Source organism: Podarcis raffonei, chromosome 10 (assembly GCF_027172205.1).
Source record: "Podarcis raffonei isolate rPodRaf1 chromosome 10, rPodRaf1.pri, whole genome shotgun sequence".
Taxonomy (NCBI): Eukaryota; Metazoa; Chordata; class Lepidosauria; order Squamata; family Lacertidae; genus Podarcis; species Podarcis raffonei.
This window is the reverse complement of record NC_070611.1, coordinates 64,688,349-64,813,950: the sequence shown is the minus strand read 5'-3', so window position 1 is coordinate 64,813,950 and position 125,602 is coordinate 64,688,349. Positions and strand designations below refer to the sequence as shown.

Genomic DNA, 125,602 nt, shown 5'->3' with positions numbered 1-125,602 from the left:
GCGGTCAAATCGTGAGCGGGGAGGGAACCAAGCTGACTGGCAACGGTTTTGTAAGTCCGATTTAGGCTGTTGATCATCATGAAGCAAAACACTTCCTCCTGCAGACGGAAATTGCGTTCCACCATCTGCTGGCGCAGATATTTCATCTCCGTCAGGTGCGCTTGAACATCTCCATCAGGCGCAAGCCTCAGATTGGTCAGCTTCTCAAAATACAGCAACGCTGAAGAACCAGCATCCCTCTGATGTGTTCTTCGCAGCATTCCCCAAATTTCCCGTGCATATTCCAAACCCTGAATATGCACCAATTGGTCATCTGACACACACAGAATTATAGCCGTTCTGGCTTTCAGATTCTGTGACTCCCAACCTCGGGTTGGTGCTGCTGGGATGGGGTTCTCAATCACGTCAAAGACCCTCTGATTCTGCAGCAGGGCCTTCATCTTTATAGACCAAGATGAATAATTGTCATTAGTGAGGGGAGGGGGATAGGGCAAACCTCCCGCCTTCTTGGAATCCATGCTGAATCCAAGGGTCAGTTTTCTCAAGCCAGCTTTCACTTTCACGCCAGTATACTCCAAAAGTCTTTGTTTACTGCTTCACTGGCAGGCAAACCTTTGGGCTGTTTTTTTCAAAACCCTTGCACAGCTGCGCAGATACACTTTCGATTTCCCAGGCTCTTTTTAGGCCACTCAGTAACTTAACAAGTGCTGGCAGACGTTGCCTAGCAACCTGCTCAAGACGGGATTCCTTATCTAACCACAGGAATTCCTGGTATGCCAGCTTGCCCTTTCAGAGCTGTTTTTCAAACGCAGCTATTGTGAACCAGAAATTAAGCCTTTCTGCGTTCATTCTCTCTAGCCCGAAATGCAGCATACCTTTTGAGGCTCCGTTGCCTTGAAACACACTCCTCTCGGTGTCCAGCTGTCTGTTCTGTTTAGCCTCTGGCTGCAGGCAGACGCATTTCTTTATCTCCTTAGGTGCAGAGGATGGCAACGATTCATTGACCTCTCACCTCTCATGCAGATTCTCATAGATCAGATATCCATCACTCTGCTACTAGATGTCGTAATTCAAGCGAGCAGAGCCTCCAGCTCTTAGGAATTTGGCCACCCTCCAGGTGCCCGGCTTGAATCCTTGTTTACCTCCCCTGCCAGCGTCTGCCGGCAAGATCAAAGGAGGTCTCTTCGGCGATCCTTTTCAAACGTGAAAAGAACACACCACTCCTCCCCCTCCCATCTCCAGGGGGGGGGGAATGAGACAGACAGAAATATATTTACATGTCTTTATTCCTGTCTTTCAGCAGTACAGAGAAACATGTCTGCACACTCTGATTCCCAACTGCAGAGAGAGAATAAACTCCACCCATGTACTTCCAGTACAGGGTCATGTGTCACTCTGAGCTAACATCCGGCGCTCAGAGCAGTGAATAGACTGTCCCTGGTTCCCACGGTACAATCCAATAACACCCACATCCTGTTTACCATTCCAGCCACCTGGTGCTTGCTTCTGCATTGCTCCTTTTTCGTAACATCATTTGGCCCCAGCCTGGGGTTTCCCTACCTGTGGTCTGCCTTGACTGACAGTAGCTCTCCAGGATATCATTCAGGGGATAATCCTACCCTACCAGAAGACACCGGGGATTGGATTTTCTGTTTACCTCACTTACAAACGCCAGGTGTGCTGCAGACCCTGTACCAACAAGGCAGTCTCTGTGTACCAGCAGTCTGGGGTTCCAGCCCCACATTGGGCAAAAAGATTCCTGCATTGCAGGGGGTTGGGCTAGATGACCGCCGTGGTCCCTTCCAACCCTACACATCTATGATTCTATGAACCTGAAACCCACATAGCCCCCTAACAGACCCTAATTTAGTTAATTGCCTTCTACCTCTCTCCACACTCCATCTTGAGGCTCTGGGTGATAGTCAACTGGGTGGTACCTAAAATAGAGCCATTGAAATTAATTCACAGAAGGCCCATTAATTTAAACAGGCTTACTCCTGAGTAAAACATAGCAGAATACCACCTTGGGTCATTCCACGCCAAATCACCTGATTTTAATACTTGACCGTGCTCTCACGACTCAGATTTTCTTCCCAAGAAATTTATGTGGTTATTTTATACAGACAGAAAAAAGTTACAGAATTAAAAAAGAGAAAATAAAAAAGAAAAAGAAAAAGGTACAAAAATACAAAGGAAAAAACAATTAAAAACAGATCAATATTTTCATGTCTTATATTTCATTTGCTTGTTTCCTGACCTCCTCACACCTCCCTTTTTTGTATTCCAGTTCACATGGTTAATTCAGCAAATCCTCAGATTTTCTTCCCAAGAAATTTATGTGGTTATTTTATAACCACAAAAAACACCCTCCTTTTTAAAGAAGCATAACAAGTACATGGTTAGCCCATTCTACAAAAAAAGTATGATACATGTGTTAGTTGTGGTTTGCACCCTACGCTTTATCGAACCTACTGGGAATAAAATTACAAAAAATTCACTTTGAATAGTCAGTGACCCGTTTCTGTGGCACTTAATACCATTTTTATACCTTATTTTGAAAGAGACCACAATTAGCTTTATTTTGATACCCAAATAAGCCCAATTGGTTGAAAAATAAGTGAAACAGGTTTTTTTAAAAAACTGAGGCAGAAATTGCATTAGTCTAAATCACGCGAAAATTGAATTTTTTTTAACATTCTCCTGCGCCCAATTTTGGACCAAAAAAAATCTTTTAAAATTAATTTGAGGTTATGAGCTCCCGTTGCTTGGTCCCTGCTCCTGCCAACCAAGCAGTTCGAAAGCACGTCAAAGTGCAAGTAGATAAATAGGTACCACTCCGGCGGGAAGGTAAATGGCATTTCCGTGCGCTGCTCTGGTTCGCCAGAAGCGGCTTAGTCATGCTGGCCACATGACCCGGAAGCTGTACGCTGGCTCCCTCGGCCAGTAAAGCGAGATGAGCGCCGCAACCCCAGAGTCGTCCACGACTGGACCTAATGGTCAGATACCTTTACCATAGGTATCTACACATTTATTTATTTTTGAAGAAAATCTTTGTCATGAGAGCACATGGCACCAGGTGATTTGGCATGGAACGACCCCCCTAGGACTCCATGACATAAGTCAGACTTTCCCCTTGCACACAAACATCTATGCTCTGTTTTAACCATTAATCTGATGAGCTATAGCGTACCTGAAAGCTTGCCAATTACTCTGTGATATTTTGGTTAGCCTAATAACAACTTTGCTGTACTGTGGATTTAGAATATTTTCTTAAAGGTCAGTAGCTTGGCTTCTGTTTTCTCTTTACCAGGTTTACAGTCTTCAAGACAACAGGAAAGAAGTGGAGAGGCAGGAAGTGAGCATGACTTTGTGGAACACCCAGGCAGGAAGATGGGACCCCACCTTTCATTATTTATTATTATTATTATTATTATTATTATTATTATTATTATTATTATTATTTAAATTTATACACTGCCCTATACCAAGAGGTCTCAGGGCGGTTATGTCACAAGCTATCAGGCTTTACCCCTACCCCTTCAGAACAAGCAGGCATCTCACTTGAATCCTACCTCCTCCCTGCCCTTTTTCTCTGTTTTCTCTGGTCATGAGGACTAGCGACTTGCAGAGCCCACTCCAACACAGGGAGATGCTAAGGCTTCAAAGCCACTGTTATAAGAGCAGGTGAAGATTTTATTCTGGCGGTGAGACTGAATCCAATAGTCCATTCACGCATGCAATGCAACAAAGAGGCCAGTGTTAACCGGTCCTGGTATAGTGCGGGGAATGTTGGCACATGATAAAAAATATCCTTTATTGACGCTGTTGCTTCCCATAAGCCCAGCAGCCTAACAAGCTTTTCTGTTTCAAGGCTGAAAAACCAGATTGCCCACTTGATCACAACACTGAGCCATCTTTCACCTGCCGAGACTTTGTTTTACTTTGACTTTTGCCTCAACCGGACTTCATGGATAATAAACAGCTGCAGCCAGCTGAAAATCATTTCCCTCTTGGCAAACACAGCTTATTCCCAATGATAAATTGGATGGGTGTGGATTTCAGCTTCAGTTGAATAATGGTATTTTAGAGGACTACGCAGTAAATAAAGACAAAAAGAGGGGCTTCTCGTATATATGCAGTGTTTTGCCGTTCTGCTTTTATCTCCTCCACCCCCCCCCCCAAATGTTCTGCTTCCACAACACACAAAATGTGGCTCGTGCCGGTTGCCAACATTTCAAACAGGACTCTGCAGCTGTGCCTGCTTAGCCAGTAGGAATTAGTTTCTGAAGCTAGTTTTTATAGGGTGCGAATTGTAAAATAAAATGAGTAGCTGCTAGTTGCTGCAGCTAGCAAGGCCTACTAGATAGGCGTGTGACCCTGTGGCTTATTCCCATGAAGGAATACTGTTTTGCTTACGCTCATCTAAGCATAACCTCCAGATAAACTCCCAGGACCTCGTTCAACCTTTTCTTGATTCATCCTTCACTTCCCAAGAAGAGCATTTATTGTACAGGTGCGTCCTGCTCTGTGGGACAGGCTCAGCACTCTACTTGCTCCTAGATAGATGTCTAGACATCCACATACGTCATGGGCCAGTGTTGCTGATCTATCCCCCTGGGGCTGCAGAGTTTCCAGACGCAGATCGATAAAAGCCAAGCTGATCAGAAAGGAAAAGGGTGCGTGTGTTGTGCTAATCTTGCTAGATCAGCACGGCATCAAACCAGTGTAAGGAGAACAGGGGCACATCTTGGACGTACAGATTTCAATGCAAAATCATCATCAAGCACAAGGCAAATGAGGGCCCATCTGTCTCCATGCTAGCTCTCTGGCGCACACTTGTGGCCAAGACATCTCAGTTCCCATCAAGGAGATGTGTGGTACCTCTATTAGGATTTGCACAAGATGCTTTCAAGGCAGATGGGCTTTAGCAGCAGGGGAGATTTGAAGGAGTCAGCTAGTGGCAAAGATTTGCAGGGAAATGCATGTGTCTTTTTTATTCCCTTTCAACACCAGCAGATTTCATGCTGCAGTTTGGGCATAGCACCTTTAAAGCCCACTCACATGACATTTCTTGGCTTCAACAATATTGATTTCCCTCCCACACCTTTTTGGCAGCTTGATTTTAATTAACACAGAGATCAAAGGTCCGCTGCATTCCATCCCAGAGAACTAAATGGCTCTGATTGTCACATGGAAAACATCTGATGATGAGTTGTGTCTTATTGTGACCCCATCATAGATAGGTATGTTTTTCATGCATCCACATTACTGGCTGTCTCGGGTCATGGCAGACTCATTCCTGTGATCAGCTGCTTCCTGTCCTTAACCATCTCCCCATTCAGTTTGTCTTCGTCTTTCCTGGCTGTCCAGAACCAGTGCCGCTGCCTCCTTCCCGTTAACAGCACACAGCTCTTCCTCCTCCTTGGTCCTTCCTTCTGCCGACTTAAAATTCTCCTTGCCCTCACAGAAACTGTATCTTGTCAGCATTCTGTTCATGGAACCTTCACCCTGAGAAGTCAGAATGTTCATTAGCATTCCTTGTCCTCCTGCCAGAGCAGCAGCCAATAGCCAAAGAGGTGGGCCACCGGAACAAAATGAACCTGTGTGCATTCATTATACATATATCATACATGCTGAAGAGTCACAAATTATGGTCTATGAGCTGTCTTTGGAGACTGTTGGGAGCCTCTGATCTTTTCCTTTGATATTCATTTTCCTCTTCTTCTAGAAGCAGCCTTGCTGGGATTAAAGAATACCACCCATTGCCTTCCTCTCTGCCTCCAGGGTGGCATGACTGCTAATTTCCTCTCACATATGGCAGTGCTGAACCATCGGTCTGCATCACAATGCCAGACTGGCTAGAAGAGAGAAAAGTGGCAGGATAGCAGCAAGCCCAGTTTGTGCACACAGCGATATCATTCAGGCTACAGGGACCCAACTTGCCTTGTCAATAAGGCCACCTGTGTGAGCAAGGATCAAACACGTGAGAAATAGACCGCAAGTATTAACAAGGTGCAGCAAAAAAGGCAAGCTTCAGGACTGCAATTTAACACCCACCTATCATGATCATAACCTTTAATAGAAAACTCAGGTGGAACGAGCTTGTTTTCTCCAGCTCTGGAGGGCAGGACTCGAACCAATGGCTTCAAGTTATAAGAAAGGAGATTCTGATGAAACATCAGGAAGAACTTTGACAATAAGAGCTGTCAATCATGGAAAAGACTCCCTTGGGAGGTGGTGGACTCTCCTCTTCCTTGGATGTTTTTAAGCAGAGGTTGGATTGCCGTCTGGCATGGATGGTTCAGTTGAGATTGCTGCATTGCAGGGGGCTGGACTAGATGTCCCTTGTGGTCCCATCCAACTCTATGGTATGTGAAAATAGAAAGGGAGCCAAAATAGGATGGCTCAGAAACACTGGGGTTCCCAGAGGTACAAAAACAACTTCATAGTTTAGTGGCAGAGCATCTGTCTCACACGCAAAATGCCCCAGAGTCAATCTCAATGTGGAATTGGGCAAGATCATGAAACCCTGGTGAGCAATTGCCAGTTGGGGTGCAGTGTTGGGATAGAGGACCAATTCAGCACAAGGTAGCTTCTTGTATTCCTACCTCAGCATGCTCAGTAGTCATGGACGCCAGATGAAAAGGTAAACTGAGGAACAGGGCTAGGGAGAGAGAATCCTGAACAGAAATGGCTGAACAGGAACACTGAGGAACATGAGAATTCATTGCAACTTTATGATGAAGGTCCCACTTGCTCCATCTAATAGCCAACTCGGGGTTTGAGGCCACATCACTTTGAAGTGAGCAGGTCTGTGTGTGTGGCATGTGTCCTGGCCTGCCAAAAGTGGCTGTCTCATCTAAGTATGGAGGTATCTCCAGGAGACCTCCCATGCTCCCGGGCTACAGCATTCATTTGGGTAGCTGCTGTCAACTGCCTGCTGCCCATAGGTGTGGTGGAGAACACTGCCAGTGTCTAAGTGAGATTCAACTGCTAGTTGGATCAGTTCTTGGTACATGAAATGGGAGGCACCATCTTGTCCTTTACCTCAGGAAGCAAAATGTGCTTCATCCTTATAGTTCATACTTCTAAGATGTTCTGTTTTATTTTATTTGGGCTCCCAATGATTCAACCCTAGAGGGAAGTGAAGGGCAGATGGGGCTCATCAACCTGGGAAGGTGGCCTATGTAGTAGAAGGAAAACTCTGATCCTAAACCTTTCAGGATATATCTTCCGGAGAAGAAAAGGCTCCAGAGTGGAGGGGAGTCCCTAAGATGGCTTGATGGCACCTTGTATGCCTTCTTCCGACAACTCCTGCAGCCAAGCCAGTGCCAAACGTCTTGCTCTACTTTCCTTTGGACCACATCCACGAGGTCAAGAGAGAGGTCTTGTCGACTGGGCAGCCCAGGACCTACATATACACTGCCCAGGCTTGTACCCTGGGGAGGTCACTTCAGTGCTGCTAATACAGTGTTTTGACTTCACCCCTGAAGGCAAACGCTATTGTCTCTCAAGACAGATGGATGCCAACAACAGATAATGTGAAGGGAGTCATAACCCAGAGACAGAGCACATGGTTTGCATTGCAGAAGGCCCCTGGTTCAATCCCCACCATCTCCAGAAAGGATGGCAGGATTCAGGAGAGCTGCTGCCAGTCAATGTAGACAGTGGACCAATGGCATGACTGTAATAAGGCTTACTATGTTCCTACGACAAGGAGTGGTCTAGAATGGGCTAAGCCTGGGATGGGGAACCTGTGGCCTTCCAGATGTTGTTGGACTACTGCTCGCCCCAACATCCTAATGGGGAGCCACTGTTCAGACGAGCTCTTTGATCACCAGAAGATGAGAATCTACCTTGTCTCACTACAAGCGCAACGACAAATGTTTTGCAACATGGTAGTGCTCATGTTTAGAGGAGGCAACTATTGCAAGTCATTAATTAGACCAGATGGCGGTGTTAAAACGTTTAACAGACAACATACGTTTACCGGGAAAATAAACACCAACAGATCCCTCCATAAATCATAACATACATTTTGATAGGCAGGCAACATTTATGGCAGCTGTTAATTTTGGGTAGAAGGAAGACATACTTCTGCTCTCAGAAATTACCTCCTGTTCAAGTGTCATGAAGGGAACCTGATGTGCATCATAGGCAGGGCCGCAAGGTGCATGATTGCTGGATCTCATATAGTGAGAAAGTGGGTGAACCTGGGTTGTACCATATAGTCTGAGCAAAATCTGCCCATTCCCCTCTTTGACCCGATATCTGACCACTTTGGGCAGCCTACACGTGAAGTCTATCAGGTTTGGAAAGCCGTCTTCCCCAAAGTGATGATCTTGCATGTTTAAAAGCTGCTTCCAGTAAATATGAGAACGATTTATTTCTTTGCTTGCTTTAGCAGATGCAAGTGTGTCCCACTGGGATCCTAAGGGAATGAGTAGCATGTTCAACGAGGTTTTAAATCAAGTTGTGCATTCAAGAAGGGATTTTCATTACCATTTCAAAAAACAACTATTCTGAAAAACCAATACAACCGTAACTAAAAGATTAAATGATTGTGAAGACTCAGCCTTACTCCTGCCTTTCTCCCCTACATCTTCTATTGTTTCCATCTTATCTTTTTTTCATGTTGATTTGTAAGCCCTTTGGGCTAGAGACCTGTTCTTTGTAAAGCGTCATGTGCAGCATTATAAATACTTATATACTGCTGCTACTCTTCCTGCTGCAATTGTTCCAAAACACAGAGGCTTGAGAATTCAATTCTTGGCCCAATTTAAGGTGCTCATGTTACAGTTTGAAGCCTTGAATGACTTAGGCCCCAAATATCTAAAATACGGCCTATGTCTCTACAGCCCCCTTATATACAGTCCCACCTTCTTTCTGTGATCGTAAGTTGTTTTATTAAACTGCTTTTAACATTGTGCTTTCGTTCTTGTAACCAGGGTTCTTTCCTGGGACCTTAGTTGAAGGGCAGTATTAAAACAGCAGCAGCAGCTCTCTAGCAGCAGTTGTGCCTTCAGAATTTCCTTTAAAAAGTGTGTTCTCTTAAAATTTCACAACTGCATGCAACACTTTTATCATCAATCTGCCTATCACAGTCCTCTCCCTCACACTGCTGTTAAAGGCTTGAAGAGAGAGCATGTATTTAGCCAAGACACAGGCTTGTTGTAACAACAAGGAAAACCACTGCCTTCAGAAGTTACAGGGTTATCCAATAGTTGATTTGCAGTAGTGGAAAGCACTTCCCCCCTACATTGGGGGATGGGACACCTTTATCAGATCAAGGGCCACATTCCCTTCTGGACCTTTCAGGGGCCACATGCCAGTGGTGGACAGGGCCAGAGTCAAAAGTGCTCAGAGCTATAAACATGAATTTTATCTATAAGGCTAAGTTTCTCCGCAACTGAACACCCCTCTCCACCTTCCGTCCAGGCAAGCGGAAGACATCATCAGAGTTCAAGGACAGGTTCCAGTCAGGCAAACACAGTCAAGGAGGATACAAAGTGAGAGGCGTGGCTAAGCAGGCCCGGAGAATGTCCCAAGGGCTAGACAGAGAGGCCTGAAGGGCAATGGGTTTCCATATCCCTGCCCTATATACTGGGGAGCATCCCTTCCCTACCACCCTCTGTGACATATCTGAACTGTTGGGATACTGCCAGGGAGGCAAAGTCCATCATAGCCCCCAAGCCGGCTGCCGGACGATCCATCGACCTCCCGTAGACAGGCAGTATCAGCAATTAGCGACACGAAGCCTCAGAAATAGATTGCCACATTCTTAGGCTGGTGCACACTCTATCAGCAGAATTCACACAGCGAAAGATGCACAGCAGGAGAGCATTTTTCCAAGTTTATTCAGCGTTGATCAGAACAAAGAAAAACATGACTGCCTGTTTCGGTATGCTCAGGCAACAAGGAAAGAAAACGAAAGCAACTGAAAACATAAACATCCTGTGAACAGGAAATACGCAGACTCTGTGACTCACAAAGCCTGCTCCCTTTTAAGGTGGAACGGAAATATCCTAACATGAACATGTTTTGAAGGTTCCTCTAACCTTTCCGGGACGCGGGTGGCGCTGTGGTCTAAACCACTGAGCCAAGGGCTTGCCGATCAGAAGGTTGGCGGTTCGAATCTCTGCGACAGGGTGAGCTCCTGTTGCTCGGTCCCAGCTCCTGCCAACCTAGCAGTTTGAAAGCATGTCAAAGTGCAAGTAGATAAATAGGTACCACTCCAGTGGGAAGGTAAACGGTGTTTCAGTGCGCTGCTCTGGTTCGCCAGAAGCAACTTAGTCATGCTGGCCACATGACCCCAAAAAACTGTGGACAAACACCGGCTCCCTCGGCCTGTAAAGCAAGATGAGCACCACAACCCCAGAGTCGTCTGTGACTGGACTTAATTGTCAGGAGTCCTTTACCTTTTTCTTATTTTTACTAACCTTTTCAGAGGAGACAAGGGGAGCTGAAGTGGGTAGAAGGGACTGGTGACAACTAGGTGAAAGGAAGTGTTTTCTACCAGTGCAAAGCCGGTACTGGATGCAGACCACAATAATTAAGTCTCAAATATTCTGCCATTAGCCAGGAGGTTAAGAAGAATGGCCTGTGCTCTGCCTTTGGTTGAGCATTCATTTCTCCACAGCAACCAATGGAGATGGAGGTCGCCATTCCTGTTTTTGTATGTAATCTAACACAGGCTGGTAAAAAGTTACTGCCAAGTGTGGTGGATGTTAAAGCAAAGAAAACAATGTGTTGAACCGGGGGTTCCCATAGGACTAGAATGAAAAATAGCTTTCATCTGTCAGGCTGTTTCCTCTATTTCCTGGCAGAACTTCAGCGATTGAAAAAAATAAAATAGGCAAGTGATATGACAACAGTACACAACATCGATTTTTAGGAGTTAGAAATGAATTAAGATAAAAGAATCAAGAAAACTGACTCTGTGTCAGCTTTCAAGAAGTCACCAACTCCATCTAGTATGCCAGCTGAGACCCTACTGCCTGGACGTCACTCACAGAACTTTGAGGGGGGAGGCCTCATTTAATTTTTCTGTTAGTGCACCTGTTAGTTACCTTCTACAACCTGTGAGAATCTAGCAGTCAGTATGTCCTCAACGTATCTCTGCAAAGCAGCTCCAAGGATTGTGTTCCACAATTGCTTCTAGCTATTTCTACAACAAAGCCAATAGATACTGAGAGATGTGGTTATAGACCCATTGTAATTAAGGGGCCTGAATTCATTAATTTCAGCGGGTATTCTCTGAGCATGACTAATGCAAAATATACAACTGATATAACCCACCCAAAAATTGTTGCATGCTTACCTCCTCACCACCTCTCCCAAATAGCAAATCAGGATTATCTTTTTTTTTTAAGAAAGAAGCTTTATTATGCAAATAGGAATGTGATTTTCATCATTCTCATTTACAATGGAATCTCTGAATTGGACAAATAATAGATAATTTCTGTACCTAGATCTAGCAAAATGTCATCTATTTACATTCAAGTTTACACCTTTTCTTCAAGTTCCACACTGGAGGCCATCAAAAACACTTCAGCTGGGCTCCTATATGGCCATGAGTGAGGGAAGAAGTGCATCCACAGGTTTTCAAAGTTTTTCCTACAGCTACTCATCAGTTGAAGAGGCAAGCCAGTTTTAATAAAAGTGGCATGCCTGTTCAGCCAAGTGATTGCTGCCACAGAAACTTTCAAAACATATTTCATGCTTCAGCATGCATTTATCTCCCCTATCCACGCATGCAAGTGTCTAGGATCGCATCTGTTAATAGCAGTTTCTCAGATCTATGGACTGTTATATTCTATCAAAGCCCTCTGGGTGTGTCTAATCCTCTGTTTACTGCAGCAATCCTCATCTTCCTAGGTACCATATTTAACACCATCTGTGAGTGGTGGCCTTTCTAGAATACTGCTCTTTCTCCAAGTTTCCTTGTATTTGCAACCTGTGAAATCCAAAGCCCTGATTTCCTCTTCAGACACAGCTAGGATTTCACATACTTCAGATAGCAGATTTTCATCTACCGCTATTGTTCCAATAACATAAAATGTCAATAGTTATCTGAACCAGTTATTTTATCATAATTCTATTTAACAATTTAAAATTAAAAAATGTACAATAGAAAAATATTCAATAGTTCACAAACATGAAAAAAACATATTTTAACATGCAGCTACATCCAGTCTGTCCAGTTCATGTGGGCGATGATTGTCACTAGTTCCAAAAGCTATGTTTACTTTGCATGTTGCGTATTTGGCAGTGCTGTTGGAACCAGCTTTTTCTTTCTCAAAACACATGGAGAGATTTGAATTTCTCAGCTATATTCCAGTTGTAATATAAATCCTCTCTTCCTCCCTCTGAGAATGAGTAACATTTGTTTCTGATAGCTTCCAAGTAAGATTTTTTTTGTTCTGGCCCTATAATATACAGGGCGATATCCTGATGACTTCAGTTCTGACGAACATCTGCTGTTTTCAGTTCTTCCTTTAGACAGATGTTCTTTTGTGTGCACAGGGGCTCTTACGAAATCTGATGGACAGTATTTATGATTGCCTCAAAACGGAGCAGTCCTTAATATAAGGAGTGTTGCTGATTGAAAAGAAACAAATGAAAGCCATGGCATCTGACACTTTGAAGATAACCTCGAGGTATAATTAAAGCCATTTCACTTCTTCATGTTGCAACTTACGGCATCTTTTGAATTGGTAGGTTGAGAGCCATTTGTGGAGAGCTGGTTTGCTGCTCCTTCCAATTCCGATTCACGTATAAAGATTACTGCATCTCCGCTGACGTTGATTAGGCACTGTGCCTGAAAAGACAGAAAGCAGGCATCCAGTTATATATCTTCTAGATTTTAAACACAACCTTATTGTTTACACAGAACTTTAAAATGTGCAAAGAAATTCCTGCTACCGGACCAGGTCTTTGTACCTCTCTGCTGCCAGAAGCAGAGTGCCAAGTGCTGACAAAAAGTTTACAGATGAGCAGCTGGAGCAACGCTCACAGAGAAGGAGCTTTCTGCAGATGGTTACAGCAGAGGCCAAAACTAGTAGTACTAGAGATTCAGAGGCTTCTGATCACACAGATGGTTTCTGTGTGAAATGGCCTGAGTAAATAATTATTTCCTCTCCACCTACACCAGCTCATTTTGTGAATATAGGGACCTCCCTAACAGCCCCAACAAATAAACATTTGTTTTTCTCCAAGCTAAGGATGCTCAGCCTTTTCAGCCTCACTTTTCATGTGTTTCCCTTTCAAATTCTCTGAAAGCTGACACAGCAGAAAGCTACAAATTGACAATTCGCCAACGTCCTTTTTGGAATGGTACACATTGTTCAAAAGGCCTTTGGAGCCCAGTGCAAATAATGCAGAACTCCTATTAGAATAAACAAGTTCCGTTTCAAATACTGAAATATCAAATAAGATGGATAACAATGTGTAATAGAAAAAGAAGTATGAAATTAGGCTAAAGGTGTGTGAAAAAAAGTAATAGAAGTGGAAAGAAATTGTAATTGAGTAGATTGGAAGTCAAACACAAAGGTGGGGTGAGGGGTGGTGGATGGTGATGGGGAAAGCAATTATTTGTGGGATTGAGTGTAAGTATGTTTGAACACTTTTAAGGATTGTATGAAATGTATGTTTGTATGCTTGTATATGTGTATTAATGATGAACTATTTTAACAATAAAAACTTATTGAAAAAAATATAAAAAATTATGAAGTTTTTCCTTTTTTATCAGGATTTAAGACTCCTGTCCTTAAAAAGTGGGAATATTATATATGTATTTTACCAAAACTGTGATGTTTCTTGGAAAATGCAGTCCTCCATTCCCTGTGCATCTATTGTGACTTCACACACAAAAGGAGCCAAATCATGCAGCCACGTTTATTAGCCAAGAATTCTAGTAGCTACAAACAAATGAAAAGTCTAATGGCTCCATTTTAAGGCCTAGGGGCCATCACAAACCCTTTAGAGAAGGGGTAGGGGACCCTTTTGGACTTGTGAGCCAGACTGTCATCTGCCCCCACTCCCGACTGCCAACTTTTGACAGGTGAGTGGGATAACCCAGCCGTCAATCGCTTGACATGGTGTGATTAACAGGTAGGTTGTTTTCTTAGCAGGAGTTCTTGACTGATTAGTCAGGAGAACCTTGCCTGGATGCCAGTACATTGCAAATGCTGTCAGGCTTCTCTAGTCCTTATCGTTTATGTGCAGACATACAGTGTTCTCTTCAAGCACCATTTACCTGATTTTTGTTTGGATTCTCCATGAACACGCACTGCTTCATGATGTAAGAGACAACGGCATTTCCCCCGAGAGCTGCCACGTGAGCCCTTACCATTGCAAAGACCTCAGCAATGAATGCATGTAGAAAACCGCTTACACCGCCCTCCTATAAAAACACACCAACACGCATTTTAGTGGAAAGGCACTAGTAAAACCATCCCCAGCACTTACTGTTCTTTAGTTTCAAATTTATTCTAAACAAGTGAAAACTAATCAACAGTTGTTCCAAAAGAGTTGTGTCATTTTTCTTAGTCTTCTAAAGCATCATTCAGATTTAACACATACTTTGAGAACTACTACTTCAAACCTCCAAGTAAACAGTCTGATTTATCAGCAAAAAAAGCAATGAAAAACCACAAATAGCATTCAAAACCATACAAGGAACAGATGGGACTGTGCGACAATTTGCTTAGGCTCCCAAAACGTTTGCTGTTATTGTTGCCTTATAATAGCATATCTGCATATTTTTCAAATTATCTAGCAGAGCTATACTGTGGATCTTTTCTGCAAGCACACAATCAAGGGCTGGGTTAATCTGCTAAAAAGAGCACCAAATTCAACTGTGCATTGGATTTTGCTTATAGTGAAGGTATATGGAGATACGATAATCTGGAATCTGCTCAAGCAAGACTTATGCCCTTTTTCTGTTAATTCTGAATTGCTGAATCTCTTGCACCCAGCATAACTAAAACCCAAGATCAGCCATGTTAGCCATGAGAGAAAGGCGAACTCCAGCGCAGCTTACCTCACGCAAAGAAGTGGTTTCTCGTATAAAAAACATGTTGATTATTCCAAGGTATTTGGTTATTTTTGCCCCAGCAATGAAAGAAAGAGGTGTCATCTTAACAACTGGCACAGTGGAACTCATGCCGGATGAGCCAGAACGACGGGATTGTCCTTCTGTCAATGGACTTGGCTTGTCGAATGAAATGGCTACAAATGGCAGAAGGGAGGAAGGAAAGAAGGAAGACAGACAGAGAATAACTACTCAATATATGGACAGTTGCATCAGTAGCTCCAACAGATTTAAGCCTTCTTCATGGTTTCCACATAGCTTGGTGACAACATTCAGCTGCCCGTGATGCTCAGCTCAGCCATAGAAAAGAAATAACCATGCAGCACATGCAAACGAGAGACAAAAAGCTTGAATGGGATTTAATTTTGGAAGAAGAGTAGCATTCCTGCAAAAGAAAACACTGAGGCCAGCAGCTGCACATACAAATGATCAGTTATAAAGTGAAGACACAGGTAGTGCGGAGGGAGGGAGGGAGTGGTTGGGAAAGGTATCACGATTTGGTAAAAATTTCTGCTAGAGGGAACGACAAAAAGTCTACAGGAAAGAGTGTGAAAGTTGACACGTTTCTCCAGTCCAGCATTTTTCAAATTTTGGACAAATTCTTCATTGCTGTCAGCTTCCAGGTAAATCTTCATCTTGGGTAACTAAAGCAAAAGTCATACCTGCAGCCATTGAACTACTTAAACAAAAATTAAAAACTCACCACTTTGTAATTCAGTGATTGCTGCCACAAATATCATGCAGGTGATCCTTGCATAGTCTGAAGAATTTCACTGATGTATACATACACTTTCTGCCACACGGTATGTATACCTTTTAGTTGTACAATTCACAAGCCTATTTATCACCTATATATTTACTGGCAGTTTTACTTTTGGAGCACAGAACAATGTGCTCCAAAATCAACCTGGCATTAATGTTTTCAAAAACAGACGCTGTGTGTCTGCAGCTTTCACACTCGGACACTGATTTTGCAATGCCACTACTGGGTAGGAAGTTCCACCGTTTGCCACTGAAAGATCAGAACTACGCTTCCAATGATCAGAATGTGGTAGAAATGACCGCCTACTTGTCTTAATTGATCCACGCCTTATGGTCTGAGCTTTCAGTTTAATGAATTCTATCCAGCTGTTGCATCTGTCTGCAAAGGAACTGTAATCAACTGATGTTGCTGGAGACACAGACAGAAAAACAAAAGGAAAAACAAAGGAAAAAAATATGGGTGATGCCCCTTTGCCCATTGCAGTGCTCCTTCTGATGAATCAATTATCTGCATCCAAGAATAAGTGGTTTTCCAAGAAAACACAGTGCTTGCCTCTGCTTGGACATTACTGGTAGGACATGATTCACCTACGTTGTATGGACATCTAGAAACATCATCCCTATGAAAATGCATACATATCTTGTTTTATCCATTTCTGCAGCAGTGAATTCAAAAGAGTACCTGCTGCCATAAGACTGCCTTGCAGTTTTCTGTAACAGTGCTTTCAGAGTGCTTGGCGGTGTTTCAAGAGATGCCCTTTTGGCAACTCTGATGATTCTGTGAATTATGTCCAACATTTCTGAAAGTTACAGTGCTCGGGATCACTGTGGAGGCTTCTACAAGGCAGCACAAATTGAGCCTTCTGCTGTATGATGATCAGCAGGAAGATTCTGCAGAAGTACCTTCCACTCCCCAGATACACCAATTTCAGGCACTGGTCCAGAGCAGAGACTAGACAGGTCCCACACAAACTGCCTATGGGAGTCGGCAGGGCCACCAGCAGGGACCGCAAGGAAGCAGAGATCACATGAACAGATTCACACAGTTGCTGCAATTTGCAAGAACAAACTGATCTGGAGGATCACTGTGACTGTACAAATCATGGCACCAGTGTACATGGTCCCCACATGCTGTTTCGTACAGCTCTCTCTTCAATGTGATCCCTGCTGGGTGAGAGCTTGCTGGCTGCAGTTTGAATGGAGTCTGCTGTCTGTCTGAACCAGTGTGAAGTGCTCAGTATTGTGATATGTTTAGTTAATGAATACATCATGAAATGATCTGTACTGGACAGGTGTAAGTGGTGTGAAATACCCAGGTAACTTGATGTTGTGAATTCAGGTGCAAACAGTAGTCAAATGGGACAGAGTCATTCAGCTCTGAGCACATATTTTTAAATATAAAGGATATTTTCACTATAATAAACAAAATAACTGGCACAGGGCTGCATGAATGAGGGAACTCCCATATAATGTCCTTAGGATATCACACCTCACCCTCGACAGTATCCATGCCAGACAAATCTTTTAAACAAATAAATGAAAAGTATTTGCACCCTTTTGGCAACAACTTTGATGTTTTGAATCCAACACCTGGGGTGCCTTGCATGGCCACTCAAACTCCTAAACCCAAGCTTATGAGCTTCCCGGACAAGCTCACTAGATCAAAAGTTCAGCAATTGTTTTCAGCTTTAATTTAAAAGTCACAGAACTCCTCCTGATAAGCAGGAAATAAAATATACTGCAGGTAAGCCCCTGTTTGTGCTGTGGAAACACCTCTTCCTTTTCAAGATCGTTACCCTTGCAGTGAAAATTGAAGGTTTGTCCCCCCCCCCCCCGATTACTGAGTATTCCTAGGCAGGCACCAAGACTGGTATCAAGAATTCCACAGCAGCATGCATTGTTTATGTATTAACTGATCTTTAGTTACATCCCCTTCCAGTTCTCCGTAAAAAAACAACAACTGAGGAATTCAATATAACATTAAAGGAAGATGAAGAACTGAACAACCAGTTATTCTGAAAATTGTTCTGGAAGACAAAGCGACAATATAAGACCACCCGTCACTTCTAATTCTAGCTATCCCTAATGTATATAAAAACACTTTGATGAGCATATTCAGATATCAATAAGCCACATCAGAGCATGCTTTCCAAGGCAACTGGTACATACTTCCTGAATGCTTGAAGCCACATCCCAAGTGTACCCCCAACAGAGCCAGGAATGCATCCCCTGTTCTGGCTTATAGCTAAATCAAGGAAACTCACCTCTTTGAACAGCTGTGTGGGAACTTGCATTCTCCAGGTCCTCTAATAAGACAAAATGAATTCCACTGATATGACATAAGAAACATTAACTATATTAATACAGATTTTTATTTCATGTCAATTTTAAAGTGAGTAATCTGCTAGAGAAATCCCTGTGTTGTGTTTTCTGGTTTTATTTCACACAACATTAACTTTCCACAACCTATTGTTCACAACAGAATACAGTAAACTTTGCACTACATTCAAGAGGGACTGATTTTTCTTGGCAAAGCGTCTTTGGATATCACCTTAAAAAGATTCTCTTCCAGTTCTATGGCCTTCCATACTTAGAAGGCTCTCTGTTTAAAAATAGCAAGGGATTGCAAATCTGAACTGCAACTACTAAAAAAAGAAGCATGTAGTCTGCGAAGTTACTACATTTACTGCCTACGCTCCATAGAACCTAAATGTATTGAATGGCTATGCAAGAATAAGGGTTAATGCTTAACCTAACATGGAATAGGCAGCTAAACTGGAAAAGCAGAGGGAGCAGGGATTGATAATCACAGAATAGAAACAGAAGAAATGATAGAATGGTGCACTTATGGATGTAGGTTATAAAAGCAGAGACTAAGTTCTAAAAATCTTGGAAAGAACAAAGTCTAAATATTTGACTTAGCCATTTTGCTCCCCTGCAGAAGCCAAGACTGAGCCCAACAGAAGAAAGAAAGAAAGAAAGAAAGAAAGAAAGAAAGAAAGAAAGAATAGGAAGGGAAAATCTTTGTTGCAAGTACAGTATGTAAAATTGACCCCACTAATTGGTGGGGAAATTTTAACAGCTAGTACAGGTTTGTGACACAGATTAAATTTATAAGGTGTGTAACCTTTTAAAAATTGTACATGATAAATATTAAAATTTGTGGGACAGTTTCTCTCACAAAATTTTTGTCAGTGAAAGATCACAAGGAATGCTTTTTACCTCTCAGAACTTAAAGCGGAAGCTGAGCATGCAGAACTCTTCTCTTTCTAAGTATCCTAAATGTTGGGAGCCAAATTACCTCTGTGAACTCTACCATAAGTGCATGGTATAATTCCAGAACTGAAGCCTTAATGTATAATCACAAATGCAAGGCTGCTGATAATCCCTGGACTTTTGTGAGCAGAATCTGGGATTCCTAAGAAACTATCTATTTCTCTATATCTATACTGTATCTGCCTTTCTTCGTGGGGTAAGGGACTTTTATGTCCTGCACTGCTACCTAATGCTCCCCCTTCATAGATTCTATGCTTTTCTTCTTTCCGTATGAATCTTCTTATTACTGAATCCTGACTCTGCTATAACTCTCCACTTTCCACTAAAAGTGCCACTCCAATCAGGATGCCCAATTCTAAGCCCTCATCGCCACCATCATTGTTTCATACCCTGCAGTTTCATCACATGGTTCAAATCTGCTGAACTGTTTCTTTCCTATGCATTTCCTCTTCTCTTTCAAACAGGATCTTTATTGTTCATTTCTATTTTGTCCTCAGTCAGGTCCCCCCCCCTGCCCTTTGATTGAGTTTTGTTTTTAGAAGCCTAGCATGGGGTGTACTCATTTTTAGCCAAGTAATTTATTACTTAAGCTCTTCTGTAAGAACTGCAGGCTAACAATAGAACATTTTAAAAAAAGCCTATCTCAACTGTTTCTAGCAATGGAGGCATGTGCCCTGACTGGCATGTATCCAATTATCTTTTGCATTGTTATCATTTCTATACCACATTCTTTCTTCTTCTGAGTCCAACAGACCCAAAATTAGTTATGTCTTGTTCAAATGAAATAAATTCTAATCTAGGAAGCTTGTGTTTACCTTCATAATATTTAAGAGAGCTCATCATAATTATTTTCAGATGAGCTCTCTTATTTTCAGAACTTTTCACCAGAGTGCTGACATCTGTAAGTTGGTCTATCAGTTCACAGGGCAACAAGATTGACAGGAATCCAAAAGGTAACTACATTAGAACTCCCTGGCTTAACCCATGATCTGCCACATATTCATCCCACACAAACTAACCCATAATAGTATAGACTACAGCGCCCTAGAAGCATGAAACAGGAATGACCAAGGTACACCAAGCTCAAGAAAGAACTGAAATTTTGTTAATGGTCCTCAGGTAAGCATGCAAAGAAGAAACTGGAAAATTGCCAAAGAAGTATATGTTTGTAATAAAAGAACAATCAGCCGCAAGTCTGAACCTCACAAAACTTCTAGAACTTACTCACTGACATATCATATGCTGACATCTGTTCTAGCATGAAAAAGCCACAAGTTTCTCTCATCAGGTTTCTAAACACTGTATAAAGGCTTCCACTAAGCAAAATCAGACTCAAGACAGATAGCAAGTTTTGTTTTTGTGTGTTGCTGTTTACTGCCATGGTTGTCTCTGATCAAACAAGTTTTGCAGGTTTATGAACTGCTCTGGTTTGCCATGGCTAACTGTGGAGAAAGCATACACATAGCACAGGCAACCATGGCTCTAATAAACTATTTTCAACACACACACCCAAATGAAAGGATGTCTCCAGCCCCAGACTATCAGCCTTATTCTGCTCTCCAAGGTGCTGATTTTGCAAAGAGCACCATAAAGGCAAACCTCTCAATGCAAAAACGGAGGCAACAACTGCCAGAACGAGGGCTTCATCTAGGTTACAGACATTAAGTTACATGAATATTTCATCCGATTCATTTCATATGATTGTATACAGTTCTCTACTGAGAAACTTTTATATTCATTCTGAATAAAAAATCCTCCCTAGTCATTATGTAAGCAGCATTTTAAAATATCTCTTTATATTTTATGTATATTCTTGTCATTGGGTGCTGGCTATCTAACAAGGTTTTCCAGGTGTTCAAATGCTGCTCTGCTAAAGAAAATCTGGTTTGATTACTATAGGATCATTGCAACACAATCTGTTACTACAGTTTAAATCAAGTGTCAGTGAACCAATTTTTGCCTGAGAGCCACATCCCATCTTGGCCCTCCACCTGGAGGGCTCAAACCACCAGTGGGTGCAGCTAGGCACCTTGTGGCAACCTCTCCCTATGTTCATTTATGGAGCATCAGCTGCCTTGAGGCAGTGGATCCCAACAAAGCCAGCCTCCCTCATCCCTCGCTTTTCCCAACAGTAAAGGAGACAAAAGACATTAGAAACCACTGCTGTGAGCAGTTTCTGAAGAGGGAGGTAGGCAGGATATCAAAAGCAGCAGAGACAAATGGTTTCCCAATCTCCTCTGATGCTTTCAAAGAGCTACCCACCTCCTTTGCCTATGCTGAAAGCAGCTGTTGCCAGAGGCAGTGCTCTGACTGTCACTTTTAGACAGTCATAGACAAGTTGGCAGGCTGGTGGATTGAATCTGACCTGTGGGCCACTGGTTACCTCACCACGGTTGAAGTAATTTCTACAAATCAATGTAAATCATGTCAGTTCTTTATGGAAGAACATGGTTTAACTACCCTATTTCACTAACTTAATCTGTACTTCTGTCAACCATAAAAAGGTTATGTTTCAGCCCAGGCTGGAGAATCTTAAGCCAGGAGAATAAATTCCCCCTATTCTGCATGTGTGCCCTTGGCAACTCTTTATTAGTGCAACTATACACTAGCCCACACCATCAACATGGGTTATGTCAGCTAGGGCTCATTTTATCCACATGGCAGCAGCAAAGCAAAGACTGACACTAAAGGAACTATAACCAATCCTTGCTGCCTGATGATTGTGCACATATGATGGATGTGCTTGTAAACACAAATTTGTCATATAAACACTTTGCATTTTTACGGATACATTTTAAAATTGTGTATGAAAGAGTGCTAGGTGTGGGGCTTTGAAGGAAGCTATGAACAAAAATGTGATGGGGAGGGGCCATACTAAACACACATCAGGTGTTATTGGACTATAGATTTCCTAGACGGACATGCCTGCTTAGCTAGTCTCAACACACCACAGCAATACTTGCTGTGAGTCAAGGTGAAAAAAGAATTTCATGTTGTCCCAGTTTTTGCTTCCTGGGATGGGTTTTTTTTTTTCTTGTAATGTGCAACAATAAGAATGCAACAATATGAATAAAAGAATGTCTGCACTTTTATGAAGGTGCATATGTGTTGCCTGTGTGTATGTGTACATATAAAGACTACATGCCTGCAGTTGTGAATCAATCTCACTTGCCAGATTAATTGGAGTGCAATGCTTCCTGCTTTCCGAAAAGTGATAACAAATTCAGGCTGAAGCCTTCATGAACCCACAATGTATATAGTACAACTTAAACAGCATTACTCAGGTTAAGGTCTCTTTGTTTTAGAGATACAGGGCCTGTTCACATGCTACTTTTTCCCAAGAATATAGCAGAAATGTGTAACAGGGCTTATGCACACTAGCCTTCTTCCCTGCATACTTTACTACATGCAGAACATAATGCTTTAACTAGGCAACAACATGCTTATTTGTATGCAGAAGCTCCCTGATCCTTTTGTAATGATGCAAGTTTGTCTCAAAGCTGCTGGGAGAAAGCAGGGAGGGCAGCAGGCTGTTAGTCAAAACGCAGAAAAAAACAGGACCTAAGTATTATGGTACTGTAACGCAAAACAATATCCCAAGACCTTATGGAAGGCAGGCAGGCAATTGTCCAAGCTGTGTTTTCATTATAGAAATTTAAAAAACAGAACCTGATCAGGCAGGAATTTTATTCGTAACCTGAATATACCCCTTTAGCACCATTACATTAACACTGAACTCTGTGGGGGGATTTAGTGAGAACGTAATAAATGTTTGCTTTGTTGATCTATTATTTTGCCTGAAGTGTAAATGAACTTAATAATTAAGTTCTCACAGGAGCGCAAGTAAATTATGAATCATAAATCAAGTACAGATCTTTCCAAAAGAAAGAATTATCTTTAGGGAATGGGAGGTGTTGATACGAACCTTGATGATCTCACATAAATGCTTGCTGCGTTTCACAGACCGTCCATGGTTAATGTTAAACACACTGTTTGCTGACAAGGGAGTAGACTACCCTCTACTGGCCAGCAGTTATTTTACAAATAGGGTCTCCTACTAATCTTTGGAAAAGAATAAGCCAAGTAAGTTAACAACAGTGAAACCCTGCAAGAAGGCTAAGTTTACACAATGAAAGGCATGGAATTCCAGAAGATTCTGATTTGTAGAAAGAAGAGGATGGTGGTTTGGTAAACAGAAACTCAGCAACAGGATAGATTTGTCGAAGTATTTATGTGGTGAATAGTGCGTTGCTCCAGAAGCTTCCTCGAGACACTAACTGTGTAATTACCTCACTTGGCAATGACCTAGCATAATCTGTTAAAACTGAATTTAGGGATAAGTGTTTCCAGAGGATAGCCATGTTAATCAGTTGCACAGGAGCATTGTTAGGTACTTAAAAGACTTGGGGCACAGGCTTATGACACAAATTTGCAATATATGTACATGCAAATATAGGCTCACATTCCAAGGGGCAGGAAGCAAAGTTTACCTGTCAGGGCTTATTCTGAGCTATGGGCTGCTTACATACATATTAAAATTAAAACAAGAGCCTCTGGGAAAATTAGGGTGGTGGTTGGCTGTAGTCTCCTGGGCATTGCACTTTGGAAGACTCCGGGCATCTTGTGGGATTCGGGTCTCTGGGACACTCCCTAATTACACTCCTGATGTTGTAGTAAAAACAAAATGAGTCTTGTTTCATAAAGCATAGTGACCACTCACAAGAGCAGAAATTGGTGGTCACATATCCTATATGTCCTGCATTAATTAACTGTGGTAGAACAGATCTAGTCAAGTCCAGATGGAGAAAAATATTTTGTTGCCTTATACCAAAAAAAGTTATCAAAGCAAGCTACAACAATAAAATCCATACAACTAAAATTCATAACAAATACAGTATTTAAAATTTGAAACAGACTAAATGTTATTATTCACAATAATTAATAAGCAAAAATACATTTTCTTCACATAAAATTAACTGATTAAGTTCTCATTCAGCACTTTCCTGCTGGAGCCTCTCCTTGAAGTTCATTTGTTGAACATACACCTTTCAACAGGATGGAACCTCATATATCCAACAAAGTAGGCTCTTGCCACAAACACCTACACCATGATAAAACTGTTCATCTTTTAATGTATCAAAAGACTCTTTGTTGATTCGGGCTGCAATTCTATGCCCACTTACCTTGAAGTAAGCCCACTGAAATTACTGGGACTTGCTTCACAACAGACATGTATAGCGTTATACGTTTGACCTCTTTACAGATGTGCTGTGTTGACTTGAGTAGCAAAACACTTTCACAAGACATGGCATTTCAAATTAGCTTTCCAATGCAATGCTAATATCTCTTTTTCTAGGTAGTTACCTGTTTAGACCTCATCAGTTTAATGCAAAATTTGGAATATTTATTCCAGCGATCATTACTCTGCACTTATGCCAAATCACATACTTTGCCTCATCTCCCTAGTTTGGATTAATCATTTTGTGGCTCCCCACTGTGAAGTCTACAACCTCTGTATTAGGATAAAGATTTAGGACAGGCTTCCTCAAACATGGCCCTCTAGATGTGTTTGAGACTACAATTCCCATCATCCCTGACCACTGGTCCTGCTAGCTAGGGATCAGGGGAGTCGTAGGCCAAAAACATCTGGAGGGATGAGTTTGAGGAAGCCTGATTTAGGATGAGGGTGGTGGAACATTTCCTTTCCTTTGGAAAATACCTGGCACGGCGCATTGTTAGTTATATCTGCCTTAATATTCTACAATATTTACAATTCTTAAAATTCCAAAAAGACTTGATTCAGACTCAGCAAAACCCATTGCTTCAGAGCACATTTTGTAGTTAGATGAACCACCTCATACTTTTCCGAAATGCAGCTGTCTCTAGACTAGAATGGCTGTTTGGCAGCAGCTCAAAGCAGCATCAGAAGAGCAGTAAAAGAAGCGCAAGTTGTTCCTGTTCATTTGCTCCCTCTTCAGCAGCAGCCACCCTGTTTTTAAAAAGAGACTGCACAGCGGACATATTAAGAACATTTTGTTTCGCCCTCCTCACATATCCGGAGGATGAAGTCTTTTTGGCAAACAAAAAACTTGCATTGCGTAGCAGGGCTACTTCTAAGGTTGACAAACAAAAAAGGAGCAAGTGGATGGAACACAGGAAGATAAGCACATGGCCTTTTTCTTTAACCAACCTTTTGCTGGCGAGAATTGCTGGGGAGCATGAGGATCAGAAGAAAGCTCCATGGGAAACTGTAGCTGTTCTTCATTGTCTGTAGAAGCTGGCAACAAACACAACAACAGAAGAAGAAAGGCACAAAAACGTTAATTTATTTCTTCTTTACAAAATCTACCTACACAAAGAAAACAAAAAAACCCACAGCCTTGATTGTATCCAATGAAATTGCACCTTTAGTGCAAGGACTTCTGCCTGCACAATGGGACTTCCTCTTCCTCTCTTCTGCTCCCCCAATCTATTCTGGATTTCCTCTGGGGAGAAAAGAAGATGACTTGCTGCACAGTCAGAAGTCATTGTGATAACAGGACAACTTCCTTAGCAATCCACTGTAGTGGAAAGCAAAGAGATGTTCACTAATAACTACAGTTCACTTAACTGATTAAGTAGTACCAGCAGCTTCTAAATATGCCCTGAAGACCTGTGCCCCTCTGGAAAAATCACCGGTCAAATTGAGAAATCACGCCATAAGGTTACCTACAGGTATTGCTTCAGTTGATGTTAATTCTATTCCCCAGAGGCATGAACGCAGGGCACTTTAATGCAGTTTACTCTCAGACTCACACCCTGTAAGCCACTGCACACACTACAATTAAATTAATCGATCTTAATCAAGGCATGGGATTAAATACATTAGAGTTTCAATCCACCCCCAGCATCTGCATGCATCATCACCATCCCAGTGTGTGTGTGTGTGTGAGCAGCATAAATGTATGATTGTTTCGCTTGCTTGTGAAACATGCCACAGCCTGCAAGAAGTGGTTAAAAGCAAACCTGAGAATGATAAAAGCTGCTCGGCTGTAACGATTTTAAAGATGAAATATGTTGCAGCAACATTAGGAAAGGGTGTCTCGGCTGCAGTGCTGCACCTAATGACACCCACTTAGGCCCAATTAAATGAATGGACATCCTGAGATGGCTGTGACAATGAACAATTATAGCACACATAACAGGCAAGAGCTGACAGTTTTAAGTTCCTCAATGTGTTTACCTCTTTGTAATGTTTTTTCTGCAGGCGTTTTAGCTGCTTGCAAAGCTTGGTGTTTGTCAAATGTTATTGCAACTGCTGTAACAGTGACCTGCAATTGTAAATATAACGTTGTCAGGTTTTTATTCCTTAGACTTTATTTCAAAGTTTAAAATGAACCCCATCTACACTTTGGGCAAGGGACGCGGGTGGCGCTGTGGGTTAAACCACAGAGCCTAGGACTCGCCGATCAGAAGGTCGGCAGTTCGAATCCCCGCGACGGGGTGAGCTCCTGTTGCTCAGTCCCTGCTCCTGCCAACTTAGCAGTTCGAAAGCACGTCAAAGTGCAAGTAGGTAAATAGGTACCGCTCCAGCAGGAAGGTAAACGGCGTTTCCGTGTGCTGCTCTGGTTCGCCAGAAGCGACTTATTCATGCTGGCCACATGACCCGGAAGCTGTCTGCGGACAAATGCCGGTTCCCTCGCCTATAGAGCGAGATGAGCACTGCAACCCCAGAGTCGGTCACAACTGGACCTAATGGTCAGAGGTCCCTTTACCTTACACTTTGGGGAGATATACAGACTCACATTGTGCAAACCTTCACACTTTGCTTTTTAACTTAACCATGGCATTTTTCTTAACTGGTGGTTAACGGAAATCTTCACTTGCTGATCTCAGCAGATGGCATGCTCAAGGGTGAAGGAGCCAACTGGGCTTGAAGAGGTGTTAGGAAGTGCACCTCCATTGGCCCTCACTGGGTGCCAGTCCAAGCTCATTTGACTGCCTGGGGGACAGAGACTTGCCATGAACCAGAACTTTGTGTCTGTGGACCACACCAAGTATTTAAATACTGGACATGCCACACAGAGACACATTAGTGTTGGAGGTGATTTCCCTGCTCACCTTCCCTCTGTTGCACACTCTTGCTATGGGCATCAGCTGTCACTAGTTACCCTCCACATGTTTAGCTGTTTGAGGGGGATTTTTTTGCCTTCCTCATCAGTCAGGATGTTTTCTGGCGTTTTTATTGCCAGAACATCTGTTGGTGGGTGAAGGGCACTCGGAAGGAACAGCAGTTACACAGAGGGTGGGGCGGTGGCTAAGGAATATTGGGGGCACCGATTAGGCCTTGGCCCCAGCTTAGGGGCAGGGTTGCCCATCAACCATCCAGGTTCTTGGATGAGGCCTTCCTGAAAACGGCCCACATCAGGGTGAACCCCTGATGCCAGGGGACTCCTATGAGCATTCCACAGCTGGTGGGGCTGGGGAGAGAAATACTGGGCAGCAGGCAGGCTGTCCAATTGGGTGATATTTGTCCTATGCCTTGCCAATCCTGGACTCTCATTTCAGGTGCAGTGGGTGCAAGACAGGTTTGAATTCAAAAACTTTTACGGAACATCATAACCTAATCACTATGGATTGGATCCGACCTAAGGTTGCAATTGATCTTGCCTTCTTTTTAGGGTTTGTGTGCACTGGACAGAGGTTTCCTCTACCAAGCCCTGCTAGTTTCCACTGATGGAGTGATGCCAGTGTTACTCCACTGGCAGGGAACTCTCTGTTCTGCCTGAGAAACATGCAAGTGGGCAGAAGTGCCACAGGCTGAATTGCCAGCAGCCTGCAGAAAGCCCCCAAATGGGGGAGGGGCTGTGACAGACTGGAATCTGCTAGATCCGAAACTAGCACCATGGGACAGCATCGGGTCTGATCACTGCACTAGCCCCATGTCTTCCACCCCCAAAATCAACAGAACCTGATGGCAGGTATGACTGTAATAGTCTGAATCCAACTCAATGATCTTTCAATACAAACTATTCCATTGAGTGAGCCTATTTTGATAACTTATAATTAGAAATAAAGTTGCCTGGGACTGTGTAAAGGAAAAATAGTAGGCAAATAACTATCCAGGGCAATGGTACTTTGTATGGCTGATTTGAGATTTTATAAAACTCTGCCTTCCTTGCAAGCTGGCCCAGGGCAGCAAACCACAAAACAGCACATTTAAAAAAACAAAAAACAATTACAAGCATTACAACCATCTGAAAAACCTTTTAAAATAGCAAAACAGTTTGTATGCAACAGTGTAATCATAGTAAGGTTTTGTTTCTGTCAGCATTCCTCACAACAACTTTGAAAGAAATTTAATTAAACATGATTTCACCATACTCTGGGGCATGCAAATAACTGAAAAGGTTAGAATGCAGTCAAACCTCTCGTTTAAATACAGCAATTGCTAAAATAGGCTCACAGCATGGCCACACATATTTTAAAAGGAAATGGCAACGAGCACTGCAATTACATGGAACCACATGAACATTTCTGCGGAGACACATTTAAATTATCAAAGTTATATACTATGTCCAGGGCCTTGCCGAAAACAGCCACATTCTTGAGAATGTATATCCTACAGCAACTGAGCAGTGAAAATGAGCATTACAACTGTCATTCTCCAAAGTATCTTCATAAACTTTGTTTGCTAAGCAGGCCAAGCTTTTAAACTCAAAATTGTAAAACTAAATGGTTGGGAAGGAGCTTTCAGCATAACCTGTGTCTGACTTGACCAGCTTTACTTTTTCAAAGTCTGCTCCTGTCACAGATTGATGGGAAGAGCTTCAAATACAAAAAGGTAAATGGACTGGCTTACCTGAATTAATTCATCCTCTGGAAGAGCAACTGTAAAATTTACATGGCACAGACAGCAAGGAATCATTGATCGAAGTTTAAAATACAGGCTCTGTTGAACACAAGAAATTAGTATATATTATGTATCTAGTATGCTCTGAACTGGTGAAAGTCTGGGTTTCAGTTCTGTGTAGCCCAATTCTAATTCCCTGCTTCAGCTACATCATTGTGAGCAGATGCTGCCATCTACCTTTAAAGTGTGCGTGAATCATTTTGAGTATGCTGTTTTTGGCATACTTGGACCCTTGCCTGTAGTGGTTTGCAAAGATATGTTGGAAAGATTCATACATTTGGAGATATATATTGCAAATATGTAATAAGGGACGCAGGTGGCGCTGTGGGTAAAACCTCAGCGCCTAGGACTTGCCGATCGCATGGTCGGCGGTTCAAATCCCCGCGGCGGGGTGATCTCCCGTCTTTCGGTCCCAGCTCCTGCCCACCTAAGCAGTTCAAAAGCACCCCTAAGTGCAAGTAGATAAATAGGTACCGCTTTATAGCGGGAATGTAAACGGCGTTTCCGTGTGCTGCGCTGGTGCTGGCTCGCCAGAGCAGCTTCGTCACGCTGGCCATGTGACCCGGAAGTGTCTCCGGACAGCGCTGGCCCCCAGCCTCTTAAGTGAGATGGGCGCACAACCCTAGAGTCGAACACGACTGGCCTGTACCAGCAGGGGTACCTTTACCTTTACCTTTATTGCAAATATGTATGTGGGCGGGGGGGGGGGATGACTCAGTTTCTTACAGTGGCATTAAAATGGCATTTAAGAATCATCTGATGACTTTGCTAATTACCGTATAGTTGCCAACCTTTGTCACTCCATGCTGAATGTGTGGCTTTTGGTCAAACTCCAGAAATGCCTGTGCAATAAATCTTCCATCTCTGCCACAGGTGTTGTGCTACTACTGGATTTGTATGTTGTCAGTGGTTTTCAGGAATGTAGTTTTGGTGAAAAGCACCCTTCGTGTTTTAAAGTAGATAGCTAATGAATCACATACACTGATACTTACTCTGGTGTCTTAACAAGAAAATAGATGTAGACTTGCATTATCTTATGTGCCATTTAACTTTTGTATATGATTTCCTGAGACCTAAAGTTGAAATGGACCAAGTAGCCGTCTAGTACAACCGTTTGCTACGAGGCTTTGCCCACCCACTCGCCAGCATTGTCCCATTCAGTATTAGCTTATGCAATCCACTCCAGAGTTTGCCACAAGCAGAAAAGTAGGCACTGAGACGTGCCAGATAAGTAATTCTAGGTACCATCGGCAAAAAAACTTAATAGTTCAAACACATCCATAGTTCCAGCAGCCATTCATTTACCTTGAGCAGATTCTCACAGAGATCATTAAAGGTCTTGTTGAGTGTTTGGTTTGTTAGGGTAACATTATTAAGTCTGGAGACTCTCACTGATGTGAACATCTAAAGTAGAAACAACAAATTAAATGAGTTGCCATTTAAATATAATTTTATTACAGACCATATAAGTAATTAAGGTTGAGAGAGGTGATGAAGTTTGTTGTTGCTGTTCTAAATCCAGGATGACTTAACACAGATAGAACTTGTCTGCTCCATTTTACAGTACAAGTAATAGCCATGAACCTGTGTTGGTATGTGCAAGTAAATTCTATATGTGCTATGTATTTATATAATGGAGGGGGCATGGGTTTGTACCAGAGAAGGAAAAGATTAGGAACATAGCTTAGAGTTTAACTTTTAAGTTTGGTTTCAAATATCTGTGAGCTGAAGGTGCAGGGGGTAGTGGAGAAACCCACTAGCATTTTTCCACAAAAACTTCACATGGTGCTACAACAAAACTCAATCTTGATGAGCACTTCCGTGGAGTAATAGTTCATTTGCTTGATGGTGTTAAAACTATTCTCGATGGGATTACACTCATACCCACACCAGGTTCACAGCTTGAGGACACTCCTAGGTCTGTCACAACAGACCCAAGTTACATCAGTGACACATAATGTGTTTCACCAGCTTAGGCTGGTCCCAGTAGTAACTGGGACCTCTCCTAAATAGCCAGTCATCCATGCTCTGGTAATGCTCCAATTAGACTACTGTAACCTGGTAGATGAGGGTGGGGACATGTTGCACTTGCACACAGCTCAGAAACTGAAAACTGCACAGAACACAGTTGGTAGGGCACTAACTGAGACTGATCATCGGGAACAAAACCTCAATAATGTTGAATATTGGCTCCTGGTGCCTTTCAGAGTGCAATTCAAATTGCTAGCACTTAGCTATAATGCCCTATACTGTTTGGGACCCAGGGAAATGGAACAGTAATTACTCTCATAGCAACTTGCCTGTGTACTAAAATAATCTTATCAGCACTCTCGTTTGAATGCCTCCACCTGAGGTGAAGTGGCTGGCAACCAAGGAGAAGGCGGCACATTTAGATGAGGTGCCTGGAAGGCTTGCAGGGCATGCAAACTATTTTATTTGGGGCACCAAATACTTTTCCTCCTCAAATTTTAAAAACAGTATTTCCTGCTTTGTGTGGCTTTTTCCCCACTGCAATTTATGTTTTGATCTTATGTTGTGTTGTTGTTGCATCTTTGTAAAGTGTCCTGTAAACCTTTGTTGAAGAGAGATATTCAGGTCCATTCATTCATTTGTTAAGGTGGGTTTCACAGCAGTTCTCATGCTTCATCTTGAGCACAGTTTGCAGAAGTCAAACAATCTCTTTAGCCATCCCCAACCTGTTGCCTTCCAGTTATTGGTGAAGGCTGATAAGAGTTGTAGTTCAAAACATCTGGAGGGCAGCAGGATGAGGAAGGGGACTCTAGTGGAAGGTGTAAAAATGGTCCTTCTCTGAGTGGAAGGGCACCTTTAGATACAATCCGTCATGCCACCACTGGGCCATAATTTTTTATAAAGAACTGATGGTATGGGGGATCTTGCTCCTATAATTTTTTTACATGGATAATTATTCTTATGAATGCTAAACACTGTGTTAGACACAAATCATTATTTAGGTCTGAAATTATACATTTCACTATGAAAGAAAAGACATTTAATTTTTGTTTTTGCATGCTTTTTTCTTTACCTGTATATCAGAAGTCCAGTTATTTATACCAGGCATAATTTCTGTGTTGCAGCTATAAAATCCTGCCAAATCACATAAAAGGTATTATTTTTAATATCAGAGAACATTATTATGGTGCTGTGTAACATGATCAGCTTTCAAGTTTTGTGTAGCTAGATTTTCAATTAGCGTAATATATCAGAAAAATACAATCCAGAAATATTCTGAACAAATATGTGTGCTAATCTTTAGAAAAAAAGAGTACAGAAAGTTTTTAAAATGCAATGTCAGCTGCAGGTCAGTACAGAGACTCAGAGCTGAGCAGTAAAATTGATTCTTTATTCAAGGAAACAAGAAAATCCTACGCGAGACTGGCCCCACTGAAGAATTTGCCAGAACTGATTATCTGATCACTTCCCCCTAAGTCTCCTCCCCATCCAGCTGTTATCCCTGCAGTCTTAAACTCTGCTGAGGAGGGGGCCGCTACAACCTCTGGGCTTGTCATTCTGCTACATTCAAAATTCTCCAAGTGCTTGGAGACAAGGAGGGAGGGGAGCTGCATACAGTAGGACCAGAAGGCTCCTGTGAATCTGTTGCAGCCTCAGCCCCCACCTCCCCTTCAGCTTTCTGTCCTACACTTGCCATTTTCTGCCTCCTCTTCCTCTCTCTCACTCAAGCCTGTTGCTTGTACAGCATTCAACCATTCTGCCTCCACCCCTTCATCCTCTGACTGTCTCCCATGTGCCACCAACATTCCCTGGGTTTGGAGCCTTCCTCTTCTGTGGCTTCACTAGAGGGTTCTCCAGCTGCAGCCTCCCACCATTCCTAATTGCCCAGCCAGTCCCCGACATCCCACTTGTGAAAGTGGCCAGGATTACGTATTTTAAGCAACCATGCTGGCCAACAGTACAAATATGATATGAGCCAGAGATCCCCAAGTGGAGAAAGGCCATGATACAGTGGCACAGGATTTGCTTTAGAAGCTTCCATGATCAATCCCCAGCATCTCCAGGTAGGGCTATGGAGAACTCCTGCCTGAAATCCTGCTGCCAGTCAGTGTCAACCATACTGAGCTACATGGACCAATGGTCAAACGCAATATAAGGTGGTTTCTTTGAAAGTACTTGCAGTCAGATATTTTAAAAAAAACAACTGCAAAATCCAATCAGTTGTTCAGTCTAGGTGACTGAAGACAGACTGAATAAGAAGAGATAATTTTTTGATATTTTTCAACCTTCTTGTTCTCATAATTGTAGAGAAAATCATCAAAATACACTTTGCAAAATGTTCATGAGAAATAAATCCCACTAGCACTCTATAGTGGCTGACAAATTCCACCAGGGGGCACTCCTGGAACCACAAATGCTCTTAAGTCCATTATGGAATGCAGCAAGAGAAATAGATCTATTCTAGCCTGTATATGAGAAACTGACTACCAAAAAATACTGGAAGGGTTTAAAGGAAGAAAGACGATATTGGAGGGAGGACTACAAAATGATGTATCAAAAGTGTCAAGTGGCTAGCAGATTGTGGACAACTTGGAAGTTGAGAAATGAAAACAAATGGGCACTAAAATATAACAATTATTACGGATGTTGTTGGTAGACTCACTAGCCCATGAAGTGTGATTGTGCATAATTTATTACTTATAGAATTTGTATTGAATATTTTGACATGACAGTCCTCAAAGCGGTTTATAAACAGCCAATATAAAACTAAGTAACTAAAAGATAATATAAAGGCAATATCCAAAAGGTTTTCCACATGTTTTGCTTTTGTCTCTGCTATTCTCAAGGGCTGTGAACTGGTGGGAAGGACAGAATCTTGCTATTATACAGTTGTGATGCACTGCAGAAAATCATGAAACTGATAAGTTAATGGAAGAACACAGCATTTCAGCACGCTGAGCGCCCCACCCACTGTACCCTTTTTAGTTGTTTGACTTTGAAACCTTTTCTGTCCACTGACCTAAAAGACAGTTCACGGACAGCAGTTTATTCAAGTACAAGTTAGCGGCATCTGTTATTGGACCTGCAGGGCCTCAGACAGTGCAAAGTACAAGTGTGTTTTCAAATTCTGGAGGTTAAGCAGTTTCAAGAGATAAGAGAGTGGGGTGGGGGAATGACCATGACTGTGGAAGAACGTCAGAAAAGCCCAAATGGATTGCATCAAATATCCATCAACTGTAGGAAGTATCCAACATCAGTCAATCAAATGCCTCTGGGAAGCCCACAAAAGCATAACAACAGCCTCCCATTGTTGCTCCCCACCAACTAGTACTGAGACCCTAGCTTAGTGAGCTACCTCATACTGTCTATGAGGTACACAACCACTGTCTACAAAACCACTGGTCAGAGATGAGAATGGGGTAATCTATATTGGCTCCTAGGACTGGCAAGCAGCATGGATCCCTTGGACAGGCCAAGTAGAAAATACTATTCCACTGACCAGACCAAGAGGAGGAAAGCAAGATTACAATAATATTAAATAACAGGAGCCTGGGCTTCTAGTTTTGTCAGCAAGGCTTCTGCATTCTAAACCTCAGGGTCAAACTCAGGCACTCTCAGTTCCAGCAACAGAACTAAAGGACCCGTCACTGGAGAAAGCACAGTCCAGCTCTGGGTGCAAGTATGGCTGTCCCAATCTCAGGCTAGTCAGCACGGTTTGTAATGGTATGCAAGACTACTCTAAGATTTACTGTGGGCCATATCCACACACACCAACTTTTTGTGACCAAGACCACCCCCAAAGCATAGCGTTTTTAAATTTAAAAAAAATTGGTCTTCCATGCAAAAAGGTTTTTTATTACCTGCAAGACATGTCCATTCCCCTGCACTTCATTTTTTACTGAATGCTCCCATGGATCCCTTTCTGTGACACTATAATGCCAAAGGGTTTTTGTGAGCCCCTGAAAGACTGCCTCAGAATTTGTCCTTTTAAACAAATGCAATGTTATGCTCTATAATGAATGATTTAAAATAGTGTAAAACAGCTGCTGGGAATGCTTTTTGGAAAGCAAGCCTTGAGAACTGCAGCTATTACCACAGCCACTTTTACATGCAGCCCCAGAGAGTTCATCAGGGGTCAGCGTGGCCCTCAGCCTGAAAAGGATTAGCCACCCGTGAACAAGAATATATACAATTTCTATGAACACAACAGATTTATTAACCAATTGCTCAACAATAATAGGATGGATTCTTAATCAGCAGAAGCTTGAATCAGTGCTAGGATCCCCTTAATCTGAGCATGTTTAATCACCCTTCAGCAGGTAGCATGAAGGCTTTCACCCTTGGGAAACGTCAAGGTTTCTAATTTGGGGTGCCAGCACAAAAAAAGGAAAGTCATCTCTTTTATTTTATAAATCCTGAAAAGTTGTAAGGCGAGTAAAGTGAGCTAATCCAGGGACCAATCACATAAAGACCTACATTGAAAAGATTAGTCACATTAGTAGCATTTGGAGAACAGACCTTCAGGGTCACGCTGCAAAGCATGTCAGAAAAGAGTCAACCCTCAACTTGTTCTAATCTGACTCTGTGGACATGTGAACCTCATCAGGGCACAGCCATTATAAGCAACCCGATATTGAAGGAACAAACACCCACACAACGGCTACTGAAATGCACACAGCTTATTGGTAGATTGTATTGCAGCACCGACCAATCCTTCAACAACTTAGTCGAAAACACAATCATAGAGCCGGGCAGGACTCAAGCACTTCTTTGAGGATTGTGCAGATTTGGTCTTTCAGCCTTTATCTCAGCCAGTGCCAGAAGAGATAGCATTAGAGAGATACTGTAAATGAATCCACCCTGTTTTAGACAAATATTTAACAAGTATCCAAGGTTATCAATCCTGTGGAGTTAGATGAGGAAAACAGGCTTAAAACCAATATTGAAGTATTAATTCAGAGCATCAAACTAGCATTCTGCGTTAGGAGATGCCAAAGCAGGATAGAGAAGCACCGGAATGGAATCTGGTTTTCTATCTGTGGGTTGACAGTATATATATTAAAGCAGCCATCATCTTTCAACCTCAGAAACTTCTCTAATATGGGGGGTAGTAATTCTGACCTACATTATAAATTCACTGTAAATCTTACTGAGATAATATCCTCTTCAGAGGGCATTATATTATTGATCTAAAGTCCAGGCTAACAAAAGTGATTAAGATATATAGCACTAAATGCCTCACACAGTTTCAGGTCACTTTATGCAAGTAACAGTTCAATCTAAAAGTAAAGGTTTCCCCACCTTTGGATGGAACATGTCCAATATACCTGATTACATGGTTCTTCATCAAATGAAGACAATCGGCAGTTTATTGTCAGAGAGAATTGCCTAAAGTCAACAAAATTAGAAACCAGTGTTTACCATACCTGAAGGTGGAGGGACATCTGTTAATAAAGAGTGAACATCTTCCATTGCATCTGTATCATCAATCTGAAAAAAGACAGTATATAAATTATGTTGCACTCTGAAATTGAATTTATCAAAATTAATACAGCATATACTGTATGACATACATATACATATAGCCAAGGCTTTTTCGCTCCTAAAAACATGTTTGGTAACTTCAGTTAGGCTTAAAATCACCATCACGACTAAGGTTGCCCCTGGACAAATTGAGCTGGAATTTAAATATAACATGCTCAAGAGAAAGTGTGTTTATGAACACAGCCAAAATCATTTCAACTGGTTTTTCGCTCTTCAAGACAATTCAATTGATTTGGGACTATTTTTAAATGCTCATGATTATAAAACAACTGTCCATATTTTTTTTTAAAAAAAGATGTATTTATTTCATAAAGAATAGCTGTGCCAACTTTATAAAATATTCATTTCCTGATCTGTAGTGGCACAAGCCATAGATTGGGCTGTGAGAGGGAAGCGATGCAAGCAAACAAACCTGCTAAACCAGCCCCTTCTTCAATTTTACCACTGTCACCATATGGATACCATTTTCCCCTGGCTGCCTCCACTAAACACCTCCCATATCTCTCTCCAACATTTCTTAACTGGTGCAGCCAAATCACCACATTGGACAGAGTGGTAAGGCAGTTAGGTAAGGGGTGAATAAGAAGGCAAAGACACAAACCCAAAACAAACTTAGTTTTTACTTAAGATTTTTGTGTGAGGTAAGGAATTCAGAGTTTTTAAAGATGTTCTAGAAAAACATTTGTTTTTTTAAAAATAGTTTTGACTAGCTTTCCATAAAAGCAAAATACAAATAAGAGAGGAAAAGGCATCCCCTCCCAACTTTTTGGACCACCAGACAGTAGATGACTGCTCTTTCAGTTTTCATTTCCCGAAACCTGTTAGGTCCCTTAAATATTTTTTTCAATTTTTCCCTTAGCTACTAAGTTCCTAAGCTGAATCTCTGACCTTGGTCAGAAAGCAGATGCAACAATTTCACCAACCAACCAAAATACAAAATTCTGAACAGCTATATTCCTTCAATGTCACAAATAAAGCAATACTTTGGTTAATAATTATCAAAGCAATCTTATCTAGAAATGAAAAAACAGAAGAACTCAATGAATGCTGAGAATAACAAACAACTTGTACACTTAGGTCTTCATTGATCAAACAGGAGCTAAAAAATATTTGTTGTAGGCCACTAACCCCTTTCTAGTCTATTTTGGCTGATAGAGCATATCTGATAATTTGGATAGTTAAACTGTAAGTTTGTCACTAAGAATTTTAGAGTTACCTCTCCTAGGGCTGTTATGTTACCATGAAAATTTTTGAATTCCTGCAACTTTTTATTATAGAAAATCAGGCGTGTAAGGCAAACAATCGTATACTTTATGACAGTGGACACCCCCAACCCTCCCCAAGGATTATACTTCATGAAGTAGAATCTAGTTCACAGTAGCTTGCACCACAATAGATGTGTTAGTGTTTAACAAGAAAGTATTCTTTAATTAGCAACTTTGATATTTTTATACCCTTTAAGTTCTTCAGAAGGCATGTAGAAGTCTAAACTTTACAGAACATACCTCCAAGACGAAAGCATCTTTTTTTCCATGGGACAGGTCCAATTCTGTAATTTCATCAGAACTTTCAGACTGTGATCTTAGCACCCTAGTACGCCTTGGTTCTGGAATGGGCGAACCTATAATTTCTTCAGGTGCCTCCTAAGCAGAACAATGGTATGAAAACATGTATGCATCCCTTATTTTATTAAATCTCGCTTATTTTAAATGTCATGCCACTATACTCTTCCTCCAAAACAAAGGCAAAAAGTACAGGCACTGCCCCTTATCATCAGGGCCAAATTCAACACCTTGAAAGGTACAATCTGAAGAAGTGTTGAATAGCACGGATCAGGTCCAAATTCATGCAACGCAGAACTTCTTCAAAGTGCACCTTTCGATTGCTGGTGCTTCCTCCCTTCCTTGCTTGGCAGTGGATGAAGGGGTGCATGATTTCTGCAGTCTAAAAAAAAAGCACAGAGGCAGCATCCCCTAAAGCAGAAATACTGCAGTTCAAGAGCTGAGGAAGCAATAAAGTGTTTGGCTGTTTAACTGTTCCTGTCCGAAGTACCCAACTGAGAACCTAATGGATGCAGCATCAGCATCTTCTTAGACTAAAGAATCCACCTACAACTTATGCTTTCTCTATGAAATGAAGGGACATTGGGGCTCTGCAGTTTAAAAAGTTATGTACAGAACTGAGCACACTGCGGGTTCCTGAGGGTAAGCCAAGGCAGGAAATGAGGAAACCAAGACTAGACCTACATGGTGTAGCTGGGTTCTTCGGTCTTTTGGCCTTCCTCCTTTACAGAAGCCACCGATTTAGGCTTGAGATACATCAGGGGGTGAAGAGGTGTGGGGAGGAAAGGTTCAGTTGTTCTTGCAAACCTCTTTGTATATATGCATTATAATAATAAAAAGAAACCTCCCCCCCCAAAAAAAATTACAGACTCCCCCACTTGTGCACATGGCTACCTTCTAAGTAAGTTTCTTTGCTCATGTGCATGATCCATTCTGCATTAGCTAACAGGATATAGATTAGGTATGAACTGTGTATGACTCAGAATTGTTTGAACGGTTCCATAACCTTGCTTACTGGAGGGTTAATCTCATAAAGCTCCTTATTTTTGGCTATTGTATCATTTATCTTCTTCTGCATGTGCGATATATGTTGTTCGTAAGTGGCGTCATTCGGCGTCTTCCCAGCAATTTGAATCCCACCAGGAGATGGTAAAGCAGTCAGGTATACACCCGTGGCAGACTTTAAAGAATAAGACAAAAAAAATGCAATATATATTCATGCTTTTTTTAATAAATGCTTTATAAGCATGCATTTCACACTATTTGTTACATGTCTACTATTTAAACTTGAATCTCACAATCACAAATTTTCTAGTAATGTTATACTATTGGAATAACTTCTGGAAGCTTTCCACACTAAACCCATTTGACAGAACATGTAATCCATTCAGGTTTTTAAAAAGATTAGCAACACAAAAATTCATCCACTGTAACAGATATCACCTTCATTGTTCATACTTACAATTTTACAAAGACTGCTATAAGCTGGATCTTGCAAGAGTCTAGAGTGCCCTAGCTCTTATATCGTCTATGTGTTTTATATACAAAATACAACAGATAACATAGAAGCTGCAGACAAAGCATCTTAAGAACTTAACCAGGATGCATCCCATCCTGAACCACAATGAGATCTATTCTGCCAGCAGCCTTCAAGGAACATCCCTAAATGCTGAATCTCAAAGTCTCTGTTTTCATTAGAAAACTATGGAGAAGATAAACGGCTGGATCAAAGTTCTCATCCTAACATTCACTTTCTTCAGGCGTTCAAAACCAAGTGCAATGCTTGAGACTGGGTAGGAAGATGCAGGGGTGTGAACGCATGTGCAGCAACAGTGGGGCTTAGGAGCGCAACTCCCAGGCCCACAAATGATCCATTCCTGGCTGCAAGACTGTTTCTACCAACAATTATTTAAGAACTTGAAGAGCCTCCTGGATCAGGCCAAAAAGCCCATTTAGTCCAGTCCTGTTATCACTATGGCTAATCAGAGGTCTATGGGAGGCCTGCAAGCAGGATCTGAGGACAACAGCTCATAGAATCATAGAATCATAGAGTTGGAAGAGACCACAAGGGCCATCGAGTCCAACCCCCTGCCAAGCAGGAAACACCATCAGAGCACTCCTGACATATGGTTGTCAAGCCTCTGCTTAAAGACCTCCAAAGAAGGAGACTCCACCACACTCCTTGGCTCTCTTCCTACATGTGATTCTCATTAACTGGTATTCAGAGGCATACTGCTTTCCGTATCAGACATCAGAACTTAGCAACAGGAACACAGTTCTCTGGAGTGCAGCTGATGCTATTTAACATATACTGACATGGATGGAGGAGCTGAAATACAGGAAAGATGCTGCAAAGGGAAGGTAGGTGTTTTTTGGGGGGGACAGAGTTTTGAGCATGAGACTGGAGTCTGTGGGAAATGCAGACTGACTCTTTAAGTAATGACCTTCATTTCTGGTTGAAGAGAGCCACACTTGTGTCACTTGCTGATTCTGCCAGCTGCCAATGGCTATTTTCCAGGTTCTCTATAGCCTTGAAAACTAAGTCCATTGAAGTCTGCTATTCCCAAATCTATAATCTTCCCTCATCCCCAGAAATACATTTAATCAACTAAATACATCTCTTAAATACTACCTTCACTTTTTGGTGTCGTCATTTATTTATAATAGGTACTTTTTATACTGCCCTTCAATCAGATTCCATGGCAGTTTAGAAGAAAGACTAAATGGCGCATAATCAGAAAAGCATCACAACTAAGACTAGATTGTATCGTCCATTTAATTGTGCATTTACCATCATGGAAAAGTATTGAGGCATTCCAGGTGGCTGCTCACCAACTGTGGAGCCCGCTTCTCTTAAAGCATGGAGGGCCAGCTGGCTGCCTGTAGGCCAAATACCTTCTGAGTCACTTCTGTATGCTTTACTGGTAGCTTGACCAAGTTTCAATTAAGGCACAGCAAATGCTTTTCTCATTTAATTGCAATGAAAAGAAAAACGTATGGTTGCACGAAATGTAAATAGCCCATACTTTGTTTCTTTTTTACTTTGTTTATAACATGTATTTTTACTTTCTTCATAACATGTGTGTAAATAGGACAATGCATGTCCTTGTGTAGAATACTATGCCTGAATGCATGTGCTCCATAATTTTGGAAGTGCCTAACTGCCAAATAGCGCCAGCTTGATTATAGAGCCTACCTACTTGATTGTGGAAGATTGCCACTTTCTAGAGAACATAATGGCTACCAATAAGACTTTGCCTGACTATCTCAGTCAAAGTCTGATCCTCTATAATTTCTAGAAGAAATGTAAAAAAAAAATCCTCTTTGTACTGGCATCCAGTGACCAGGAGTAAGCAGCTATGAGGATATTCTAATTTAAATAAAGGTGTTGTTTTCATTATGTGGGTTTTATTTTATTTTAACTGCTCTCCAGAAAAGGGAATAAAAGAACCCCAAAATAAATACAGAAAAACTTACTGCCAAACCCATTAGCATTGTTTCTCCTACTGTGATCTGAATCCTCAGTCCAAAAAGAGCGTTCATTCCTTTCAGTTTTAGCTTATTCATCAGCTGAGTGTGTACTTCATATTCCATAAATGGCAGCAGATTACTGATGGAAGTTGCATTTGCTTCGGCTTGTGCTTTCTTTTTCAGCCGACACAACCTATTGGGATGGACAGTAAAACACAATGGGTCATGTTCAACTATGTTTTAGTTGGAGCTGTCCCACTGAAATTAATGTATATGACTAAGCTAGTTCCATTAATTTCAATGCATCTACCATGAGGCAAACCTAGTTGAATACTATCAAGAGTGGTAGGCCTGGTCTTACATGAAAAGTCTCTTAGCAATGGCTAAGAGGTTTAACACCATAAAATGCCCTATTCTATAAAAGCATGATTCCCGAGGCTCCCCACCACAATCAGTGATATGCCAAGCTATAGGTAAAATGGGTTGAAGCTAGCAAAGGTCTAACAGATAAACTAGAAGGTCTGAACAAAAACAAAGGACTAGATTAAAAAAATAAGAGTCTGACAGATGAGTTTTAAAGCTTACCAGCAACAGAATTATGTGCAGCATTATCTACTAAATATGCAAATTAAAAAAGGGGGAAATGCAAGTTCCACCCAGAAGGGAGTATCGCCAAGTTAAATGGTACCTCCTTCCTAGAAAATGTGCTTAAGCTGTAAGGAAAAAAATGATGTGTCAGAAGTAGCAAGTTGCTTGTCTCGACAAAAAGCGTCCAGACTAAAATTCATTTTTTGCCTTCCCTTTTCCAGAGTAGACCTGCTCTTGGTAAAAGGAAACTTTCAGATGCTGTTAAAGGAGCCAGCACTACTAACATTGACAACTGTACCCTGCTCTTTAAAACAGAGAGCAAAGCAAATCTGGAAGAAAGATACCTGGCTTGAATGAGACATCCTTTCCCAACCACCAGTGCATCCACAGGCAAATCTATTGTTGTGAAAAGAACATCAGGGACTTTTTGCTTCCTGCAGTTGCAGCAGTAAGTGAGGTGAGCAGGGAATGGCATGTTGAGCTCATCGTATGGTATGTGGCAAAAGCCACAACCCAGAGGTGATGTTTCCTCTAACCTAAAAAATGATTGTGAGACATCTAATATTACCATTCAGACACCATCTTGTGAAATATAAATATTGGATTTTACTGTGTGTTTTTTTAAAAAAACTGACCCATGCAGGCACTAACAGAACCCATACATTGTGGTGGTCAACTTTTGTTCTCTTTTTATGGTCCTTGCAACTGATTAAGCTGGTAAACAGTCACACACCTGTCACCTGTAGTGAGTCAAAATTGCCTTCAAGAGATCAGGCAGGGATGCTGTATGAAAGTTTGTTCTCCTCCCTCCTTGCTTTTTAAGGTATGCTTGTATATGCAAGGCAAGGCTGGAATACATGGGAACTAATGGTAGAATACTTGATTTTATCAATGTTAAAAGTCAAGCTTCTATAGAGTTACAGTCTTAACAAGAATAAAAAAGCTCAGTACAACGAAAAAACCAAGTTGCATAAATCAGAGGGACAATTGCAACACAGTACTGTAATAAGATGGACTGTTTTGATTAGAATGAGCAAATATATGGCTATGGCTTTGCCTTTGTCTTAACAAAAAAACCTGACTGTACCCCGAGGGCTCTTGTTTTTAGAACATAACACTCAGAGAGTTTGGGCACCTCTAGAACAGGTTCTGGCAGTTTGAATTTGAGCAGAGATAGAATGCATGAGAGCAGTGAGTCAGCAAAGGGCAAAGCACCTTGGGGTGCAATTGTTCTCTTTGGGAGTCTGATGCAGGATTAACAGTTGTGCTGCCTCCTCTAGGAGTCTGTTTTGCTTGTTCTATACTCTGCCCGTATCTTTGTAAATAAAACTCATTATGGCAAGAACACCTAACGTCGTTTTCCTGATCCAAAGAAAACCCATAATACTACCCCATTACTTCTTACCTCTTGGGGAAATAGGGAGCACCTAAACATATGTATTGTCTCGTGTTTCTGACAGCTGCAGCGTAATCTGAACATGGAGAGCTACTGTTTGCAAATCTCAAAATATTCTGCACTGAATATTTCACAGAAAGGTGGGATATTTGTTTTGGGGATAAGCAAATGAAATCACAGGACATGGTAGTTTATATTGTTATCTTCACATATAACACCTTATCCCTCTTCTTTATTTTTAAACTACCACACATCTTCGCTGTACCTTGCACTGATAGGATTTTTCAGCTGAGCAAGTGGACCAATTTGATGCTTTCGGCATAAAAAAACTCGAATTCTGATAACACAATTTGCATATCAAAGCTTCATCATAAAAACAACTGGGTACAACCCAAGCAGCAAAAGTTAGACGTAAAACACCTTCCCTTCAGAAGCACTGAAACAAACTCATCTGGTCTAATGGAAAGGATGGATTGCTTAAACAACAGCTTTAAAATAAAATTCAACAAGAACATCTCTTGCAATAGAGCCCACTGAAAAGAACAGCATATACACATATTATATTCAAAACGTGGTGCTTACCATCTTTGTATTTATCTGATACTCTTTTATATACCGGGGGAGGGATAACAATATACACTATTTTATGAGGGCACAGAGGGAAAATGGTTAGGTGCAGACATAATGCTATTGATCCCTAATGATGAACTGGGTTAAGATGTACTTTATTTAAGTAAAAGTTTAATCCACTAATATTTGCAAGGCAAGATGAGGAAACAAGGGGGAGGGGGAATGAACCAGGATGCAATGATGCAACAACAGGTATGCATTACAGTATTTTATAGGCCTGCAGGGAGGCAGGGGAAGTACTGGCTTCTGGGAGGAAGTGGGAGCTGCCTTCTAGTCTAACCTCAAGCAAAAACTTTTTATCAATACAGCCTGCTTCCTAGTGGATAGTGAGGAAAGCACCTGTGTCCTAAACCACTAGATGGTGCCAAGTTGAAGAATGAGTTGTGCTTCAATATCATCAACTCTAGCCGATTTTCTCAAGCTTAATACCTCTAACGTTTCATGAACTTTAGTTGACATTTTTAAAGAGTTAAATTTACCCATGCCCATTCAAAAGATTTCGTCAATATTTCAAGAGAGGCAAATTGCCACACGATACATTTATCATCAAGCTTATGCAGTGAAACGACACAGGGGGTCACTTGTATGCAGTGTGCTATGAGAAGCAGAATAGGAAGGAGTGGCAAAGAGGAAGAAAAGATTTGCATTATGTGGTTAGTAGTCAAATGTGTTACCTTGCTGAGGCTGTTAGAAATTTGAAAACAATAAGGCTAGAGATTTGGTGCAGAGCTCCACAACTTCTGTTGTTGTTAGTGAAAAATCAGTAAAGTGGTTGGCTCCGCATCCTGTACTGTAACACTGGTAACCTACCCTAATAGAGAAGAACTATCCTGGTTTTGAGGAAAAAAATCAACCTCTCCCTTCTCTGACCCTATGGAAAAGTAGCCAGGCTGCCATGACAACCTTTGTTCCAAACAGACTTCCGTGGTGCCATCCTGGAGAAATCTAGGGTTCAGTACAGCTGCCGTGCCAGATGCAGACAAAATACAGACCTCTTCACTATAGAAAAGAAAAGAAAATGATAAAGCCACATTTTTGATTATATGCATTTTTAGGCATCCTATTTAGTAAAAGTCAAAACAACAATTATGAAACCAATTCAGAGCAAATCCTTTTGGAGCTGTATAGCCCAAGTTGAAGAATATAGTTACAGCATTCAGGAAAGGTGAGGCAGCCCTCTTGGAGCCAGCAGGACTGCACTTTCTTCTCGTCAACAGATGATTGGCAGGTGTCTATCCCACCCACCCACCCAATCCAAGTTGGCCCGTAGGGGAGATAAAGATCTGAGCCATTGGGTCAAAAAGGTTCCCCACTTCTATTCTACCAATATACACTAGAACTGTTGCTGGCATATTTTCCCAAACACGTTGAATGAGTGAACTTTTACTGCTGTGAAGTTTAGAGATAGTTGGCCACCCAGTTATCATACTTCAAAAAGAAGACATTTCTTTCCAAGCAGCATTGATCAAAGAATGTTCTGGGGACAAGAGAACACATAAAATCCTCCCATAGGTTGTGAAGCCTAAGCAAGGGTGCACTATAAAAAAAAGGTAAAGGACCCCTGACAGTTAAGTCCAGTCGCAGATGACTCTGGGTTGCAGCACTCTTCTTGCTTTATAGGCCGAGGGAACCGGCGTTTGTCCGCAGACAGTTTTTCCGGGTCATGTGGCCAGCAGGACTAAGCCACTTCTGGCACAAAGGAACACCGAAACCAGAGCAGCACACGGAAATGCAGTTTACCTTCCCGCCGGAGCGGTACCTATATATCTACTTGCACTTTTTGGGCGTGCTTTCAAACTACTAGGTTGACAGGAGCTGGGACTGAGCAACGGGAGCTCACCCCGTCGTGGGGATTCAAACCGCCAACCCCCTGATCAGCAAGCCCAAGAGGCTCAGTGGTTTAGGCCACAGCGCCACCCGCGTCCCTAGGGAGCACTATGTTCTCCTGTAAATACAAGGATCTAATTAATTGTTCTGCTCCATCTACAAGAAACAGCAGCCAATACTAGAGTAATGGAAACTTCCTACAGTGCTGTTGCTATGTTTATTAATTCAATTATTCCATTAATTTATAGACCAATTAATATTTTTTCAAAAATCTAAGTGATTTTCAAAGTAAAAAACGTAAAACTGCAAGGTTTAGATTAAAAATAACAACACAAAAAGACATTATCACTAAAAAGAATCCAGAACCAGAATACTGAAACAAAATACCGAGCAGTGCAGTCTAAAAAACAAGAGTCAGGAAATGCCTGAACAAGTAGGTTTTTAATAGGCATCTGAAACACATCACAGTGGTGCATCGTTGGCATGCACCAGGAAGGGTGTCCCTGCCTCTCTACCTGTTTTCTGCACCATTGTCTGAAGCATTCTTACTGCCTATCTCAGCTTTGCCTACACACTGCTTCCTGCAATAATTTCTTCTCCTTCCACACATGCTGCTTGTGTGATTCAGGACTCATTTCAAAAGCATTACAAAAATATAAGTGATTTACCAAATGCTAGTTGATTCACTGTAGCCCACCACAGCATGACACCCCAGTGCCTTTGCATGGGATTTTATTTCTTGTCGTATTTCGGCCCACCATGCATCTCGTGTCTCTGGGTCATCTGAAAGATAAAGCAAAAATCAGTCACTGTTCTGCACTAACACAAGCATGTAAAACTTTGTGGCAAAAGATCAAGAATAATTTAGCTTTCAAGCTGTCACAAGCGCCTGACAATTTTGTTTTTGCTTCCTATCGGCCTATCTCTATACTGATTAGGTAACCTTGCTTATTCCTTTGTAGTGTTGATTTCATGAACTGAAACCTTGTTGATTCACTTGACTTCTTTAATTCTTAGAAAAACACAAGATTTTTATGGATTTACTTTGTCCAACACTGCCTTCACAGGGGAACATTGTGGCTATGAGCTACACTAATTTCCTATCTAACCTTGTATGTGCGTATTTATTTCTTGACTAAAATAGAGCAGTAGCCTCTGCAACCAGGATCTACCTCAAATCCCACTGTAAGGACATCCGTAGTCACCAAATCTCAATGTTAAAGAGATCACACTCATTGTGGTTTCCTCCCTCTCTGGGCATCACTTTCAAAAACTCCCTAGTCAGGATACCAAATGTGGAGCTTAACGCTTGTTGTTCGTGTATAGAAGCCCCCATTGCTATATGTAATTCTCTATCAATGGTGTTTTGTTTTTCGAATACACCCTGAGAGCAAAAATCAGAAAACTTTTGTGTCAGTCTTCTACAACTCCATATTCCAAGTAGTCCTTCTCCCTCAGCCTCTGGTCATAGCCAATAGCCACCCTCTTGCCCATTAGGGCAAAATAAGGACCTCACTTCTGGTCCTTAACTATGACAATGTGTAAATTGCCATGTTTAGGCCTTTTTTTCTTAACAGTGGGAGAGGGGAAATCAGTGTTTTGACCCTTACAGCTTTTGAGGTCAGTTCTACCCCATCTGGAATGGCCAAGGGGAGAGGGAACATGCACACAGCGCCAAGGGTCAAAATGACCCTGCACAAAGCTGCTTATAATTTTAGTTGTTGGCCATAGCTGGAGATGCTTAGCCCAGAAATTCTTCTGTCCACCAGAAAGAAGCATAGAGGATGAAATGTTCTGTCTATTTTCATAACAGACTAACCAGTAACTCAGCTTCTACCAACATCACAGATGGGATCAAGGGTCAGTAGTACCCCCACAGGTTTACTAAGCCACTTTATAACCCTGAATTGTTTAACCCCACCCCTCGATTAGAACTTTTCTTGTGAAAAAGCAAAACCATTTTTGTATCATAGCTATTTTTGTGCAAAACTAAATAACCTGGTTTTTGGGGTCACGGAGACCCCAACTGCAAGCAGCCAGTACCCTCACTTCTGTAGGTGGCAAGACAGGTCATGACCTTTAGATGCCCATTTTTCTCTATATATAGAACCATCTCTGCAAAATGTGTTTCTGGGATTTCTAGGGCACAATGTCACTGGCCTCCTTCAAAAGAAAGAATGAAGTTCTCAAACTGAGGACAAGTTTCAGTGCTGAACTACAGGTGTTGGAGACAAGCTTACCCTTGTGTGTGGCCTATGGGATACGTTTAATAACACTCACACACAATATTTCATTATTACATATGATAATGTAATAACTGGTGAAAAATTAGTGCCATGCAAAGAAAGATGTCCAATGGGGCAGTATATGCCATCCAAATGCACAAAGTATGGCATAAAACTCTGGCTGTGTTGCAATTCCAAAACATCATGCTTATGATACAAATATGTATATATAAGCGGGGACTGGAGAGCAGTAGTCAGACAGTAGTCAAGAAACAAGCAACACAGGATTTACAGGATTATGGATGAAATACAACAATAAACAGCCAGGGGATTGGTGCGAAAAACCTGACTCTGGGTGGCTCACTGAAAAAACAAACAAACCAGAAATTCTCCCCAAGTTCCTTGCCCACAAATCCTGAAGTGTCAACAGCAACATATTTCGGCTTTCAAGAAGATTTGACACTTTTCAGTCATAGGCTAACTATGTAGTACTCTCAGATCGGAATTTTAAGCTTGAGACCATTCTGTATTGTATTAAATTAAAGGAGGCATAGATGCCTGTGACCAGATTGTTTTCATATACAGTTCCACATGCATGATTAAACTGTGGCTGATGGTGCTTAAATATATGGTGGACACTCACTGCTTATGTCTGGAAACTCAACAAGCCACTGTAGTGTGAGTATCCTGAAAAATCCCCTTGTGGCTGATCTAATTCTAAAGTTCATCAACCTCTGCTCTAAGTCTAGATATGTAGCTAGCTTGCTTGGGGCAGTCTCAGAACTGGTAAATCATTTGTCTGGCCTACTCTTACAAGTTGTGAAAAGTGGTGCTTTCTGCTCAGGCTGCTCAGTTATCATGCACTATGGTTACAAAGTCTGCAATACTAACCTCACTTACCTGGGAGTAAGACCTATTGAATTCAATAGAACTTACTTCTGAGCAGACATGGTTAGGATTGCCCTGTTATTAATTTAGAAGAAATTATAAACCTATTATTATTATTATTATTATTATTATTATTATTACTATTATTTTAAAAACCTAAGCAGTATACATGAAAAACAACACAAAACAACTATTTGTTGTTACCAGGAGTTCACCACTCATTATCACTGCACCGTTATAATGTAATTATAACATATGCATATGTGTGTTAATGGCACTTTTTAAGTTTAAACGGTGGAATCAGTTTTCACACTTTACATAGTGAAGTGTTGCTAACCCCAATGATTTATGGGCAATTATAGTGTTTTATTGGGAAAGAGGTCTCAAAAAGGCATGCATTTTATTTTGTTTTGTTTTACTTGCAAATGGTCTCATGCTTGATAATTTCCAGGTATTTTCTTTTAATAACTTTCCTAGAGCATATCTAACCATGATATCAAATTGATACAACCTTTTTTTCTATTGAAAGAGGTTTAAACTATTTCAAAAGCAATGTGGAATATGGCATAGTTTACAGTTAAGCCATTCTTTCGCTACCAGTCTGTGTTTTCATAATGATATGACAACCAAAAAATAATCAAATAAGACACACAGCCTATTGCTGCTGCAACCAAAAAGGGAAAGATGTTGTCTTACGCTAGTAAATAAAATGGTATTTATTAAATGAATCAAAAACTCAAGGTATAACATTCATTTTAAAGAACAATTTTGTTAACACTGTAACCATAAATGACACGTTTGTGAGGATGCACTGAAGGTAAACCTTGTTTTTGCACCCTGGTCTTAAAACAGATTTACTTGGAAGTGGGTTCCAATGATTGCAAACAGAACTTACTCACAAGCAGGGTGTTCAGAGCAAGAATCTTTAATTCATTTATTTTTCAAATGGCTTACACATGCACCAGCAGAAATATTTGTGGAAGTTATTATGGAGCCCAACACAACCAAAAATCCAAAAGCAATCTTAATTCTCAAGAAAAATGTGTTTAAGAGCAGGACTTGCTAATTAAGAAGAAAGAAATGCATTCAGCAGCAAGCACACACACAAGCAAATAAACAAAAACAAACAAACAAAAATGACTTACTATGTACTGTGAAAGCTTACTTATAAAGGAGAGAGGGCTTTGGGGACTCCCTTTCCATAACACAATTTCAGAAGAGGTCACCATAAAGAGAAATAAAATGAATGCATTTATGAGTTTCACTGACTCCATAATGACAACCATATCATCATACAGCCATATTTATTCTAAGTGTGGCTGGCCCTGCCTTTTTAAAAAAGCATGCAGTGACTAAACTAAAAATACAAAGCATACTGCTATAAATTAAGGCTGAAAAACTGGCAGCTCAAGTGAAATCTTGGGTGATGGTGGTGGGGCTTGGCTCAAGGCCTCCCACAAAATGGAAGGCTAGCAGCTAACCATGTAAGACCTGCAGTCCCCTAGGTGTTTCTGAACTCCAGCTCCCCACAGCCCCTCAACCACCACTGATGGTCATGGAGAATAAGAATTGTAATGCAGGAACACTTGGAGGGTTCACCAGTTCTCATGTAACGTGTAGGCCTTCTCAAAAGTCCTAACTATCCAAGACTCTAATGAATGATTTTGATAAAATAGGTAGACCTTGTTCATAGTGTAAAAGTTTGAGAATAAAGCTTGTCAATACTCAAATGGGCATGCCTTCTAAAGAGCTTAAGGATATCTAGTAATGAATCAAGATACAGTCGTACCTTGGAAGTCGAATGGAATCCGTTCCAGAAGTCCATTTGACTTCCAAAACGTTTGGAAACCAAGGCACGGCTTCCAATTGGCTGCAGGAAGCTCCTGCAGCCAACGGGAAGCCGCGTCAGATGTTTGGGTTCCAAAGAACGTTTGCAAACCAGAACACTCACTTTCGGGTTTGCGGCGTTCAAGAGCCAAAACATTCGACTCGCAAGGCATTTGGGATCCAAGGTACGACTGTAGTTTACTTCCAGACAGGGCTGACCCAAGACATTTTGCTGCCTGAGGCAAAGGACAAGATGGCACTCTATGTACAGAAGCTGACCAGAATGGAAGCTGGATATTACTTTAATACTGGAGGCAGAATAGCATTCTCCATTACACCTGAGGGAAGTTGGCCGGCTTAGGAAGCGTGGAACTCATAGCTGTGTCCTCTGGCACCTAATTGCTGCTCATCAGCATCTACCTCATAAGATGGCTGCTTTATTCTGTCTAATGTTTAGTCCAACCCTGGGTCTAGACAACAACCTGCTTAATCCTTACCACACTGAGAAGAAGTCAGGACTAGGTGGGAACCAAAAGCTAGATGCTTCAGAAGAAATATTTGTCCACCATTTAAAGATATGACTCTTTAAACTATTTAATCTGCATCTTAAACACCTACGCTGGTGTACGTGCTTATAGTTAATATCTCTAACAATACTGGTGTTACATCACTGCCATTCTGTGGTACTGTGTTGGTAAAGCAAAAATGCATTTGCCGGCATAGTGAGATCAGTCCATCAGCTACTAAACAGTGTAGAAGTAATCATATATCTGTAACTCCTGGTTTTTATCTCCCAGAATGAAATTTGGAGTATATAATTAAACCTAGCATTCTATTAATTTCTATTAGTTTCTGCAATAGTGGATCACAGGCAGGCAAACAGATTTACAAGGTGCACTTGTATTCATCTGCATTCATCTGTTTCCATTTCTTTCCTATTCTCCGGTCAAGGGCAGACTTTAGACTCTATCCAGACATCAGAGCCTGAGGATCAGTTATTCAAGTGGATAGGGTCTTTTTAGGACAAAAACTAAACCAGGCCAGACTCCTACAATGGAAAGTGAATAGCTCACTCAAATACCTTTCTAGGAATAAATGGAGTCTGATGGGGAAAATGTTCATCTAACCTTATACTGCAAGCTTCAAATTCTGTATGTAGAGAACCCAGGCAACAGTCCAGAGGAGTGGGAAGCAAGTTCCTTGGAGTTTTTTCAATGCTTTTCTCTCGCCAATGGCAGCCCCCTGCAATGCTTGACTAGCCGTTTTTGAAACTTGTGGTAATCCCAAAAGCACTCTTAGAAAGTAGCATGAGAAGCTGCTTTTTGGTAATAAAACTGAGATTTCATAGTTACTTAAGCATGCCTAAAGGGGTACTGAGGAAAAAGGACAAAATATTCTGGGCTTGCAAGATATTGGAAGAGATTATAATTAAGTTTGGTTTGGGGATTTTTATATATTGAATGAAAAATATGACTGCTGCATTGAAACTGAGAAAATATCTTTCTAAAAACAAGGTATTTAAAAGAGGGAAAAGGGGAAAAACAGCTTTTCCTAAGTTATACAATGATCCATGGTAAGAAAACATTAAGATAATTACTCTAAAAATCCAAGTGTCATCACTCTTTTGTGTTGGAACCGTGTCTCAACATATATAACATATGTAGTTACTGATAGTATTGCTCAACCTTCTAAATAATTAAGTTTGAATCAAAGTTCAGAAAAGCAGGTCAGAGAAGATGAGACAGAGAGAGGGAGGGTGGGGAAGATAACAAGGCAAGCAAAAAAAAAATAAAAACACAAGCAAATATATGAAAATTGCAAAAATGGTTAAAAAAGGTCAGAGTGGTAAAAAAAAAGAAATGCTCAAAAGAAAGAGGCAGAAACACTGTTGAAGGATCCCTAGACTAGATCCCTAGACTCATCCTGTTTCTTTCTGCTAACAAGTGGGATTCTGTAGCTCACAGAGTTTAAAAACAAGTTATCTCCTACTCCTGCTACCTTTACAGTAATAAATCCTGATGAGCTCCATTCATGTGTGTTATTTGATTGTAGTGTCTTCACAATAGTGAACACTTGTTCACTGTAAATGTTTGCCTAGCACCAGTTACTGAAAGGTCACTGAGTTAAAACCACTCAATGGCTAAAAACCAGACCTAAAAATGCAAAGAACATTGTGAGATCATGGTTAAACGCCGTGTGGTATACTGCCACGTGGAATCTAATAACAAATGGCCAAACCAATGTTTTTTTTCCCAAAAGCAAACTAGCTTTTAGCAGAGAAGAACTACGAGGATCACTTAACAGGTAGTGTATGGGAGCAGGACCAGCTCCACTGCGTCCAGAAAAACCACATGCCAAACTACAAAATTTTAAAACAAAGTTTCTCCTCTCATACATAATTTAATTTAAAAGGTAAAAAAGAAATGAATTTCTCTTCCACACATCATAGGTTTTAATGGATTTTAGTTCCCCCTCTATTAAAGTTAACCAAAGTACTTTGTATATATACAAAATGCAATGCATATTCACACACAATATATGCAAACTTACCTTGCATGTAAAAAGATAAAAATGACTTTCATAAATAAATAAAAATCAATACACCACAACATGGCAAGAATAGTTCATACAAAACACTGGAATGCAGTGCAATGTGGAGCATTCTATTTTTTCTGACATGTATTTTTTTTTTTACACGAGCCACACAATTTCACATGGGGATGCCATCAGAGCATTTACACATTTACGTAAAGCTAAGGATTTACATAAACAATAGAGGAGTTGGGGGGGAGCAGGATGGCATGGGTCCAGCACACTCCAGAAGGGTGCCGCCTGTTTGTTCCGGGCTAAAGCAAAAGCTTAAAGAACTAAGGGTTTGCAAAGCAGATTCAGCAGACAGGAGCCAGAAACGGTGGGTATTTTGGCGCATGCTTGGATCAGGTGACAGTACAGACTGAAAACTATGGCAGCTCACTGAAATGGTTACAGAAAGTAATGGCCCTGGAGTCTAGGTGAAAGCAAAAGGCAAGCATACAGAGCACTCAATCACAAGCTTTTCTAGCAAAAATCTATTCAAGTAAGTTTAGCAAGGATTCCCTAAAAACTTTTGAGCAGAAGATCTGTACAAAATTCTGCTGCATTTGAATCTTTCACTGGAATTACAAGAATCTTGCAGGGTTCAATCAATATTTTAGTTCCTACAAATAGATAATGTTGGAGGATAATGATTAGTAGAGCAGTAATGGGACACTCCAGCTGAAAAATTGTTGCTTCTAACAAGTTAGCTGTAGTCAATATCAACTTCTGTTGGTGTACTCATGCATACACCAATGAGCCTTCTCCTGATATGATTTTAGAATTGCACATTGGCTCCATGCCCTTAAATTAAGTTCTGTCAGAAATAAGTCAAATAATTTACCAGGACTAATTAATATGCTTTAATTGCAGCCTGTATGATATGATTAAGACTATTGAAAGGGTAAATCCACCCGAGTACCCCAACTTGAAAATGTAAAGAGAGAAATATTGCATTAACCCGAAGTATTACTAAGACGGTTGTACTCAAAATGCTTCCTTACTCCTGTTTCTTTATTTTCAGGAATCAACCCCGAAAAGCAAATAAGATCCTAGCCTGTACTTAAAACTCAATGGATTTTTTAAAAAAATTCTGCTGGTGGCACTGACAGTTCTGAATGGAAGTTTCTATGAAAAAGGATAATCATCTCTTACAGTACCACCTGAGATTTTAAAAAAGAGAGAGAGAGGAATCATATACAATCAAAACACATTGGGTTCAATAGTGGGTGGGACTGCCTTTTTTCTCCCAGGCACCTGCCCCCCTTTCCATTTTTTATTTTTGGCAAGTGCATAAAGCTAAATGTACACAATTTAAACACAAGTAAGTTGTTAGTTCCCTGTACTGCCTAGATGATCCAACATGCATTATCTTCCAGTTTGCATTTGAAAACACAGATTGTGTTATGGGTTGGTACTGTTTTCATTTTTGTATACAGAAACCTACACTGGGACCTTCTGGTGAATACAATTAATAATAATAATAATAATAATAATAATAATAATAAATATTTATGCCACACCCATCTGACTGGGTTTCCCCAGCCACTCTGGGCAGCTTCCAAAAGAATTAATGATAATAATTATAAAAAAGCAATAAAACATCAGACTTCCCTGAAGGATGGATAGATGGATAAGAACTCAGCATGCTATTCCAATACCTTTTACTCAAAGTATACCTATTAAAATTAATGGGTCTACCTTAGTCATGTCCATTCATTTCAATGTGTCTATTCTATGTAAAACTTAGTTGAATAGCACGCACAAAATGTAGTCGTAGTCGGGTATATTAACAATAATAATAGCAGTAGAACTACATTTTATCACAGCTCGCTAAATAAGTCTTTATAGCAATTTTCTACTGTGTGTGTGTGTGTATAGCTTTGGAGGCTTCTGCAAAAGATCCCCTATTGTGGTGAATTGCCTGGCCATGAGAGGCATTTCCGAAACCGCAGCAGCACATCACATGCCCCAGTGATGTTCTGGTGTTCACTGCCTGTTCAGACCTCCTTAGAATCTATGTGAAATTAGGATATTTTACCTTAGTGTGCATCACTTGCCCTGGTACTTTCCACGCCTATTTCAAACCTAGTGGTAAGACTGGTATCTTGAAGAATAGCAAAGTATCTAAGCTCTGGATCTCTAGGCAAACACTGAAAATGTCCAAAGCAGTATCTCATGTGGATACACAGAAAATATCTCTGCTACAATCCTGTTACTAGAGGAAAGAGACTGCGATACAATTCAACGAACATGCATTATATTATCCCATTTGGCCATAAAGTTGAGTAGCTCCAACGCCAAGCTGGTTTAACTAATCACACTAAAACACAGAAACTATTTTGAGTCAACCTGTGGTCCATCATGCCTACATCAGAGTAGCATACCTAGAACAGTCTGTAGCCCCCACCCCCATCCCCTGCACACAGGGGCAGACAACCCTATATAATCAATGGCTCTGCTGTTTAATCTTTGGTGGCCAGCAGGGCTGACTCTTCTTTAGAAGCTTCTAAGAGGTCAATGTGCCCAGTAAGTATATAGTGAAAACATCTCTTGGTCATTTTAACCTAGGGCAATTATACAACCCTTGCCAATGTTTCTCAAGCTTTACTTGTTTCAAAATACTATTCTGCACAGAGCAAAGGGACCTACATAACGAAAAGGTGGCTGCTGACTGATTCTCATCAGCTGTACGTTCCAAGTTAAGAGATGAATGATAAGCCAGGTTAAGCAAGTGTTCAACTGGATGAGAATCAAGTATGAATTGCTCTATTATGAAGTTATTAATCCCACTAACAGTCAGGCAGCCTGCTAGCAGCACGTTCTTCAACATTATATCAGATATTACTGGCTTGCTACTACCAGTAGTAGCTGGAATAAGCAAGCTACAGTAAGCAATCTTAAAACAATCTACTTCTTCTTGTGCCAACAATGCAGAGATTCACAGGGACATTTAGCATTGAAAAATGTTGCAGTTCAGCCATTATGGTCATAGAGACAGATCTACAATAAAGTATGTATGAAGCTTCTGTAGGAGGCTGCTTCAAAAGTTTTCTGAAGGTTCTTATGCATTAGAATAATTTTAGAGACTAACAGAACAATTATTCCCAAATTTAATTGCATAAAAGATAAAGTATGTGGGCCCTAGATACTTGGTTTTTTTAAGGGTGAAAGATGTCTGCAATCTGAAGAGAAACTAAAGACTTTCATTTGTGTAACAGAAATTCCCTTGCTCTCTTCCCTCTCAGATCTGTTTTGGGGGAGGTGGGCGGATCACAGCGGGAGAGGAGAGCAAGGGAAAGTTCTGCTGCACAAGGGGAAGTCTTTGCACTAACAGAACAACTTTGTTGGAGTCAACTCAATGCTATTAAAATGAACCAACAAAAAGCTACTAAGATGTGTATATGCAGCACAATCAACCAGGAATCTGGAGGCACCTTAAAAACAACGCATTTATCATGGCATAAGCTTTTGTGGACTAGAAGCCAGCTCCTGTTGCATTTTATGCCAACTTTTATGCCATAAAGGTTGCAGGTTTTTTAAGATGCCACAAAATTTTGTTTTTCTGTAACACTATCATTCTGGAAGTTCTAGCCATCACTATAAGTTATATTTTCTGTAAGAATATTTGGAAAATAGCCCATGAAATGGACAAGTCCATACCAGTTTCAAATTACAACTGAAACTGTAACATTCTCAAATCATATATCCTTCACAGAACTCTGGTGGCAACCCCAACTATGAATAAGCCTTGGGGAAAGAGGGAATTACATTTTAAAAAAACAAACCTGTGAATGCTTTCTAGTCAGAAAAAACTGGATAAAACCATCTGAAAACTCTTTTGAATGAGACAATATTAAGACAGTTAACAAGAAGGAGTCAGTTATTATTTACCTATTATTTTAAATGCACATGCTAAAACTGTATACCCACTTAACTCAATGAACTCGGTGGGCCATAGGGTTGGTTTGATTGACAAAATGAAGTCATCCTGCTCACACATAGATTTACATGCTGGAACTTCTGCTCCCTCGCCTCTCCTCTTGCATGCACCCAAATCTGGTCCAGAGGGATGGAGGAACTGCTAGAACAGATTTGGGGGCTGCACAGAGGGAAAAGAGGGAGGGGAAGTTCCACTGCACCAACAAAAGTCCTTGCACAAACTCGACAACTGAGTAAACCTGTATAAGTTTGTGCTGTTAATTTATTTCTTGTTTAGACTCCCAAAAAACAAATTAAAGGTAAGCCATGGTTTTTTCATTCTACATTTTGGGAACAAAAGGTCCAGAACCATTAATCTGCCAAAGCTGATTTGTGATTCACTCTCTCTCATATTGTCCTTGATGTATATTAATTAGCAGGAGGTCAGGAAATCAAAGGGGCCATGTAGACACACATTCACCTCCCCAAAGCTTGTCCCATACCTCCCTTTGACTAAAGTCCATCACATATTACAAAAAGTTGCTCCTGCAGGCATTTGATGGGACAGCCAGTGTTACAGCCAGAAAAGAGAAAATCAGCAACTAACATGTACCTGAGTGATAATACAACAGCTCTTCAGATCTGAGTGCTTTACCAACAACACCATAAACCTAGACTAGGCTATATCATCTGTATTCAGGATCCTGAAAAGGAAATATATCCTCCAAGAAACAAGGCCAACTTTTTTTAAAGGAAGTTTCCATCAAAAAATATTTTAATCAGATAAAATATTTTTTTTAATCAGATGATATCATTCAACATTCAAAAATAGCCCCTCTGCTCTTACTCCCTCCCTTGCATTTTTTGATCCTGATCCATTTCCAGAAAATAAAATTCTACATAGTACTTCCAGATTGAAGGGCTTCTCTTTCTGATACTCAGTGAAATCACTGTGAACTCACTGTATTAGATAAACCATAAACTTAATAGACACATATGCCACCATGAATCATGGGTAACCGCTTTAACAGCCAACATTAAGTGACCTCACAATTAAAGTGAAGGTGATGATCTTGTGGCTACTGACAGATGCTTCATGACAGCAACAAGGCTTAGGGCTCGCTAAACTACCCGCAACACTACATCCCAAATGAACATCAATTTCCAAGGGGAGAAGATTACTAATGAAAATGAGAGCTACAGTAACTTCATATAAGGAAAGTTAAATTGTAGTTGCATGATGAAAAGACCAAACAATTTTTAACTGCAGTGTATGCTTAACATTTAAAAACTGGATATAAGGGAAATATAATTTGGAGATAAAAACTGTTCCTCAAAAGTTAACACAGTCATTGGAAAAAAATAAATAAAATGCAGAGACAGAAGAATAAGATAACATCACAGTGAAAAACTCTGTGGTGTCTAATAGATTGGAAAAAATTGTTCAAGGACCGTTAATGTTTACACCAAGTTATTTCTGTAATGCTGCCAAGGTCAATTAGACCTTGGGCTATCTACCATCTAAATTACACTTTTAAGCAAGCTTTCTAAGTTTGCTTTCAAAACTCAGCTACCCTACTCCAGTTCCAGACCAGTGGCCCCCTGTGGGGCTTCTTAAGAGATTGAAGCCATTTGCAGAGCTCATATAGGATAAATATGAAGAATAACCTGAAAACAATAAATTGGTTTCTTTTCAAATATCTTTTACTTGCTTATGCATTTAATCAAAACAATAAGAAATATTAGAATTCTGGATTTATCAACTACTAAATCGGTATCCTGAAAGTCTAGATAAACAAAAGAGAACATGCCCTGATCAGGAAGCTCAGGACATCAGCCATGGCCAGATTAGAATTGTGCAATTGGCTCATACTACCAGGGGATCCAGACTCTGAGCTTTCATTTTTTTTAAAGTAAGTCTCTAACCTTCCTAGAATGTAAGAAAGCAAAATGTGTAGGCAACCTTCTAAGCGATTTCTGTGAGATGAGCCAAAATTATTGCTCTTGCTTTCAGTGAATTCAGCTAATGAGTGAAGGTGACCCTATGACTAATGCATGCTTTTTTTGGACATCAGGATTTAGGAATCCCCAGAATCCTGAATAGTTGCTGCTTTAATCTCTTTAGTTCACATTTATTTCCTGTTTCTGTCTCATTTCTAATCCTTGAAATCTCTGTAGTTTGTCCTTTACTTTCTAGCAACCAGGACTCATATTTCCTATGATGGGTTCATCTGAGATCAGGCACTCATTAGAAGTCACTTTTGTGTTTAATGGGTTTACTCTCAAGGTTAGTGGGCACAGGATGACATCTTTTACTTTTTTATAAGCAAGGATCAGAAGTGTTCAGAAGTTAAATATAGGCAGCCCCACTAAGTGTAAAGTTATTTTATAAAACGGGAATGAAATCAAATCATTTTAACACAATTAAATTACTATTAGTAAAAAATAATAATTATAACATTTTAAATTTCATAGGTTCATTCACACTGTTACCATATTGGCAAAATGATATGGATTCGCTGATTCAATTTTGGTGTGTTTGTGTGTATTTTGAACCTTGTCACTGGAAGCTGGTTTTAATTACACTTTTGTTATTCAAAAGGTTATTCAAACTTTTTATTCCTGTATGCATCCATTCAAACACTTACAAAATGGGAAGGGCTGCATGTGTGTGCTTCCAAAATTACTGTGGAACTAAAACATTTGCAACAGTATTCTTCTCCATAAGACCTACCAACCTCAAACTCAGTTACATTATTCAGGTATAGACCAGTACACTAGAAGTATTTCTTCACCATTCAGACTTCTGAACATAGCACTTCCTAGGCCCTGAACTATCTGATCCCTCTCTTTTATTTCCATTATATGTTTTCATAAAGTTTTCTTTAAAAAATATATGTTTATGGATTTTTAAGAAAGCATACAATTTCCAACGGATGCCCTTCTGCCCACCCCTCCCTATAAGACAGAAAATCAAGAGAATATAACACCATGGTTATAGATGTGACTCTGGTGGCTGCCAGTCTCTAGGCTTTCCAATGGAAAATGTTATGAAATGGCAATTTTTATAAAATGTTGTTACTTTGAAGCATGCAAGGGGCTTTCCATTATGTCAAAAGAATTTGGCTAGGTAATTTGGCAGTTGCTATATTTCCACTCTGTTCTTCAGCACTTTGGCTCATTTAAAAATAAAGAAAGTCACATGGAAATGATATGATACATTTTAAAAAATCTCTCAAAATCCCCCAAACAGAAGCAAGAACTACCCACATTCTCCTCAGGTCCTCAAATGCCTGTTGGAACAAAAAGATCCTAGGTTGCTTTCAAAAGGTTAACATTGTCTCTCAGGGAAGGGCATTCTAACGGAGATGTCACGGAAGAGACCCTTCCACAAATGACAGAACAAGGAGCATGACCTCATTAGATTTATCCGGGGGCAAAGGGTTGGCTGAGGGAGGCTCTCAAGGAACTAAATCAGATTTAATTTAATGGTAGGGTTTAACGTTCTGAAACTGAAAATTCTTTTGCAAGTTTTCAAGATAAAAAATAATTAAAATTTGAAATATTAACTTGGTAACAAGCTACCGTTTTTCTAAAAAGACTTCACTGAGCTGCCATAATTTCTGTCAGCGTATGTAGTACTGAATGACTAATAAAATACCTGAATTGAAACTATTCCAGTCTAGCAGTTTGTATGATCTTGTGTTACCCATAATTCCGACAAAGGCTGAGTTCAAAACAGCAAATTAGTAGATCAGTTTTAGCAGAATAGTGAAAGCAAGAAAGAAAAAAAACAGCACACCACCAACAAGAACACAACTGATTAATACCACTTCACAGGAACTGGAAAGACACAGACAGCAAAGTTAATAAGAGAGTGAAAATAGAAAAGGAAGGATGGAAGGATCATGCTGTATTATTCTAGCTATATTTATCAAGTAAAAAAAAGATTAACGCAATTACCAATACCATGCTTCAAAAGTCCTTTTCTATGTTTCCCTACTTATTCATCTGGCAGTTCATGTATTTCTCTCTTGAATTATCAGTTAATATTATTTGAGCAGAAATGATAGCATAACGTTTTAAAGAAAGACAGCAAATGGCGGGACAGTTTCAGAACTACTGTGTTGCTTCAGTTCTGTGAGAATTTATTTTGAATAGCCATTAGCGTTTTATCAGCACAAGCATCTCTCACCTGCCTCTAGATTTTCCTTTGTTTTCTTATGAAGTATTTTTCTTTTATTTTTTTAATGTTTTTTTAAAAAAACAGGAAATTAGATTGGAAAATGTTCCAATGAAACTGTCCTTTCTCTTTTCATGCTACACAGAGATTTTCTCAAGTTATGTAGGATTCATTAATGTATTGAGACATGAAAAGGGAAAAGTACTTAAATGGCTATATTTCAACTTTTTGTGGCTAATGTATAAAACATTTAAAATTTCACAGCAGAAAAACCTTGGCTGGAACTAATTGCATGTTGGAAGCGATGGGGTCTCAACTGCATAAGAAGGCTCTCTCTACAAGTGCAACATTAGGCATGAATCATCTACTCTCCAAACAGGGCCAGACCAATGCACACAACCTGGGCCCACTTGAACTGCTAGAAACAGGGGAATTCCCCACAGGCAGTTGTCCCTTTTGCATGCTGACTAGGTATTACCTCCACAGATACGCACAAGATCTGTTAAGGAGCTTGGACATGGGCATATCTTTATTGGTTAGAGGCAAAAGGGAGATTGTGTCTGATCTGACCAATATCCAATCTGGACAGGAACAGAGGAAATTTTTTGAAGTGGGAAGTGAAGTGGGAAGTCCTCTTATTCCAAAAGTTAGACATAGAAAATGACCTTACCCAAAAGAGAAGGCTCCCAGTCCTCAGTTTACAACACCAAAACACAGGACTTCATCAAGGAGAAAAACAGAAACAAGAACCATCTATTTATACCTATGTCTATACCTAGTTGGAAATGGACTAGGTGGGATGAAATTTATCAAAACAGAGATCTACCAAGAAAGAAAGAATCTCCTCTCTTTGGACATGAACAGAAGGCCCTTCTGGTGACCAAGCCAAGCAACCATATTAGCCACTGTGGTTCACACAAAACAATCTGAAGGCATGCAGAATAGAATTTGTTCCCAAGCTGATGCCAAGGACAGCTTACAAAGACCATCAAAAAACAGGTTATCAGAAGTGATGCTGGCTGATAAGCCCACAGAAACAAACTGATTCCTGCAGTCAATGCCTTACGAGCAGCTGTCATGACATAAAGCTTCTTCTGGGGGTACATTTACCTTTCTGACATTTACCTTGCTAGGAAATCAATTGCAAATCAATGCAAACTGTCATAGAAAACAAGTCAATGACAGAAGCATCCACTTTAGGGGCTATTAAAGGATTAGAGATGTCCTTAGGAAGGGGACACAGTCAATAACTCAACTTGTTTCTGGGTTTTGCTGCTAATGGAGTCTTCCATTCAGACCAAAACTTGGGCAAGGAAGGGTGGAAATGAAACTTGAAAAAATGATTGCGTAGAACCAGGAAATACTTTGGTTATTTCCAGAGGCTAGGAAGTAAAAGGAGCCCGTGAATCCACTACCTTAAGTGATAATTCTCTCAAAGTACTTCTAAGGGAAAGCAACTATCTTGTTTGCATTCAGTACTATTGAAACTGGAGAGGTTCCCCCTTTTAATAAGCTTAAATAGAGTCCCTGTTTTACAGGAGCTGTCCCACTACTAGAGTTCCCCCTTTATTGAGGATGAAGGTTTTGGAAAAGTTCCACATGAAGAATACTTAATTGACTCTTTGCCTTTCCCATAACTATCCAGTCTTCTCCAGAACTCCTTAGAGCAGGAACAGTACAGAAGAATAAGGAGGAATTAGAAGAAAAGGGACTGATCTGAAGGGTGTTTCTGAGTGGGCACTAGGATACCACCAAGTGGGATTGTGGTCCTTCTGTTGCTTGAGGTGGGAAAATGTTATCACTCCAGAGAAAGCAATCTCTTATCCCTCCCTTGGAGTTTCCATTAGAATGTCAGTTCACCTTCTGGCCAAGTGCAAAAACTGCTTAATACTAAGACCAACCATTCAACTAACAAACACCACAGCCAAAAATTAAGACAACTACATATAACATATAAAGACACAAGGTTACTATATGGACAGTCCACACCTAACACCAAATCTTAACTATAAGCTTGTCAGTCAGTCTAGGATGTATTGTGGATGTTCTAGTGGCCACTCAAAAACACCTTTCATATAGAACCAATAGTCCCTTTTCTAGTAGGCACTAGACACCATAAAGCGGGATGCTCTAAAGCTAACCCTGACATCTATGGGTAGGTGCTGGCTGCTTAATATGTAGGAAGATCCCACGGAAGTATTCACCTCCCAAATGCAGCCTCTGCAGAAATGTTTATCTTAATTCTTATAATTCCTAGTAATTGAGCTCAGACTAGCTCAAGTGGCTGCCCCACAAACCTCCTGAAGAGGTATGTTAGTGGAAAATGCCGCTGAAGTGGCAACAGCCCCTATGGAATGGGCCTCAAAGTCAGCAGTGACAGTTGACATGTATGTCAGATAAAATGCAAGCTGCAACTCGCCTAGGAAGGGTGGTGGTAGAATACTGTTTTGCTGTGACTAATTCTGCTGAAATCTCAGTCATTAAGCGTGTATTAGTTTTAATGTGACAGGTGTTAGGAGAAAATAACAGCTTACTGCTGTACAATACACTGAGCAGAGGGAGTAGTAGATCTTCTTGTTTATACAGACAAAGCAACTGAATTGCATTGAAGCACTCATAAACACTGGAGCTACAGGCAAGGGGGGTTCTTCAAAATCCATAGCCATAAACCCTGAAGAGCTATCAGAATTCAACAAGACCTGTTGATGTGGGGCTGACCCAGATCCTCTATCATCTGCAGAAAGTTTCTCATCTCTGTGATTCACTGGTGTTTGCTGCCATTCACCATTGTATCTGGCTTGCCTGTACACAAGCTCTGAAGCTGATGGCCACCTCCTCTGCCCGCTGCTGGCCAATCAGGTTCTGTAGCATCTCCTTGCCCACTGCTGCCACTGCTACTGTGGGGTTGGTCATGGTGTGCTGCTTCACCTTCAAGTGGCAGACATCTATTTGCATGCCTTGTTGACTTGGCTCCAACACCTTGCTTCTTGAGAGGAATTGGGCCATTGGTGCTACTATGCCCTCTATCAACAAAGTCCTTGCACAAAGGAAGAGGAACCTTTCTTTAAAGCACAAGGTATTTAGCAGTCAGTAGAACTGCAGGGAAACAGGTGGCACTGTGGTCTAAACCACAGAGCCTAGGGCTTGCCAATCAGAAGGTCAGCAGTTTGAATCCCTGCAACTGGGTGAGCTCCCGTTGCTCGGTCCCTGCTCCTGCCAACCTAGCAGTTCAAAAGCACGTCAAAGTGCAAGTAGATAAATAGGTACCGCTCCGGCGGGAAGGTAAACAGCGTTTCCGTGCGCTGCTCTGGTTCACCAGAAGCAGCTTAGTCATGCTGTCCACATGACCCGGAAGCTGTACGCTGTCTCCCTCGGCCAATAAAGTGAGATGAGCGCCGCAACCCCAGAGTCGGTCACGACTGGACCTAACGGTCATGGGTCCCCTTTACCTTTACCTAGAACTGTTCACAGCCTTTACCAAGCAGCAAGATAGGGGAGTCGAGAAGGATTAGAAATGGGAGGTTGTGCTTTTTTAAGGGTTCAGTTAATTTCTTCAATCAAGCAAAATAATTATTCAAGTAAAATCAATTTTCACAATTTATGAATTGAGAGGAATAATGAATTAATAAATGAGAGGAATGAATTAAAAGACTCAGTTAATTTGAATAAACAGGATCTCAATTAAATAGGAAAGGTAACAGGGCAGTTAATAAGAGACACACCACAATGAGGTAATTTAACTGACAACTGACTGAAAATAAAATTCCCAAAAAACTGAAACACTGAAACACAGTAACTAAATGCAATCACTCTGAAGTCTCAGAAACAGTGAAAATGACAACTCGGTGAACTGGGAGCAAAGGCCAGAAGAGCAGTAAGTGAATATAGGTCTGCTGCAAGTAAGGTGGGAAAACAAACTGACATTCCCAGATGGCTGAGACCTTCCTTCGGAGTTTTCCTGCCTCAAGCAACAGGAAGAATACAATGTCATCTGGTTATGTCCTAGTGCCCACCAGATAACTCTTATTTTTTTATGTTTACAATTAGATTTGTGGCATTAATAGCACTTGCTCCTTTTTCTTTAGGACCTTAAGCTCAAGGGCTTTATTCCTTCCCTCCTTCCCGAGTCCACAGGGCTCCACAGCTTACTCTGATTAACGGAAGACTGAAGCGGGGTTGTAGTCTATCCTTTGAGTCTAAAGAAACTGATATATGTGGCCTAACTGAGGCTACTGCTGAAGGCTCAAGCTTAAGTTCCTGATTGGGGAAAGGGCAACTAAGTTCCCAGCACCAGTATCACACTTTGAATCTATCCAAGGAAAAGCAGGGTGAAATGTTTCCTTAAGGGAAGAGTGTAGGGCAGGGGTTGTCAACCTGGTCCCTACCACCCACTAGTGGGCATTTCAGGATTCTGGGTGGGCGGTAGGGGGTTCTACGGCGCAAGCTGAATCCTCCTTCCATCGAGCACTGGTGGGCGGTAAGAAAATTTTACCATCAAGAAAGCTGCATTAATGGGTGTTAGGTATAAAAAGGTTGACTACCCCTGGTCTAGGGAATTACTCCCTCTGGGACTTCCAACACTAACCTCTTTTGCTCCTCTTTCTCTGCTCGTCTAGAGTAAATGGGACACCACCAAACTCTAACTTATACCCTTTCCTATCCTAACTAAAGCCCAGTGGAAAAAAAGATTAGACTGGGAAATGGGTAATGCTAAATGGAAAAAACTTGCTTTCTAGTTCTAAGAGGAACGGACAAGAGGCTGGGAGCTCACCATTTGAATAAGGCCATTTCTAACCTCTTGCCTCTAACTTGCTGGAAAATGGAATTCCTCACTTCCAAATCTTACTCTGTTCATGTTTAGAGAATATTCTAGGGAAATCTCAGGATAATTTATGCAATTTTCCTTGATTCATCACAAAAAAATTAGACTGTTCCTAGGTTCTGGAAGAATCCTCAGTAGCCAACTTTCAAACATTTAAAAAGAGCTGAAACAGAAAAACATCCAAGTTTGCACTTGAACACTTTCTCTTGAGAGTCCTAGTAAGATTTACAATTTGAGAATTCAGTTCTGTCATTGATTCTGATGTTATATATCACTGGCATTATAATTAAATAGCTCGATGACATTGAAAACATTTACAAGAAGGCTGTTGTTTATTTCACTTCAAAGCTTTGTTTATTTCACTTCAAAACATTTTGCAAGGTCTTACCTCCAATAAATATATATAAATATACAGAGTGTCAAGGTCACAACAAAATATCAAGATTTATTCCTGTAACATACCAGGATTGTGAATGCGATCCAGGAGCTTCACTGAGCGAGCACTGACAACACCGCCTACATGAAGAAGGAAGCCTGAAGGAAAGGCCGTCAAAGTAAAAAAAGGAAATTCCTGTTCCGATAAGAAGAAAAAAGGAAGAAATTATAGTTGATCTTAAGGGCTTGGCCTATTGTTCACCAATCAACATGCAAGTATCTCTTGAAACACAGGCAAAGCAGAACAGTTGGCAAAATGCTTTTTAAAGATTTACACACTATGCATTAAACAAGCAAAATGTATGCCATCCACAGACCCAACACGCTGTGGGGTTAGCAGACATCTCAAAAGCAGTTAAGACACTACTTTCCCCCTCATAATGCTGCTCCTGGGCTGGGATGTTAACTATATATTATGACACTGGAATCCTAAAGCCCAGAATGGGTACATCGTGCTGGACTCAATAAAATGTACTAGTGAGTACATTAAGAGGGATCAGGGAGTACAGTATTGTAGAGATATTATTAGGAGACTTAGAGCCTGATCTTAGTGGTGTTTACTTGTAAGTCCTGTTTAATTCTTACATTTAATTACTACATTCTTACCCTTCCTTTCTTTCAGGGAGCTCAAGACATTAATTACTACTACTACTACTACTATAGCAGGGGACGCGGGTGGCGCTGTGGGTAAAAGCCTTAGCGCCTAGGGCTTGCCGATCGAAAGGTCGGCGATTCGAATCACCGCGGCGGGGTGCGCTCCCGTTGCTCGGTCCCAGCGCCTGCCAACCTAGCAGTTCGAAAGCACCCCCAGGTGCAAGTAGATAAATAGGGACCGCTTACTGGCGGGAAGGTAAACGGCATTTCCGTGTGCTGCGCTGGCTCGCCAGATGCAGCTTTGTCACGCTGGCCACGTGACCCGGAAGTGTCTCCGGACAGCGCTGGCCCCTGGCCTCTTAAGTGAGATGGGCGCACAACCCCAGAGTCTGTCAAGACTGGCCCGTATGGGCAGGGGTACCTTTACCTTTACCTTACTACTATAGCTGCTGTTGAAACCATACTGGGTTTAAATCACATGGAAACCAGTAATTTACTTCTAAGTAAATGCTCAATGAATTGTGCTGGGAAGCCTATAGTCTATCTTTGTTCTGGCAGTTAGGTATCTTCTTTACCTTCCATATTTTTTGTCTCATAAAAAATAAATACACTATGCAGGGACTTTGCCATTATTTTGCAGAAACAGGACCTCAAAGAGTCATTATACAATGGCAATTAAAAGACAAACAAATGCTTTAATAGGTGCTAAACAATCTTTTTACTCTGAGAGGAGAATGTATTGAAAAATACTGAATCTAGGACCTAATAAAGTCATGGATTTTTCCTTAACTTCAATCAGGCCATATTACAGTGGCACTATGACCCCCCCATGTTTGTGCTGAAATTTCGATCTACAATGCTAGTGTAATGATGTACCTTGTGCTATTATGATAATGACTGTTGTCACTGTTTCTGCAGCTCCTGAGATTCGGCTGCGAGAGTGTTTTATTTCATTAAGCACATCCAGAAACACAGTAAATTAATTTGGGCCCATCATTTCAGAAAATATTCTTATTATGCATTATTATTATTTATTCCAGGAGCCCAGGGCAACAGGATGTTTGAGAAGAAGCCTTAGGAAAATATTATTTGATTAGTCTCCCATGACCAAAAGGCAAATATACCCACAATACTTGGAATGGTGGTCAAGTTAAAATTATTGTACAGGCATTATTGATCCCTAACACAGCATGAAACACCCATGCATTGGCATAAATTAGGTTTAGGCTACACTAGGTGATTGCAGGCTGCAGTTCCCCTTCCCATTGCAACCTTAAGTTCGAATCATGTACATCTGCTTTCCAGACACAAGAGGCCAGGAGGAGAAGGGCTACAAGGAGGAAATGAATGGATGGGAAAGAGGAAAGGGATGGCAGGTGTGGGTCTGAACATACAGCACAAGTAGAGGAGTAGCACCACTCTTTCCAAAACCACAGGGCTAATGTTCAGAGAGATGCAAAGATAAGGGGGGGGGGAGGAGTCTTGACTCCAGCAAGCAGAAATTTCTTGGCAACTGAAAATGTTCTGTGTAGTCACACAGCACATAAACAAATGGAATTTACAAGCAAAAACCCATAAAGAATAATAAAGAGAAATGCAACTTTAAAATGTTTCACGAAGCTTTTTCTTGAACATGGCTACTCTACTTAAGGGATAAAACTGAATCTAGAGAATAAGATTCAGATAACAAGAGTTCTACTATATCTTTTATGCAAGATTATATTTTTGTCTCTAAACAGGGATGGCCCCAAATGGGTTGGTCTAATGCAGATCTGCACACAATAATATATAGCATGTTTATGGGGGGAAAGAAGATGGGTTTCCATTTGCCAGTTCTACAGCATCAATGCAAAAAATAAATGGAAGTTCATGCAACAATGGTTTATTTCGTAATGTTCCTATGATTGGTAAGTGCAAAGGAAAGGAGAAAATAATCATTATCACATCTTACACTATGACATGAAAAATTACAATGACAGATGCCTCTGCTTTCGTACTATAAAGCTCACAATCTGGATAATCTACTGATTCAGTTACATAGCATTAACATTCTTCCTTAGATTATAAAAAGCAGTACAAAGAGGAGGAGCATGGAAGAAGCCAAGAAGCCATTAACAAGCCAAGCACAAACTTCGAAAAACCTTCTAAAAGTCTGAAAAGAAAATATGCGATTCTTAGCATTTCAGAATATTTGTTTTTGCTGAGAGGTATGGTGTTTTTAAAGAGCTAGATATCTAACCCACAAGATTTCATAGGCAGTTCTAAAATGAGATGGGAAATAGAAATAAGAGATAAGAACAAGGAAAATAAAAAAGATATTCAACTCTTGCAACCTCTAAGCCTGCATTACCATGATTATTTCAAGCCATCTCATTTTTTTCCAGTTCAAAAATGCAATGAATCATTTGCTTGTAATGCTAAACCATGAGGATGATCTGCAGCAAGCCTTTGGCCTGTGTGTTCCCCCACCACCATCATCTTCCTCCAGGGCGGCAGTGAGGAGGCATTCATAAGTTTTTCTTCTGTTTTACATTAACCACATTTTGTTGTGTTGCCCAAACCCTGACAAACTGTGGTCAGTCTTAACTATGGTGATTGGAAACAAGACAATTTCAAAGCATAGTTTATGAAGCTGACTTGTTTTCACTAAGGACAGTTAAGATTATCCACTGTTTAGGCTTTGGATATAATGCTAAATTGTGGATAATCTAAAACAGAAGTTTCTGATCTCCATGCCTGAAACAAGAGGGGGAGGGCGCGAGCCCAAGACTCACTACAGCTCTTCCTTGCAACACAAACTATGGATTGGTGTAATTTGCAAACTAGATCAATATAGAAAACCAAACCGTAATTTTGGCATGTGTCATATTCTAGCTCATGATACATAGGCCTGTCCCATGCCATCTACATTTTAATCCCATGACTTCTAATTGTATTTAGACCTGATATTCAGAGTTATATGGTCTCCAAATGCGGAGGTTTCATGACCAATAGCCAACAAGAGCCCTACGTCCCGTGTATTCCAATTAAAAAGGCATAATAAAAAGACTGCAAAATGCATTTGCACAGGAGACATCAACAATAAATCATCTCTCAAGAGCTCTCAACCCATTTCCACTCCAGTTCCTTGTACTATAAGTCAATGGGTTTTTTAAAAAATAAATAAATAAAAAGCCAGCTGTGCAATCGCACAACACAGCATACCAGTATATATGAGCAATCTAAGACTTTGCTTATACTATTTCCAATTTGAGAGGCACCTGGGACATCTAGGGGGCTGCTTTAGGAGAGAAGAGTTTTGAACTAGATGTCCCTTTAATCCAACTCATCTGTTCACCTAGGCCTACTCTGAGAGTAATCCTACTATGTTGATTTATCAAAATGATTGCCGATTTGTAGTGTTTTTTTGTACAGTACTTGTTTTATGAATGTAATTTTATTGTTGATTTTAAGCTGTTCACTGCCATGATATTATTTTCTTAGTATTGGGAGTATATTTTTGCACATATAATAATTCAGAACAAACATTAATACATCTTCAGCCATTTTCTTACATTCCTTAAGTAGCGAATGTAACATCAGAACCAGCCCCTGGAAATTATTTCCTAGCCACATTGCTGCCTTATAATCTAACCCCTAAAACTGGTACAGGCTACAGGGACAAAAACTTCTGCAAAATCCACACAAAAATCAATAGAAGGAACATAGCTGTAACACTTGGTTTGTTGCACTACAGATGACTAACAAATGGTTTGATTGGAGAGGGGAAAATAGAAGCAGATGTAAAATTAAAGCATATTTCAACTATGCCAATTAGACCCACAATGTACCATCACACAGAGTTTATATGCATACTCTTTGGTGTGAAGGTATAGGGCATTTTTAAAGATACATTTTAAACCTAGCCTTTTTCAAAGCTGTATCTCATTTACAATGATTGTTCATGACTAATAAACATATTAATAAAGAATTCATCAAAGTATTAAAAGCTTGCAAAGGGAGTTTAAAATAAAAATAAAGTTTATCAACCCGAACAACATATAAAAACCCACAAAACATTTAAATTACTAAGACAGGGGCACAGGGTAAAAACTTCCTTTTTGCGTTAGTTTATTTTCAAATTAAACATTACAAAATAAACAATATGAATTGCTATTTAAATGAAATGAAAAGTTAAATGAAATGTACAGTCATGCGGACTATTGGTTAAGCAGGAGGATTTGGATTTGTTAAATGATCTGAGGAAAAATCTTTATAAATTTGCATCCGAAGGATTCTAAGGGGAATCTGGAAATAATACTATTAACAAATAATCCCAAATTCCTAAAATGTAACTCCGAACTCGAAAGGGGTTTCAAAATAAAATTAACACAAAAAGAGAGGGCTTAAAAGAAATGTCACACAATGATTTGGAACATACCCGCCTTCTACAGAACCTATGAGGCGATCCTCCCTTAGCAATGGGTAACACAAGAAATGAAAAGAGAATCATCCAACTTATACAAACTTAATGTTGCTATTCATTTTAGAATTAATCCACATTTTAATGGTGTGTGCATATACAGTGTTAAGTATATAACATTTGGTACAGTCCTCTAAACCCAAGTAAAAGTTTGTCTTTAGTGAAATAATCAGAAATTCACAAAGAATTTAGGTGCAGGTATCCAGTTGAGTTTAGATCCATTAGGCCAGCGGTTCTCAACCTGTGGGTCCCCAGATGTTGTTGGACTACAACTCCCATCATCCCTGAGCTCTGGCCTTGCTAGCTAGGGGTGATGGGAGTTATAGTTCAACAACATCTGGGGACCCACAGGTTGAGAAAGGCTGCATTAGGCAGAATGTGCTTATAGTTCTAGTTCTAGTTCATAGCCACTTAAAAAATGCAAGCTTAGGGAGCAGGTGGAGGAGGTTATAGCTGCTTTGACATGGCACACAAATTCATTTACATGAAGATTTAGCTTTTTAAATTCTGTTTTAGAGCTTTCCAGAGTCTGAGTATGGATATCCAACAGAGTTTATCAAATTGTGAGAAAGGACAGAAACACATAATACTGTACATACTTATGCAGTGGCGTAGTGTGGGGGGTGCAGGGGGGCCGGCCACACCAGGCGCAACATCTGGGGGGGCGCGCTTGCACTCGCAGCTCTCTGCCCCTTGCTAAAATCCACAGGTTAGGGGGTGCAAATTACTTGCCTTGCCCCGGGTGCTGACAACCCACGCTACACCACTGTACTTATGGCGGAATACTCCATGGCATGTCCTTGTTTTGGATATCTAATTCTCCCATCTGAACGAGGATTAAATCCCATACAGTTCAGGATCAACACAAGGAGATAACAGTTGTTTAATGAACAAAGAAATTAGCAGTTGATAAAGAGACATTTCCACAGTGGCGGGTTCTGACATGCAAGTTAAAAATAGGATTATCATGCTTTTCTTACCCTTTGCTCCAAAGCCGTCTGAGTTTGCTGTCTTAACAGAGCTTTTAATGGCCCCCCTTCTTTTCCAGCACTCCCACTGCCCATTCCTAAAGGATATCAGCATGTAAGTAAGCAGTCATATCAAACAGCTAAATAATATATTATACTCAATTTTTATTTAAAAAACATGGCATATACATGCAAATGTAAGAATTATGAAAGGTCAAACTTGCAAGATTCGGAAAGCCAAAATCATTTACCATGCACCTTTGCACAAAAAAAAACATATTTTGATAAATACAATGTGTCAGTCTTTTTATTTCTAATTGTAGAGAAGACCTAACACTGTATTTTTATTTATCCAATGCAGCAAAAAGATGGCAAAATTTTCCATCAACATGTACAGAAAAATTAAAAGAGATTTATTGTAGATAGAAATAAAACAGTAGAAGGTCGAAAGATTTAAACATAGTTTGTTCTTTCTTTCTTTCACTGATAATACTGGGAACTAGGCTCCAAGCTCTAACTTTTACAAGAAGGTCATCAATTAGAATAAAAAATGTGTCAGCATGCTCATAAATTGTGGTTAAGTAAAACCTATCGTTTTAGAGGTTTCAGTGTACTGTTGGCAAAAGATTGTGACTCTCTTCTCCTGACATTAATTGGATTATTTATGTACTTCTCTTTTCAAAAGTTTCAGAGTAATAGAACATTTTTGCACCACAACAGTGGTCTAAACCTTAGAGTTTATGTGGGTCCCTAAAAATTTGCACTGTATGATATTCACATGAGCCCAGAGCATTTAGAAAGTCAAACATGCAACTGTGAACATTTTTAGTGTCTACAGTAACATTTTCAAGGGAAAGGATTAAAGCATTTAGGGGCATTACACCTCAGTGTTCACACAGCAGCAGCATCTAAAATAATAAGGAAGGCCGCAGCTCAGGGGTAGAAAACATGCAAAGGTCTAATCCCTGATATCGGCAGGTGGGGAAAGGTAAGTATTTCTGCTTGAAACTCTGGAGAGAAGCTGCCTGTGTAGGCAGGTGGACCAAAGGTCTAACTTCGCAGAAGGCAGCTTCCTGTGTTTCTAATGCAATTTCTACTATCAAAGCCAGTAATTTTTTTTACAATATACTTGCTAAGGGCTTGTTTCAATGCTGCCTAGTTTCCTTACACCAATATGGATCAGTCTCGTCTAAAAATCATAACAATTCCAGTGGTGAAATGCATATTCTCTCTTGTAAGAAATAACCCACCAGAAACTGCTTCTGGGCAAGCCTCACTGAAATAAAGGGGTCTTACCCATTAGCAAGTAGTACTTACAAAACAGAACATCACTGGCACTCTAAATATCTCAAATCAGGCACACCGGCTTGCCCCAGCAATTGAGGGGGTCGGTACCACATAACATGCACACACTGTGCCTGCACACCACACAACACACTGGCGTTACTCGCCCACGCTCTGCAACATGCTGACGTGTCACACACACACTGTGCAGCTTGAGAGTGATGTGCGCACGTCACATGGCATGCTCACACAGTGTGCGAACATTGCTGCAGAATATTGAGGGGGCCTGTCCACTTCCTTGAAAATTGGGGGGGGCTCTCAGCCCCTTGTCCCCCTTAAAGACATCCCTATCTCAAATAAATATGGACAGCCATTCCATTGACAATTCAGATACTGATGCATACACTAAATACCATCCTATACTAGACTAAAAACTAATCTGTTTAAAATAAGGCAAGTAAAAAGAAACCCACAATTTGAACAGATAAGCTCATTGTAAGGTGTAAAATTTCCCACCCATTCACACATTAATTTCGTACAAAACATCTGAAATGGTTGGAATTTTTTAACCACTTGCAAATTCACAAATCCAAATAATGCAAGCAGAAAGTGGTTGTAAGTGTCTGAACTTATATTGGTAATCTACATGTTGCTGGTCGCCCCCACTTTTATTAAAACTGCCAGATTCTAGAGTAAGGACAAAAAAATATATCAAAGGAAGTATTTTTAGCTGCTTTTGGATAAGGAAACTAACATTAGCATCTGTATAGTCCCATTCTGTATTGTCAATCTAATTTAATATCTTACAAGGGACTATACAATACTAAGAACGAAGACAGAATGGAATGAAGACTATTTGTGGAAATGAAACATATTTTTGCAGAAGAAAGGACAACTAAAACACTACCTGTAGACATACACTAACCAAGTATGTATTCAGCAAAGCAAACTAGAGAAATAACAGGCAAAACAGAGGTGCATATTGGGAATGGTATTCAAAACAGGACAGAAACCAAATATGGCTGATGGCCACATGATGGTCAACAGAGTAATAGAAATGGCCTGAAGAGGAAGAATGAATGCTTGTTCCAGGTAAAACAGAGGAACATTTTAAAATGACTGGAAATGAATTATTACATCACCATCTAATGATGAAAAACAAGCCAATTACCAATGCTTGGTAAAGTTTTTGGAGAAATAAAGAGAAAAGTCTGTAGTATAAAAAGGATGAGGTTTCTTTAAATGGTGACCAGACTTTAAAGGGGGGGAAAGCTGATTAAGTTGAAAAACCCATTTAGTGAGTAGACTTTTGTTATCGTCATGCAGCCAGCAGTTTTCAGAGTTTTAAAAGGGTGTGCAGCAAAAACAAGAGAAGCTTTAAAACTACCCTCAGTGCCAATAGTGGGACTAAAAAATAACAGCAAGGCGATTTAAGATTGATCCTACCAGAAGCAGCCAGAAGCAGCTCTTCAGTGAAAGAAACACTTTTCCTCAGAATTGGGTTGGCATGGCTAGAGTGAAGAGGGTTAGAGATAGACCCAGAGACAAGGAGACAGGGCTGTTTAAGCTGTGGGGAATCACAAGATAGTGTAGGGGAGCTGGGATACAGGAAAATCCTAGGTCCCTGGGGGGAAAGTGCTGTGGAGGGAAGCAGTAGAGATGACAGATTTCAGAAGATGACTAAAAAGAAATCAAAAAGAAAAAAAGCAAAATGAAGAAAAAAAGCAAAATGAATCAAGCAAAAACAAATTTTGTAAAAACGAACAGACAACCTAACAGAATATGAATGAACTATTACTGACATACAATAAATGAAATGACAAATACAGCACTACAATGTGAATGAAGAGCACATTCAAATGATACTTTAAAAAACTGTTCTTCCTTAATAGCAGGAATAGTTTCAATGTGCTTTTACTTTTATTTCAAACTCTGATATTCAAAATAAATTTGCTTGCAGATGATGAACAGCTACTTTCCACGAGCCTAAAAAATGTACATTTTCTTTTTCAGAAAAATTTTGAAATTTCTTAACCTGAACCACACAGCCTTTAATTTTTATTTCATGTAAAAATTTCATGTTTGATCTACTCTTTTAGTTCCTATCTTCTCAATTTCCTCCACATATATGTTAGGGTAATGACCAGTGTTAGAAAATCAGCTAGCAACATTTTATTAGGAAGATTACTCTGCTGGTTTGCAAAAAACAAAAAACAGCACGAGTCATAAATCAAGACTAAGCTGCATCAAAGTAGCATTCTGAAGAGGCTAATCACTAACACTTAACCTACACTGATAGTAAAACTTGACCCTTTTTTAGCAATATACACTTGTAATATATTTAGAAAGAATATACACCATCATTTCTATTAGTATACTCTATCTGGTTATAATAATAATATAATAATAATAATTTATTATTTATACCCCGCCCATCTGGCTGGGCCTGCCCAGCCACTCTGGGCGGCTTCCATAAAAACCAAAAATACAGTAAAATATCACACGTTAAAAACTTCCCTGAACCCTAACTTAAGGTTAATGCCTTAAGATGTCTTCTGAATGTCAGGTAGTTGTTTATCGCTTTGACATCTGCTGGAAGGGCGTTCCAGAGGGCGGGCGCCACTACTGAGAAGGCCCTCTGCCTGGTTCCCTGTAGCTTTGCTTCTCGCAATGAGGGAACCGCCAGAAGGCCCTCGGCGCTGGACCTCAGCGTCCGGGCAGAATGATGGGGGTGGAGACGCTCCTTCAGGTATACTGGACCGAGGCCGTTTAGGGCTTTAAAGGTCAGCACCAACACTTTGAATTGTGCTCGGAAACGTACTGGGAGCCAATGTAGGTCTTTCAAGACCGGTGTTATATGGTCTCGGCGGCCGCCCCCAGTCACCAGTCTAGCTGCCGCATTCTGGATTAGTTGTAGTTTCCGAGTCACCTTCAAAGGTAGCCCCACGTAGAGTGCATTGCAGTAGTCCAAGCGGGAGATAACCAGAGCACCACTCTGGCGAGACAGTCCGCAGGCAGATAGGGTCTCAGCCTACGTGCCAGATGGAGCTGGTAAACAGCTGCCCTGGACACAGATTTGACCTGTGCCTCCATGGACAGCTGTGAGTCCAAAATGACTCCCAGGCTGCGCACCTGGTCCTTCAGGGGCACAGTTACCCCATTCAGGACCAGGGAATCCTCCACACCTGCCCACCTCCTGTCCCCCCAAAAAAGTACTTCTGTCTTGTCAGGATTCAACCTCAATCTGTTAGCCGCCATCCATCCTCCAACCGCCTCCAGACACTCACACAGGTCCTTCATCGCCCTCACTGGTTCTGATTTAAAAGAGAGGTAGAGCTGGGTATCATCCGCATACTGATGAACACCCAGCCCAAACCTCCTGATGATCTCTCCCAGCGGCTGCATGTAAATGTTGAAAAGCATGGGGGAGAGGACAGAACCCTGAGGCACCCCACAAGTGAGAGCCCAGGGGTCTGAACACTCATCCCCCACCACCACCTTCTGAACACGGCCCAGGAGGAAGGAGCGGAACTACTGTATGACAGTGCCTCCAGCTCCCAGCCCCTGAAGACGGTCCAGAAGGATGTTATGGTCGATGGTATCAAACGCCGCTGAGAGATCCAGCAGAACTAGGAAACAGCTCTCACCTTTGTCCCTAGCCCGCCGGAGATCATCAACCAGTGCGACCAAGGCAGTTTCAGTCCCATGATGAGGCCTGAATCCCGATTGGAAGGGATCCAAATGGTCCGCTTCTTCCAGGCGTGCCTGGAGTTGTTCGGCAACCACTCACTCAATCACCTTGCCCAAGAATAGAAGATTTGAGACTGGGCGATAGTTGGCCATCGTGGCCGCATCTAAAGATGGTTTTTTAAGAAGCGGTTTAATAACCGCCTCTTTCAGCGGGTCTGGGAAGGCTCCCTCACGGAGGGAAGCATTCACCACCCCATGAAGCCCATCGCCCAGTCCTTCCCGGCTAGCTTTTATAAGCCAGGATGGGCAAGGATCCAGGAGACAGGTGGTTGGTTTCACTCGTCCAAGCAGCCTGTCCACATCCTCGGAGGTAACACGTGATTGTAGTCTATGGTGCCACTTAGCGAATGGGAAGTGTTCTATCAGTGGAATGAGGAAGTAACTTTCAGTATGAAATCTGTTTTTGAAAACTCTTCTTGATTGTCATGCATTACAGTGGCTTGTTCTTCAAGCAGAATGTGTCTAAACTTCTCTTGAGATCATGGAACTAGTTTCAGAGTTTGAGATCCAACAAACTCCAAGTGGAATTCTACTAATGGAATGAAGCTTTCCAGACACTGTGTCTGGCTTCAGCCAATGAAAAGGACTGGGGTCATAAGGAATAGCATGGGATATGAAACAGGGTAGATGCAGATGGAGGAAGGAATCAGAAGAAAATGTAGAATTCTCCCCCCACACACACACACAAACACACTTGGTATGAGCAGAAATGTATCCCATTTGCATGAGAGTCCCTTTGGATTCCATCCATGGTCTGGCCAATTAGCCTATTTAAATTTCACCAAAGTCAAAGGAATGTAAGTGAGTGCAAGATTTTGGACAAGTTGTTCAGATCTTTGCTCCTCCCATTAGTTATATTAGATCTAGTGCAGAAAATGTTGTCTCTGTGTGTGTGTGTGTGCGTGTGTGCGCGCGCGCGTGCCTGTCTCTCTCTCCCTCACACACATGCATAAATGTTAGCCTACTTTCTAAGAATGGTTAATGCCATGTCAACTATTTCTTTCCATTTCTTTAAATTCAACAGCATAGAAAAATAATTTATTTCTGTAAAGACAATGGGTTGGATCCATACTTAAAATAGACCCAGCGAAGCCAACTTAAGTTATTTTAAGTCCCATGGATACCATAGGCCTACTCAAAGTGTGATCAAGTTTAGATCCACACCACATGTTAAAATAGCCTCTTAAATCAACATAAACAGGAATGTACAGTAGGTATCATTTTATCTAGCAAAGGAAGTACAAAATAAAGATGTACTCTTTTAAGAGGAAACAGATGAAAAACATACTCCCTAACATTACTAAATTCACCTACAACAACAACAACAACAACAACAATAAGAATAAGAATAAGAATAAGAATAAGAATTTATTATTTATAACCCGCCCATCCAGCTGGGTTTCCCCAGCCTACAATATAGTCAAGTGCAACAACAACAAAATGGAGCAGGGGAAAACCGGATTTAAAATACAGCTGTTCACAGCTGAGATTCTGTAGCATTTTCTAAAATTATTATTTCAAAAAACAAAAAGACAACCAAAACAATTGCATTATCTTCTAGCAGAGTTTGTTCTTAACAACAAAAAGAACAAAAGTAGATTGCACATAGCCAAATAGTTAGAGCAGTGTTTCTCAAACTTTCTGAACTCAGGCTCCTTTTCAAACATCCACTACATTCTGCACATAATATCAATTATTTTCCACAGATGAACTTGTAGAGATCCTTGCACCTAAATTAGGTGCAAGTGACTTGCTGTTATGCATAAGGATTTGGATAATACCCCCCACATATATTTTAGAAAAGAAAACTGGAGCTTTGCATAGTGATTCATCAAAGATCAAAGCAGTAGCAGTTTCTAGGTTTCTTGTCTGTCAAATCACCCTGAGAAGATGCAATTTGCCTCAAGTCCCACATTGATCAGAGAGGTTGTCTGTCAGAGGGTACTCCACTGAGGTCTCGGTTGGAGCCCAAGGACGGCACTACAATTTTCAAGATCCTATCCCTGACTGGAACTTCACAACCTTTCTCCTGGTGCCTCATGCCTCCTAAGGGAAGCCTGTCCCACGGTTTGAGAACCACTGAATTAGCAGGCAGAGTAAAGCAGCAACATTAAGGGATGATGGCATTTGTTCAGTGTTTGTAAGATGGCATGCATTCACTCCATACATTAAATGAAATAATAAAACTTAAAATGTTTTCTACATCAAAAACATAAGTTGCTAACAAGAATTTACTACTATCTTAAAGTAGGTGGTGTCTATGCCAATTGTACATAGCTTGGAAGCAGCTCAGCAGGCAGCCCGTTGGCCAAATTTCTAGAAAGCTCAAGTGATTAATTGCCAAAAGGTGCACGCATACAGAAACATATTTGGATTAGAAGGTAGTTAGTCTTATGAGTATGACACTGTTAAAAAGGACATGCGAAACTACTTCCCCAACATATTATGGTGACTATTTATCTCCATAATTTGCAATATGATGTGGAGGAAATTAAAAGACAACTCCTTGTGACCTTTCTGTTATATTCTGATGTACTATATGTCAGCTTGCAAAAGCTGTCCATAAACTAAATAATGCAAAAAGTAATTCATAAGAGTTAGACATATAGACAGTTTTCAAACTTTACTGGAGTAGGAGAGATCTCCTATTTTAGGGTTGTTGTGCTAACTTACATGCCAAAAAACAGAGAAAAGGAAGTGAGTAAAAAAGCTAATAGAAACAACACAAATTAAACAAAACAAATAAACAAATCAAAATAACGTGGGTGGCAGCACCTTACCAGTTTTGGGTGTCAAACTCAAATCTGTGTCAGAAGAAGAGGACTGTCGACTGTAGGACTTGGAAGGTGAAAAGGAATAGATTTGGTTTTTCAGAGGGGTGGAGGGTCCTGATGAATGAGGATTGGGATTGGGATCTTCATTGAAAGGAATCCTGCCAGAAGAAGGTGGAAACATATTCAGTGATCCTATGCCAAAGGACCGGGCTGATAGCAGCATGATCCCAACAAGAGGGTGTGGGAAGGGATGGGGAAGGGCCACTAGTTGTCCTGAAGTGCAAAGCTGGATTATGAGGCCAAAGGCAACGGCAAAAAACCAAAAAGTTTGTTTACCAACTCAGCATTATTGCAGGGAGATGGCAAATATTTGATAGCAAAACAAAAACAAGAACAAAATACACAGCTGAGGAATGAAGCATCAAAAACCAAGGAAAACAGGCAAAGAAAGTAAAACCCATCAAAACCATCACAGTGCAAAATGCTTATTTGAACCAGATTATCAAAAAGGAAAACAAAGACAATTGCAGACCATATATCTGTGTGTTTATATACACACAGACACAGACACTTATATATACACACACACATATATATTTCCAAGAAAGTTTCCTTATCCTTTAGCATCTGCAGTGTGCCACAGCTAAAAACAAAGAAGGAAACCAGACTGATACCATTGTATTGACAACCTTGGTTACATTTAATAGTACCTTACCTGTTTGTCCAAATTAAGACTTCAGTCACAGAAACATCTTTGAGGACATCATGATTAAGCCTGAAGCCCAATCAAGATGTATATTTTCCCCCCATGACAAGGGATATTTTCACACCTTAGGTTTTTCAGTTTATAACTGGAAAGGGAAAAAAACTCACACACACACCAAGCAAAAGTACAGCAAGAGATGGTTAAATTCCAGTCACCTATCACCTCTGTTGTATCAGATGGAGACTAATGTAGTTATTTCCAGGAGTAAGACTTCCAGTGAGAAAAGTTTTGTGGTACCTGCCTACACTGCCTGCCTGCCTGCCCTTTGCAGTCACTGTGCCTGTAGCCTGTCTCTCCCCAGCTTCTGAGTCTGAGCAGTCTCGTACCAGTGTAGATGAGAGTGGGAACAGACACAGAGAAGTTCTGAGTAAGCCGTGAGCCAGTAGCTGTGTGAATTGGGCTGTTGTGAGTCGAGCGACATCCATGGCTTGGTGGATGAACCAGCGGAGACCTGAGAGAATTTGCAGCCAAGGCGGAAGGAAAGAAAAAAAATACATACAAAAGATTGCAAAGTTACATTTAAAAAATATTTCAGGGAGCTTTAAGAGCAGGCTCTAAAGCAGGGGTGTCAAACGTAAGGCTTGAGGGCCTTATCATATCTTTTTGTGGTTCCCAACATGGCCCACAGGACACCTACCATATTTCACAGAACTTCAGTCTTGTGAGCCAAGAAGCCAAAAATGGCAAACTGGCATGCTTCCTCGCAAGCAGATCAATCGACGACATGGCTCTAGCCTGCCACTCCAATTTATCTCATGCTAAGTAAAGGCCTCAGCAAATTAATTATGCTCACACAAGGGAGATGAACTAGGGAGCCATTGGACAGTGGATTCCGACAGGAGCTTCTCGTTCATAGCTCCCCCCCCCCGGTCAGGGATATACACCAGACAGTGAAATACTTGAAATTGTGATGTGAGGGGGGGACTCAGCAGCAGATGTTTAACAAATTGTGCTGGGATTCACATTTTTTTATTTTAAAAAAGTGGATGTGGTTCCCAAGGATCTACTCACTGAGAAGTTGGCCCTCCAACTCATTTTTTTTACACCCCTGCTCTAAACAGTTAAGATGAAATCTTAAGAAAGCAGCTAAGCATTACCTTGTTAAAAGTGACATTGTATCTGTAGCAATGTGTTAACTGGGAAGAAAGAAACACCCGTAGGTGCCTGCTAATCTTGTAATACCTGGATTCAATGCAATTTCTTTAGACTGGCTTAATTCTGTTTCTAATAAACATAAAAATCTTAGCATGCAAGGTGCAACCTGGGAATGGAGAAATAATGTTTCCATTTTCTTTTCAAGATGGAATGACAACAGATGTAGGGCGAACATTCTTAGCAGGTTATTAGATGTGTAAAAGCAATGTGGCAACTGCATGGTTTTACTTATGGATCTATGATTCCACTACGGGGAAGCTTTGTAAAGAAAAACTGTCTTCCTTTTAAAAAAAACATGGCTCTTAGCAAAAAGATGGGTATATACAAATTACTCATAATATATGAGTTTCTCATGTTTTCTGATGAAAATAAAACCCTGTAGCCCATACTTCTCTAAACTCTCACTTGTGCTGAGAATTGGAAAAGGCAAGAAACAGCAGGGAAAAAATATATTCTGGGTTGCAGTATTTCTCTCCATACTAAGGTTAAAAGGGGGAAAATCTCTACTCTTCCCCCCCCCCCAAGCCCTCTGTGCATGCCAGAGGATTTGAGGAAGGATGTATGTTGCAAGATCAAGTAAAGGTTGGCTAGCAAGCCAAGCCAGTATCTGTGGACCAGTCTCATGGCTAGCTGAAAACAGAAATAAATAAAAATAGCCAGTGACATTCGAGTTCACAAAGCGTTTTGTTTTGATTGTCTGATCAACCATGACGAAGTAGCATCAACTCTGAACAATGAATGAAGCTAATTCAGAATGAAGATTTGGAAGCATTTATCTTACCAGTGCAAAAGCAACTTGACTAGCTATCGCACAGACTAACTTTGGTCATATACCCTGCATTTAGCTATCAATTGCTTTCACACAGACCATGTCAGTGTGGTGCTTCCTGCAGCAGCTCATAAAACCTGAGCCAACCTTAGAGGGATATGGAAACAGAATGTGACAAGTTTAACTGCAGAATTATGAGATAGGTGTGAAACCTAAGGTTCAGCAATCCCAGCAACAGCAGTGTACAAAGCATATTGACAAAATATACAGTTACGGGAGGGTGAGTCTAACATTTGAACATACTTCAATGTATGAAAATAATTATTTTCAATAATAAGCTCCTAAATAACGGATAGTTTTCAAGATTCCAGCTATCTCAACTAGAGCACACATAATCCCAATTTACACACACAGAAAAAACATATGCTGGTCCTTCTCTTAGGGCTGGCATAAAAAAGCCTTTATGATGCTGTAAATGTAGCTAGATGCTATTTCACCAGGCATATACATAGCTTTCCCAAACAAGGTGCTTTCAGGCTGGCATGCTACTATTTTTGTTTCACTTGCTCATGCTAAAAACTGAACTCCATGAACTATAAGTGAAGTGAAAGCTTGCCTACTATTTCAGGTCAAAGAGCAGCAAAGACAACTTGGTGCTTCCCTCTCTTATTTAGAATAAAGGCAGATATAAGAACCTGATAGAAATAGCTTAACACATATTAGCATCTTATGGTATTATAGCATTTAATATTCACATTGTAATACTTTTGTCTCTTATGCAGATGCACATTCAGACTACGAGTACTGGAAACAGAAGGCCTGTTGAAAAATTGTAATATGGCAAAAGATTCTGAAAGACAAAACATTCCATTGATGCAGGTTCACCACCAGTAAAACTCGCACATTGAACTGTAACGTAGAAGAGGCAAACACCATCAGCAGCACCTTGTGTAACACTGCTAGAATTATATATGGTATGACTGCATAGGCATTTGTCACACAAATTTTATTTCTGCAGCATCTGGCCAAATAGGACCATCAGTTCATTTTGAATCCCCTCAGATTTCTAAATTCCAAAAAATTACCAATAAGATTGGTAGGCAGGAACGTGTGTATGAAATCACAGCAGACAAATGAAATTATGCAAAACTGTATGAGTATATAAACAAAACATGAAAATCTCTTTCCAATGAACATCTGACTCATACTTACTCCTTCATATCTTTGGATGGGGAATTACATGTGGGTAAGAATGCTGATGTGTTACTTAATTTATCCAAGGTACAGGCTGTTCCTATGGCTCGTACTACTAGTCCAGATTCTCCCTCCAGATCAAAACACTGCAAATAGCCAACAACTGCATTCCCTCTCATTTCAAGTACCTTCAAGCCAATCTTCCTTTGCAGCTCTCCTGCAAAAGAGGTATATGCCAGTTAGCCAGAAATTAACTTAAAATATATTTGCAAGTCCGATAATAAGAAAAAGATGAGAACAGAAAAATGTATTCACATTTAGATAGCATGATTTATTAATTTTTTTAAAATTTTGCGCTCTGTCATCCAGAAGTACATGGGCTTAAGGACTGTTTCACCAGTTACAATTTTACAGATGCATAAAAATATTTTATAGATGCCTAAAGAACTGCTACAGGGAAGCTATGGCCCTTCTGATGTGGTTGGACTCATTCTTCAGGTCTGATGAGCCTTCAACATCTAAAGGGCCACAGGCTCCCTATCCCTGTATTAGAAATAAGACAGATGCAGATATATGCTTATTTGCAAACAAGTTTCCTGTACACAGGTTAAATTCATGACAACTATATAGTCTGTGAAGTGGCCCTTAGTGTCTCTGCTGAAACTTTTTATAACCATGAAAATAGATGCCAAACATTTTTCAAGCCATTTTCTAATATATTATAATACTGATAAAATAGGAGCTATTATTCAAATTTGCTACACTTTTATTTTAAAACAGCACAATCCTCTAGAGCCTTTCTTCACATGCAGAGGAAGTCCCTAACTCACTGAGGGTTTGAGATCCATTGGCTACCCTCTCCTGGTTTAGACAGCTAGTCAAAGCTGGACCCTGGGTATGGCTGCTGTTGCATGCTGACAGCTTCTAGGAGCAACAGCTGGTGTATTAGTGCTAAACAAAACAACAATGGACACTGTGTGTGTGTGTGTGTGTAATCTCTCTAAATATGAATATAAATTATGCCAGCTTCATTCCTATACTCATTTACTCAGTAGTAAACTAAGTTCAGAATAAACATAGATAGGCAGTGCTGAAATCCATTGCCTAGAAAAGAATTTAGAAACGCTCTCTAATGTGCAAAATTGATCAACAAGAAATCTCTAGGGAGCAGTGTTAATAGTAGGCAAGTGCATTGAGACTGTAAACCCATCATTAGTACGAGACCAAAAGTGTTTTCCTGCAGACTACAAGCAGACTTTAAATATATTTGTAGATCATTTTCTGTGGCAGGCCCGATTGTGTTGCTCTTGCATGTACTATGTAAGAATTCATAGATTGATGCAAAATTTGAAAATAAATGGACACTGAAACTTTAGCTATACAAAAGAATTACATCTTCTGTATAACAGGATGTAATTTAAATCATCTTTCCATGTTGTTACGGATATTAAAAAAACAACCTTCAAAACTAAATGCTTGTGACCACACACCTCCTCCAAACTACAACTGAACATGTCACAAAGCAAGCAATTTATAGAGCATGTGGAGGTGCTTGAAGAGCAAAAAGTAGAGAAATGGTGCAGAAATCCCCACAGTCCTTCAGAGGGACTACAACCCCCTCCAAAGGAGGCAATATTCCATCAGAAAGCACATAACAGATTTCGAACTTTTAAATACTGTAAATAATATACTTTCAGAAAGTAAAAAAAATATTTTTGCTAACTACTATAATTAGTAACAGTGCAAAACAAACAACTGTAGGCTGAATCAGCGGCCAAGTATATGAAAAAGAATCATTAAGCAGTTAAGAGCAGATCTTCACTCATTCAGTGTCTACACTGTTATTCTGTAAAGATTGCTTACATAGTTCAACATTTCAAAATGACCTTTGAAATTCCAACTTTCCAGGGGATACGTGGCTGCTGTATAATGTGAGCTAAAGTTTCAACACAGACTAGAAATCACCACCCCCAAGTTGCAATTACTGTATCTGTTTGTAAATTATTGCTATATTAAGTTACTGTATATGTTAACAAGTGAAATGTTTACCAGTTACTATTAATATGATTTTTTGTAGACTTCCTAATACCCAAGAGAGAAATTATTTTTATCTGTTTAAAATAAATGTAGAAAGCATTTTCATCATAAAAATAACAAACTAGTTTACTGTATTTGGTTTTTTTGTAAACAATGTAACAGATATTGCAGGCAGCTTTACCTGCAGCAATTGCATGTTGATTGCCCTCTTAAAAGACAAAGTCCAGCAACTGGAGGAACGTGTAGCTACGCTCCAAAGAATTAGAGAGCTGGAGCTCTTCTTGGAAGCAACAGAGCACACCATCTCCACCAAGGAGGAGACAGGGGACTCCCCTGAGAAGGAGGCTAGTTCACCAACACAGGAGCCAGATATATGGAGAAACGTGACTCAAAGAAGTAGGAGGCCCAGGGTTCGCTCTGATTGTTTAGAAATACGCAATCGCTTTGAGGTCCTTTCCCCTAGCATGGAAGACGAAGAGCAGACTCCATTTGAGGATCTCTCCCTCATTACAGTCGATCAGGTATATGAAGACGAGCAGCAAAGGCAGTCTTCAGGGAATGTGCAGGCGACCTTGGAACGGACAGCTCACGGAAGAACCCCGACCAGACCTAAGAGGAGGCGTGTAGTGGTGATAGGGGATTCCCTACTGAGGGGAACAGAAGCAGTGATCTGTGGGCCTGACAAGATGTCTCGGGAAGTGTGCTGTCTCCCCGGGGCTAAGATCCAAGATGTAACTGAACAACTGCAAGGAATCATAAAACCCACTGACAAATACCCCTTCCTCTTGGTTCATGTGGGAACCAATGACACTGCAAGCAATAGCCTCCAGAAGATCAAAAGAGATTACGAGGCTCTGGGCAGGAAATTGAAGCAATTAAATGCACAAATTGTCATCTCATCTGTCCTCCCAGTTGAACGACGTGGCCCAGGGAGAGAGGGAAAAATAGTGGAAGTGAACAACTGGCTTCGCAAATGGTGTAAACAGGAACGGTTTGGATTCTTAGATCACGGAATGCAGTTTCTTGAAGATGGACTTCTGGCAAGCGATGGGCTGCACCTCACAACGGTTGGTAGGAATGTTTTTGCAAAAAATCTCAGAAACCTCATCAGGAGGGCTTTAAACTGACTAATGTGGGGGAGGGAGACAGTGCTCCTGAAGGTAGGAGTCTATCAATTGATGAAGATGATCATCCAAATGTCATAGACCGAATGGAGCAAACAGCACGCAGACCTAGTGGTGGGAGGAAAAAATCCTTAAATAAGAGACACGGGGGAATGATTAATGGACTTCAATGTCTGTACACTAATGCGCAAAGTATGGGAAATAAACAAGATGAGCTTGAGCTCTTGGTACAGCAAACTAAATATGACATAATAGGCATCACTGAAACCTGGTGGGATAAGTCCCACGATTGGAATGTAATAATGGAGGGATACAATCTATTTCAGAGAAACAGACCAGACAAGAAAGGAGGAGGAGTGGCGTTATATGTCAGGGATGTGTATACCTGTGAAGAGATCCAAGATTTAGAACCTCAAAGCCAAAGTGAGAGCATTTGGGTCAAAATTAAGGGAGAGAAGAATAACAGTGACCTCATTGTGGGAGTTTACTATAGATCCCCAAGCCAAACGGAGGACATAGATGATGCCTTCCTGGAACAGATGGCCAAGCATGCAAAAGGAAGGGAGATAGTAGTAATGGGGGACTTCAATTACCCGGATATTTGTTGGATGTCAAACTCAGCCAAGAGCATAAGGTCAAACAGATTCCTCACTGGCCTTGCAGACAACTTCATTGTCCAGAAAGTGGGAGAAGCTACAAGAGGAACAGCCATTTTAGATCTGGTCCTAACCAATGTTGATGACCTGGTTAGTGGGGTAGAAGTGGAAGGATCATTAGGCGCGAGTGATCATGCTCTTCTGAAGTTTACTATACAGCGGAAAGGAGCAGCCAAGCATACTAGGACTCAATTTCTCGACTTTAAGAAAGCCGACTTCATAAAACTTAGGGAAGTGCTGGGTGAGATCCCATGGACAGTAATACTAAAAGGAAAGGGAGTTCATGATGGCTGGGAGTTTGTTAAGAGGGAGATAGTAAAAGCACAACTTCAGGCAATACCAATGAGACGGAAACATGGAAGGTGCCTAAAGAAGCCAGGGTGGCTATCTAAAGAACTTTTAACTGAGTTAAGATTAAAAAAGGATGTGTACAAAAAATGGAAAAGGGGGGAAACCACCAAAGAGGAATTCAAACAAATAGCCAGCACGTGTAGACACAAAGTCAGAAAAGCTAAAGCACAGAATGAACTCAGGCTTGCTAGAGAGGTTAAAAGCAACAAAAAAGGCTTTTATGGGTATGTTCGTAGCAAAAGGAAGAACAAAGAAACAGTGGGGTCACTCAGAGGAGAAGATGGTGAAATGCAAACAGGGGACACAGAAAGGGCTGAACTCCTCAATGCCTTCTTTGCCTCAGTCTTCTCCGATAAAGAAAACAATGCCCGACCTGAAGAATTTGGAGCAAATGATTCAGCAGAGGAAACACAGCCCAGAATAACTAAGGAGATAGTACAAGAATACTTGGCTAGTCTAGATGTATTCAAGTCTCCAGGGCCAGATGAACTGCATCCAAGAGTATTAAAAGAACTGGCAGATGTGATTTCAGAACCACTGGCAGTCATCTTTGAGAATTCCTGGAGAACAGGCGAAGTCCCGGCAGACTGGAGGAGGGCAAATGTTGTCCCTATTTTCAAAAAGGGGAAAAGAGAGGACCCAAATAATTACCGCCCAGTCAGTCTGACATCAATACCAGGGAAGATTCTGGAGCAGATCATTAAGCAAACAGTCTGTGAGCACCTGGAAAGGAATGCTGTGATCACCAATAGTCAGCATGGATTTCTGAAAAATAAGTCATGTCAGACTAACCTGATCTCGTTTTTTGACAGAATTACAAGCCTGGTAGATGAAGGGAACGCAGTGGATGTAGCCTACCTTGATTTCAGCAAGGCATTTGACAAGGTGCCCCATGATATTCTTGTAAAGAAGCTGGTAAAATGCGGTCTTGACTATGCTACCACTCAGTGGATTTGTAACTGGCTGACTGACCGAACCCAAAGGGTGCTCATCAATGGTTCCTCTTCATCCTGGAGAAGAGTGACTAGTGGGGTGCCACAGGGTTCTGTCTTGGGCCCGGTCTTATTCAACATCTTTATCAACGACTTGGATGATGGACTCAAGGGCATCCTGATCAAATTTGCAGATGACACCAAACTGGGAGGGGTGGCTAACACCCCAGAGGACAGGAACACACTTCAAAACGACCTTGACAGATTAGAGAACTGGGCCAAAACAAACAAGATGAATTTTAACAGGGAGAAATGTAAAGTATTGCACTTGGGCAAAAAAAATGAGAGGCACAAATACAAGATGGGTGACACCTGGCTTGAGAGCACTACATGTGAAAAGGATCTAGGAGTCTTGGTTGACCACAAACTTGACATGAGCCAACAGTGTGACGCGGCAGCTAAAAAAGCCAATGCAATTCTGGGCTGCATCAATAGGAGTATAGCATCTAGATCAAGGGAAGTAATAGTGCCACTGTATTCTGCTCTGGTCAGACCTCACCTGGAGTACTGTGTCCAGTTCTGGGCACCACAGTTCAAGAAGGACACTGACAAACTGGAACGTGTCCAGAGGAGGGCAACCAAAATGGTCAAAGGCCTGGAAACGATGCCTTATGAGGAACGGCTAAGGGAGCTGGGCATGTTTAGCCTGGAGAAGAGGAGGTTAAGGGGTGATATGATAGCCATGTTCAAATATATAAAAGGATGTCACATAGAGGAGGGAGAAAGGTTGTTTTCTGCTGCTCCAGAGAAGCGGACACGGAGCAATGGATCCAAACTACAAGAAAGAAGATTCCACCTAAACATTAGGAAGAACTTCCTGACAGTAAGAGCTGTTCGACAGTGGAATTTGCTGCCAAGGAGTGTGGTGGAGTCTCCTTCTTTGGAGGTCTTTAAGCAGAGGCTTGACAACCATATGTCAGGAGTGCTCTGATGGTGTTTCCTGCTTGGCAGGGGGTTGGACTCGATGGCCCTTGTGGTCTCTTCCAACTCTATGATTCTATGATTCTATGATTCTATGATTCTATGATTCTATCCAGTTCATTTAAAGCTGGTATTAAGGATCAGTGGCCAGGATTGACAACTGTGACAGGTAAGCTTTTACTGGCTGGTGAAACACCTGCATCATATCTCTAAGTGGAGGTCATTCGACAATGTAAGTGTCATAGCAGAGAAGGCCCTCTTTTCAGTCACGTGATGCAATTCTGCTGGACGTGCATGACTAGAAGGGCCTCCCACAATGATGAGCTGGTTTATACAGGGACTGAGCTGGTTTAAACAGAAGGAGGCCCTCAAGTAGTCTGGTCCCAAGCTGTACAGGGCTTTGTAAGAAGAGTAACAAAACGTTACAATCAGTTTGTCAGCAAACAGACAACCAGCACAATTCCTTTGGCACAAAAGTAATATGTGCATGGTAGGATAGTCCATCAAGCATCCTAGCCACTGTATATACCACCAAATCAGCCTCAAGGGCAACTACAAATAGAGTGCATTGCAATAATCCAGTCTAAAAGTTACTTGTTTTATTTTATTTACCAAGATTTATATGAATAACCTCTACATAATTACTAATGCATTTACTAGCTTGCGGCCAAGTTACCTCTGCGGAGGAACTGGTGCAGCTTGCACAACAGTTGCTGTTGGTGGAATGTTGTCCTAACCACCATGGCCATCTGAGTCTCCAGTGGCTAGGATTGTTCAGGAAGCAGCCCTGAACTACAAACTTGATACTTTTCTATTCTTTCAGGTAATGTTAACTATAAAATGTTCAGCTGGCTTTAAAACACAGTAATAAAATCTGCAAAACATCTCAAGAGAAATTAACAGAAATGCAGAGCCTTTATTAGATTAATGTGTGTCTTTTTCAAGGCAATAAATGATATTGTAATTACCTGACATTAATGAAATAAGCCTCTGCCTGGCCTCATTTGATGCCCTTGGTGTACGGATTCGGTCTATCCACTGATATTCTGGATCCTCATTAACCACCAGTTCTTCTACAAACCCATGAATGATTACAGCTTTGTAGCACTTTGGAATAGATGTAGCTGTTAAAAGCATAAGCACAGTGTAAAATATTTTATTATTTAGCACAACTATATACCACCTTTTCCCACAACTCATTCCAGGCCGGATTATAATAAAACAATTTGAATGTGTTTTCTTTTTAAAAAAAATACAACCCCCCCAAAGCCATAAAACACAAAGATAAAAAGCTTACAGATGAATCATGCTAAAAATATCAGGCACTAAAAAGAAATTTTAAAAAGCACTGGTACGAAGAACCCTCTTGGAAAGGGCATTCCATAGCTGGGGCACTACAGCAAAAAAAAAAAAAAAAAAGCCCCCTTGCTACTTGATACCCATCTCACCTCCAAAGCAGGCACTGGGAGTAAGGGATTGGAAAAGGATTGCAAAAGTGTGGGTAGCTTGGTATGGGAGTTGTGGCTCCTTCAGCTATCTGGATGCCAAAATTATTAAGGGTTTGAATATATGCATGTATGTTTGTATGTATGTATGTAGGGACGCGGGTGGCACTGCAGGTTAAACCACAGAGCCTAGGGCTTGCTGATCAGAAGGTCGGTGGTTCGAATCCCCGCGACGGGGTGAGCTCCCATTGCTTGGTCCCTGCTCCTGTCAACCTAGCAGTTCAAAAGCATGTCAAAGTGCAAGTAGATAAATAGGTACAGTAGTGGAGGGAAGGTAAACGGCGTTTCCGTGCGCTGCTCTGGTTTGCCAGAAGTGGCTTAGTCATGCTGGCCACATGACCCGGAAGCTGTACGCTGGCTCCCTCAGCCAATAAAGCGAGATGAGCACCGCAACCCCAGAGTCATCCGCGACTGGACCTAATGGTCAGGGGTCCCTTTACCTTTTTATGTATGTATGTATGTATGTATGTATGTATGTATCTATGTATAAATCCATCCGCTTTGAATTTGGGATGGAAACAAACAGGCAGCCTCTTCTGGCACTTGTATTCTGCACTGACTGACTATTTTCAGTCTAGAGAATATAACTCTTAAAAGCTTTATTTCTTCAGTACATCACTTATCTTATTTTTCACAGACATTTTTTTCCATCTATGTTTTTAGACTTACTGCAAAAAAATTTAACTCCACATGATGACTGTCTAAAACGATTTAAATCATTGAAGAGGTCTACTTTCACCACCACATTGATCTCTCCACGTATACCTGTTTGTAAAAAATATGCGAGAAAGTGAGAATTTGTATTAGAATAGAAAAATAGTCTTCCATGATTGCTTTAAATATCGGAATACCATTGTCAGCCCAAAGACTCCCAAGGGGGTTCAGAATTAATTAAAGAACAGAAAACAATAGATAATCTATTAAAAGATGGTAAAAACAGAGCCACAAAAATACTAAAAATCAAATAAGTACTCAAATGAAAACTAAACACACCACATGGATTGGGCAATGGGGGTACTGGGAGAGGATGTCCTTTCACATGTCACCAGATCCTTCCTGACTGAGGTGAAGTAACCTACAAAAGGGCCTCTAATGAAAATTTTAATAACTGGGCAGTTTCACTTAGCAACTGGAAGATTCATATTCAGTATTTTAGTCCCAAATAGCACTGGAATATTCTTTATTCTATGGCATCACATATTATAGTATATCCATGATATACAACATGGAATACAACATGAAAGGTATGAGCAACTTTTATAGTGAATTAAAACTGTTTGGGAACCTGCATCTTGGGAAGATAAAATCAACCAGAGTCTGCAACAGTGTCAAACTGGAGAGTATCTTAAGAACAGATCTAAATAGCTGCAAGAAGCCCTCCATAGTTATGTCCTAGCTGCAAGGATGGCGTAAGCCTGATGTCAAGTAAAACTTACCGCTTCAGCACATTGCTTCACCACTCTGTGAACTCTAATCCCTTGAAACATGAGTCAAAGCCAGTAAGTTCATCAGGAAACTGATTGAGGAACACCCTTAATGACCCTATGTCATGTGCTGTATCCTTTTTAAAAGAGTACAGATCATTCCATAACACAGGTCTACTTAAAATAAAAGGCATTCCTTCCATAAATAGTTTTTTAAGGCAAGTTTTTCAGAAAATATTACGATGGCATAATGTAATTTAAAGATTACACCGGGCATTCTTAAAATTATCTTAAAATGTTAAGAATAACTGAAATGACCACATTAAGTATATGGTGCAGAATTCTTTGATTTGTTTCTAAAATTAATTTAAATTAAATTTCTTTCCACAAGGTTAATGTAGACATATCAGTACTAATTGTTTATTATTGTTGGTTTTTGTAACTGTTGTTTATAAAAACAGCATCACACACACACACAAACTTAAATTACACAGGGCAACATCTAACTAGATCACTGACTTCTGCGAGTCTACTAACAACGAATATCACCCAAAATCTGCATCACAACAGCTATTACACAGCACTGTTTAGGAGTTGCTCACATATTATATAATACTATTTTTGTCCAGATTTTCAGGGATTTAGCATTGGAAGACTTGTCATCCCAGTGCTATGATCCATGGCAAAAGAAAAAATAGCATTAACTTTAAACACAACTTCTTTATTTGAAACAACATGTGAAACTGAAAGAACTCAACTGATGTCTCAGGAAAGCTTAAAACTATTTTGCATTTTAAATGGCACAGTAAGTCTACCTCAACGCTCCTAAACGATTTGCCAAATAAAATATGTTTTAAAACAATGTTAAAAATCTCACCGTGTATCGTATCATAAATTGGAAACCAGCCAGAGATAACTGTAGCTGCTTCACTGTAGAGGAGAGGATCAATATCAATGTAAACTTTTCCAATGGCATCATTAGCACTGTAAGTATCATGATCAAGAACAGTTATCTGCAGAGGCTCATCTTGCAGATCTTCATCATCCACCTAGAAAATAAAAATACGGAGCTTCAAAATTTAACAAGGCAGAATCTGTATTAACAAAACCTTTATTGATTCAAAATTGCTAGTTTAAATTCCCTGTGGAGCATACAATAAAGATTAACATGAAACTGGTAGGAGTCTCAAAACTACGAATTCCAAATGGTTCTGTTCAGATGACCACTACAAAACATCCACTTCTGTTCTTCAACTAGTTTGTTTTTCTGTCTGAAATGGGAACTGCAATTAAGTTTTTGCTACAGTTTATCTAAACAATCCAAAATCAGAAACCAGTTTGATCTTCTTTCTTTGGACAAACCAGATTAAATTAAGTACATTTTGTGCTGATTCAGACAAAATGAGGAGCTGCTGTTAGTTGAAAATGGACATTCTTTGGGCTTACTCAATAATTTGCTTTGAAGTCTACCTTTTTTGTTGAATTTACCTCAAATTTAAACCATTCAGAATTCCACTGAGGATTGAGAGATTTGGGATACACATCTGTCTTAAATGTGGTGTTTCCAAACTTCACCTGAAAAATATACCAAAAAAAAAAGACAAATTGAAGCAAAATCTTGTTCTCCACCTTTTTCCAAAACTTACACTTTTAAAATAAAGTTAGTGCCATGCAATTGTTTTCAAACATTTGACAGACCATTGCTACATGTCTGTAAGGTGGGCCTTTAAATGTGATTGCTCTGACTTAACACTGTGAGTTCTTTGAAATTATAAAGCTGGGGAGGTGGAAATTTTTGTCCTGGTATGCCAAGTCACAACCCCAACATCTAGATTGGCTCAAAGTTCCAAACCAGATAGTGACTAGCTTACACCTTCAATTCCAATGCAGCTAGTAACCAGGTAGCACTTCTATCCCTCAGCAGTTAGTCTGTTATACCTCCTAAGAGACAACAAACAACAATGCAAAGGCTCAGAAGAATCTGGAGATGATTACTGAATGCACATGAGAGAAAACAGTGTGTGGTTTATGCCAGAACAGTGAGAATGAGAGAAAATGAGTGGTGTGAAAGAAAATGGCTGTGCTTATATGGGAGATGAAAAGTGGGCTAGACAATGAAAACAATCTGCTCACTGTACAGTGTTTGTGGGTGAGCATGCTTGCAGATTCTACACATAATTATTGAACATGTGAGCAAGTGAAGGACGTATACACTTGTAGATTATATAGTGAAAAATGAAAAACAAGGCAGAAAGAAAATTAAGATGTTCTTTGGGGCGGGGGGGGGGAATGTAGAGCAAGGTCCCTTCAGGATTCATCTCCCAACTTCAGCCCCATCAATACACATGTAAACTAATGTATAAGATGGAAAGTTTCTATTCACATACAGAAGAGAGGTTAAAAATGAGTACTAAAGCTCTTTAACATGTGTAATTTTCTAATAGATGCAACTTTGAAATCTTTAGGATTCAACTCATATTTAATCAAAAAGACTCAATATCCCAAAATTTGAGAGGAGCTTGTCTGGAAAATTTGCCAAATTAGAAAATTTCTAAGCAAACACACAGCTTTGATTACCTAACTAAAAACACCTTGGGCTTCCTCCCTCAAACAACCATGAGACTGATGGGCTTCTCATTCATTTTTCGACCTCTCAGTTTCCCTACCTTGCCCACAGAACTCTGCCTATCACTAGGATCTTTAAAAGGCCAACTGTCTTTTAACTTCCCCCATGCTTTTGAACATTCTATGGCTAACAGCTTAATTCACTTAGATAGAATGTTCATCAACATTCATCACATTCCTATGGCTCAGCCAACATTGTCAAAAGCTTCATAACTGCAACAACGCAATTATTTAGTCTATTAATATACAGTAGGATTGCATCTTGAAGGAGGTTATGTTCCAGGGGGTAGCATGTAAAGCCAAAATCATGTAAAATCAAAACAACCCCCTGGAACTACCCCGAGCAAGCAATCTTACCTTCCAGAGCCAGCACAAGATCTCGCAAGGCCATCCAAGATCTCATGCAGGCCTCCAGAGCTCACAAGAGTTTCTCAGAGCCTGATAAGCAAGGCACAGAGCTTAAAGGCTCTTTCTGCACATGGTTTTTTGTAATCTACAGAAGAATCATAGCTAATTTTAAAGAGCTGAGGACAGGGAAGAATTAGTATTTATTTTGAAAACCTCAAAAAGTGTTATCAAATTGTGGCATTCCACTTGCAAAGCAGACAACCACTCGCACAAATGTGAATTCTCTTCTCCCCATACTCCTCCAAAATATGCTCCAGATGGCTGAGGCATCTCCAGAACTAGTTTGGAAAGGCATGGGGTTGGGGAGAAAGAGAAAGGAGTCCCATTATGTCTGCTGGTGAAATGTTGGATCTCACTCAAAGAGACTAAAGGTTAGTTATTATACAGTATTTCCTTTTCCTATTTGTATAATTGGAACACAATCGACACAAGTCTTCTTAATGTTGGAAAGTTTAGGTGCATGTTCAACTCAGAACAAGCACAGTTTTTTCAGATGGCCACAAAGTTTTCTGCATCAGACTTGTATCTGACCTTTCAGGCATTACAAAGGCTTGACTTCCAATGTTTCCACCCACTGCATTTTAAAGAGCAGAATACAGAACAGAGGCATTCCACAGTGTAGTAATAGTATTTAACATGGAAGATTAAATGTCAGTATTTTAAGCACACTTTTGTACAAAAATAAGTGGAATTAATATCTTTCTATGTGATTATTTACATACATACATTATTATTTTTTTGGTATGCTGACTTTCCGCAGTCTACAATTGTCACAGAAGTTTATAAACAGCTAAATAATGTGAACAACCATGCCTCCTTCAAGGTGGCCCAAAATGAACCCTCTGGTAAAGTTGTATTCATTACCATATACACAAGAGCAGGCAAAGCCTGTCAGCTGGCTGTCACCAGCTAGGACAGAAGAAAGTCAGGAGAGAAAATTGTTGACCAGACTTCCCTAAGTACTTTGTTCACAACCTCAGGTGAAATCCATCACCCATGCAACTGCTAAGGGGACATCCTATACAGTTCCTGAAACTGGCTTGTTATCCAAGACAGATCATATTTCAAGCATATCAGAGTGAGTGATATTTGATTCCAAAGAATCACAGTCTCCAACTGTATCAGCCTCCTGTCTTTCCTAAGCAGCACTGTCAGATGGCATTCTGCAGTTGCAATATCAGTGGGAAATATTTCTTTTGCCACCACAACCACCATAAAATAAGCTCTTAAATGGGCTTTAAACCACATTTGGTTCACAATTGTGCCCTGAATTATCACCAGATGTGCTCTAGCTGACATTGCAACTGATTTTAAAACAGTGTAAATGAACAAACAGTGGATAATAGAAATGACTTAAATCTAGTTATCACCTTTTTTGCAAAGGCTCTTTGTCTTTAACACCCACATGAATTCCCACATCACAGAGATGCCCTGATGGGGGAAAGCGGTACCTATGTAGAAACTACTTGTATGCCCAGGTCTCTGCAGGGCCATCTTTACCCAGGGGTGCAAGGGGTGTGGAGCACCCGGGCACTGAATTCTGGGGGGTGCCAGGTACCCACCGCTGAAGCCGCCTAAGCTCTTAACTACCTACCTGTTATGAAATAATAAATGATTTTGATCAAGCTAGAAAAACAAAATACATATATACCTAGGTATTACCGAAATGTATACCTACTGTTTCACTAAATGACTTCGACTTTGTGCGTTCATTTACCAAAGATGCACCGTGCCAGTGGCGGCGCTTGTCAAACTCAATGACGGCGCTCACAACTAAATTTGGGGGCGCTGGGCAGATCTTGACTGTGTCGACCACAGCAAACTATGGCAAGTTCTTAAAGAAATGGGAGTGCCTGATCACCTCATCTGTCTCCTGAGAAATCTCTATGTGGGACAAGAAGCTACAGTTAGAACTGGATATGGAACAACTGATTGGTTCAAAATTGGGAAAGGCGTACGACAAGGCTGTATTTTGTCTCCCTGCTTATTTAATTTATACGCAGAATACATCATGCGAAAGGCTGGGCTGGATGAATCCCAAGCTGGAATTAAGATTGCCGGAAGAAATATCAACAACCTCAGATATGCAGATGACACAACCTTGATGGCAGAAAGTGAGGAGGAATTAAAGAACCTTTTAATGAGGGTGAAAGAGGAGAGCGCAAAATATGGTCTGAGGCTCAACATCAAAAAAACGAAGATCATGGCCACTGGTCCCATCACCTCCTGGCAAATAGAAGGGGAAGAAATGGAGGCAGTGAGAGATTTTACTTTCTTGGGCTCCATGATCACTGCAGATGGTGACAGCAGCCACGAAATTAAAAGACGCCTGCTTCTTGGGAGAAGGGCAATGACAGGCCTAGACAGCATCTTGAGAAGTAGAGACGTCACCTTGCCAACAAAGGTCCGTATAGTTAAAGCCATGGTTTTCCCAGTAGTGATGTATGGAAGTGAGAGCTGGACCATAAAGAAGGCTGATCGCCGAAGAATTGATGCTTTTGAATTATGGTGCTGGAGAAGACTCTTGAGAGTCCCATGGACTGCAAGAAGATCAAACGCATCCATTCTTAAGGAAATCAGCCCTGAGTGCTCACTGGAAGGACAGATCGTGAAGCTGAGGCTCCAGTACTTTGGCCACCTCATGAGAAGAGAAGACTCCCTGGAGAAGACACTGATGCTGGGAAAGATGGAGGGCACAAGGAGAAGGGGGCGACAGAGGATGAGATGGTTGGATAGTGTTCTCGAAGCCACAAACATGAGTCTGACCAAACTGCGGGAGGTAGTGGAGGACAGAGGTGCCTGGCGTGCTCTGGTCTATGGGGTCACGAAGAGTCGGACACGACTAAACGACTAAACAACAACAACGGGCAGATCTTTGCACCCCAGCAGCACATATGCTAAAGACTTGCCTCTTGCCTCTGCATTGTCCATGATTAAAGGTAAAGGTAAGGTAAAGGGACCCCTGATCATTAGGTCCAGTCGTGACCGACTCTGGGGTTGCGGCGCTCATCTCGCTTTATTGGCCGAGGGAGCCGGCATACAGCTTCCGGGTCATGGGGCCAGCATGACTAAGCTGCTTCTGGCAAACCAGAGCAGCGCACTGAAACGCTGTTTACCTTCCAGCCACAGCAGTACCTATTTATCTACTTGCACTTTAACGTGCTTTCGAGCTGCTAGGTTGGCAGGAGCTGGGACCGAGCAATGGGAGCTCACCCAGTCGCGGGGATTCAAACCGCCGACCTTCTGATCGGCAAGTCCTAGGCTCTGTGGTTTAACCCACAGCGCCACCCAGTTAGTGTGCCAGCTGCACCTGTTCCTTGAGATGTCTGATTTGGCCAGTGACACAAGCCTTAGTTACATCCTGTTTGGGTTACTCTAATGAGCTCTATGCAGGGCTGCCTTTGAAAGGTGCTCAGAAAGCTGCAGCCAGATTGTTGACCGGGGCTGGTTATAGGAAGCATACGACTCTTTTGCTACAACAGCTTCACTGACTGTTTCTGGGCAAAATTCAAAGTGCCTGTTATCCCCTTATACAGTCCTACACAGCTTAGGTCCAGGCTATCTGAAAGACTGTATTCCCCCAAACAAACCTTTGAGATCTTCGGGGAGGCCCTTCTCTTGGTCCCACTGCCCTCCCAGGCATGCTTGGCAGGGGCATGGGTGAGGGCTTTCTTGGTGGCTGCTCCCAGACTTTGGAGCTCCCTCCCTAGAGAAGCAAGACTGTCTCCCTTCTTGTTGTCCCAATAATTTATGGGAGATATTTTGATATGCTTTAAATAGAATTAAAACTGTATACATATATATAATCTATCAATGTTTGATAGGTTTTTAATTATTGTTTTTTTCTATGTTTTTATCAGTTCATATTATTATCTGTAAATGGGACGCGGGTGGCGCTGTGGGTAAAACCTCAGCGCCTAGGACTTGCCGATCGTATGGTCGGCGGTTCGAATCCCCGCGGCGGGGTGCGCTCCCGTCGTTCGGTCCCAGCGCCTGCCAACCTAGCAGTTCAAAAGCACCTCCGGGTGCAAGTAGATAAATAGGGACCGCTTACCAGCGGGAAGGTAAACGGCGTTCCGTGTGCTGCGCTGGCTCGCCAGATGCAGCTTGTCACGCTGGCCACGTGACCTGGAAGTGTCTGTGACAGCGCTGGCTCCCGGCCTATAGAGTGAGATGAGCGCACAACCCTAGAGTCTGGCAAGACTGGCCCGTACGGGCAGGGGTACCTTTACCTTTACCTATTATTATCTGTAAGCTGCCTTGGGTCCCATCAGTGGGAAAGGTGGGGCATAAATAAATTATTGTTGTTGCTGTTATCATTATCATCATCATCATTTCTGAACATTATACAAGTCTTAAAAACACAGAAGCTCTGTGAGGAAAAAGATGGCAAGGATTCTCCCTACAATAAGCAGGCATAATAAGTGCATTACGTATAAAGTCTGCAAAGCAATTACTGTATTAAAGGCACAATAATTGTTATATGTGAGAAACTGACAACCCTAACCATGTCAATTGTCAATTTAGTACAATGAATAATAATTTGCTTACATGTGAGAGATAAAATTTCAGGCTCTTGTTCATTAAAGAGGTAGGAAAAAGCCCACCAAACATAGTCACCAGGACCACAAAATCAGTTTTCAATGCCTGAACTGAGCTCAGGGACAAGTTAAATAGTAAAGATAGTATTTCTGAGTATGAGCCAAGTGTTGTTCCATCACTACTGAAGAAACACAGCCAACACCTATCTATAGCTAATAAAATTAAAGCATATGGTACAAAAAATATGAAATGACATTTCTCCTTTTTTAAACTAAGCATTGGGGAAAACAATTCCTTGAATAATTACTTCAAATATTACATCAAACCACTTTCATGTAGACCTTTTATACCAGTACTGTATAAGAAATAAAATCTTCATGTAGACTACTATGTGCAGCATACCAGGCAACTTCATATATTATGTTTCTTTACAAGTAGACGTGTTCTGCCTGTATGTGTACTCAAATATCTGTAACACGTTTCTGGTCACATGCAAATACACATGCCAAGAGTGGCTCTAGCTCTCTGCCATAAGTACACTGGCAAACACACAAGCACCTAGCTCACAAGCCGGGAAAACAAGTTACCATCTATATCAGGCCTGCATGACATGCAATTCACCTAGTTGTATATAATCCAGCAGCCATGTCCTGTGAACTACAAGGTACTTGATAACTACTGTTTGTACAATTCTAGGCAAGAACTGTACACAGATTTGATCAAGAGGTTGGCGCAACAATATTTTACACTTTTTAGTTTAGAAAAGGCAAGGACATGAAAGACGACAAAGACTCTTCCTCCCCCAGTAGCAGAGCATACATCAAATGGACATTGCAGGGGACTGGACTAGATGACCCACTGAGTCCCTTACATCTCTGTCGTTCTATGTTTCAATGAAATTGCAAGACAATAGATTTTTGGTTGGATATTAGGAGATTAATGGTAAGAGGGGCAGGTGAGGCTCACCAACCTGGGAAGGTAGCCTGCCCAACTAGGAGATGGAAAATTCTAATCCTAAACCTTTGCTGCCTTGTGGGACATCTTTGGGAGAAAAAAGGTTAAGGAGCAAACACTACATAAATTCGGAGTGGAGTCCCTAAGATGGCTGAATGGCTCTTTGTACGCCTCCTTCCGCCAACTCCTACAGCCAAGCTGGTGCCAAACATATTGCTCTGCTTTCCTTTGGACCACATCAGCGAGGCCAAGAGGGGGTTCTAGTCATTTGGGCAGCCCAGGACCTTTATATACACTGCCCAGGCTGTCACTTTGTCACTTTGGTGCTGCTAACACAGGAGTTTGACTTCAACACTGGAGGCGTACTCCATTATGTCTCGACACACACAAATGTCAACAACAGAGAATACTGCTTACATATAATCTGATTATATAATCAGAGAATAACCTTACATATAATCTGATTAAGAATATACCATACATTCATGCTCATTTTCTATTCAACCTGGCCCTTTATAAAAACTTATTTAGAATTTTTATATCTTTATTTTCCCTTTTCTGTCATATAGTGTATTCACCAATGTACAGTGGTACCTCGCAAGACGAATGCCTCGTAAGACGAAAAACTCGCAAGACGAAAGAGTTTTTTGAGTTGCTTCGCAAGACGAATTTCCCTATGGGCTTGCTTCGCAAGACGAAAACGTCTTGCAAGTTTGTTTCCTTTTTCTTAAAACCGTTAATACCCAGGGTGCATTGCTTGAAGAGGTGCAGTTCTGTGCTTCGCAAGACGAAAAATTCGCAAGATGAAAAAACTCGCAGAACAAATTAATTTCATCTTGCGAGGCACCACTGTATGTGCTTTTCAAGTTGCTTGGGAGATCTTTCTGGGTGACAAGCGACCAGTAAGTAGTAATAATGCATTGTGATTAGTTGCTTATTTAAGGTGTTCATACATACCACTTGCTTTTCACGCAGGCCTCGCAAAGTGGTTTGATTGGTTTGATCTACTGAACGATTTATTAAATAATCAAACAATAACAGAACATGAAAAAGACACACACACACATGCACACACACACGTGTGTATTTCACTGTGTGCTGTATGCAAATTTAGGCAATTATTGTTTTCTGTTATTACGGTACTTATGGTGGGTGTGTTGTTTTTTTCTTAAATGTTATGTAAGATGATATACTGAAGTATTGCATGATTCCCCCCTCCCCTTATGGTATTAAATAGGTGCATAATAATAATAACAATTTATTACTTGTACCCCACCCATCTGGCTATATATTTCTGCAAGTTGCTTGGAAAACTTTGGGTGACAAGCGACTAGTAAGTTTAATAAGCAAATAAAATAAATTGCATTTTTGGCACCCGCTAAAAACACCACTGTTTAGAGAAGTTGAGATGATTCTGATTTGTTTTAGTATTTTAACTCTTGTATGTTTTAAAGTAGGGTTGTGATTTTTGTGTGTGAGAATTTTATCCTAAATCACTTTGAGGTGGTTGTTGTTTTTAACAATGGGGGGTGTGCAGAAAACTATTTCACAAAACTTATACACCCCTTGATTGTATTTATTTTTAACGAAAGCGCATTACAAAAAACATAAAAACAGTAATAATAATAATAACCCAACACCTTACAAAACGGGCTAAAACCACCTCGACTTCCCAAACATCTGGCTAATCTAAAAAGCGGGTAGGCTTTTTTTGTTTTTCTAAACATGCGCAGGAAAGGCGCCTGCTGGACCTCAAGTGGCAGGGAGTTCCGAAGTTCTTCACGAACAGGAGGAGGGCGCCGCGCGGCGCCAGCCCCGCCGGTCGAAGCGCCGAGGCGAGACGACCTCGGAAGCACAAATGGCCCCCGTTAAATCAATAAATGCGAAGAGCCGCAGGTGTATTGACCGGGGCCGAGCCCTGAGGAGAGACAGAAACACAGAGACAGAAGCCCCTCCCGCCTTCCCGCCCCTTCAAACCTCCACGAAGGCGTCTGTCAGGTCACTGGCTCGGTCCATGACGGGCAGGTGCCGCCCCGCCACAATCTTGACCTTCAGCTTCCCGGGCATCTTCCTTTCGCCTCAGTCTCCTCCTCCTCTTCACCTTCCGCCCAGGGCGGCTGAGGTAAAAGCCCAAGGCGGGCGGCCCATAGAGCGGAGGCTCAGTCCAAGAAAAGCGGTGACCGGGGGGGGGGGGGGAGAGCGCAGAGAGACCGAGGCAGAAACGGTGTAAACGTCGCCCCTGCGCATGCGCATCCCCCCGCGCGCGCACGGGCGCGAGCAGAAGGTAACCTCCCCAACGGTCCTCCCCGAGCGCATTAAGCACGAGGCTCTCCACGGTTTGGGCTGCGGCGGCTCCCCGCGCCTGCGCACTCGTCGAACAACATCGCTCCTCTCGTTCCCTTCACCCTCCCCGCCCCAGATGATTTTCCTTCCCTCAAGCCTGTTTTCCCTGTGTCTGCGCGTGCGCGAAAGGGAATGCGGTTACGACGGGTGACAAGGGACGATGGCGACTTCCGCGCAGGCGCGTTAGCTTGCAGGCCTGTTGCCATTAGCCGGCTAACTGTCTCAGCGCTGATGGGGGTCGTTTTAAATATATTATTTTAAGTGATTCTCGGGCCTATTGAACCGCTTGTTTTGGAGTGGGGAGAAAGGGGGGCGTCTTCCTCGTAAACCTGTTATTTAAAACTGGGCGGATAAAGCGCGAGCCGTCGGTGGAGGCCAGAGCAGTATCGAGCGCAGAGTCGTCGATAGGAGCCCGGCTTGCGGTTGCCTAGGTTACCTTCCCAGGCCGCGCGGGAGAGCACCGAGCTGGAGATTGATGGGCTTTTCCATGCCTGAAAGCAGGGTTTTGTTGCTACTGCAGCTGCAACTGCGTTAAAAGGCCTCTTCACAGCCTGGAGTTGGGTTTCCTAGCATACCTTTCCCGCCCCGACCTGGCCACAGTGATCCATGCGATGGTCACCTCCAGGCTTGACTACTGTAATTCGCTCTACGTGGGGCTGCCCTTGAAGCTGTCCCACAAACTCCAGTGGGTGCAGAATGCTGCAGGGAGGGTCCTTACGGGGCCCCTGCCATGGGAGCATATTCACCCAGTGCTTTTCCTTTTTCTTTTTTTTTTAATATAAGTTTTTATTAGTTTTTTTAACATATCATTTTCAACAGTAATTAAACATACTTTTACATCTTATTCAAATTTTTCATTTCCATCAATCCTGTCTGAAAATTTTCCAATCTAATCTCTCAGTATGCATTTCTTATCTTCCCTATTACATTTCAAACTCATAACCAATATCTCTATCTTTTTCTACTTTGTAACACTTCTTATATTTCTCGTTACAAAACTTCTTGTAGTCCTGCTAGCGTAATTTGTTGATTACAGTTGCTCTTCAAATAATTCATATACTTCTTCCAATCTTCTGTAAATCTCTGGTCCCGCAGGTTTCGAATCCTTCCTGTCATTTTGTCCAAATTCTGCATAGTCCATTAATTTCCTCTGCCCACCCAGTGCTTTTGCAGCTGCACTGGCTCCCGGTGAAGTACAAGGTCAGATTTAAGGTGCTGGTTTTGACGTTTAAAGCCCCTCACAGCCTAGGACCCTCGTACCTACGGGACCACCTCTCCCGCTATGCCCCGCAGAGGACCTTAAGGTCCATAAATAGCGACATCCTAGAGGTCCCAGGCCCTAAGGAAGTTAGATTAGCCTCAACCAGAGCCAGGGCTTTTTCAACTCTGTCTCCGGCCTCTGTCTCATGAGACCAGGGCCCTGCAGGATCTGATTTCTTTCCGCAGGGCCTGTAAGACAGAGTCTTTCCTCCTGGCCTTTGGCTTGGAGTCAATTTGATTCCCTCCCCCTCTCCCCCCCTTCTCCTCCTGTGATGAAGCTGCATTTTAATGTTTAAATGTTGTATTTTAATCTTGTTTTTAATTTGTATTCATTCAACTTGTTTTTATTCCTTGTTAGCCGCCCTGAGCCCGGCCATGGCTGGGGAGGGCGGGGTATAAATAAAATTTATTATTATTACTATTATTATTATTATTATTATTATTATTATTATTATACCTCTCTCTCCCCCGTCGATTTTTGCTTGGCCTCCTCACGTCTTGGTTGACAGCCTAATCCTAGGCTTGAAGATTCCATTGAAAGATGATGTTCTGCAATACTGTGTGTTTTGTAGCTGGCTTTTGGGGCTGCAGTACCTGGGCATAAACCCCACTGACTTCAATAGGACTTGCTTTTCAGTTACCTGTTGTCAATATTTGCACGGTTAAATCTATTACCAAGTCTGTTGTCAATATTTGCACGGTTAAATCTATTGCCAAGTCTTTCTGTTTAGTGCACACTGAAAACAAAACCTCTTAGTGACTTTCTAACACGTTAAATTTAAACACTGGATGCAAAGGATCCATGTTTCCTTGCGGCTTTAGAAAGCTGACTTCTGGTGTGTCGGGTCTTACCTGGTTGTGGCCAATAGCAGGCAGCCGTCTTAATTTCCCAGAATGCTCCAGAGTGATGCATTGGTGTGGAATTTAAATGGCCACTTATGGGATGCAGTCAGTGACACATTGATCAACCAATAATCTATAACCAGGGGAGGGGGGCCGAGAGGTTAATAAAGGGCCAAAGTATATTTAATTGGGGGTGGCTTTGCCTTGCATATTAGATTTCTGAAAGTGAAATTGCAATATTGGTCACATCCCAAGTCCTTTTAACTTGGATGGTCTTAATTTTAAATTAGTCAAATAAGAATTACTCTCTTGCTCCCCCCCCATATATGTGAAAAGTGCTGCACCTTCAAGTAATCACAGGGTTCCAGCAATGGGAGTATCCTCCTTCTGATGCTGCATTTGAGATTTAAGAGATTTAGGGTATGTCCAGGCAGGTGTTTGTTGTAGAATTGGTGCTCCACATAACAGTGTTCACCAGTTTACTCCCCCCGCCCCCAATTTAATCCAGATTTCCTCTTTCTGGGGGAAATCTGGTATGTGCTAATAACCATTTGTGATATATGAAAAGCCAGTTTAGAAACACTATATTAGTATTCATTATGCTGGTGGTCCAACCATCCTCGCAAGAAACTCAAGGCATTATGCATGGTCTCTTCATCTCTTAACTTCCCAACAACCCTGTGGGGAACATTACACTGCAAAAGAAAGAGAGTGGGTAACTCAACAGCCACCTCCAGTATGTTCCTCCCAATGCACTTCATTCAATATATCCTCCCATCCAGCAGAGGCTGATCCATGAAATGTGAATGGGGCTCTGCCCCGCCAGTCTCAGCCTGCCTTCTTTCTTACACATGATGAGGGTTTGGTTCTGCCTGTCATTACCTCTGGCTCTCTCTACTGTTGGTCTTCCTGGTTTCTGCCCTACCAATCCTGATGGGCAGCAGACTCCATGGCTCCTGTCAACTGAGAAAAAAGACTTCGTGCAGACCCTTGTTCCTAAAAGCTTGTGCCACGGTCCTGTACAGATCTAGGCTTAATTCCCATTGAGCTCATTGTTACCTGTGGCTGAGAAAGTATGTGTAAGATTGCACTCTAAATCTGTTCATCTTTAAGGTGTCGAAATACTCTTTGTTCTGCAATAGAATGACACAGTCTTCTGGATTTTATTGCTATAGAATCATTTATTAACAGTTTATAACTTAATTGTACTGACAAGCATTAAGATTTAGATGGATGACAAGGTAAGTTTGTTTAACATTAACACAATATTGCTGTATTGGCCTATCAGCTGTGAAACATCAGGCTTATTTACATCTTGAAGGGTATAAAAGAGGTTACTGCTGAAAGACAGTTACCATTCTGGTAAGAATAGTACTTTTGATTCAGTTTCTTTCATCTTCAGTGGGATAAGATAATATATATTGTTCTCTGACACCCACCCAATTTTATCCTTGCAACAACTGGAGGTAGGTTAGGCCAACAGATAGTAACTAACCCAAGGTCACCCAGTGAGATTCATGGCTAAGTAGAGACTTAACTCTGGATTCCTAAGGCCTTAGCCATGTCTTTTAAGGGGGGGGGGCTTGTAGTATTAAAGTCTGAAAACATCTATATGTATATGAATTACCTTTGGAGTACATTGTAGTGGTGCTACCAATAGTAACAGCATCTCAAAAGCAAAAAGCAGCTTTAGGACTGCAACCCTATGACACACATGATATGTGGCAGAGTATGGTTTTTGTTTGTTTTGCGTTTCTGTGTTTTTATATTGTCAACTGACTTGTGATCCTTGGATGAAAAGTGGTATAAAAACTTAATTGATAATAGAATAATACCGTAATTAGGCATTTGAAGATAGATTGTGGCGGATTGAGGTGACAAGACCAATCGTGGGTTCGACGGTCAAGAAGGCGGTTTCTTCACATGTTGTAGAGGGGAGTGAAGGGTAGGTGGCTTTCAACCTGGGAAGGTAGCCCATCTAGGAGAAGGAAAACTGATCCTAAACCTCTGCTGCTTTACAGGGTATCTTCAGAGGAAGAAAAGGCTCAGGAGAAAACCCTACACAAATCCAGAGTGGAGTCCCTAAGGCGGCTGGGTGGCACCTTGTACGCCTCCTTCTGGCAACTCCTGCAGCCAAGCTGATGCCAAATGCTTTCATTTGGACCACATCAGTGAGGCTGAGAGGGGTGTCTTGTTTTCTGGGCAGCCCAGGCCCTCCAATATACACTGCACAGGCTTGCGCCCTGCGAAGGTCACTTTGGTGCTGCTAATGCAGTAGTTTAACTTCATCCCTAGAGGCACTCCATTGTCTCTTGAGACAAACTGATGCCAACAACAATAACCCTAAACCAAATTATTTCTGTGGGCTTAGGCACACTTAATTCTGCAAAGGATCAACTCCAAGATGTTCAGCCAAATCCTTTGCATGTGTACATTGAAGTTCTGTTTATTTCAATGGGACTTACCGGTATTCCCAAGTGTGTGTGTGTGTGTGTGTGTGTGTGTGTGTGTGTGTAGGATTTAAACCTCAGGTTGACAGCTTCAAACACACAGAGAAAATACAGCAGCAGTACAAAAATTGTCATTGCCCATCCCCAACCAACTTTAAAAGGCCAGAACCATGGGAAGATATTTTCAGCAGTGTGATGGGATATACGGTATTTATTTATCTATACTATAATCTGTGTTCACTTTGTAGAGACGTGCCAGGTATTTCTTAGTGCATTAAAAGAGATTAAGCTAGCTAACAAACTGAACAAAAACCCCTCTGTATTCTTCAAACTTAAGAGAGCAAACGCAGCTATTAAATCTCATGTGATGACACTTTGTGCTGCCTATGCCAAAATGAGCCAAAATGCGTTGGGGTTTGTGTGCTTTTTGTTTTTACTTCTTCAAACTCCACTACTTCAAAGGGCACTCAAGGTCATCTGTTGCTTCCCAAAGACCTTGGCTTCAGCCTGTATAAAGAACTTGCTTTTTGGACAAGGGAATAAACGTTTTCTCAGGATAGGGGCAGCTGGAAAGTGGTAACTTATTTAGCTGTGAACTGTTGCGCACCCTGCAGAAACTGGCAAGCAGGGGTAAGGTATATTTCAGGGGAGCCAGAACCAACACTGTACTTGGGGTTCTGACACCAGATCCAAAAACTGTGGAAGTTTCTCGGGCAGAGGGAGATCTCCAGCAAAAGCTTGGAGGAAACTATGAAACAACATGACCACAGGGTTATCCACCTGCTGCTGCTTCTGAACCAGTCTCAAGTGAGGCTCCATGTAAGAGTGTATTACAATAGTCTCAATGCACAAGTCACATAGGTTTTCTACCACTTGGAACTTCAGCAATCTGGAATCATCTGGAACTGCTACCAATCAGTAATCTATGCCTATACTTCTCAGGAGGAGAAAGAAAGGAACTTTTGCCCTCTGTCTTCTCCCTAAAGCAACCATCTAGCTGCTAGCAAAATAGTTGCCAACCATACTGTCTGACAATAGCAAATGGTCAAAGAAAAGTAGTGTGTGCAGGTGGATCTTCGCGTGCTCCCTCCAATTGCTCCCCAAAGCAAACAGGAGGTTGTTAAGTATGACGCTGTTGACCTTTTGACATTGCATTAAAATGCATATGCCTTTAAATGGTTCTCATTCTAACCAAGCATAGTAAGTGGAGTGCTGAACTAGAAACAGTGGAGACCTAGGTTCAAATCTACACAGGCTCTGCATGACAGTAATTTTTATGTTCTTTTATAATAGTTTAAATTAGAGAATGATTGACTTGAAGTTTTTTAAATCTTTAAATTTGGTATTGAATGCTTTTAAAAAAGCAAGTCACTTTGATTTTGTTGTTGTAAGCAACAAATTAACAATGATAATATCATGATTTGGGGCCAGTTCATATGCTTAAGTCACAGCGTTGTTCCCAAGGCCCCTGGAGGAAAAAACGAGGGCTGTCTTTCTCAATGACTCAGTACAGTGCAAAGAAAGCCCATCAACAACACCACACCTTGCCCCCGTAACAACACGTGCACAGACCACTCAAGGAAACAAGCATGTTCACAGAAAGGTCAGTTTTCAAATGGATTTCTTACAGTGCAGTCCTACAATATGCCAACTCAATCCTTAAGTCCCACTCATTTCAGTGGGGCTTATTCCCAGGTGTAAATGAGTACAGTGGTACCTTGGGTTACAGATGCTTCAGGTTACAGACTCCACTAACCCAGAAATAGTACCTCAAGTTAAGAACTTTGCTTCAGGATGAGAACAGAAATCATGCAGCGGGAGGCCCTAATAGCTAAAGTGGTACCTCGGGTTAAGAACTGGTTCAGGTTAAGAACGGATCTCCAGAACAAATTAAGTTCTTAACCAGAGGTACCACTGTATAGAATTGCAAAGGCAATTCTCACATGATAGCTATATGGGCCTATATTATGTTCCGCTCTTCTCAGCAAAAGATGGCAGTTGTCTAACTCAGAATCTTGTATGTAGGTTTCTTTTGATCCCACACGCTGGACCAGATGAGCCTCTGGCCTGATCCACCAGCGCTCTTCATAAATTTTTACTTAAAATGTTTGTTAGCTAAAATCTCCGGAGTGATTTGATAGTCGTACAAGGAACTCTTAACTGACCAGTCGCACGTGAGCCAAGCACTTCCCACTTGGCCTGTCTTGCATCCTGCCAGGCCCTTCTTTGCACTGTCCCAAGCAGGTAGCAAGAGCAAGAGCTATATAGGAAGTCCCTGCTGTACACGTTCAGCACAAGACAGGCCATTAACGTTTTGCAGGCCTAAATTACATCAATTTCTTTGTGTGCCGTGTACTGCAGAGTGCTATAACTGAGCATCTTGGAAACGCCTACTCATAAAAGGCAGAACAAAAATAGCCATAAATGATCCCTGGGCAAGCGCCAAGCAGTGTGCCACATGGATGGCTGTTTACACATGAATGACTGAAGGAGAAAGATCTCTAAATAAAAAGTGTGCAGATCAGAGGAGAGTGCCTGCAAGTTCTCAAATGAATCATAGAATCATAGAGTTGGAAGAGACCACAAGGGCCATCGAGTCCAACCCCCTGCCAAGCAGGAAACACCATCAGAGCACTCCTGACATATGGTTGTCAAGCCTCTGCTTAAAGACCTCCAAAGAAGGAGACTCCACCACACTCCTTGGCAGCAAATTCCACTGTCGAACAGCTCTTACTGTCAGGAAGTTCTTCCTAATGTTTAGGTGGAATCTTCTTTCCTGCAGTTTGGATCCATTGCTCCGTGTCCGCTTCTCTGGAGCAGCAGAAAACAACCTTTCTCCCTCCTCTATGTGACATCCTTTTATATATTTGAACATGGCTATCATATCACCCCTTAACCTCCTCTTCTCCAGGCTAAACATGCCCAGCTCCCTTAGCCGATCCTCACAAGGCATCGTTTCCAGGCCTTTGACCATTTTGGTTGCCCTCCTCTGGACACGTTCCAGTTTCTCAGTGTCCTTCTTGAACTGTGGTGCCCAGAACTGGACACAGTACTCCAGGTGAGGTCTGACCAGAGCAGAATACAGTGGCACTATTACTTCCCTTGATCTAGATGCTATACTCCTATTGATGCAGCCCAGAATTGCATTGGCTTTTTTAGCTGCCGCGTCACACTGTTGGCTCATGTCAAGTTTGTGGTCAACCAAGACTCCTAGATCCTTTTCACATGTACTGCTCTCAAGCCAGGTGTCACCTATCTTGTATTTGTGCCTCTCATTTTTTTTGCCCAAGTGCAATACTTTACATTTCTCCCTGTTAAAATTCATCTTGTTTGTTTTGGCCCAGTTCTCCAATCTGTCAAGGTCGTTTTGAAGTGTGATCCTGTCCTCTGGGGTGTTAGCCACCCCTCCCAGTTTGGTGTCATCTGCAAATTTGATCAGGATGCCCTTGAGTCCATCATCCAAGTCGTTGATAAAGATGTTGAATAAGACCGGGCCCAAGACAGAACCCTGTGGCACCCCACTAGTCACTCTTCTCCAGGATGAAGAGGAACCATTGATGAGCACCCATTGGGTTCGGTCAGTCAGCCAGTTACAAATCCACTGAGTGGTAGCAAAGTCAATACCACATTTTACCAGCTTCTTTACAAGAATATCATGGGGCACCTTGTCAAATGCCTTGCTGAAATCAAGGTAGGCTACATCCACTGCGTTCCCTTCATCTACCAGGCTTGTAATTCTGTCAAAAAACGAGATCAGGTTAGTCTGACATGACTTATTTTTCAGAAATCCATGCTGACTATTGGTGATCACAGCATTCCTTTCTAGGTGCTCACAGACTGTTTGCTTAATGATCTGCTCCAGAATCTTTCCTGGTATTGATGTCAGACTGACTGGGCGGTAATTATTTGGGTCCTCTCTTTTCCCCTTTTTGAAAATAGGGACAACATTTGCCCTCCTCCAGTCTGCCGGGACTTCGCCTGTTCTCCAGGAATTCTCAAAGATGACTGCCAGTGGTTCTGAGATCACATCTGCCAGTTCTTTTAATACTCTTGGATGCAGTTCATCTGGCCCTGGAGACTTGAATACATCTAGACTAGCCAAGTATTCTTGTACTATCTCCTTAGTTATTCTGGGCTGTGTTTCCTCTGCTGAATCATTTGCTCCAAATTCTTCAGGTCGGGCATTGTTTTCTTTATCGGAGAAGACTGAGGCAAAGAAGGCATTGAGGAGTTCAGCCCTTTCTTTTTTTTTTTTATAAAATTTTTATTGGTTTTTCAACATATAAGACAATACAAACGACAAACCCTAACAAACAAACATATAAACATGTATAGTTTCATATGTTTTTTTTTTTCGTGTACCCAATTTCAAGGACTTCCCCATGCCTCCCTTTTCTGCATCCCTGTTTTAAACTTTTTTCAGCAACCCCTGGTCTAAATTACTTATAAATTCCTTTCTTTAACCCTTTTCTTTCCTCTTTTCCAATCATTTATCGCTGCAAATCTGCTATGCTTTACCCATGACATTTTAGCACTCAGTAATTTTGCAAGAGTTTTTAAGATAAAATTTAAATTTATTCCAATCTTCCTCCACCGTCTCTTTCCCTTGGTCATGGATTCTGCTCGTCATCTCTGCTAGTCCCATATATTCAATCACCTTCGTCTGCCACTCTTCCAGTGTGGGTAGTTCTTGTGTCTTCCAATACTTTGCTAGTAGAACTCTTGCTGCTGTTGTAGCATACATAAAAAACGTCCTATCTTTCTTTGACACCAATTGGCCTACCATGCCCAGGAGAAAAGCCTCTGGTTTTTTGTGAAAGGTACACTTAAGCACCTTCTTAATTTCATTATATATCGTTTCCCAGAAGGCCTTAATCCTTGGGCACGTCCACCAAAGGTGATAGAAAGTACCTTCAGTTTCATTACATTTCCAGCATTTGTTATTGGGCAAATGATAAATTTTTGCAAGCTTGACTGGGGTCATGTACCACCTATAAATCATTTTCATAATATTCTCTCTTAAGGCATTACATGCCGTAAATTTTATACCGGTGGTCCATAACTGTTCCCAGTCAGCAAACATAATGTCATGACCAATGTCCTGTGCCCATTTAATCATAGCTGATTTAACCGTTTCGTCCTGTGTATTCCATTTCAGCAGCAAATTGTACATTCTAGACAAATTCTTAGTATTAGGTTCTAACAATTCTGTTTCTAACTTTGACTTCTCCACCTGGAAGCCGATTTTCCTGTCCTGTTTAAAAACTTCATTTATCTGGTAATAATGAAGCCAGTCTCTTACTTTAAACTTCAATTTCTCATAACTCTGTAATTTCACATTTCCACCTTCTTGTTCTACAATTTCCCAATATTTTGGCCATTTAGATTCCATATTAAGTTTTTTAACTTCCTTGGCCTCCATTGGTGATAACCACCTAGGGGTTTTGTTTTCCAACAGATCTTTATAACGAATCCAAACATTGTACAATGCTTTCCTAACAATATGGTTTTTAAAACTTTTATGAATTTTTACCCTGTCATACCATATATATGCATGCCAGCCAAATCTATTATTGAACCCTTCTAAATCCAAAATGTCTGTATTCTCAAGAAGTAGCCAGTCTTTCAGCCAGCAAAATGCTGCTGCTTCATAGTACAGTTTTAAGTCCGGCAGGGCAAACCCCCCTCTTTCTTTTGCATCAGTTAATATCTTGAATTTTATTCTGGGCTTTTTGCCCTGCCAGACAAATCTCGATATATCTTTCTGCCACTTCTTGAAACAGTCCATTCTGTCCACAATCTGCAATGTTTGAAACAAAAACAACATTCTTGGCAAAACATTCATCTTAATAACAGCAATTCGGCCTAACAAGGAAAGTCTCAAGTTTGACCATATTTCCAAATCTTTCTTAATTTCTGTCCAACATTTCTCATAATTGTCTTTAAATAAGTTCACATTCTTAGTTGTTAAATTAACCCCTAGATATTTCACTTTATTTGCTACCATTAATCCAGTTTCACTCTGAAACTTCTCTCTTTCCTCCACTGTTAAATTCTTTCCCAGTACCTTTGTTTTTTGTTTATTTAACTTAAAACCTGCTACTCGACCAAAAACTTGTATTATCTCCAAAACTCTTTTAGTACTAGTGTCTGCTCTTGCAAAGTTAAAACTAAATCATCTGCAAACGCTTTCAACTTATATTGTTTAGCTCCGACCTGAATCCCTTTTACCAGCTGGTCCCCTCTAATCATATTTAATAACACCTCCAGAACAGTTATGAAAAGTAATGGGGATATTGGGCACCCCTGTCGTGTCCCTTTTTCAATAGCAATTTCCTCAGTGACCACATTATTCACAATTAGTTTTGCTTTTTGTTCAGAGTAAATTGCACCTATACCATTCTCGAAGCCCTGGCCTACCCCCATTCCTTTGAGATTCTTTTTCATAAAACTCCAAGAGATATTGTCAAAGGCTTTCTCGGCGTCCACAAATATTAATGCTGCCTTCTTATTAATATTGTTTTCAAGCAACTCCATAATGTCTATTATATTTCTCACATTGTCAGATAAGTGTCTCCCCGGGAGAAAGCCAGCCTGGTCCTTATGAATCTCACCCACCAAAACCCTCTTCAATCTTTTTGCCAAACTGTCTGCAAAAATTTTATAATCCACATTAAGCAATGATATAGGGCGGTAGTTCTTAATCTGGTTCTTATCAGTCTCAGATTTTGGTATAAGTGTAATGTATGCTTCTTTCCACGATTCAGGTGCCTTCTTCCCCTCTAAAATTTCATTGCAGACTTCCTTAAACGGTTGAATCAGCCAATCTTTCAACACTTTGTAATATCTGGAAGTCAAACCATCTGGTCCTGGAGATTTTCCCAATTTCATATTTTGAATGGCTCCCTCTATCTCTTGCTCAGTTATTTTCTGGTTCAAAGTCACTTTGCTTTGTTCAGATATTTTTTGTAATCCATATTTTTTAAGAAATTCTTCTATCTCTTTTTCGTCCACCGGCCCTTGTGCATAAAGTTTTCTGAAATAACTCTGAAAGCAGTTTATAATCTCGTTTGATCTGAAAATGTTCTTTCCTTCAACCTCTAAGCTTGTAACCATATTCAACTTTTGCCTTTTCTTCAATTGCCATGCCAGAAGTTTCCCACATTTATCTGCCGATTCAAATGTCTTTTGTCTCATTTGTTTTATTTTCCATTCTATCTCCTGGTTCATCAATTCCATATATTGTCTCTGGTAGAACTTTATTTCTCTTAAAATTTCATGAGACTTTGGCTTTGATCTCAATTTCTTTTCACCTTCTTTTATTCTTTCCAAAATCTTATCTTTCTTTTCATTCTGTCTCTTCTTTTTTAAAGTATTCTGCTGTATCAAGAATCCTCTCATAACGGCTTTACTTGCGTCCCAAATTGTTCTTTTCTCCACCTCTGTTTTCAGATTTATCTCAAAGTAGTCCTTGATAGTTTTCTGGGCCTTTCTGTACACCTCTTCGTCTCTAAATAGGGAGTCATTCATCCTCCATCTGAAGGAACCAGCTGTTGTTATGTTCATTTCCATCTTTACAGCGTTATGGTCGGAGCAAGTCTTTGGGCAGATTTCCACTTTTTTTATCTTGGGTGCCATCCCACTAGTTACCCAAATTTGGTCGATTCTGGTCCAAGTCATTTTTGCTTCAGAGAAAAAAGTTCCCTCTCTCTCCAGAGGGTTTCTTGTTCTCCAAATGTCGATCAAGTCCATATTATCTGTCATTTCAAAAAAAGTCTTAGGCAGTCTCCCATCCTTAGAGACCACCTGTCTTAGTGCTTTGTCCATATTTGTAGAGACCACTCCATTCATGTCTCCCATCATAATTACATTATAATCCAAATAGTCCATTAATGTCCCATGTAGTTTCTTAAAGAACTCTGACTTCCCTTCATTCGGAGCGTAAATCCCAATTATCAATAATTTTTCTCCTTGGACTTGTATTTCAATTGCCAGGTATCTTCCTTGTTCATCTTTAAACATCAACTTAGGGGCCAATTTTTCCTTGACGTAGATCACCACTCCTCTTTTTTTCACTTTGTCTGATGAGATAAATTCCTGTCCCAGTCTTTTGTTAACAAGTAATTTTCTATGTATTCTAGTCATGTGGGTTTCTTGCAAACAAATCAAATCCAATTGTTCTTTTTTTAGAATATGAAAAACCTCACGTCTTTTTCTGGGAAGGTTCAAACCGTTACAATTCCAACTTAAAAACTGTAGGGCCATCTTGTTGTTTACTTGGTTGCTCCCCCAACAGCTCCCAGCAGTTGTTCTTCCGTTGGAGTTTGAAGTCCAAATGACAAGTTCGAAATATCCACTAAGCCTTTTGCCTCAGTAGTCAGGTCCACCACTTCCTTCACGAGGTCCTCTTGGTTTCTATCCAGAAACTGTTCTTTATCTTGCACTGTTTTAATTTTGATTTTTTTCCCTTTGTAATTAAAAGACAAACCTTGTGGGTACTCCCATCTGTATATTATATTATTCTTCTTCAGCAAAGTGGTCAGGTCCTTGTAGTAGGTTCTCGCTTCCAAGATATATTTGGGAATATCCTTGTAAATCTGCACAAAAGAATTTTCAATCTCCAGAGATCTTTGATATTGTAAATTTAATATTTTGTCTCTCTCCTCCTTAGATCTCAAAGTTATCAGGCAGTCCCTTGGATTCTTTCTATTTTGTCTTCTGCCCAGTCTGAAGGCCGTAACTATCTTGAATTCCTCCTCTTTCAAACTTACTTGCCAAAATTCCGAGAATTCTTTTGTGAGGAACTCTGCCAAATTATCCTGTTCACTTTCTGGGACAGCTCTCAATCTCAAGTTCCTCTCCTTTCTCTGAAGTTCCATTAAAGACAGGGCCGCCTCATGCTCCTCCAGTTTTTTACAAACTGGTTCTAACTTTACTTGTGTGGATTCTGCTATGGTTTTTGCCTCTTCAGCAGTCTTACGAATTGCAACATTTTCTTCAATTAATTTATTTATAGTCTCTGTATTGGATGCAACACTTTTAGTATTCAAATCTAGCTTTTCTGATAGCTCTGTTAATTGTTTGGAATTTTCTGTGCCTTGCTTAGTCAAAGCTTCTAAGGACTCATTAATTTTTAATAATGCTTGTGTCACTGTTTCCATCCCTTTTTCCTGCCCTTCTGCACCTGCAAGGGCTAAGCCTGATATAGAACCTCTTTTCTTTTGTGCAATTTTTGTTTTAGCTCTTGTTTTCATCTCATCTTCTTGGCCACTCATGTCCCAAGGTCGTTCCCACAGGAATTATTTCCAAATGGAAAACTCCACTGACTTGCTCTTTACACACCTTAAATTTTCCCTCAACCCTCTAGAGGGAGCAGCTCACAGTTCAAGGTACGGAGAAACAAAAGAAAAAAGATGGCTACAACTCTTCCAGTAACTTTCCACTAAAAGAGCTGTCAGTTTGTATCCTCAGCCAAACTCCCAACAGTAGCAAATAAAGTTCCAACTTTGTATCAAACTCACAATGCACCAACTTTATATCTAATCTCAGGTGACAGTTTCCAGTCCCGGTGACTTGCTCTTCTTTTAAAGCAGTCCTTTTCCAAGGGTTTAAAACAGCGGAAAAATCTTTTTCCTTTTACCTCTTTCCGACAGGTAATACAAGTTCAGATTCTTCCCCCCCGCTCCTGCTGCTAAGGGGGGAGGTTCAAATTCAATGTCTGGGTTAAATAGTAGTAAAATTATCTTCCGTCCAATTGCAGCTTGTATGTCGTTGCTTTAGCTGTCATGCAGTCCGGGAAAGGCAGACTTCCTTATTTTAGCTCTTTCCCGTTTTCAGCCAAATTTTTAACTTTCTTGCTTTAAATCCCGACGGTTTCCCAATCTTACTCACGGGTAATTTGTAAATCCAAATGTCAGGAAGGAATCGGCGCTCTCCGTTATGGTGACGCGGCTTCACTCCACGGGCTGGGTAACGACTCTCAGCACCGCGCTCTCACCCGATGCCGCTCCGGAGCCTTTAAAAAGGCTCCTTCACAGTAACGGGGGGCGCTTCAGGTGCCCACCGAGTCTCCTTGTTCACAGGCTTCCGCGCCTGTGATTTTAGGGGTCCCCGCTTCGCCGTAGCGGTCGGACCCGAACTCGCGGAGTAGTCTCCCTGAGCGGAGCTCAGCAGGAGACCGCCATTGAACGCTGGTGCCGACCGGAAGTTCAGCCCTTTCTGTGTCCCCTGTTTGCATTTCACCATCTTCTCCTCTGAGTGACCCCACTGTTTCTTTGTTCTTCCTTTTGCTACAAACATACCCATAAAAGCCTTTTTTGTTGCTTTTAACCTCTCTAGCAAGCCTGACTTCATTCTGTGCTTTAGCTTTTCTGACTTTGTGTCTACATGTGCTGGCTATTTGTTTGAATTCCTCTTTGGTGGTTTCCCCCCTTTTCCATTTTTTGTACACATCCTTTTTAAATCTTAACTCAGTTAAAAGTTCTTTAGATAGCCACCTTGGCTTCTTTAGGCACCTTCCATGTTTCCTCCTCATTGGTATTGCCTGAAGTTGTGCTTTTACTATCTCCCTCTTAACAAACTCCCAGCCATCATGAACTCCCTTTCCTTTTAGTATTACTCTCCATGGGATCTCACCCAGCACTTCCCTAAGTTTTATGAAGTCGGCTTTCTTAAAGTCAAGAAATTGAGTCCTAGTATGCTTGGGACGCAGGTGGCGCTGTGGGTAAAAGCCTCAGCGCCTAGGACTTGCTGATCAAAAGGTCGGCGGTTCAAATCCCCACGGCGGGGTGCGCTCCCGTCGCTCGGTCCCAGCGCCTGCCAACCTAGCAGTTCGAAAGCACCTCCGGGTGCAAGTAGATAAATAGGGACCGCTTACCAGCGGGAAGGTAAACGGCGTTTCCGTGTGCTGCGCTGGCTCGCCAGATGCAGCTTGTCACGCTGGCCACGTGACCCGGAAGTGTCTGCGGACAGCGCTGGCTCCTGGCCTCTAGAGTGAGATGAGCGCACAACCCTAGAGTCTGTCAAGACTGGCCCGTACGGGCAGGGGTACCTTTACCTTTACCTTATGCTTGGCTGCTCCTTTCCGCTGTATAGTAAACTTCAGAAGAGCATGATCACTTGCGCCTAATGATCCTTCCACTTCTACCCCACTAACCAGGTCATCAACATTGGTTAGGACCAGATCTAAAATGGCTGTTCCTCTTGTTGCTTCTGCCTACAATGACTTAAAATTCATAGTAGCTTTCTGTTATTTCCATCATAAACATCACTGGTGTTCAAACATTTCCTTTTTTATGGCAGCTTGCTTTTTTATTTCAAACACAGTTTATGTGAAACATCTGATTGTTTAAAGTTTTCCCATTCAGTATCAACACTCCAAAGCCATACTGCAGTCAACCTTGTAGTCAAGCCCAAGTGTGTTTTAACTGAAACAACCACACGACGTTTCCCAGTTTACCCCTGCCTTCACTTCCCCTTCCTCTTCTTGCTTTCCTTAGGTTGAATTTTAGATCATGGCATCACCTTACCCCTTTACCCCCTTATTCTGTAGAACCGGCACTGTTACAGGTGTTGCATGATACTTGTTTGGCACTTGCGAGAAATTGATCTTCTAGTGTGGCAGCACCTGCACTTTGGAACTTCTTTCCAATTGACATCAGACAGACACCACTCCAACACTCTTGTCGGCATTTACATAGAACATTTTTGCTTAGGCAAGACTATCCAGACAAGCAGACGTTGCATGTGTTTAAATCTGTTTTTAGCTTATTGTTGATTCTAATAATCTTAATGTTTTTAAATACCTGTTTTTATCTGTCTTTTATTAATAATTTCAGTGTTTCATTTCTGTAAACTGCTTAGAGGTTTTATTACAGTCAAGCAGTATATAACCTTGGTTAAATAAATAAATTGTAAGTTGTTTTGCTTTTGTCTGTGCTGAATCTCCCACCATTCGACCCCATCAGATGACTCCAGGTTCTAACAGAAAAACTTCTATCTGTTTTCCCCACAGCATGCATGCAGTTTTACAAATCTCTATCATGCAGCCTCAATATTTTTTTCCTAAACTAAAAAACTCCAACTGTTGTAATCTTTCTTCGCAGGAGAGTTGTGTCAGTCATCTGATCCCTGGCAATTGCTAGATACAAGAGAACATTGGAAGAAAAGTGGGCAAGATTTTCAGGGCAACTGATACTCATCAAAAGCAAACTAGTTGTGGCATTAAGAACAATTTCTAGAATATACATCTGTAAAGCAGGAAGAGAAGCTGTAAAAATAAAACCAGGAGCAGCAAATGTGCTAAATATAAAAAGCTTCAGCTATTATTTTTTTTTTAAGAATTAAGCTGATGATGAAAGCTTGTTAAACCTCACACATATATTTATCACATTTTAGCTTTTGAATTGTAACAAAATTGCAAGATGGTTTACAGTGTAGAGTTTTTAAAAACCCCAATAAAATAATGTTGAAAAATACAAAACAGTGCTAGGACCAAAGAGCACGTTGAAAATGATGAAATTGGCACATAGCAACTCCTGCAGCCAAGCTGGTGCCAAACGTATTACTCTGCTTTCCATTGGACCATGTCAGTGAGACCAAGAGGGGAGTCTTGCCATCTGGGCAGCCCAGGATCTTCATACACACTGTCCAGGCTTGCATCCTAGAATCATAGAATCATAGAATCATAGAGTTGGAAGAGACCACAAGGGCCATCGAGTCCAACCCCCTGCCAAGCAGGAAACACCATCAGAGAGATCACTTTGGTGCTGCTAACACAGGTAAGATTTACAAAAAAAGGAAAAACACACAACAATAAATGCATTTTAGAAAGGGGCAAGATTAGATGTGGATGCACATGGTGTAATTTTTTTTTTTTAAGGTTCATAAATGTACCAACCAAGTACGTACATAGATATGTGGACCACATATCTGGAGCAGCACAGGAAAACCGCTCTGAAACCATTTTGACTCCCAAACTGACCAAATGTTTTCTCTGCAAGGAGGGAGGGGGTGAGGGAACCATCCCATTGTCTCTGGAATTGGGTAATCACCATCTCAAAGGAATGGCAAGACTACCAGGAAAGGCAATCAGATAAGGCATTATCAGATAAACTGGCAGACAGGAAAAACAACAACATTCAAATTTCTGTTGTAGACCACCTTTCTGTGATGTAGGTATGATGTTTGTGGGGGGTGGTCTTGGGTTACACCCCTTCTGTGATGTATGCATGATGTATGGAGGGGTGGTCTTGAGCTTCAGGGCAGGGAATTTGAAATGTCTATATAAGGGCTGGCACACCTTGGTTCTGGGTCCTCCTCCTTTCCTGTGTGTGAGGGGAGCACCCTGTTGCAACAGTTCAATAAAGATCAGGCTTACTAGCTGCTTTGCTTCTCAATATTCTCTGGTTGGCCTCTATGTTCTCCTACCGATGGACAACCTACAAAGGACTCTATGAGGGCTTTTGTGTCCCCTATAAAGGAATAAGGGCAGATTTTTGTTTATTACAGAGGCATTTTTTAAAAAATCAAGACCCCTTGCACCCCACTCCGCTCCTTTTTCCTGCCCAGGGTAGGCCTGTCATCTGCCTGCACCTCAGAGCCAGCCCATCACATGGCCTTGGTGTGGCCTCTCCTCGTCCTCACCTGTTCTCCAGCAGCCACTATGAGCTGCCCAAGGGAGGAAGCCAGAGACAAACACTGGCCATCCTTCTCCCTGAGCTCTGCGGCAGATAGGGACATTCTGGGATCAATTCAGAAGCCAGGAGGGCTTTCGTAATTCTGGGACTGTTCCTGGAAAACAGGGCCGCTTAGAGGGCATGCCATTGTCCGTTACGGAACATGCGCACCATTTGCTTGAAACTTAAAGCACCTAAACACTTAGCTTTGGAGTGGTTCAAAGGCTCCCCTTCCATGCTGATTGGGTGGCTTTAAGATGCTGGAGGCAGGGGCCCTGCTGAGGAAATTAGTAAGGGTCGCCCGTCCCCAATGACCCTGGACCACTACAACACTGTATCTTAAAGGGGTTTGTTTTTGGATTATCTCTAATGCTGCTACACTCCAAAAGGGTTCCATGTGCCAACGCCCTTTTTTGATCAGCCTTGCAGCAACATTTATGTTTTCCTCTAACAACTCATGGCTACCCATATACACAATACACATTAAAACAACAAAACCTTATTGCCTAACTCAAGAATGTGTCATCAAGCTAAAACACAGCATAAAGATAAAGCATTAAGAACTGCAGCAGAAGGGTTAGGGTAAGGTTACCAGATTCCCCCCCCCCCCAAGAATCCAGAGACACTTTTTTTTAAAAAAAGGAGAGAGAGAAAGTTATTTTTTAAAAAATCATTAAAAAAAAGAAGAAGTAATATCTTCTCTTCTGGGTCTCCTGCACTTTGGAACTTTGGAAGCCTGGGGTTTGTTTTGGGATAGCTCAGTTGGTAGAGCATGAGGCTCTTAACCTCAGGGTTGAGAGTTCAAGCCCCACGTTGGGCAAAAGATTCCTGCATTGCAGGGGGTTGGACTAGATGACCCTCGTGGTTCCTTCCAACTCTAGATCTCCATGATTCCTCTGTCACGCAGACTTCCTCTGGGCCCCAGCCTGATCTCTTAGAGTGCTATCTGCCATGGAGTAGGCTTGGGTTGGGCCTGGGCTCGGCCACTTGTCCTTGCTCACGCAGTGCTCTCCTACTTCTCTTCCTCAGCAGCGGCAGAGGCAACAGGGTCGGGGCTCCCCTCTTTTTTCTCCTTCCTCTTTCTCTCTCTTCCTTCTCCTCCTTCTCCCTGCGAGTGCTGTTGGGCAGTCAACCAGGTGGCTGGGCGCTCTCACTCCTGCCTCAATTTGGGTCATGGGGGGGGGGTCTGTGGTTCCCCCAGTTGACGCACCGGGCGTCCCCGGTTCCCCCTTGGCAGCAGCAATCTCAGCAGCCCGGAGCCAGCCTGGTAGCGCAGTTGGCTCTGGCTGGCTTCAGGAGCTGCTCGCTGCTGTGGTGCCCGCCATTTTGCCTCGCTGGAAGTCCCCTTATGATGTGGCTTGTGCCGTTGAACCAATCACGCAACATTCATTCCCTACTAATAAATCTACAACACTTAAAATATAAATCTGGGGACATTAAATGAAATCCGGGGACAATCCGGGGATGGATTTTGTCCAGGGACAGATTTGTAAATCCGGGGACTGTCCCCGGGAAATGGGGACATCTGGTAACCGTAGGTTAGGGGTGCACATACACCAATAACGGAAAGGACTCTGTATTGAAAGATGCTACGGAAGCAGACAATCATATAACATAAACATAAATGAAATGAAAGGTGCCAGCAATTACATAAGCATGCAGTGATGCCATGCACTGTGCTTGGCAGTAAACGCAGTTGCGTCAGGGGCTGTAATTTACTTTGCAACCATTAATAGCTGAACTATTAGTTGATGAGAGTTTGCCTGACCTGTGCTGCAGGGTTAATCTTTTGCATTTGAATGGCACATTTTTTTCCACTAGATAACCATCTCGCTTTCATTAATCATTTCCTCAGGTCCCTCTTTCTCTTTTTGGGATCAGTCATTAAGTAGAGAATACAGTAATACTAAGAGGATGAAGGAGTGAATAGCATTGTGTAAATATGGAAGGGTTAATAGTTGCTGAAGAAGACACATGAAGAAGACTTATGTCTGGGACAGAAGTGTATTTACTTGGAAGTAAATGACTGGTGCAAATGCCTGGTTAGATATGCTGAATATCCTCTGAAGGGGTGGGGGAGAGAAAGCTTTCAAGTCAATATAGGGACAAGGTTCAAAATGATTCAGATAAAATGAACTCTGCACATTTTCATGAACATTGGACACACCCATCAATCCAGCCTTGAGCCATTACAAAATGAATGTACAAGTCAATCTGGTCTGGGTCATGCCCCGAATTTCTGCTCCTGAAAGTTCTTTGGAGATTTTGAGGTTGCATACATTCCTGTGTTATGTACAGTAGTACCTCAGGTTACATATGCTTCAGGTTACATACGCTTCAGGTTACAGACTCCGCTAACCCAGAAATAGACCTCGGGTTAAGAACTTTTCTTCAGGATGAGAACAGAAATCGTGCTCCGGCGGCACGGCAGCAGTGGGAGGCCCCATTAGCTAAAGTGGTGCTTCAGGTTAAGAACAGTTTCAGGTTAAGTATGGACCTCTGGAACGAATTAAGTACTTAACCCGAGGTACCACTGTATGGACAAGGATACAATTTCTCAGTAAGCTCATTTCTCTTTTTTCATCCCACTCCTAGAATCCTAGAAATCCATAGTTGGAAGGGGTCACAAGGGTCATCTAGCCTAACCCCCTGGAATGCAGGGATCTTTTTGCTCGACATGGGGCTCGAACCCACAACCCTGAAATGAAAAGTCTCATGCTCTACCGACTGAGCTATCCAAAAACTGCAAGGGGATTGCAAAGTGATGGTCTTATTATTTTATCTGAAGCATTTTTTTTTTTACTTTGCTGATGCGCCACAAAAAAAGACAGTTGACAGCCTTGCAGTGTTAAAGACAGGACACAAAAGGAAAAGTTGTAGGGAGGAG

The 125,602-nt window shown here is 41.2% G+C and overlaps 1 protein-coding gene across 21 annotated transcripts; it reads right to left on the bottom strand.

Moving 5' to 3' along the window:
* Positions 1-11,981: 11,981 nt before the first annotated feature.
* C2CD5 (C2 calcium dependent domain containing 5) lies at positions 11,982-104,522 on the bottom strand. Of its 21 annotated transcripts, none has more exons than XM_053405628.1 (30): positions 104,121-104,522; positions 95,103-95,189; positions 94,492-94,663; positions 92,860-92,955; positions 91,654-91,809; positions 84,623-84,821; positions 81,728-81,937; positions 80,727-80,878; positions 75,643-75,834; positions 72,925-73,010; positions 71,903-71,935; positions 66,916-67,024; positions 61,110-61,175; positions 46,682-46,796; positions 44,997-45,185; positions 42,505-42,696; positions 41,579-41,765; positions 39,117-39,281; positions 38,045-38,182; positions 36,422-36,485; positions 32,068-32,129; positions 30,330-30,428; positions 28,974-29,063; positions 26,355-26,442; positions 25,323-25,409; positions 18,121-18,162; positions 16,164-16,265; positions 15,044-15,231; positions 14,258-14,404; positions 11,982-12,820 (listed from the first exon to the last, which is right to left on the bottom strand). In XM_053405628.1, exons 1-30 carry the CDS (start codon positions 104,208-104,210, stop codon positions 12,677-12,679), a joined length of 3,747 nt encoding a protein of 1,248 aa, XP_053261603.1. In that variant the 5' UTR covers positions 104,211-104,522; the 3' UTR covers positions 11,982-12,676. The 21 variants fall into 21 exon arrangements, with proteins under 21 accessions (XP_053261603.1, XP_053261604.1, XP_053261605.1 ...); XM_053405629.1 differs by lacking the exon at positions 61,110-61,175 and adding an exon at positions 50,292-50,321; XM_053405630.1 differs by lacking the exon at positions 61,110-61,175 and having other exon boundaries at positions 104,121-104,518.
* Positions 104,523-125,602: the final 21,080 nt, after the last annotated feature.

Bases quoted from the DNA above. Each gene is read 5' to 3' on its own strand.
- C2CD5 (XM_053405628.1), bottom strand. From the start codon at position 104,210: ATGCCCGGGAAGCTGAAGGTCAAGATTGTGGCGGGGCGGCACCTGCCC. The intron at 75,835-80,726 runs GTAAGGTGCTGC...TTCCCTCCACAG, and splicing joins GAGTTTGACACCCAAAACTG to CACTTTCCCCCCAGGGACCT. The intron at 12,821-14,257 runs GTAAATGGTGCT...CTGTCTTTTCAG, and splicing joins AGAATCCAAACAAAAATCAG to GCACAGTGCCTAATCAACGT.